The sequence below is a fragment of the Xiphophorus couchianus genome, chromosome 9 (assembly GCF_001444195.1).
Source record: "Xiphophorus couchianus chromosome 9, X_couchianus-1.0, whole genome shotgun sequence".
NCBI lineage: Eukaryota > Metazoa > Chordata > Actinopteri > Cyprinodontiformes > Poeciliidae > Xiphophorus > Xiphophorus couchianus.
The window spans coordinates 14,173,447-14,295,342 of record NC_040236.1 but is presented as its reverse complement, the minus strand read 5'-3'; the positions used below and the strand labels follow the sequence as shown (position 1 = coordinate 14,295,342).

The following is a 121,896-nucleotide window of genomic DNA, read 5'->3' as shown; positions in this document are numbered from 1 at the left end:
AAATATCTCCTCACTATGCGACACTTTGTACTGAACAATGATGTTAAGTTGCCACTCGCTTGCATTACGTGGCAGGCAGTAAACATACCATAGCTTTTTGTTTTAAAGCTCATGAACATCCTTTCACCTTGAGGTTTAATCTGAGAGAACAGATTATTTACGACTCTGTTTTCATAATTAGATCATTTAGAGAGCAACATGTACAATAAGTACATGAACTGGATGCTCAGAGCTAATAAATAAACTATTCCCTATCAGACTTGGCCTGTATGCTGCCGTTGTCTTGTCCTTGGTTCATAGGAGGATTGTTCAAAGGCGTGCGCTGCCCTCTGCTGTCAAACACACACCACACTCCCTCCCCTTAGTGTCTGCTCCAATATAAGTGCACATTAAATATGAAAAAAAGCTGACAGAGGAGCAGAGAATTGAGGTGGTTTCAGTTGTTTCGGTTGCAGTTTAAGTTACCACAGCTCTGGTTGATGATGCCTCTTGGTTAAGGTACTGGGTGGGTAATCTAATGTATAGAGTCTTACCAAGGTATCAATACTCCTTAAAATGTTTTTCATAGCCAAATCTTTATGTGCAAGGAAAAGGATGCACAGTTTGTTTTTTTTGTTTTTTTACATATCCTAAATTGTGAGTTGTGCATTTGCCTTCAATCACCTTGAATTAATACTTCATAGAAATAGATTTTACTACCATTACGTCTGCAAGTCTTTTGGGATTCATCTCTACCAGCTTTGCACATGTGGAGAGAATTACCATGCCCATTTTTCTTTGCAAAACAGCTCAACATTAATCATGTCACCGAAGAAACACAAAATCTCACAACGTATTTTTGTCTAGTTCCTAGTAGAAATATTTTTGTATGCTTGAAATAAAACAAACTTCTACATCTTGCTAAACAGTTAGTTTTGTCTTAAGTAAATACTAGTTGTTTTTTTCCCCTTATAACGAGACATTTTCCCATAAGTAAAAAAAAAACAACTGTTTTTATAATCTAACCTTGCTTTATTCCCATGTAAACTATTAAGTTTAATTTGCCTTAATTCAGTTCTGGTGTTAATGTTGCCAAGGTGGTCTATGTTTCTAATTACTCCCAGCTGATATTTATTACATAAATATAGTAAGGACCACATTAGAGACAATTTGACACCATTTCGCAGGTTGAGGCAATGCATAAAGAATAATCATATGAATAATCATATAATAATAATATGTAATATATTCATGACACATTTTAGTCAATTTCGCATACGCCTGGGAGAAAAAAAAAATCTTATTTTACATAAGTGAGATAAATTCAGACTGAAAGTTAAACTTCCCTACATCTTTCTCCCTGACCCGTCTGCTGTGTTCATTGGTCTTCATGGCGCTGTACGTTCACTAATGTTCTGTTTTAAAAGAGATTAAATGACCTACAGGTGCCACAGGTGTCACTGATCAGGTGGGTTCTGAAGGTACAAATAGTTACATTACATTATGTGTAGAGGCAATACAGACGAGGGGTCTGAAAACAAATGCACACCATACTTTTCAGATAAAAAAAAGAAAAAAAAGCCATGTGTCATTTTATTTCCACTTCACAACTATGAACTAATTTTGAGGCATTGATGTCTGGGGCTGTAACATGAGAAAATGTAAAACAAAGTTTAAGAGATTTCAATATTTTTACAAAGCACTACCCCTCATAATGTCAGGAAACAACTAAGATAATTGAAATAAGGGGCTTGTTTCCCCCCCAACATCAGATGAATGTTACATTTTGCAAAAGACTTGGACCTTATTTTAAGTGACTGGATTTTGGAAGAAACCTGTATTAATGTTTGTAATGGATCTCTTTGTTAAACAGCTTGCTTGTTTCAACACCAGCTGAGGGATTTATGCAGTCTGATGGATCAGTCCTGCCAAACTAGAGGAGCAGAGTGGGAGGAAAATAACCTGGACTAAAGAAGAATGCAGAAACTAAAGTATAAAGATGATGAATCAGAAAAAAAGAAAGAAAAAAAGCTATCCCTAAAGTGAACAGAAAAAAGTCCATCTTAAACCAAAACAGAAGACATAAAAAAATCTACTATTTTAATTTAGTTACTGTAATATGAGTGCCAAAGCTTTTCCCAGAAGGGGATAGGTTAGGGGTCTAAAGCTGAAGCTGCGTTGAAGAAAGAAACCCCATGTTGAGTAAGGTCAAAAAGGGGACAACCACGGGCGAGGCTGCAGGGACAGATCTGGGAATTCATGTCTCTATAATAAAAGAGCCGCATGGAGACGAGACCTAGTCAGACTTGTCTCCGTCCTCCTCACGGTGGCTGTCCACGCCGTCACGAGAAGCCTTCTCCTCCTTGGCCAGCTGGGCCTGGGAGGCCAGCAGAGAAGACAGCGAGAAGAGACCGGAGGAAGTGGTGACGGCTGGCAGGGTTGGCTGGCTCAGACCCAGAGGCAGCGGGGTCATGGGCAAGGCCAGGCCCTGAAGCTGGGACAGCTGGTGAGCCTGGAGCTGCTGCTACAAGGAACACAAGCAGGTGGGTGAGAGCCAACACAAATAAACAGAAACAAGCAGGTTATGAAAAACAACATGATGCAGAAGCTCAATAAGGCCCTGCTACGTGTCTCAAGGTAAAAGTGCTGATATTGTAGGATTCATAAGATCAGCCGCACAACCTGTGGATAACTGAGGCAGCTTTTAATAAAATCAAACGGAATCAAAGCTAAAAACACAGAACAAGTGCAGCAGAACACAAAGGAACGGCACAATTAACATAGTTTTATTTATAGAAATACTTCCAAGCCTGTGTATTTCCATTAGTCTGCAGAGACAGGCACAGTGAGACACATTCAGTGAGCTCATTGTCATGAGTCGCCTTTAAACATCACAGACCGCTCTGCACTCTCAGCTATTAATGGTGAGAACTACATTCAAAAAGGACAAAATGAAATATTTCAATCACAAACAGGCCTGAGCACACCACACAAGGACTCACAGTATCTTCACCAGGGGAATTACAGACTATAATAAAATAAGGTAGCTTCCATTTAGTGGCACACGACTGCTGTGTACGGTGATACATCAGTAAATCCATCCTGTGATACAAGAAAGCAGCATGGATGCATGATATTAGGAACAAATGCAATATTCTGAGAAATAAAATGTAAAAAATATAGGTGCAGTGATAAATTGGCACTGATTTTAATGATTTTGTGTGATTTGCCAATACCTACATGTGAAACAAATGTTATCCACCGATCTCATCTACCTCCACAAAGGTCTGAAAATCAGCCACTGTCCCCCTTTGTTCCCCTTTTGCAATCAGTGATGGCCGGTAAACTGCAGTTTGTGCAAAATCTTTCTGCTTTGCGTTCATAGCAAACATAGCTCTCAGATAATTAATATTCTGTCAATCTACTGGGAAAAAAAGTCCATGATTTCCATCACAACAACAATGTTTGATTGAGAAAGTTGCTTGTGGGTGATATCTGTGGTTTTGGGATTGAAACAACTTAATTGTAGTTTCTTAATGACCTGACCATTACTACTCCTTCTGTACCTTATAAAACTATTTATGCTGCATTAAACAACAACTGCCAAAAGATTCATTACAGGCATAAAGAGTCTGAATCATAATTAGCTAACATTTAATGCAGAACAGTGAGCTTTTCGCCTCACGCATATTGTGTTGCTGTGATCATCTAGAAATTGCTACACAGAGTGCAACCCTATTAAGCACAAGTCTTATCCTCACATGCAGAAAATAGTCCACAAATTTCAACATTCTTGCCAGACAGATCCCATGTCAGAGCTTTGTTCTTATCCAACACCTACATCTGAAGCATGAAGCACTAAATAAAAATTGATCTCCACCAAGAATGTTCCATCTTCGCCTGCCGGCAGTGGTAATTTTGACAGCACATTTTTTATTTATTGCTAGATATCGTCTTCTTCAAGTGAAAATTTCATTTCCCTCAAACAATTTCATTATATCTAAGCCAACAATCTTATTTTTTCTGGAGAATTTAGATGTAAAATTGTTTTCAATCAACCAAGTAGTCTGTTTCTGATAGGAAAGCAGATATTTTTCAAAATGTTTCAATTTTGAAAAATTAATATTTTAAGAAAAAAAAATTTTTAAATAAACTTTTCAATAAGATTCTTACATGTTTTCACTGGTATTTTGATCATTTATCTTTAGCGATAAGTTTTAGTAATAAGGTTGGAAGGTCTCCTTGCCATTACCTTCATATTTAGCTCCCTAGACTCTCAGTCAAGTCTCTGTCTCTGTCTGGGTCACTACAAAAGGTTAACATCAATTTCTTTTTTAAATCAAAATATTACTTTAAATTGAAAACTGCCAGGGCTATGGATAACTTTGAATTAAATGTATTCTTATTCTTAGCGAGTTTTTACTTGGTTGTTCTCCCCAGGAGGAAAAAAAATAAAAACATGAAGAAACTTTTACAAAACCAACCTTATGGCAGCCCACCAACTATTGAGTCTCAGTTCCCTCCTGAGAATGCAGCCATTATCCATAAAGTATAAAAGGCTGAGCTGCACTAGCATTTATCATCAGGCTGCTGTGATGAGAGGAGCATAAGCGTTTTTAAGTGTGTAAAGTAAAAATAAAAAACAGAAGTATAACAAGGAAATAAGCCATCAAACGATAGAACTGATCACTCAGCTTATTGTTTGCATTTTTCTAGTCAATATCACACTCCTGGGTGGGTCTGAGCGACTGGAGTATCTTACCCTGATGATGGAGTTCATCTCTGGAGGGGTGACCTGCTTGGCCCTCTCTATGGCTGCCAGGACCTGCTGCTGGTGCTGCAGACGGAGTTTGTGTTGATGCGGTGTGGAGGAGGAGTGGAGGGAGGAGCAGAGAAAGTGAGACGGACAATAACAGATAGAGAGAAACAAGGGGAGGTCAGTTTAGGGGGAGAGAAAGGTTAAGAGGTTAGATCAATATCAACAGTCCCAACAGACTCCCTGACAATCCTCCCTGGTGATGCACCTCCCCCTCTGGACATTTAGCTATTCATTCAATCATATATACACACACAAACACACGCATCCACAAAAAGCCTAGTGTGACACTGGTGAATGAATGGCTGACTGGTGTGCTTTAATAGGTGGAGGTCAACCCCCTGGTGGGCAGATAAGAGCATGGCTTATCTGAATCACACAGCCATTTATTACACTGACACACACACACACACAAGCCCACCCCCACAAAAGGAAGAGTGGGAAGAAGGGGTAGACAACGGAAGAATTGAGGGAAGCCAAGAACTGAAAGAGGAGGTCAAAAATAAAGTGGGGGGAGGAGAGAAGTGGGAGGAAGGTTACAGATTAAAAATGGCAAAGGAGAGCCGAGGTGAGGAGGCTGGGGCGGGGTGACAGGGAGAGTGAGTTGGAAGTGAACACGGGAAGCCAAAGATGATGAATGACGGGAGGAGAGGAGTGGGATGCCGAGTGAAGGGTCATGGAGGTGGGGAGATAATGAGGCGGGAATGAGGGTGATCTCATTCCAGGATGTAAGGAATATTACTGCGGGTCAGGGGGTTGGTGATGACTTTGTATCTGTGCGTCGGTGTGTATGTATGTGTGAGATGCGCCGCTTACCTCCTGAGACAGGTAGGGGAGGACTTGTGCGCAGATCCCGTTCAGTCTCTTCACTATTTCAGCCTGTTGGTTAAAAGGACAATGGTCCAATTATTCTGTCAATCAGTTATTCTGTCTGCTAATTATATGACTGTATTTAAATCATTTGTAATTTATTTACAAGAGCATGAAAATCTATAAAAATAATGACATGGGTGTTCACCAATGTATCATATAATGTTCCAATACTGGAGACTGTTGACACACAGAGCAATCAGACTGAAATCTCATTAAGGAGACAGATACTAAAAAGGTTCAAATAATCTCACTAAACAATAGGATTGAGGAGGTCTTCAAAAATCTAAATTAATTTAAAACTTTAAACAAATTAATAAATATTTGGTGGGTTCTAGAAGCTTATAAATAGTTAAATCCAGTAAATTTGTCTCATGGTTTCCCCCTCATTGCCGCAGGGTAAATGTGTGCGAGTCCTCTGTGCATCCATTCATGCAGGTGCTTCCAATTAGAGTGTTTAATTATGACTATTATTAAAGACTGTGTGGGTGCATGCAAGCTGAGGCTAAAGGACAGCTTACCAACTATCCTATTAGAAATGCTGCTTTTTTCTCTTACCACAGTTTACATAAACGGGATTTTGACATAATGATAGAGGCGCGCACGTAAATAACCCTGAAACATGATTTGCCCTTTAGACAGTTTCTGGTTCAGTTTCTGTCAGATGTTCCTGTTGGTTTTCAGTCATTGTCATTGCTCTACTTTGGTTAGAAATAAAATTTGCTTCAATGGCAAAGTAGCAATCAAAACTAAAGGCTGATCAGCTAAAGAAAAGCGGGATAAACTAGAAAAAGAACCAAAATAATGCAGAACATTAGGTTAAAAGTAAAAACAACTAAGCAGACTGGTTGCAAGTACCACTGGCATTGTTACAAACCTCCAAGTAACAATGCCATTAGATTTTGAGTTTCAATTTTTAATCAATAAAGACCTCTTGCTTTCTAAACACATTTAGTATTTGTCACAACTGCTTCTGCTGGATTAAGATTTGTCTTGAATTACCATTACATTCTCTCCTATCTCTGATATTACTTATGATCAGCTGGAAATCTCAGACTGAAATTTCAATGTTCTCCACAGTTTATGAGTATCTCCAAGTAGTCAGACAATTAGCTGAATTAATTCAGCTTCCATGCCATGCAGGTCACTCTAAGTCTTCATCAGTAAAGACAAGGCATTTACATAGCATTACGTTAAATAAGATAATCATAGGCTCATTGAGAATTTTACACTTCCAATGCAAGTCCAAAGAATCTGCAGCAGTTCAGGTTATCTAAGTAAGCTGCAGTATCAGATGTATAGGCGACAACTGAATGACATTTACATAATTATACATGCTTTACACCTCAGAAGTGCAATGCAAATACTCAAGTGTGATGCAATAATAAAAAGATAAATGTAACACAAAGGATTGGTTTACTACTGAAAGAACAATGTGGAGAGTGGCAATAATTCTACTTTAGCTCAGCCAAATCCTTTAACATCTAGCCACGCCAAAAACATTCTAGCACTATTAGAAGTTGTATCAGTCATTAAGTCGATATTAGATAACTGATTCCTTCAAACGGAGGATTGACAAAATACACATTTACTAAACTAAAGAGTACAAATGTTAAACTATAAAGTACTGAGATCTGGTGTAGACTTTTAATAATTTTAATAAAAATGGAAGTTTCTAATAAACCTACAAAACTGCTAGTGTGAATAATGTCCTTAAACAAACATGCTGCACAAGAAAGTGTAGGATTGCAAAAGAAGATTAAGCGAAATGTTCTTTACTTCCTGATTAAACTACCTTATGTCAAAACAATAAGCCAACCCTAAAAAAAACTGAACATAAATCTAAAAGTAACAATAAAACATTAACGTATGACAACTCCTACTTTTGGATGGACTTCACATTTTAGGTGCAGCTCTTGAATTACAACTGAAGACGATCCAAACTTGACACTTTTCTGAAATATTGACCAAATAACTGATTACTTGGTTGTAGATCAACTTTGGATTTGGTTCGATCCTTCAGTGTGTTTTGTTGAAAAGTAAAACACAAAATACAAGCAGTGCAATGACTTGATCTCCTGATTAAATGTAAACTGCCTTTTAAGAAAACACACTCACATACTTATTAGTATGGGAAACATCTGATACCACCTTCCCAAACATGGAAAAATATCTCCAACATCTCATATCTATTAATACAACAGACATTTCACCTCCTCCCCCCATTCACCTCATTAATTATACTGCAGGTACTCAACATTCCTCGCCCAGAAATTGTGGATATGTGGGCAATTAAGACACATGAACGCAAAACAACAGTCACAGATGCGGGCGCACAGATTCTTTTACCTTGTGCACACCCTTCTTTCTTACATGCAGGTCTGTTATCACATTTAGTTGGTAATCACCCAATCCGTCTGAGATATGCAAAGCAGCAGTAATTGTGTTAGAGCTTAATTCATAGAGCGATGAGGAGAGAGAGGGCCTCCTAACAATCATTAGGCATGCAGAGCGTAGCTCCCCATCAAGAACTCGATTCCTATCCTGCTCGTCATTACACGTACAATCTCCCTGACATCTCTAAAATGTCTCTGCGGGACTCGCTCTGTGCCATCTATGGAGCTTCCTCTTTTCAGTGCCCTTTGTGCTATCTTGGGTTTTTTTCCTGCCAAGCTTCAGTATTTTTGATCCAACTTGCCATCATCTCTATTCCCAGTGGGTCTCTCCTTCAGATATTTCTTTACAACTGCTACTTTTTATTGAATTACATATTTCTTGCTTTCCCTAAGCACTATTAGAGCACTTAATTACTAAAAAAAAACTATGGGTCTTACACAAAAAACTGGACAATATACAATCAAAGCATGAAAAATTTGCTGCTCATAGTGCGACAGTGGTTGAATCTGCTTCTGTTGATCGCTGTGCTTATAGTCATCCAGAGTGATTTCATCTTTTGTAATACTGAACTTGAAGAAGAGTGAAAAATATGCTCAAATTGATTTAAAATGTGCTTAAAGGAAGTGTGGAAGGCAGCCCGGACAACTGTAACACTACACAGACTTCCTCTGCGTTCTGGTTTTGTCTTCGGACGACCTTCAGTATTTGAACCATGTGGGACTATTTCCTGCCAGATGGAAGTGTATACATGACACATTATCTTTTTTTTTTAGAAAAAGAAATTTCCAAATGATTCATCCCTTCTCAGCTATTATAAATACTACAGCTAAATTCAAAACAGATGCATGTCGAATAGTTTACATAAAGATTTTCAAATTTACTGCATTCGATGAGGCATTACTATACTTTTCTGATCTGAATATTGTAAAGACACTTTCCTTTGTCTACATGCTTTGACATATACAATCATACAATGCACTTCCAGAAGGATCCAACTAAATATTTTAATTTCCATTTTCTAACCGACCTTTCAAAGACTAATTTTGTTTTTAAACGTAAAACCATGTATAATACATTCAACTTAATAAAGTAATTGATCATTTTAGTTCAGTTTGTAAAGTATTTTAAGAGGAGGAGCAGAAAAACTGATTTCTCCTTTCCCCAGTTAAGTCCACACTTTGGAGCAATCAAATACCACAAAAGAAATATGTGTCTCAGACATTTGATCCACGGAATAAAGTAGTAAATCAAATGAGTATCAAAAATATATTATATATATATATATATATATATATATATATATATATATGTATAAATATATATATAGTTTATTTATTTCTACCAAAGTCTCATTTTCATTTCTAGCTCAGTCTAGCCTTTTCTCTCGAAGAGAAAATGAAAATGAGAGACGAGAGCGAAAAAAGCAAAAAGAGTGAAGAGGCATATTCTGAATTGAGAAGTGATCGAGAGGGCGCAACTGTGGGCAACTCACAATGTGTGAGAAAGAAAGAAAAAGAGGGAAATAGAGATGGCGGTGGAGAGAGGAAAACGAGGAGGAGGAGGAGAAGGAGAGGGGAGACTGGCTCTGCACAATAGGCCCAGACATGAATGCTCCTCGACACTCGTTTCCACACATCCCCTTCAATTTCAACGCTCTAATGGAACTAGCCATTCGCTGCACCCACTCACACTGGGCACAAAGGAACTACGCACACACACAGGGGCACAGAACCACAATAGCACACAGTTATTCCTGAACACGTGCCAGAAATACACACATAAATTGAGGCACCAATGAAAGAGGGCACACTTTCTGACACACGCACACTATAACTTGTACTTGCAGTCTCAACCTACATACTGACTTTTACTACTTTTTAATATATATTTTGGATAGCTAATACAAAAGTGCAAGAACAAATATACAATGCCACATGCACAAAAAACACCTGATGGGAACATGCACAAACACAAAATGCTCCACCCAACTTGTGTTTGTGAATTTTAACCAAGCACAAACACAGCTTTGAGTGTGTACGTGTTTGTGCATGTGACCTGCATGCATCACAGTGGCCGTCTTGGGCTTCCAGCGTCTGAGAGTGTGTGGGTGCATAAATGTGAAGCTCTTTAAATCATGGAAGCTGCTACTTTCTCTGTGTGTGCGAGTCCATTTGTCAAAGCGTGCTGGCTTCTGCCAATAAGCTTGTCAGTGTGCACCATCAGTCATAGGGATTGCGAGTGTTTGTGTGTGTGCAGCTGGAGACGAGGTCACCGATAAGGCCTGGCCCTTCAGAGGCCAATCGCTCTCTCCCACCTACAGGCTGAGCATAAATTACTCCTCCAGTTTGAACCAAATAAACCGATACGTAAACATAATCCTCTCCTTCCTTCCAGCCTAAATCAAGCACCAACTATAGTTCTAAAGGCGTCCACCAAACTAATATTTCTGCAGAAAATGATTGTGATAGTGGAGAAATGCCATGACTCCCAGCTTACTGATTTCTATTGATGCTTGTTGCTCCAATTAGTTTGCTTCAGGTGTTTTAACAGACTTAAAAAAACATTTAAATAGTGACACCAGCATTTATTTTGCAGCAAATTAAATGGATTTGGAAAAATGGAGGCATCCTGGTACACAAAATATACATATACATATACTCATGCAGGTAACATATTTCATAAAATAATGGCAACATATTTAATGCAAAAGCCAATTAAGATTTAAAATAACCATACCTGTTTGTGCATCTCGATGTTCAGCCCGTAGGACATCTCGTAGTACTACAGAGAAAGCAAAAAAATAAAAACAACTTTAAAAATAAACAGGCACTTAAAGAAAATCAGGTGATCTTTGCACATGAAATCAAACTTCAGTGATTGCTTGTTGCAGATCAAGTTTGTAGTTATTGTAAATTTGAATTCCAAATGTACAACTCATTTGTTAGAGTCTACTGTCTAAGTTCTCTGAAAGCTATGCACTTACATTCCTGCAGTTCAATAATTATGATCCTATTATTTACAATAACTGCTCAGAAAAGTTGGAATGGTTGGAGGAATGCCTGAAGAATAATAAAAAGGATTATAGTCCAGTACAGTTTGTCAAATTACACATGCAAGTAACTTGTAACTGTTAAGAAACTGGCAGGAAAGTTATTCAAAACAATTGCTTAATCATTTGAAATTGTATCAGCTAGTAGTAACTTCAGTGAGATTAATATAATAGCAATTTAGCAGCCTGTGACATTATTGTGAAGTAAGTTTGTCCCACTCCTCACTGTCCTCCATGTACAGTCATTTCAAACCACTTCACAGCATCTCAAGAGGATAAAGAGCTGCACTTTAATTCAGTCAAGAGCTGAATCATTTCTTAATTCTTAGCCAATCGTCTGTGGATTTCCTGTGGATTACTTTTCTTTCAGGATGCAGGTTCTGGCTCTATTTGTATTTTTCATCCTCAAATGCACTCTCAACACACGATTGTGATGGATTTTAGGATGTTGAGCTGGGCTGCTACTACTCCAGCAAAGCAGCTTCATCCAGAACTCTTCTAGCACTTTGATTCACAGTTGGTAGAAGGTATTTTTCCTGGAATGATGTATTAAAATGTTGTCTGTTCTGATGTTCAAATAATTCAATTTTAGTGTAACTTATCCCACATGTCCTACTCTTTGTGCTGATTCTAACAAGATTCAATCGGGCCTTCATGTTTTCCTTAAAGAGCAAAGATCTTCTCCTTCCACACCTCAAAAACAGTGGAGAGTCTTTCCACATCATCTGTGGCAAGAGTCTGACTGGAGGCTTTTCTTAGCATCTTGCAGTCTGCTTTCAGGGTTAACTTGATTAAATGGCCAGACGGACTTATTGGTAGTTACATAGACTGTCCTCCGCTAGGAGACAGTTTTACGCACAGAGGAAAGACTAACTTTAAATTGTATTGTAACCTTTTGAAATCTCTTGCCAGACTCAAACCATCACAACATTCTTTCTGGAGGCAGACAGCTCGTTTGATCTCACTATGACGTTCACACTTACACATTATTATGAATGAGATTTGAAGTAACAATGTTCTTATCTTTGACAACTGGCGTGATGCACCTGTGGGCAATTAGATATTTACATGGTAATAAATGTGGAGGTGTCATAATTTATCTCATGGCAGAACTGTCTTGACAGAAGGGTCTTTTCTTCATTTTATAGTGTTTATTCTGTCCAAATATTTTAAAACACACAAATTTTCATAAAGTTTCCCAATTTTTTCATGTGTGGCATTGCTTTTGAGGATGTACTAGACAAGACCTTGGTATCAGTCAATGCTTGTTCCTAAATGGCTGGTTGGTAGATGGGACAAAAAGTAGACAGAGGCATCATTAGTTTAAAGTGAATATATAATTTTAGAGTTAATATCCGACCAAGGGCTGTTTCACCACAAAGTATGCTGAACTCAAGATGACATATTTGAAATCTTAATGTTCTATATCAAAGAATTGGATGCTACAAACATATTTAAACAAGAGAAATAAAGGAACAGAGAAAGAAAAGGAGACAGCAGAAAAAGAGCCTCCTTTGTGTGAACGTGTGTATGTGCGTTCCCTGTTAATGAGAGGGCCACCTTCCAGGCGTCAACCCTGTTAATCACCCACTCTGTCTGCAGGGGTCTGCTTCTGTCACTGGAAAACAAACAACACGCTTCCCTCACTCACGCAGACACACACATTGATGTACCTCAATTGCTCTTTCACACATGCATCGATGTTTTCAGTGCAATCTCATGCTGACAGGGTCTTGTGCACGAATGCAAGAGCGCACACACACACTAATCCTTATAAACAGAAACACACACACACACACGCACACGCCATTCTGCGTAGCTGCCCACGCGGAAACTCCCTAAAGTAATTACAGCACTGGGGAAATGGAGGTGCTGCCACTGGCCGGGGGAGTGGGGCAACCTGATATGCTATTAGAGCAGAAGAGGGGAGGTGGTTGTGGGGATACAAGAACGGGCCTGCCACTGATGGATTGAAGGTGTGTTTGGGTGTGTGGGCGTGTGCATGTATGGGGTTCTGAAATATTCCATTTGCAGTTTAATTTTACAGAAACATTTTGAGCAACAAATAAGAATGATGGCTACAACTCGGGATACATACAACCATACACATTCCTGCAAAGGTTGTTCATTTGTGCCATAAATACATTTTTCGTTCAGACTCCAAAGCTGCTGATGGGCATTAGAACCTGTGGAAGCTCTGCACACCACTGGATGGCTTTTTGTGCCATAGAATATAATCATTGTGAGATAATTAAAGCTCAGCTTTTTATTGTTCATAATCACCCCATTGTTTTTTCTGCCATTAATCATTCATTCTAAAAGTTTATAGATTACCATACTGCAGCTAGAAGTCCCCCATCAAGCTAAACTTGTGTTCAAATATGTCGCTGTGTGTTTCCCACCAAAATATATTTATTATGAGCTTGTTTTTATTCCAAGGGACCTGGATCCACTTTTGCCAAGCTGTTATATGGTACTATTCAAACCAATAAAAAACCCCATCAAACTGCAAAAATTCAGAGTCATCTTCTTTGATCTGCTTACACACAAATAAATTGTTAACATGTTTGTGCAGAATCCGCTCTGATTCATCACAAGAGGCAGCTGCAAGTTGTATTTCATCCCACAGAGCACCACAAACATATAAGTGCAAATACCGAACATTGATGAAAAAACTATTTTCCTCCCATTACTTTGTATAGATATCATCAGCCTGTGGGCCAGGAAGCATTCAGCAGAACATTTTCCTGACCATTAAAATAGAAACTTGGGTAATTGGGGTAAATGCCTTTCTACAAGCCCTCTAAATGCTTGAAATATTTAACTATAATAAATTACCTAAAGTTATGAATCATACAAAGTGCAATACAAAATGCAATTTAAAAACACTACAAAAAGACCTTTTTTTTTAAATTTGAGAATTATTGTTAGTTTTCAAACCTATATGTTCTGTACGAGAGGCTGATGATGAGTGTGTGTAATAAACTATGTGCCTGAAAGAGACGCACAGCAATTGCGTCTGCATTTTGTGTCTCTCTGTTGGCCTGCTGATGACGGAGAGAGCAGTGCGGCAGCACAGATTAGATGAGATTAAAGGTAGTCAGAGGATCAATTAGAGGCAAAACATCAGACGGCAACACAGCTATGGCTAGCAACAATGAGATTAGCCCCAAGGTGGAGCAGAGAGCAAGCAAGCACATCTTTGTTTGTGTGTAAACGTGTGAGCAGAAAGACGAAGGCAGGAGGAGATGGACTCGGTGGAAATGAAAGGAGTTGGAAACAACTTACCCACAAATACAAACACATTTTCATCTGAACCTAAAAATGTTGATTATCTCAACAATGCCATCTGCCAGAGACTGCTTTTTTTTTTTAACCATAAGGGCTGACATTGGTAAATCTAAAAAATAAAAAGATGGGTGTAAAAGGATTTTTTTTTTAAATTGACAAAATATAAGCCGTGACTGCAAAAATGTTGGTCAAAGTTTCGTTCTTAAATGGTCAAAAGCCATCAAAAGTTGCCAAAGCAGGAAAACTAAGTGAACCAGACTAAGGGTCACCAATTGACAAAACTCAATAATCAAAATCTACTTGGACTCCTACCGGAATATGTTTGTACCGCAATTTCACTGAGAAATGTTGACGCTTATGACTCAGACTGAATTGGGGAAGAAGGCTTTCATTCACTCTGCTCTTTCTTTATGGTACTTGTTTGACTGAACTCATCTAATTTAGTGTTTTTAAATCTAACCTAAAAGTTTTTGAGCCCGATTCCATGTCCTGAACCTGTTTTCTATAGCTTGACATTTTCTTTTAACCGTTTATAATTTTTTTTTGCATTATTTGTTGCTGCTTCATAGCTAGGATTGTCTTGAAAGATAGTTGTTTTTTTATCCTGGAGGGCTAAATGTTTTATTTTTACCCTGATAAAATAAAGGTTAAATAAAAAAAAATACTGGAATACTTATGCTTAGGTTAACTTACCATAATATAATGGCGCTGCATCTCTGACTTCTCACTCGCTAACTTGTCACATTCAAGCTTCAAACTGGGAAAAGAGAGGGAGAGAGAGGGGAACAAAGTCAGCTTGTTATTCAGCTCGACAGACGTTCTTCTGAAGTGCTGACACCAGGTGACTTTTCAAACCCCCTTCATCATCATTACCTATTTCACTTTCTTTCACCACTCTCATTACTTCCATCATCACTAAAACCTCCTCCTTCATTTTCATCATTACCAATGCATTTTCATCATCTCCTTCACCCAAATAATCTGGATCATCTTTGCCACTCTCATCATCATCGTCGTCCCCTTCAGAAGTCAGTGGCAGCATTTCACTATGGATGACAGGTGCTGATTGGCAGGAGAGGGTTGAACTAGTTCTGATTTTCTGAGATAAACCTGTCTTGAACACCAGGATCTAGCTCAGAATAAAATACGTTTCCTTCTGGAGGGAAGAGGCAATGAAGTACAACGCCTGAGAGTGGTGTTATAGCATTCCCTGTAACCCAGACCCAGTGACAGCCATTAACTGCAATCATGTCAACGCTGTTGTCATATGAGGCGGCGTGACAAAGGGAAACACGTCAACAAGTCAGCCTCATTGTCAAATAAAAATGACAAAAACAGTCCCTACATGGTGTCTGACTGAAGCATCCAGTTAAAACCTGCCAGTCTCAGAGGGCATCATTTATTCCAAGTTATTGGTAAGGCTTAACCAAATATGCGGAGACATGGTGGAAAGGTTTAGATTCGAGATAAGTTTGCAGCGAGCTTGATGGCGTGTATATTTATGCTGGGATGTTCTTCTCAGCTGTCTACACGAATGACAGCTCGATTACAGAGAGCACTGGCTGAGTCTGCATCATAAATAGTCTTAACTGGCAGACTGAACATCGTGTTGCACTCAGCCAATGATGTGCGCTCATTCATACACACCGCACTGTGCTGCTCCTATAATAATCACACCAGCCTCTGTTATTCCAAATTTAGTCAACTGCTTTATTCTTTTCTCAAAATCTGAATTTGTCATTAGGGATAGAAAATATTTAGAAGCAAACATGTTTGCCTTGCAATGCTGAAGTTCCAGTTCAACATTTTGCCTGAGCTTGCATTCAGTTCTAAGAATTATTTTCTTTCTGAAAAAAACAACAACAACACACACCTATAATTATATAGTTATGTACATTAGGACACCACATTAAACAAGTTATGAGGTGCATGTCAGAAGTAAGAAGTCAGGAAAGGATGATCATTTAAAGTCAGAACAGCATTGAATTACTGCAGTGTCATGAATTGTTTTATTTTATTACACATGTAGTTTGCCAGTTTAGTTAATTCTATTATTTAATCCTAATGATACATAACAGCACTGTCTAATTCTTAAAGTGTATTTTGTTAGATTTTGTTTCTCTTCTTTTAAATTACAATGTTTGGGAAGTTGCCCGCTTTCTTTTTGGGCTAAAAGACAAGTATCTAAAAAGTATGATAGTTATTTCCCACATTAAGGTTTGCAATTGTATGTGCTTTTAAGAACGGCTGAACCCAAAGCAGCAGAACCTAGAGGCTGTTGAGAACTGGTACCCATTGACAGCAGAGGAATTCAAATCTGGTTTGGTAAGTGCGTTTACGAGTTCACTGCTTTAAGAGTTTATTCATTTAAAACGAAGCAAGATAATAAAGTCATCACTAAGAATCTTAGAATGATGTCAATTTTTACGATCCAAAAATCTGAAGGCCACACATCTGATAAACTAAAATGCAGGGGTGAACAAAACTCCAGACTACTAAAACAATTCAAGGATAGTTGAGGTGTTTACTGGTGAATGTGAATAAAATGTTGGTTCACATCATAAATTAATGCTCATGTCATGGCAGACAATGATAAGCCTAAAAACACTGAAACGGGGCTTGGATCCACTCCTGTATTTAGTGTTACTGATAATGATGTACTTTTGCCTTTTGAAGTGTGCGAACAAGCAGTGTCCACTTTCTCAAAATGCTCCCTTTGACACCTACATAAAAATCTTTCTGCTATCCCCACTTATGCGCGCAGGCCGTATAACAAGTTGTCATGACAACCGGCGTCCTCTCTGCCAGCCTGCCATGGATTGGCTCTGTGCCTCCTCTGATTGCTGCTCAGCAGCCCCAGGGTCTGCACCGGCGTTGTCAAACGACACTTTGATGGAGTTTTATTGCCGCTTCTTCCGTCTCTAAATCGCTCCTGCTGTCATCTTTATTTTGATTTATGTATTCCCTGATCTATTTATGCACGTGAAATTGGGGAGGGGAGAGGCGGCAGGGGGGCAGGAAGAGTCGAGGGGGTGGGGGAGAAGAGAAAAGAGAAAGACAACGACAGCTACAATGCTTCGTACTATACCCAGGGGAACGCCTGCGGTACATTTGCCTTTTAGTCTTCAGCAACAGACAAGCAAAGCGCAGCAGCAGAGCGCTACAAAGCTTCGTTTGTGGCTCCCAAGACCCCCCACCCCATCCCTGCTCCTGAGTCAATAGGCACTGTATGCATGTTCTGTATGCTGAGACAAAAGAGGCATTCTTTTAACTGCACCCTCACTCTCTGAAGAGGGTTAAACGGTGCTGCTCGCTGTTATGGGAATAACAAAAGCAAAGGCAAGGAAGAAGATACGAAGGGCGTTATTGCAGCTTCAGAATCCTCTGCATAACAGGAGCGATCAGACCACAGCAGGGATTTTACACACAATACACTGGGCTTTCATGTGCCTTTGAGTGCCTGTACCTGGGAGAGCCAAGTCTGTGGAAGGTTCTGGGAGGAGATGTACACAGGAACAAACCAACCTGCTCCGGAAGGAAGATGGGCTTCAAAGTCTCCTTTCCTTACAGAAAGTTGATTTTTTTTTTTTTTTTTACTGAGATGCAGACCCTGTGGCACAATCCTCTAAAGAACAGCTATCAAACAGATGGATGAAGGTCAGGACTTTGGAGGCATCTCATACCTCTGGAAATGTAGAAGCATTTAAGCAGTACAGAAAGATCAGTAGCAAAGGGAAAACTGGCCCGATTGAGGTGCGACTCAGAGAATAATGTTTAAGCAATTGGTGCTGCAGTTGGGTTGCCTACACTGTTATTAAATTTCTTGGCATAAAACTACATCTTAAACTACCACACAGGGAAGTTGAATTATATATACTAAGGTGACCAAATGTCCTCTTTTCCCCAAACATGTTTACTTTGTGCGTTCTGTCTGAAGCATCGGGAGGGCTTTCTTTGATTAATAAAAATGTCCCGGTTTTTATCATTTTTCGTGGAATATGGAATTTAAATGCGATATTCCCTCCCAGGCCCTGTCTTGAGCTGCTGCCAAGTGAGTGTTTTTTAGTCATTCATTGACAGAACGGACAGTGCAGGTTTTAATTTAGAATCAGTTTGAAAGCATAGACACAATTTGTATTTTTATGTAATTTTGAATAAATTCAAGCATTAAAGGGTTAAGCATTTGCTAGAAGAAATTAAATCTCTACGCATGGTGCTGCTATCACCATGTATTTTGAAGAATAGCTTTTTTATTACTCCGAGTCTGATCTGAAGACATTTGAAGATGGAGAAAATCATGAGAAAATGAATGTGTTTATTACAGTCACTTCTGCATCTTTCCACCTACAACACTCATGTATATTAGCTAGATTTGGAGTCAGGTAAAGCTCAAACACAATCACTTCACAAAATAATAAAAAAAAATCTCTAGTAACTCTAACCTCTGGCCAAGATGAAGTCATTACAGCAACAGATCAATTGTAAAATCTGTTTCAGTTTCATGTAGAAAAAATACATTTGTAAGGCCAATATATCTGTTTGTGACTGTGTGAGTGCATGTCAATGTGTTCACCTGTGATATTGTGCTTGAAGAAACTGGAACTCATCCTTGATCCTGTCACAGGAGTCAGAGGTCGTAAATTTCAGCTGCTGCGATGAGGCCTATCAAGAAGACAGACAAGAAGAAAAATGTGAGACCTAAATGCAGGAAGCTGCTGCACTTCCACTGTCCTATGATGCACATGAGTCTAATCCACATACAACCACAAACAGTGAAAGACTGATTTTAATGCACACCTGGGTTGACATTTTTCATGATAAAGTTGCTATTTGTTCATGGTTTGATGACAATGGCACTTTTCTGGTGCTAAGACATAAAGTCACCTCGAACAACATGTAAGGATTTGCAGCAGCTTATTGATTGACACTTTAAGAGTTAATCAACCCTACAACTTAAGTCCTTTTGAAACTCTCTGATAAAAGTCCAACATTCAGTTTAGGAGACAACAAGTAAACCTAAAGCAGAGTCATCAGAGAACCTGGAAAGTGATACGGTAATTACTAAACTCATTCAGTTCACACTTAGAGATTTTAAAACTGTATACAATCTGACTTGTAATCCGACAGCCTAAACATACTGCAGTTTATTCTTGGTTAGTAAATAGAATTAAACACATTCTAAATCTCACATAGTGAAATACATCACCAGTCAATCACTTAGCCTGGATGCAGTTTTTAACCCTTGTAATTCTGTTTGCACTACAATTCCCAGGAAGCAGTGCACATAGAGCATAGTATAGTAAAACACAATCTCATTATTTGTCCATGAACTGCATTAAGGGACAAAATTTAAAAAAGCAAAATCATAATTTCAGGGAGCTCGCTGTTAGGATTGACCTGTTGCTTCACGTCTGATGAAATGTTGCTCAACTTTTTTTTCTTTTTTTTTCTAAACAGGCAGCTTAATCTAAAGGAACATCTACATTACAATTACTTTAAGTTCTGTGATAACATTTACCTGGCTGGTGTTTTATTTGGGGGGGTTAAAAGTTTTGAATAAGTTCAGAATAATTTCCCACAGGTTTACTAGACAACCAGATCAGACAAAACTTTCTTGTTGTTAAAATTAAAATATACTTGAGACTTTAATCAAATAATGAAGTCACTAAAACACAGCGACAACCATGATCTGACCTTAACAAGCTATCCCCACACATCAAAAACTTCCATTCCACGCAAAGCAAACCGTTGCCTGGAGACAAAGGTTTCTGTGGTACAGCAGGAAAACCTGTTCCATTATCTCTGAAGCCAATAACGCAGGGACTAAATTCAACAAACAGCTCGGCTATACGGGTCTCTGTCACGCAGGTCTTGCGTCAACAAAAGGCACTTGGCAACAGAAAGCTGCACCACACACAGTGCTGAATTAGTGCTCGTTTCAGGTGTATGTGTCCAGCATGGCCATTTTCCCAGAGCGATGTACTGATGCGCAAGATATGACTTACCCCCTAACATTTAAAATACCACAGTCTGAATCTTTGAGTCTTGGCCCTAAGGTAACTGGGCCACGTAGGTGGATGAAAACTGATAAGAAGAGAAAAATAAAACAGCAGACAAATATTAAAGGATCATTTGCCATTACATTTGCAATCTGACAAACACAGATACACTGCCAAACGTAAGATTTGTTTAACAACCTAATATATGATGCTTCGGTGTAGTTTGGATGTATGAATATTAATAGAGACAAATATGTAGAACTTTGTGTATGCCCACTTACTACATTCTTGGTAAGGAATTTGATGCCTGTCTAATCTTTTTAAGGAACTGTTTCAGACACAACCTGACTTTCCAGGTGTGGTAACATTTTTCCTAAAAATATCACCAGCACCTTTTGCAGTTTGAGTTGTCAAAATAACAAGAAAAAATATATATTTCAACAAAGATGTACCAAACGGTTGACAGTAGGGGTTGAAAATCTCCCACCAAGTCTGTCTTACCAATGCTGAATTAAAGAAGTCTGCAGACTACAGCTTCTCCATCCAACTCTGAAACCAAATCTGATATCATCTGTAAAAGGTTACTTTGGGTTAAGCTTATAAAGGACGGTCCTTTCCACTTCAGAGGCAACCTGATGCGTATCACTTTTCATCTACCCTGTCAACACCTTTCCTTTACACTTTCAGTTTGGTACTTCTGATCGACTACATCCCTTTCCCTTAAGGGCAAGAAGAGCAAAGGATATTTCCCCCCATCTGGGAATAGTAGCTTCCAGTAAGTGTAACCAGATCAAAGAAAGTTGTTGGCAATGGACAACATATGGCAGCCCTGGGTGACTAGATAAATGTTCAACTTGACCTTCCAACTTAAAAAAATACTCACATCAAAAGTCTGCATCAAAAGAGTAACATTTTTATATATAAATTAAAAATTAGAATAAACAAACAACCACCAAGATATCCACATTTGGAAGGGAGCTAATTTATGTGCAAGACTAAGGAAGTACTGTTGATAGACCATCTTCCAACGGGTTTGTGCGCTCCATTTTTGTCCCTACACGTGGCAGAAGACAGCAGACTGAGTCAGCCTCTGTGTTCTATGAATGTGTGCTCATCAAACAGGACATCCAGTTAGTCTTACCAGGCACAAGCAGTGTTAAATAAAACCCAGCATGAAGGTTAATTGCCTCACTGTTTACCTCCTAGATGAAGCCACTAAACAAGCTATTGCTGCTATTAACTCTGTATTTTTTATTTAATATAGAATGTAATCCTGGATCAGTGGTTCAGTGTTTTTCTCCTCATCTCTGCTCTGTCTTCTCAAAACCCCGTTGGTCATGGTACATAACTGCACACCATCAGCAGGATATTGCTGGATGTACATAAATCTGTGCTTGAGATTAGATTTTCTGTGAATTAACTAGACAACAAAAGTCTTCAGTCTGGTGCCTGAGTCTCAACTAGTCCATTCTTTGAAGAGTAAATTTTGTTTCCAGACTTCAATATCCATTATTTGTTGTATTGTTAGTGTATTTTGGATTTTTAAAATCCAAAATACATAAGCAGTTCCAATATTAAATGTTTGTTAGAAACGTATGTCTAGTTATCTTTCAGAGGGTGTACTTCCATTTTTTCCATTAATTTTACTATATTAAAAAATAGTAACAAAACAATATCATTTATTGCAATAACTTTTGGCACAATTTATTGTCCAGAAAATGTGTCATTATGACAGGCTTAATGACAAGTAGGTTGGTGATTGGAAAGAAATGTAGTCTCAAACAACATATTGTTTATCATTCCGTTTTGTGAGCCGGATGCGCTGCAACAAAACATATTTACTTAAGGTTGCTAAAATCTGTGGTTCCTAAATAGCACATTATGAAACAACTTAGTGAACAATGACTAAGAGCACTGGGTTTCACCTACATATGTCTAGCTAATATTTTTTTGTATACCAAGCTTACTTTGCTTTTTGCTACACAATGCTAACAATGTTTATTTTCTTCTATTCTTCAGTGACAAAAACAAGAAAACAAGGTGCTCCACAGGGGCCTGAGAGGGCACAACAGATGGATGTCCATAATGTTAATGAAATACTGCCGTAATATTGAGACACATGCCATCTGCTATGACAGAAAAAAAAGGCTGCATGCTGCGTTAGTGAATATGCATCTGTGTGTAAAAAAAATAAATAAATAATTATGTGTGCAAAAGCTTTCTTTAGTGTTCCAAGGGGGGAAAAAAACAACAACAAAAAAACATTGAAGTCATTGATGAGGTGTTTTTCAGGGACACATTTATGTAAGTTAACATCTGCTTGCATGTGTTTTAAGTTGTATGAATGGATGCAAGAGCTACAAATATTCAGTGCTATGAATCATACAGAAGGATATGAGATTTCAACCCCCCTCCCCCCCCACACACACACACTCCCTCATATGTAAAATCTGCAGGGCTCACACGCACACAAGAAAAGGCACACGCCTGGCACCTAAATGTAGGACGATCTCTAATTTGATTCCACCCTGCTCCTTTGAGACGTAATTAAAGCATTAAAAAGCTTTGTGGGCTGCTGAGGCAATTGAGACAGTCTTCGGCGAATAAATGGGATTCATCGTTTCAGGAAATTGCTGCCCCACCCCCATCCCCCACCCACCAACCCCTAAGCCCCACTCACCCCCACACACAGACATGCACACAGAGCCTTCCTGGCCTCATCATCTGGTTCAATCCATGTGAAATCTTCTGTGAACCATTATGTCTATTTTAAATAAGAATCAGACCAAGGCTGTTTCTGCTCTTACATCAATCGGGGGGGAAAAAAACGACAGGAAGGGATGGAGATTACAGGAGGGCTTGGGGGGGCTTAGCTTTACACACGCACACATACAGATCACACTACAATGATGAGACACATGAACAATAAATGAATACAGCAGGGCATTTAGACACACAAGTTGAGCACATACACAAATAAAAAGCGTAGACAGCCACACGGAATAACAGCAGGATCCATTGGAAAACATCTTCCTCAGTATAAATCCTGCCTGAGGGGTAGCTGCAGTGTGGGGATTGTATTTCCTGGAGCACTGCCTGACTGTTTACATCTCAGTCGGTGTGTGTTTGTGTGTGGCACATGCGTGAATGTTTGTGCGCTTGGAGGGAGGGATGGAGCCTTGGCATTGTAATCGCTCACTAATGACTGGATGTTATCTCACTCCCACTCTTAAACGAATGCAGAATATCCGTAATGGCAAACAGTTCCTCTATGTTTCACTGCCAGGTTGTCTTTCTGTTCCATGGCAACAGTCTGGAGGATGCCATGTAAGCTTTCCGCCTCTTCTGTCTGTCACAGTTTCAATAGAAAGGAGAGTAAGAAAGAAAGAAAGTAACTAATGATTCTTTCTGGTAGAACATTCCTTAGCGGTTTAGATTAAGACAGAGGACATAATTTATTTCCTCACTTAAAAACTGAATTTTTAAATCTTGCAGACACAAAGAAGACCTTTGCTATATTCTTAAACTATACTTTAAGTAGATTTATTTACATTCCACAAAAAGAAAAAAAAACACAAATCTACAAATACTGATAGTTGAATAGGTGTGGGTCTATTGTAGTTAGCAGAAGGGGAATTAGCAAATCCCACTGGATTTAAGAGTTGTGACAAGAATGGAACATAAACAATAAAAGCTAGTTATTAACAAGACTTTGATGAAAATATATATAATACTTAATATGTTTCTTCCACTGACTGTATACAGATGAGGCAAACATATTTTTCTGAAAGGTCGCAAAAGGACGGTCTTAAATTGATTTTTAGAGATAAAATTACATCTTAAAAAGATTGCCAAGAAAATACTTTACCAGAGTTAAATACAGGCTTATAAATGGAGATATGTAATGGTAATGGGTCACGAGTCTCTTTCACAGTGAGTCAAAAGCAAAACAAACTGTAGAAGTGCATTGTTAAATACCCAGAAAGCACTCCTTAGCCAATGAGTGGTTAACGTTGTGTTGTTTTGCAGCTAAAACTGATTAGCTGTTTCAGAGACCTCTCCAATGCTTTACGATACAGTATACAAACAAAGCAATATAATGCAATAAGTAACTCATTTCTCCTCAATACAGATTTTAAATGGAAATGTGACTGTATGACATTCGTACATGTATGAATGAAACTCACAGAATGTGCTTAAACATTTCAGAAAAAGTCCACTGTTACCAGATTCACCAAGCCAGACGTTGAAATGATTAAGTCTTTTGCTATTACAGCAGCCCCAAACAAGATTGGATCCTCCATCCAAGAATAGTTCCTACCAAACAATTCCATCTAAATATCCTGGATTAGTGTTTGGACTAAAGCATATGAGCCCAGCGATCTGAGAGAGGGACAGAACTAACTGGCCCGTATCCAAGCTCATCCGGGCCAACTCCGTCTGAACCAACGGAGAGAGCCCAGCCACGCTAGCTGCTCAGGGTTTGCAAGAGAGGCTGAGGAATAGGATTGTGTCTTCAGCAGCTCTGGACGGGGGCTTTAGAACACGGCGAGAGAGCCTAATCCTGTTTCGGCCAGGAATTTGATTTTGATTATTATCTCTCACAAACCAAGCGGAGGCTTACCCCCATTTCTGCAGCGTTATCCCAACAACACACATGCATACACACCCCAACACACGGAAACCTCCCTCCCCCTTGCAGTCTAGCAGATTTGACCTCGTTAAGACGCTTTAAAGGGGATTATTATACTTTTATCACTTCAAGTGAAGTGCCCTTGCAAACACAGGATTGGCATGGCTTGCCTTCCCTCCCCTCCCGGCACAACTATCTTGACCCATACACAAGGCCAGCCAAGCGCTCAGCACAAACACACACAAACATGGTATTTAAAACACTATGTTCTGCAAACACAGATGCACCTATGCACAAAAAACACAAGAAAGACACACACAAGGTGAGGGAGGCATGCTCCTAAACACACATACACACCACAGGAACGAAGTGCAGAGATTTCGAAGCCAAGGGAAATAGGCAATTTGTCAAGAGTGGGGAAAGTGGTGAGGCTGACAGTACTGTGGTTTTGGGGACCATAGCTGAGATTAAAGGCAGGCTCACAGAGGGAGGGCTTTAAGATTACACCCACAAAGCTTGTGCAGATGATTGATGCCCATTTGTAAAAACCAAGGTTATTACTGAGAACAGCCAGAAAAAGAGCAAAGACAGGCAGGAAAAGATTAGTCCCAAAGTTAGCAACAAGCAAATAAACAACCAAAGCTGTGCTTGCATATGTTTGACAGCAGGGAGCTGTTGTTTCATCTTGCGATGCATCAGCACTACTGTTCTTGCTCTTACAATTAGTAAAGCTTAAAATTTTAGGCTACAGTTTTAAGCACGACTGACTTAATAGTTTTCAAATAGTGGTACCAATTGATCACCCTACAAAATGGGTATGACAACCTGCTTAAACATAATTGAGTATACCAATCTGTTGCTTAAACGGTGTACTATGTAAGAGTGGACAATTTTTTGAGCATAATGAAATAACATTGAATCCTGATGGTAGGTGGTGTTTTAGTTGGGTTAATATAATATTCTTTTATACGTGACCTCATTCCTTACAGGCACCAAACGAAGCAACTACCTCTCAGCTTGAAAGGTCTCGTGGTCTAGCAGGTCTTTTCTACTTTGGAATGACGCAGCCAATCAAGCCACCTCCCGTTGAGCTGCTTTGTTACAGCCCATCACACTGTTCTCCACAGGAGAGGGGTTGACCCGTCCTCCCAGCAGCCTCTTTTCTTTCTACCTCCCACATTCCCCTTCAAGGAATCTTTTCCTGAATACTGATTCAGTTCCTCTGAGTTCCCTCCCACACAAAACACACAATCTGGTGGACTCCTAATTGCACAACATGCATGCAAACATACCAATTCAACCAGTCAGCTTCCCCCGCAAACAGTTTTAAACTAAGCATGGAAAGACACACTAGCTAAATGTGAATAGAAAATGAAGACACCCAAAGATGCCAGGATCAGAAACCATTCCTATTTTAAATAAATGAAAAAAAAGAAAAATTATTAAAGTCCACTCTGACACAGATCTAGATAGTCTTTATGAGAGAGACAATAAGGGCTCAGTCTCCTTAATATACCTGTATACTTAAAAGATAATAAAAAACATGATACCAATCAGTGGAAATATGGGGGGTTTTTTTTACATGTTTTCTGTAGGAAAAATAAAATTAGGTTCTGTAGAAAATTGGCCTAAGATGTCAAATGTGTAAATTGAAATCTAGAATGAATAAAATGAAATGAAAAACAAAAGTCCTACTTAATTCTGGACCGAACATTGTGAATACCAATACGTACATTTTGTACAGTAAAAACCAGCCTTTTCCATCTCTCAAATCTCAATAATATTTTAGTTAGGATTTTATACGTGGGATTTTATACGTCTGATTTATATAGGATTTTAATATTGAATTAAAGGACTTTGGAAAAGCTGCGAGTATTAAAGGCCTTTAGACTTGAGCACTGAGGTGACAATACAAATCAAGTGAATTCACCCATTTTCAATGGTGCACTTGAGGATGCAAGATAGGGCGCAGTCCCCCCAACAGAGGCACATATTTAATACCTACAAAGTCTGACAAACTAAAATTAACAGCAAAAATGAAATTTAATACAATTAGTGTTTGTAAAATGTGTAAATGTCCACTATAAATTGTCCTCCAATTAGCTGAGAAAAATGTGTTTATCAAATGTGTTTATCAAGCATGTACAGACCAGACCTAATCTGCTACAGCTTAAAATCTTTGTTGTTTGTGCCCCTTGGGGCATTGAAGATAGATGCTAAGTAGTGATGGGAAATCGTTTTATGGACCCGTGTGAGCAGCCGTAAATGCACGACTTGCAGCTGTGCCTCACAACTACTGATGTAAGGTGATTATAGTACAACACTGAATTCCAGAAAATTGGGATGTTCTTTAAACGTCAACAAAAAAAAAATGGAGCACTTTCAAATCAAATCAAATGAGACATTTTTTTTTATTCACAACAGAACATAAAAATAGTTAAATAGACCTGAGAAATTGTACATCTTCATCCACCAAATGAGCTCATTTTAGCTCTGCTAGCCATTTCATGTGCTAGTAAGCATCAAATTCTCATTTTAAACCAGGGAACTCAATCCTTGCCGTTCTTTTTGTATATTAAATATAGCTATTAGAACAATTAATTTTTTAATAAATGCATCATACCATGACCCCAGTTTTTACCAGTTATAGGCATGTTATGTTGAATATGTGCACATCATATACATCGGTACAGAAAAGATGTCAAAAGAAAGCTAAATGAAATTGTACAAATATTAGTTCTTTTACTTTGACACAATATGTATATTCAACTTGAAAGCAATTGTTGATGGTGATTCTGAAAGCAGAAAAAACCTCACATGTGCTTGACAAGAGAAGGATTGTACCAGCCTCCACCCTACGCTAAACCCAACCCAAACTAAAGTCTTCTGACAATCACGTGCTGTGGCCCTTCACAAAAATCAACATCACCTGTGACCTGTGCCCTCGACTGGGCCACTCTTGAAGCATGGCCCCCTGCAGGTTAGTTGTGTAGTGGGGTTGAGTGTCAGGGGGCAGGGGGGGCTGCAAGGCTTTGTTTGTCATGCTAATCAGCTGGCCTAACCTCAACAACCCAGACATCTGCTGGCCCGCGTGTGTCAAGACCCACATTCAATTTGTTCCCCGAGATACAAAAAGCAGATAAGACCCTTGAGGCTGGTGAAAATGTGTGTGCCGACAAAAAAAAAACCTTTTTTTTCTAAGCATGTATGAAAGCAATAATTACATGCAGAAAGGAGAGCTACAGTTAATATTTGGGCGCTCTTGCGTTCTCTCATTATTCTGTGTATGCGTGTGCACGCAAATGTCCAGCTCTCCTAATAAACCAGACACATACAGCATGGCTTATTATTCACGCAGACACACACAAAAGTGTGTGTGTCTGTGTGTGTGTGCTGCAGAGTGATGGGAAAGGGGCGGGGGAGTTTGTTTAATGGACGAGACAGGGGACCATGGAGATTAAGCTCCCCCCAGCTGGAGGCTTTAGAGGAAAGGCTGGGGGCTGTTCTGTTAATTCAAGTGGGCTTAATAATGCCTGTGCACCCTCTGCCCCTGTCCCTCCCACCACTACAGAAGATCTGGGAGGAAACGGGTGATAAAGGAGACAAGGAGGAGGAGGAAAAGGAGGGGGTGGTCTGTGTGTGTGCGTACAACCTGTGGCCATCTCTGCAGTTGAGCATGAGCTCAGGGGACCTGAGAGATTTCCCCTCCGTATTACTTGTGCTGCTCTCGCGCTCTGGCACTGAGCTTTTATGTTGTTCCACTTTCACGCCACAGCCCAGCTTTGTTGAAGCTGCATTAGGATTAATCAACACCAAAACAATATGCCAAACATTGTCAACTGGGTCAGGCAATGTGCCACAATGAAGTGATGTCCCCCCCCACTCTCCCCATCTCTTAAATCAATGAACTGTGGCCATGGCGAGGGATTCAAATGTGCACATAAAGGGAGAATGGAAACCTGAGTCCCTGCAAAAAGCTGCAGAGCAAGTATGCTTTCTCTTTCTGAATTCACTTGTATGTATTTTTTTAGATTTTGCATAAGAAAATAAATGCTGGTAAATAACCTATATCCAACTAGCTCCCAAGTATAAAAAAAAGTAAGTAGAATGACATGTGTGACAATGTGTGTGAATACTCCAGAATGCATTGTGAGTAAATATGTTTCTGCTTTATTGTCTTTTCTTCATGCATCAACTAATCAATATTTCACAACCATCCAAACAACAGGTCAGCATCCCTACCAACACGGCAAATAAACCAAGGTGAGTTATATACTCAAGTCACTTACGTGGCTTACTGTTTAGTAAAACAGTAACATTTTTGTTTAAATCCAGGCGTGCCTTTCCACGTCTCCAGTGATCAAAGTCTCTGAGACCTGGTTTCAAAAAGCGTTTGTGTCGAAGTGAAACTTTTCCGAAGCAAACCCCACGGAGGTGTGAAGTAGTTTGCAGGTGTGAAAACGCACATGCCCAGGATACATGGCTGTGGGGTTTGTTAAGTAAAACTATTTTTTGTGGAAAATTTCCAAATGGTTCCACCTCACCACACATGAGAGAAAGTAGCAGCACAGGAGGAAAGTCGAGCACAGACTTGGTTTAGTTTGTAGTACCGGGTTGCTTTTACAAGTACCTGATGATAGACACGACTAATGTCTATGGTTTAAAAGTACTGTAACCTAAAGATTATAAAATAGAGCAGATTTGATGGGAGAATGAGGGTTCAGATTAGTACACAGTCTATCATCACTTCTTTCTCTTGCTTTTCATTTGTTTTACACACATATCTAAGTATGCGTCATCATTTTTCCCCCATCTTTAAACCACAGCAGTCGGGTAAAGGCAATATGTAATGTCAAAAACTCAAGTACCGTGTGTACTGCATATTTAAGTGCGAAGCCACTGCGGAAGTTGACAAGCCATATTTCTGAGTAAAACTGAGGCAGCTGTAACTCTGGAGAAAAGGCCCGCTGAATTCCCAAACCTCACATTTAATCCTGAGTCCTGGGGTCCTAATGCTCAAATCAAGCAGCACAACAGCACTCAGTTGGATTATAAGAAAACGAAATTCAAGCAGGAGTGGAGTAAGCCAGCTGTTTCACCTCAGAAAAGTTGACTGAGGTTTTAGCAAAATTGGGGAGGGACTCAACCAGTTTCAACCAAAAAAAATAAAAAAATCTATAAAAAGTTGGAATGGTGGGAAAACAGAACAGAAAATATATCCCACTAAAGCAAAAATATCTTATACATTGCTGGTCACACTCTTATGCCAGATATTAAATTTTTTACACAATTCAAACTGTCATGAAAGTGGACATAATTCACTTGCATGACATGTAAATAAATTGGTCTTCACCATTACCACAATTTGATGTTGACAATAGAGAAATGGAAATATCAAAAAATACTGAACAGTCCCAGACCGCAGACCAAATGTAATTGCTACCGTTTACAGAAATCCATCTTGATCACTTTATGCATTGAGATTGCCTCCAATTATGACAAGACCTGATTCCAGAGGCAGATAAAGGCCCCACACCATCACAATACTTCCAACCAAAAGCTGCAAATGTGACCCCATCTAGGGGAAATTAAAAGCCTTTTGCAACAGGATGGAAAACTGATAACTGTAACATTATTGCTGTCAATTGCAACATTGATTTCAGTTGTGATTAACCCTAATTTTCCTCACGCATCACTTTCTTTAAACCCATCAGGATGTCCTTATTACTCTCGGTGGCCTTCTGCATTTTCAGTTGCTAAAATCTGAATCAAGTGTGTGCATCAAGCAATGACAGTCCCTATCAATCGTTTTGAAATTTGACAGCAAAAAGCCTCTTGTCCATGAAAAATACAAGGAGTCAGCTTGTAGATTTGTCAGTATACAGCAGGTCTCGGCACAACGAAGTCTCAGAGTCAGCTATAAATTGTATACCAGAGTATTCTGGAGTAAAATGCTATGGATTTTGCTAACAGAACAACAGTAGCAAATCCACAACACAATGACAGAAAAAGAGAAAACAAAATGCTGTAATGGCGAAAGTAAGAGTTGCGGTATCAATCCAACTGAAATGCTGTGGCACAAAGTGGTTTTCAGTTTTTCATGGGTTGAGAGATTGCTCCAGACTAAGTCTACACTTGCTCTTCACAATGTACCACACAGCAGGGTATTCGTCAGTCGGCGATGAGCTTTCGCAGCTGGAAATCCGAAGGATAGGGGAGTGTGGGGGTGTGAGTGAGTAGCTGACTGGAGTTCACAGGAGGCAGTACATCATGCACAGAGTACAACATAAGATAGCTGTACTTTCTCTACTACACTTTGAGATCAGTCTGTGAGGTTTCCTCCTTTTGTTTTAACATTTGACAGTGTGTCTTTATTAACACAAAATTGCAGGGAGTGTAAAACAACACATGGGTCAGCAGAAAACACTACAGCACAAATTTCTGTGAGTATGCATGCATAACTGTGGCAAAGGCCACAAGAATTGTGCTTGCAAATTTTCTCACTCACTGATTTGTGGGGTAGTTTGCCTGTGGGGCAGATGGAAAGGTCTGCAAGAAGTCTGGAACAAATGCTGTGGACATTTGCTTCGGTGCATGTTGTCCCCCTCAGGCAATTTCTACAACATTTTCAGACTGCAAAGAAACCGCTCCAAAGGTAAAAAGAAGAAGAGCGAAAAAGATACAATGTAAAGAGGCTTGAGCTATTGCAATGCAAAAGGCAGAAGCAATTCCTGCATCTTGATACGCTCTATGTCAACAATGGCAGTGTGGTTTTCTAGTTTGTTCATCCATGTTGTGTTTTTATTATTATTCCTTGATGTGCATTGTCTTCACATGAAAGACGGTGCACTTACTTTCTGGCCACAGCTGTACAAGTATTTAATTAAATCTGATGAACCAAACTATAATCCTAAAATCCTGCTACCAACTCTGACATTTCCCAGCAAGACCATCCCCACTGTGCAGCGAATAATGATTCATGCCACAAGACTTCTAGGTTTGAATGTCTTAAACAACATTTACCTCATCAGTTGTAAAGAACTAATGAAAGAAAGCAAAAAGCTAGAATAGCTCTCTGTTGCGTTTGTACCAGAAAAAGGCAGACTGTCACAGAAAGATGACCTGAATGACATTGATTACTATTAAAACTAAAGCCATTTCCAATACTGCTAAAATCACAACATGTGAAGTAAGTACAGTTAAGGTTGAATGATGATTTGTTGAACTGCAATCATCATCACACCGTTTGTGATAACGCAACCGACTGCTTGGTTTCATACATCATTTCATTGAATTTACCGTTTGCCATTGAAATACTTTGGCGGTTTGTAACTAGCCTTGATGGACACTATATATCATTTTAGTGGCTAAGATGCAAAAGCTCTCAGAATATGATGGAATAACTGTGATGATGACTTTCAATTGTAATAATTAATACTGTTGTATTCAGGAATACCATAACAATTGTATTATTTTCTTGATGAGGTCAAATTATGATAATGTTACTTTCTTATAAGGGCAGAGAGGCTTTTCCTATACTATACTATATTTCTCTACAGTCAAATAGTATGAGGGAGACTACCTTTATTGGTCCTTTGGTTTTGATTCACAGATTGAAGCAAAAAGATACAAATTTCAAAGGATTGTTGTACGATGTCAAGAAATTATTCCACAGAATGTTCTTTTTATCATTCTGCTCTTCTCAGAATAACATAACTAGATATTAGCTACCTATTTGAGTTATTTGGTTGCTGCAACTGCATTATAACAGGCATGTCCACATAGCTTGCAAACTGCAGTTTAAATCAATAGCGACTTTAAAAAAAATAAAAACGTGTTTTTGGATTGCATTCTTCATGAGTGGGAATGCCAAATTTCTCTTCGTTTTAGGTGACCTGTCTGAGTTGTCTTTCAGCTAGCTGACCATCAGCAAAGGGCAGCACTGCTTTAGTGATTTGCTGTAACTGTAACTCTTTAAAACCTTGGTATACGTCGATACTGGTTACCATTGCAAGCCCATCGTGGACTTTTCTTTTTCCACCAATATCTTGACATTTGACAAAGACACAGCTCTGCCAGGCTCCAAACCTGAGTGTTTGACCACTGGGCTGATAGCCCACACCACTGATGAACGCCTGCCCTAAACTGAATTACTGTTACCAAGGAAACCTGAGATTTAGGGGAACAGTAACGTACGCTTTTTTCCACTCATCCACAGACGAACCTAAATATGACAGTCCATCATTTGTGTTTGGCACTTGTTTGCCATTTTCAATACTTGCAAAATGTTTTAACGGGTTTATATTTCATGCTGAAATTATAACAAACGTCACCGACAAAAACTGGGGACTGGGAAAAAACATAATTGTAAAATCTAACAATGCAGCGATTGACACGTTAACTATTACGTCAAAACCAACGAAAATGTTCTGCAGAACTTAAAAAGAACTTGCTAGCGAACAGATCTATAGCAATTAATTAATTACAGGAAGTTTCACGCGTCATTTGCCTTAACCAGAGAACAACTGAGCACGTTTTTAAAATCTGAACAGCTTACTGAGTGTCTTGATTGTGGAAACATCATGTCAGGTCCTCGTTTGTCGCTCCAGAACACGACTTGTGTGCCCGGTGTTTATAAAAATTTCCCCGCTGCGTTGCTCCTTTGTCCGAAGCTAGCTCAGCCTTTCTCTGGAGCTGTCCAGCGTTAGCAGAGCGACTAGCTAACGGTAGCTAGCGGTCCCCCTTTTGACAAAAACAAGCTTTCGAGCCGAACGGCAAGTGTTGCACTTTGCAGCCTTTAGGGAGGAAAAAAAAAACCCAAAAACAAAACAGAGTCGTCGGTAGTGTTATCAGCTGCAGCCGCGCCTGCTCCCCGAACCTGGTATTTTACTGCGTATGTGAGCAGAAAACCACCATCGGTTTCCAGTTCGTGTCTCTGGCTACGCTGGCTAATTCTTCAAAAGCTGTCAGTTAAAATGATTCATCGCCGCTGCGAGCTTTCCGCGGCGGCAGCGTCGATTCAGCGTCTGTAAATTAATAACGTTATATACACAGAAAGAGAGGGAGGCGTCTGGATAAAAACCCCTCTCTCTCGCCTTGTGTTGCCCCTTCAAAGCTCGACTCGACCACTGTTGATAAATAGGTGATTTATAAAAGATTCTTTTTTTAAATGCCACAGTTTAATTAAGCACCGACGCAGCCGAAAAAGCCGTCGGTTAAAGAAACAAACAAATCTCTTATTTCGCTGAAGCGGCGGATCCACTCAGATCCACCGGAGTTGAAACTCGGTCTTTATCCCCCTTGAACCGAGCAGCGCTCGATATTAATCGGAGTGGATTTGGCCAGCGGAGGGTGAAGCCAAAAAAATAGTGAGTCCGGTTGCTGAAGCAGCTGGATATGTAGACAGAGCAGAAACACTGCTGAGAACAGAACAACCCCGCACAGAAATAAGAGCTGCTAGATGAGCGCCGAGCGGATCTACACAGCGGGGATCTATCCGCCTCATGGTCGGCCGATGTATGAGCAAGCAGCGCCCCTAGTGGACAAGACGGAATGATGCGCCGTCAGGAGTGAAATGGCAGGAAATGTACAGCGTCACTAAATAAATGACAGAAATAGAACAATCAGAAGTAATATAATTGCTCCATTATTCATTTAAGTAAACATTTTTCTTCACATTTGAAATCATCAATTTACCGATGTATTTTTAAAACCTTTTAATTACTTTCCCTTTTATATTTTCATTCAGTACTTTTTTAAAATACCCTTCTTGCCCTTGAATGGCCTTTATTGACAGCTACCAGATAGGAACAAGTGGGAAAGACACGCACCAAAGGTCACAAGGTCGGGAATTGAATCCAGGACGGCTGCGTTGAGGACCACAGCCTCTGTATATTGGGCACCCACTCCATCACTACACCACACAACTATAACTCTGTGGGGGAATATACTGTATATATATATATATATATATATATATATATATATATATATGGTGGCTAAAATTTAGCTCCAATATGTATTTGAGTCTTCATATGCCTTGCCGTCATATCGCAGTAACAAAATCCAATGCATTTTGTGTAATAGAGAAACACTAAAGAGCAGACATCTTTCATATTTGAACCCCTTTACTCTGATACCACAAAAAATAAAGCAGTCAGTTGCCTTCAGAGATCAGCTGTAGGTGAACATTTGAAACCTTGCAGCAGGGGTATTCAACCCCAGTCATCAAAGTCCTGCTGCTTTTCAATGTGTCCCAGAGCTTCTCAGCTGAATTAAATGACTGAATTACTTCCTCAATATGCCGTCGTTACCCAGAGTCCTGATAATTACCTAATTATTTGACTTAGGTGTGTTGATGCAGAGACGCATCTAAAAGTTGCTGGAACAAGGACGCTTAGAAGTGTTGATAGGAAGATGGATGAATCCCGTTTGAGGCTGTAAAAGATTCAAGACTTGGGAAAACATTCAAACCCCAGCAGGACAAGGTACCCTGAATGTACAGTCAGATACAATAAAATGCTGTATATAATGTATTAGAATGATCCTGTCAAAACCAAGCCATAAATCCAACAGAGAATGTGACTTAAACACCGTCTCTTCATTCAATCTGATGGAGCTACCACTATTTTGCACAGAAGAATGTGCAAAATGTCTCTAGATGTGCAAAGCTGTTGAGGCATAGACACAAAAACTTGCAGCTGTGCCTACAGCAAAATGAAACTACAAAAATATTTACTCAAGAGGGCTTGGGAAAAAAGTGCCATACTTTCCTACATCACAAACATGCAGCATATTTAAATTTTATGCCATTCTCAGTTGTATTTTCTTTGAAAATGAGTGATACTTTTAACTGCAGTATTTTTAATAAACCTGCCGTTACTGTACAGTCTCATTGTTATATTTTACCTTGTGTCACTTTGCTAAGAGTAAAATATATTTCTATTACAGTATACTCCAGTTTGTGTTGGTTTATCATACAATTTCATTTACAAACATTGAATTCTGTGTTTGTAAGGTGACAGAAGACACTCGGGAGCTTTCAGTACTTTTCTAAGGTGCTGTAATTTTGTTTTACACTTCAGCATGCTTTACTATCCTTTGACTAAAACCTGTTTACTCAAAGTTCAACAATGACTGAGGTGGGATGTAAAAGAAAATGCATCATAACAGCCACACTTCTTTGAGGAAGGAAGCGATATACAAATAAATCTGATTTTCTTAAAGTCCCAAAATGCAGAAGACTCAAATCTCCAAAATATTATAAAGCAAAACACACAGAAAATATAAAGAAACCTCTTCATCTTGTACATTAGGAATAAACAAAGACATCAAATGGGCTGTGTGGTGCTGCTGTTCTTTGCTCTGTTGCCTAAATGCGAGATCATCAAAATTCTTTTAAACAAGGTGGGGTGTGGAAGTAGATGTTGGAAGGTTCAGAAATTTCCAATAAGCTCAAACGAGTCGATTGTTCTGGTTGAATCAACAGGTTTTGTAGAAATGGATCGCATCTCATTTCAACAGGACAAAATATTACAGCACAGTGCTGGATGTTAGATCAGTCAGTCTGCAGACATGTCACTCATTATAGAATTGAAACATAAAATGCATCCCTATTTTCTCTCCAATTAATTCTTATTCCTTCACATTTTAGTTAGCGCATGTAGTATTTAGAGACTGGTCAGAATCAGACTACAATGGAGAAAGCAATGCAAATTCTGAAAATATGAAAAATAGAAAAAACTGCAGGGTTATTTTTGCACCATATCTTAAAAGTAAAATGACATTTGCATACTTTAAGGAATACCCCAGCTTATAGATGACTGATGAACATAATTTCTGTTGTAGTTAGGAAACTCGTGATTTTTTTCCCGCTTTCAAAGGCCAGGCTTGTGCTTCAAGATAATGAACCCAAACTAAAAGATTTGTATAAAAAATGGAGGGGGAAACAACAACAAAAAAAACAGGCAATCGCTTTAAAAACCTGACATGCCTACAGAAAGTAAAATATGTGACATCAGTAAATGCACAAAGATGCAAGAGGAGAGAGTATAGGAACATAGTTTATTCCAATTGAAAACATTTAAAAGGAGAAGGCTATGTAAAAATCATTATTTTTCATGTTTGAATGAGGTTCAGGCAACAATGGTTGAAATGAAACATACAAAAAGAGAAATATGGCTAAAATACTGTAAATTAATAACCATTTCCACCCTTCTCTAGGGTGACGCAAGAACAGTTTGTCACCCACCCAAATCCTCCCCCAACCTGACAACACATGCAAATCAATTGACACTTATCTTAAAAACAGCAGTTCATAATTAATCTTAAATATATAATAGTGTATTTTTTCTTGTTACTTAATCATATACTTAGTGTTTGCTTTAAAAAGTGGGCCGTGGAACTATACAGGCCCTCTGATTTTTCACAACATCGGCACTTGTTAAGAGTCTGGCTTTACAAAGAAAGGGGATTGGCACACATTGTACAGAATTTACATTTGGTATACTTAAAAAAAAAAAAGCATTACTTTCAATTTGTACACCACTACACAAACTTAACTGTTGATTTAACAACAAAGAAAAAGTTATTTAAAGTGGTCCACGTGTTAAGGTGTATAAACCTTATAAAAGAAAACTGAACAAGAAGCAAAGATAGCTTTTAATAATAATCACTGTACGTCCAACCCTCCAACCAGGACGGAGCTCAAGCTTAAACAATTGTGTATACACACACACACACCGCAAAGTACCAACAATGCTTGAATGGACATCTATGTTAACAAATGCAAGCCCACTGCAGTGTTGTAGCTTCAATGTGGCAGGACAGTCCACAGTCCAATCAAAAAAAAAAAAAAGGATGGTGGGAAAATGGTGTATGCAAACACTAAGCAGAATCATCCTCCTCTTTATTCACTGCTCTGACCAATATTGGGCCTGTTTAGTACCTTTACTTGGTAAGCACTTCAATAAATAGACTAATACTGAGGCTTCTTCTGGGGAAAAAAGGTAATCTTTTAAAAAACGCATCAATAAAATGTACCAAAGTGTTGGGTCAGATTCAAAAACATTTTTGATGTATGTTTTTGGCACCGTCTTTGTACTGGATTGTCAACTAAACCACTTCTGAAAATGTTTCACACATGTAGAACAAAGCAAAGTAGCAGTCTGTGCGAAAGGATTCAAAAGGAGTGACCCAGCTGCTCTGATAACTGTCATAACCACGTTACTTTCACTGCTGGCCCCTTTTGAAGTTGGAAATCTGACAGCCTACAATTTAATCTTTACAGAGTCCCACCAAGTTTGCGTGACAACTGATCAAACGGAGGACAGGCCACACACATTGTTTAGAGGTGGTACGCTGAAATTTGGGAGAACAGCATGTTTCCTGAAAGTCATGGACTTTACAAACTCCAAAATCATCATCATCCAGAGTGACACATACTGGTTGTTCCAAACAATGCAAAAGCCTGCTATGTGCTTATGTTAGTCATTCACCAAATTAACTTGCGACTTTGAAAGAAACTATGAACATGATTATTATTTTTTTTTTAGCATCATGCATGGAAATATCTAGAGCCAAAGAAATACTTTTAGCTCTGAACCAATCTTTTAAAAAAAAGCAAGGGGGAGGGATGTGGCACTCGGGGTTTTTCATGAAAAATTTCCAAACTACTCTGAAATTCCTATATTTTTCCAGCAGCTTTGATGACATTCCAGACATCTAAAGTGTGCAGCATTTACTGTAAGTTATTTAAGGTTGTTTTAACTTGACTCTAGAGCCATAGTTACTAATCTTAAAGTTATTTTAAAAATGTGCTATGTAGACCTTAAATCTGAAATTGAACAGCCCTTAATTTGTCAGATATTCAGAGCAGTTTTCCTTTTGATGTCACAGAATAAGCGCTGAAATGTACATTATCTTTATTCTATAGTCTTTTTGGGTTTTTGATTTAACCGTTTTCCAAACTTGTAAAATGATTAAATCAAATCATTCTCTAATCGACCTCTATTCGAGACTGTGTAAAAATCTAGAAAATTAGCCAAAATGTTCATCCCTCGAGTATTTCACAACATAAATTGGTTGAAAAAAAAAAAACAAACACAAAAAACAAAGCATAGTACAGTTAACTTCACTTCATGAAGGTTCCAACTTCTCAATAATAAAAGACAAGAAAATCTTAACTGTTCTTTCATAAGACCCTCCCAGCTCTTTGTGTTTCTAAACAATGTGAGGAGCAAATTATCTTAGCCCTTCCAACAAGGGATCAAAGTTAAAGTCAAAGATGGAAATACTGCAGATGTAAAGGCAAATGCACGTTATGGAAAACAATGAAGGTCAAAAAGACCTTTGCAGAATCTCATCAGAATTACTGGACGGTACAGTCCAACAGATAGGACACCAAATGGACCTTGAGGAAACTCCTCCTTCCTTTTCATTTAAAATCAAAAACTAAACAAGTGGACTGTGGCCAGACTTCCTACAGGAGCGACACCATTCCTCCTCCCTGAACTCAGTTCAGCCGGCCAAAACCCCAACCCACCCCGGTCATCAATTGCACCTTTAGCTCTTTTTGTATAGTCATTTGAGCTCAATCAGATCTGCTAGGAGTAGCCCTTGTGATGAAAAAGTTATGAAAACTCACCTGAATTACATTGTGAAGACAAAAACAGCAATCACAAATCTTAGAGAAGTATTTCAACAGCTACCCGGAAAAACACACGATATGGGATTTGTACCAATAGCCAACGCACATCCTTATAAATTTTCCCAAAAATCTGCAAGAATCTTTAAAACAGCAAATATTTAACCATAAAGTTTTCTTTTTTTGTCTGTTTTGATTTGCATAAAGCACAAACCTGACATGGAAACACTATTTTCCCCAATCAGCAATTACGTCAAAACCGACCCGCAAAAACTAAACATGACGCATCATCAGAAAGATAGAACACTTGTCCATAAAATAGTTTGGATATTTTACAGCAGTATAAAAAATTTTTTCCATTAACAAAGCTGGAAAAAAATGATCTGAAATAAAATTTGGAATACTGAGTCAACAGAGCTGTGATAAATAATAAAAAAAATACCCTATTTGATCACTGTGTGTTTATTTTGGCAAAAAAAAAAAGCCCCATGAATGTTCAGGACCAACGGAAGCTTAAATCAGCAACCTAAAAGCTGTAGTTCCCTGACATCTTACCATGGTAGTGATCTGGAATAACCAATTGCATTTAAAATGGAATCAGAAGAAAACATGATTTCAATTACATGACCAAACATGATTTCATCTACATGACCAATTCAAACTTTGACATTTAAAAAATGCCACTGAGAAACATGGGGATCTGACCCAATTGATTTTAACATCAGATCCTTAATCTCTTTTCTCAATATGGAACATTTAAAGAATGTACATTATACTGGTGACAAAATAATCTTTTTTTTTTTTTTTAAATGATCGATCCCAGCTAGTTTGAAGTTGGCAATGTGAAAACTCAAATAGTAATAAATACCACTAGAGTTATCACTATTTGCAGAATTGAGAGTTAAACAAATTGAGACTTTTTCTTATATACTCCTTTGAGTAGTCATCTTCATCATAATTAACAGACACATATTAGAAATAATAGGCTCAAGAAGTTAACATTTCTGAATATATCTAAAGTGAAGAGTGAACATTTAGTCATCTTTGTAACAGCCCTCACTCTGCGTGGGCAGCATCAAAACTTTATTTACATTCAATAGAGCTTATCTGCTCTGGTGGAAATCAGGGTGATTAAAAAGAAAAGAAAAAAAAACAATTGGAGTTCCAGGGAACTAAGTACCTGACTGCACCTCAGCATTGCCTAGTTGCACCATTTCAAAATTAGTCATCCTTCGCAGATAAGCAGAGTCCAGTAATCTGCAGCCTGGTGTCACAAACCCATGCTGTAGTGTGTAGCATGCATGAGGAGCCCTTTGTCCACAAAGGCTTGTTCTACCCAGAGATGCCCCTTCCCACTCCTGCCTACCTCAAACACTAAAAAACAAATGATAATGTAGTGTGAAAAAAAAAAAAAAGAGCCAAACAGAGAGCCAAGAGGTGTGCCGGAGGCATCCAAAAAGAGGACAAAAGTGTTCTTTTTAAATGTGTTTCATTTGTGACTGTGCAAGACCAGCAGTTAGTAAAAATCACAAAACAGAAAAATTATACCTTTAAATTGCCAACAAACCAAACAGCCGCATGAAGAGAAGGAGCAAAAAGGGATAAGCGTCGGTCTGGTAAAGAATGAAGCATTGCTCGTCTCTTTGTGCAGCAGTGTGTTTCATGCAGGTGTACGTCTCTGGAGGGTAATTCCTGCACCAAGTGTGTCTTGAGAGGCTGGCGCCTCGCTCGCGGATCCTCCCTTCACACCAAGTTGTACTCTTTGAGATTGAGCTGCAAGATGGTGTCTTTGACAGCTGCGAAGACGAAGCGGATGTTCTCTGTGTCGGTGGCACACGTGAAGTGAGAGTAGATTATCTTGTCACTGTCAGGGTTCAAGTCCACAAACATCTTCAGGATGAACTCCCGACCTGCCTGAGCATCCCGCTGAGGACCTGGGAAAACAACAACCATCTCATGATTACGCTCAATCTGAATGTTTTTTTATTTTCATAGACACAAGATAATTTTGTCTTTTTGTCCATTTTTGGCAAAATAATCAACATGGGAATCAATTTGAAAGCCTTAAAAGCAATAGAGAACAAAAGTAAAAAGTTTAGATAAATGTGTACATAGAGATAATTTACAGCAGTGAGTCTGTGAAAGAATGTGCGTATACAGTGAACCCTCGTTTTTTGCGGGGGTTGCGTTCCAAAAAGAACCCGTGATAGGCGAAATCCGTGAAGTAGTTACCTTTATTTTTTACAATTATTATACAGCATAATTAAATACTGTTTTCAGGACCAAGCTTCTTTTTTTTAACAAATAGAACACTTTCTTACATATAACTACAGTAAAATAATCATTTTAATCATCAATACGAAGTACACTAGGAAAAAATTGTGACTCGCATATTTCACTGTTCCTCTGACTGTGACGCTGCTGCTTCACTCTGCTCTGAAGTGTCTTTTTCTTCTGAAGTCTGTGGTGCAGGTGTGTTTTTTCGAGAAAAGAACGTAGTTATCGGTAGTTGCTGTTGCTTTTTTTTTCTTCTGGGCAAAGATATTTGCCAAAATTTGCCAAGCTGCATAACGTATATTTAAAGACCGTGACGTTATTGGCACGTTATGGTATATAGAGAAGAAGCGCGGAGTCTGTTCAGCCAATCAGGACGCAGAACACAATGCACCGTGGAAAAAAAACTGCACAGAAAAATCCCCGAAGCAGTGAGGCTGTGAAAGGCGAACCGCGTTACAACGAGGGTTCACTGCACTTTAAAAATAAAGTTTGTATTGTAGCACACACAACAACCACTAGGTGTCACTCAAAACTAAAAAAAAATAAGATACACGAGCAGTTCAAAGGTGAGAAAGAGATCACTTGAACATTTTATTTATAATAAATATAATTCATAATAGAGAACAAAAGTAAAAAGTTTAGATAAATGTGTATATAGATAATTACAGCAGTGAGTCTGTGAAAGAATGTGCGTATACGTTTAAAAATTCATTTTGTATTGTAACGCGCATAACAACCACAAGGTGTCACTCAAAACTAAAAGAAAAAAAAGATACATCAGCAGTTCAAAGGTGAGAAAGAGCACATCACTTGAACATTTTATTTAGCGACACTAAATCTGTGCTAATGTGAAAAAAGTGAAATGTGAAGTAATCAGATTACCATCAAACTCTGGAAAATAGTCGACCAGGTGAGAGAACATGATTTTCTCCTCCAGCAGGTCTTTCTTGTTGAGGAACAGAATTACAGAGGAGTTCTGGAACCAGGGATATGTGATGATGGTCCTGAATAGGGCTTTGCTCTCCTCCATACGGTTCTATCAGGAAACAGAGTTACAAATTCATCTACTGGGTGACCGTCATTTGTGCCACCTTCTATGAATTAAACATCTGTGCATCTTCTTGGATAAGGTAAATATAAGCAATTATATTTAACCTTACCAAGGCTACTAAAAAAGTTGAGAAAATCTAATGGAAATTATTCATTCATTTTCAACAGCTCCTCTTCCAAGACTGCCCTAGATGTAGCTTAATCTGCGGAATATAGATTTAGAATCTTACCACAATATCTTGTGATATTTATTCTGATAAAAATAAAAAAAATATGATTAAAAAAGGAAGTATTTGCAATTTATTTGCGGTCTTTTTAAGCAACTGTATCGCCCTAGAATCCCTAATGGATCTTACAAGAATGTTGTATCGTTTTTGAAACATACCCTGGAATAAACATCCTTTCAACTCTCGGTCTGACTTTCCTAATGCGTTTCTTGGTCTTCATAATGCCATTTTTTCATAAATGTTCACTAACAAACCATTCAGCTTTTCAAAAAAACATCTAAATTTATATATTAGATTAAATTAGACAGGGTTGAAGTTTTTAGTTTTTTTAATGGCACCATTTTGTGATTGTCTTATGAAATATATGAATAGGATTTAATTTAAAAATTTTACTGCAAGAAAAAAAAATCAAAAAATCCAGAGCAGCTGTGAAAAAAGGGAGAGTTGATGTTTTACCTCATTGTCGGACTCCACCAGAACCTGGTCGTACTCGCTGAGCGCCACCAGAAACATGATAGAGGTGACGTTCTCAAAGCAATGGATCCACTTCCTCCTCTCTGACCTCTGACCCCCAACATCCACCATCCTGATAGAAGAGGATGGGGTAGATCAAATGGAAACACATGACACAGAATTACAATCAATTCTATGTCTAGATGTCATTAATAAGGCTCCGATAGTAAAATAGTAGATAATAAATTGTTTTAGTAAATTGAAACATTTGAAATGTAGAATGCCGTGTCTCTTATTGAACAATTTAATATAATAATGCTCAGAGGTGACAGGAATGATTGAAAAGTGTTATAAGAGAGAACCCAATGAAACAATTTAGTAAATAATTAGGGTTACATCAGAATATAGGGGTTGGATTTTTGGAAGAAAACTGAGTTAAGTTGAATTTTTTTTACTCATTAGTAGACAGGTGACCACATTATGAGAACATCACTACAAATCCCTGATTTCAAAACCCAGTGTCATATGAATCCTGCAAACCAAACATCCTGTTTTAATAATGAAGATAAACAAAAATAATGACCAGAATCTCTGAAATAAATAGTGTGGACAGAGCAAATCCTCCCTTGGATTAAGAAAAACTAGCAACATAGACATAAAAGGTGTATATACATGCAACAGAAAGCAACACTTATAGATTTTAAAACATGTTTAAATTTTGATTATAATGCAGCACTCCTTGACTCGGGTTACTTTGTAGTACGTATTTGTTTTAGATATTGCTTTAATGCATCTTTTAAAGTGAAACCAAGTGAAAGGACTTCTAACATGAACTACTGGTTTTAAATAAAATCAAACAAAGTAGCAAAAAGCTATCTTTTTCCTTTAAAGGGGATTATTATGTGTTTTCCATGTACATAGTGTCATTTAATAGCACAATTAAGTAACTATATTACCTTCATAATAAATATTCCATCTATATAAAACATGGCTTCAAAATTTTTTTTATATCAGGCTAAAAGAAATATGTAAATTTTATATAATAACTCCCCTTTTATTATGGGGTACTAAGCTAAAACTCACCGTTTGCACCATCAAACTATAAAAGGTAAACTGACCAGAAAAAGCAACAGTACAGATAAAATCAAGTTCCTCCAAAAGTCAGCCCAAAAATAAAACCCCTTCATAGAAGACCTCCGTTCCCGCCTCGAGAAATGACAAGTGACCTACTTAGCTCCATAAGCTCCCCTATGTTAGCCAAACCACATGTTCTGTTACGTTTAACGCTAATTAAGAATGAAGGAAGCCATCCTAATGGAGATTCTTGTCAAAACAATTGCAACCATTTCAGTCAATTGCAAGCAGAGCCAGTTTAGACCCACAGGGAGTGTTATTCTTCTAGCTATGCATCAGCTAAAGAACACCTCATCATGCATCAAACCAGCCATGTAATTAACAGCAAGAATGTGACAACACATCACTAATAAATCTCTAATATTAAATCTGAATCAACTCCTTTCTCCCATTAAAACCCACCTCAATCTAAATCCTCCAAGCCTAGGATTGGAGGATCTCAAAAATACTCTCAATGACATCAGCACAAAACTGATGTCATTGAGAGTATTCAGAGATTCACCGCCAACGGCAGCACAGTGGAGCAGAGAAGAGCCTGTCGGCTAAGCTGCAGCGAGGTTGCTGGAAAGCTCTTGAACGCAGCCTTATTGCGACCAGAGTAATTTCTAGCTGTGCCGAACGTGGGAGGGGTCTGACACGATTGCTTCCTATCAATTTGCAATCGCTCTTCTTCCCTTCCTCCTTCAAAAATAAAAAAAAAGGAAGTTACTCCCAAGAAAAACATAAAAAATGTGAGCCATATTAGCTCCTATGATGCGCCCTAAACTTTAAAACATTTCTTATTGAGAAATTCACTTATTTCTCTATGTAGACTTGATTATTTGATCAATTTAGCGATTAAAGTTTGGTTATCCAGTTTTTCTTTTTTTTTAATATTTGGCACAAACAAGACAGCCAAGTGATTAGGATGCATAAAACAAACGCAGTCCAGATTTTGGCTCTATTCTGGTCAGGCCTCCTGCTTCCCAACTATTATTCTGCTTTCTCTGACATTCCTCATCTTCAATGCATTAATTAGACACAAACCTTCAAAGATCGGCATCAGAATTCACCATTCCACCAACAAGAAACTCTTAACACAATGAAATTACAATATCCAAAAATAAGTAATCAGATGAACCAAACTGTAAATTCAATTTAAACATTTTTTATTAATCTCAAACGGAGAATAAATTATGCTGTAACTCATTAATTCATGGTTCTTCAAAAAGTTGATATAGACCCTGATGGCAGTGGGCAGGAAGGATTTCCTGTAGCAGTCAGTATTGCAGCGGCTCTGAAAAAGCCCGGGAACATGGCAACCGAGTCAGTAGAAATGCTGTATTTGTAACTACCTTATTTAACAAAAGTGTTGCTAAATGAACCAGAAAGGATTTATTTTGATCAGATCTCTTTTTCAAAGTGAGGTAGATGTTAGTCGCAGGTATCTTATCTACAATAGTTAAAGGTTTATTGGTTTAGAAGAAGTGCATCATTGTGCCTTAAAAAACTTAAAAATGTTATACCAATTTTACCAAAAGTTATATTGGTTAAAATTCTTATTAAATCTTCACTGTCTAGTCTACACAATATCATTCACAGTCGTGGAGACACTGTAGTTTTCTGTTATTAAATGTGATGAAATTCGAAGTGAATGTTGTCTTCTACCTGAAAATGATGCTTTGCAAGTCGAAAGGGTATTCTATAATCCCAGTGGTTGGGACTCGAACCCTAAGTACGTCCTGTTGGGTTGGTAGATAGGACGCGTCGGAGATACGACCCAGATCACTTAAATAGCTATAGGAAGAAAGAAAGTGGAAATAAAAACAAGAGAGAGAAAGGAAAAAGAGTAAAGCATCACAGCAGATTAAACACCTTAAAATGTGAGTTCAGATATACTGACAGAGGACCATTTTCAAGAGGATAAGGAGTTAGAGTTCCACTTCCTAAGAAATACGGCTTTATCTTTGATGGCAGCTCCCAAAGACCAGCCAATTAATTGATCTTGCCTGCTAATTTTTACAGACAGTCTTTTGGAGCCACCATTGGGAATTTGTTAGTGTCGAGCTTGTCCCTGCAGTGGAGGGTGGATGGAGAAGGTGGTAAAGTTTCCAATTGGCTCACCAGCCGTTTTACAGTTCGTCGGCCTTTACTGGCAGCACTTGGAACCAGTACCTGAATAGAATATTCTCCAGGTCAAATGGGTATTCATGGATGCCAGTGGTGGGCACTCGAACCCGCAGCACATCCTGCTGGCTGGGCACATACTCTGGTGCCGCTATTCGTCCTAATCCCTCAAGGTAACTGCGAGAATGCAGGGAACATATGACACAAGCGCAGATGTGGACAAACTAATCCGTGTCAACATTACAGGCCGATTCCAGTCGACTTCAACAAGAACTGCTGTCATTCAGAACGGACACATAAGAATTACTTAGCTGATTATTTCACTTGTATGGATATTGCAATCCAACTATGAATAAGATGAGTCTTTTTTCCAAACTTAGATCTTTCTAACAGAGCCAAATGAGGCTAATTTACATTTGATTCAAATAAAAGCCATTTTTAGTTTCTCTCATCTGCCATAAATGTTTTCCCTCCTTCCAGAACTGTCCGAAAAAGTGTAATTAATTACAGTACATAGCACACAGACATACTATTTGGTTGAATCAGAGAGCTGGTACTCTCTCCTACGATCGTAAGCCTCCTTGATCCCGGGATCGGTCCAAAGCATCTTTATCGCACTGATGTACGGTTCTTCAAACGTCGACACCTTTTCCACGTCCACTTCCCGCACCAGAAAGGCATTACTCTAAAAATAAATAAATAAAATCAACAACTAATCATGGTATATAGGACTTTAAATTTTGCTGTCTTCATAGCATTTTCCTACATTCATAGATGTCAAGAATTTTAAGTTAAGTAGCTATCACAACATTTTGACATAGAATAAGGTAAATTTTTAAGTTAAATCAATTTGGGTGCAATGGCCTTTCTTTGCAGTAGATTTTGTTATGTTAAAATTTTTAAATATTGTTTGTTGAGATAAGAATCAGTTGTGCAAACCGCTTGATCTGTGTGGGACCGTTCCAGGACAAAAATAAAAACATAAAAATTACAAACAAAGTGGCAGATGTTTTGTAAATAATTTATAAGCAACTGTAGGAAAATATTGTCAAACACTAACATTAAATATGGAGCAGCAGATTTAAAGGTAAAGGGTTATTTTGCTGTTTTTAAGAGACTGGGAAACTATCACATGATCTGACCGTGCAGATTGATTTATAAAGACAATATATCCCTTACAGCTGTATGAAACTGTCTTGAAAGGAAATTAATTTGAATCTGAATGAAGCAGATTTACACAAAAAGTCTTATTATGATAGTCAACCAGGGACCACAAGTCACATCTGTGCAGTTTTGCACAGATCTACTGATTGTGGTTCCAAAAAAAAAAAAAATCCCATTTGTATGGCTGACCTTGTTCTCGTCAATCTCCAAGGTGATTTTGAGGGTCTCAGTGGCACGGATCATGGCCTGCATGGAGGTGAAGATGTTCTGGTAGACCAGTTTAGTATAGCTCTTTTTGTCTTCATCTGAGTAGCCTGTCCCATGGATTATCCTCATCTGTTTGATGAAAGTGCTCTTGCCACTTTCACCTGTCCCTATAAGACAAGACAATACAAAAAAAATCACTAATCAACTACTGGAAAACACCACAAATTTGACTTCACATATTTTTAGAGAAGTAATAGTGGCTAAAACCAAAATAACGTAATAGTGGCTAAAAGTGCCGGCTACGTCTGGGAATGTTTAAAAAGAATGTGGTTCTAGTTTTTCTGCAAACATGAGACAGAGGAATTAGTGTGTAGGGTGAAATCCATTAAAAGATGCAAATAAAAAGAACATTTATAATTACTCCACCTATTTAATAGTTACTTAAAATACAACTTATTGACAAGTCCTTTGTTTGAAATGTATAAAACATCAAAAGCTAATACTTCTTCTACATTAATATCTGTTACTTGTTAATGATCATTTCCAAAGTATTTTTTTTAAAACCCAACTCCGATTATAAATAGGTGTGTTTGCAACAAACTGGTCTAGTCTGTCCACCCACACCTCAGTGCTGACGATGGGTCAAACTGAAGAAAGCTACACTAGTGTGTGCCGGGCATTGATCCAAACTGCAGTGAATCTCTTTCTGGCGATCAAAAAAACAAAAACAAAACAGGGACTCACCCACTTCACTTAATATACAAAAACAAACAAAACAAAAAAAAAGGCCTGTCATGTTAAAAAATTGCTCAAAGATCAATAAACTTTACTTTCTAATAAACACTTAACTGGAAGATATTTTAAGTATCCAAAACAAACAGCAGAAACAACAAAATAAATGAAGTCTCTGTAGACATAATTGTTCTTTAAAAAAAAAAAAAAAAAAAAAAAGAGCTAGTTGAGGCCAAAGCACCAGACTGAAGATCTTTTTAATCCAATTTTTGGTAAAAGGGGAAAACAGAAAGAAAAAAAAAAATCCTGGACATGGAAATTTTTTGAGTCGTTTTAATTTCTAATGCGATTAATTAATTTATTGCGACAGGCCTCCTTAATTCATGTGGATTTGACATAAGACTCCAAGTAGTATTTAATGGATCGATACTCAAAAATCAATGATTTCTGAAGAATATCAATAAATATTGTAGAATCGATAAAATTACACTGCCCTAGTAAATAAGTGGTATATCAGTCCATGTGTTGTTGTGTATTTGAGAATACACAACAACACAAATAACTAAGATTACAATAAATGCCCAACCCAAACAGGGTCTGTTTCATCAAAGCAGAATTATTTGCTGTAGCTAAGACATTAACTGGTATTACTGATATTAAAAAGGTTTTAGTAAGAATGCGGTCAAGTTTTCTATCAGTTTCCTATTTAGAAAGTCAGTATTTCATAAATTGTCTGAATTGTATTGAGTCCATCTTTTCATAACAATTTACACTTGTTGGAGCAAGTTTTCTGCAGAAAAACAGCAGCGGCTGATAAGATAACAGAATGTGTGCTGTGCTGCACTAGGCGTCCTAAGACGAAAAGATTAAAATGTTTTCCAAGGACATGAAGACAGGAGTCTACTGTGAGGGAGTGCTGTGTGCCCTGCAATGGTTCTAACCAGACAGAATCTTTAACTGAGAAAAGCAGGTCAGGCAACACTGGAGTTTCCTTTCCAGATTGAAGTTGTTAACGCTGGGTCTACAGGGCCAAGACACTATTAGATATCCCACTTACTATTTTATTAAAGAGCTCAATCGAAGAAATAGAAGAGAGAATTGCCACTGGTTTTTAAGGACACAAGAGTCAGGAAAACACTGTATATATATATATATATATATTGTCCTTGCTCAATATTAAACAAGAAAACATAGGGCAATGGGAAATATGCATTATCCCAGATGAATTTCTAAATTCACTAGAGCTCAAGAGCAAAACGTGTAGCTTGCAGAGTGAAAAAAGGCCCTTTTTTGACTAAGATTTAGAAATTCCTTGAACACTGTCACTTTAATAGAAAACTAAACATCCCTATACATCTGCAGTCTGCTAATATACCTTGAGCATTTCTCTACCATCTAGTATTTAGAGAAGGATGGTTCATTTTACACTCTGCACAGACAAACTAAAGAGTGTTTACCTTGCAGTGGATTTGAGTTTTGCATGTATGATCAGTTTAACTCAACGTAACTGCTGCCAGCCTGAAATAGCAAGCAGAAGCTTTTGTAATGGACAAGCAACTATAAACTCATTGGAGCGACTCCTGAGGGGTAAAGCTAGTTCCCATAGCAACTCCATCACCATACTTCTAAAAATGTGGCAGAAAACACCAGCTGATCAGCCTCAGCTTGTATTCAGAGAGCTCAGGTTTAACTTTTTTCATTTTTTAACAAAAAACATCCTCAACCAGTGCTTCCGTCAGTCAAAAGAAATTTATGGCAGTTGGGAAAACTAAGCTCCCACCCACACAGGGAAAGTTTTTGCCATTTAACCGATCCACGTCCGCATGGATCCAGCGTTTTGGGAAACCACAAACTAGAATTTTTTACAAACCCAGAGTGAAAAAATTTCAAAATGGCAGTGTCATGTTTCAGTGTATACATGCAAGCCACATCTTTTTTGTGGCTCGCATGTACAGTACCTCACTCTCACAAATAAACACGCCACCAAATTTGTTAAAATCAAAAAATGTGATGCTTTATTAGAGTGGTTTTATTATGATTCAAAGTTTACTTTACAGGAATTTTGTTTGCAAGTGCAAAACCAAGTTGCACCTTACAGCAGCAACTGCTTGGTGAATTCCCACCAGCAATAACTTGAATTAAAGAAAACCATTTGTGGTCATTTGTTTCATGTTTTTCCCTTTGACTTATTTGTTGTCTATGAGACATAAATCAGCTAGTTGTTAACCACCAGCTGGATCTAGACTGATAAAATGGTCGCACCCACAAATAGACAAGATATACTTACAGTCCTGCTCATCATTATTGGCACCCCTTCATGTTTTGCATAGCTGAGTGAATATCTTCAGAAATAAATGGAAATGTTCAAAACTTAAATCAGCAGTATCTTTCAATTTGAGGTCCAAAGTAATTTAACAAAGACAATTACCATTTCAACATAAATATTTTAATTGCAAAGGACAAAACAGAAAACCAGCATGTGCACTAATATTGACACCCCTCCTTAATATTTGGTTGCACAGCCTTTGGCAGCAATGACGGCCTCCAAACGTTTCTTATATTCATCTATAAGCTTCTTGCACTTCTCGGGTGGCATTTTCTCCCAGACTTCTTTTGCAATATGCTCAAGCTCTTGTACATTTGCAGGGTTCCTTTCTCCAATGGCAGATTTCAGCACCCTCCAAAGATTTTCAATTGGATTGAGATCAGGACTCATTGCTGGCCATTTTAAAACAGTCCATTTTTTCCCTTTCAACCATGCCTGCGTGCTTTTGGAGGTGTGCTTTGGGTCATTATCTTGCTGGAGGACCCAGGATCTTCGCCTCAAACCAAGTTTTCTTGGGCTGGGCAAGACATTTCGCTCTAGAATTGCTTGATAATCTTCTGATTTCATGATGCCTGTGATACGGTCAAGGCCTCCAGTACCAGATGCCGCAAAGCAGCCCCACAGCATTATGGATCCTCCACCATGCTTGACTGTTGGTATGGTGTTCTTTTCTTTAAAGGCTTCATTGCGCCGTCTGTAAACATATTGTTTGTGTGAATTACCGAAAAGCTCCACTTTTGTTTCATCTGTCCATAAAACGTTGTCCCAGAAGGCTTGAGGTTTGTCCAGGTTCTCTTTTGCGAAGATCAAGCGTTCTTTTTTATGTCTTTTCTTCAGCAATGGGGTCTTCCTTGGCCTCCGCCCATAAAGCCCCACTTTGTTTAGTGTGCGCCGTATGGTACTTGCTGAAACAATCACACCAGACTGCTCCAGGTTGGTCTTTAGGTCTTTAGATGTTTTTTCCACCATTCGCACCAACCATCGAAGACTTCTGTCATCAATTTTTCTCTTCCCCTCACGCCCAGGGAGGTTCTTGACCGTTCCATGCCTGGAAAACTTTTTAATAACATTACGCACCGTTGAAACAGGGATACCGAGGTCTTTGGAAATGGCCTTATACCCTTTGGAGGTCTTGTGCTTACAAATAATAGCATTTCTGGTGTCCTCAGACAGCTCCTTTGTCTTTACCATTGTCACATGTGAAGATGGAATAACAGGTGGCTTTTAAAGTACCAACATGATCATTCATTGGTTAATTCATGTCACATGTGTGGAGGCAGTTCATCACAAGTGATCTTTATTTGTGATTTGCAACAGGTGAGCCAAATTGGGTTTTCATACTGATTTGCTGGAGAGGGTGCCAATACCATTGACATGGTAAATATTATGTTTTTCTTTGTTTTCCTCATAATGTTTATCTTTTAAAATGTTTTTTATTATTTGCTGTTTTGCATCGAGCACAAGCTATCAGCAGTAAAATGTTGTTTCACTTGATGAATTTCCTTCAGGAAATATTCCATTATATGTACTTAAACTTCATGGGTGCCAATAATGGTGAGCAGGACTGTAGGAGGAACAACAGAAAAGTATCCATCCCATCATGCTGACATGCCTTTCAGATGTATGCAAATAGCTTTAACTTCAGTACTAATCCACAAAAAAGTAAAATAAATTGCAAAATTACCCCAATGTGACTATGGTATGGCAGCCATTGTTTTAATAGGCCAATACATCTTCACAAAAAACAATTGTTGTTGTCAAAATTAAAAAAATATCCTCCAGAGAAAACAGTTGCATATTAGCCAGCTACATTTACTAAGAACTGATCAACTTGGATCAAACAGAAGCAAGATATAAATCAACCAAGTTGAGTCAAAGCAAAAGCAAAAGATTTTGAGGTTCTTATCGGCAAATGGGTTAATTTTGACTTTAAACACAATCTTTTTATTTTCACATGAGCTAACTATAGAAAAACTACTAGGTCATGCAGCTAATTCATAATAACTCATCTTTAAAGCAAAAACCTGAGCAGCATTACTCTTTCAGCAAAATAAACTTTAAAGTTCAGCATCAACACATGGAAAAAATTGCAAAATAGACAAGAAGGACAAAAAGGAGGCACAAAGGGTGAAAAAGAGGAAGCAAACAGCACTCTGAGTAAATGATTCCTGAGAAGCCTATCCAAGCACATCAAACAGGAAGTGATGTCCAAAGAGTTTTAATTACTGCCATAATTAAACAGCAGAGAGTTGGGTCAGATGGCACAGCTGGAGGCCTGACTCGATGTAGAAAAACTTAATTATTGCTGAGTGTCCATTTGTGGGAACTTTTCCCAAGATTATTTTAGGAATTTAAACTTTATTCACCACAAAGGAGCTTTGATGAGAAGCTATAAAGGATCATGTAGTAGTCTATAGTTTCTGCTGTGCAGGAGCCCCGCTTAACAGTAGCTACACATAAAATTAAATATGGAAAGGTCATTGGAAAAAAACTGCTAAAAATGCTAAGGTGCATTCAGACCAGCCCAATTGAATGAATGTCAAGCACGTTTCCTCAGACAGTGCAGTTTCTTTGGGGAGGTGTCAATGTGCAGTCGATCTTTAGAGTGAACACCGTTCCTCTAAAAACACAAGTCTTGGCCCGCTTCAAGTGAACACCACAGGACAAAACCAAAGCAAATCTGCATGTAGCAAGACAGTCAGAAACATTCTTCCATGTTGAGAAAGGATAAATTTAAAATCCAGACGGCATATAAGGCACATATGTTGTGCATTCAATGTGTTTCACAATTTTTTTGTGGTACTGTTATAATAACGCTAAACGGGGCAAAAACAATCATTTATTACTCCTTTCTTAGGCACTGATAAAGTCATTACCACAGGATGCAGCAGTCATAGTCTCTCTAACACAAATAGAGCTCTTTAAAGTCACTTGTTTTTATTACTATTCTTTCAGGACACCTAAATGAATAGTTTTAGGTGTCTATTGTGGGCTGTCTATTAAAGCATCTATGAGATAATGTGAGATCAAACTATTTCTTCGTTTCAATAGAATCTTAATTTTCATAACACATGAACATTTTTGGCAACTATTCTTTATTCACCTGTTTTGTCTTTTTTCCTCTGGTATTTCCACTCTAGTTTCCTCTCACTCAGTGATAAAAGAAAATTATTTGCTGTAATAAGAGGGCTTATTTTAACATACTGAACCAAACTGTAAGCATGTGTATTATTATAGAACTTGAAGATAAGTTGTTGGCTCACTCAGTGGACTAACTACAAATATCAAATAGCTTACTATATATAACAATATTTTTATACTGTAATAAAACTCAAAATTATTTACACCACTAACAGGTTTGAATTGAAAATTATTTTTCATTCAACCAACAACTTTGTTTCTGATAGATGAGTACCATCAGTTTTGGAAAAAATAAATTTCAATGTAAAATCAATGTCAAAATGTTTATTGGCATTACACCAGACAAATACTTTATTTGTATCACAATAATCTTTAGCTCTGGGCCAATCCAACACAGCAAAAGTCCTTCATGACATAAGAAACATCTCGGTAAAATTAAAAGATTACATTAACCTAATTCTGCCAGAGGTTTTGGATTTCATTAGTCAAAAACTACAGAAGACAGGTTGATGACTACTGGAACAATAGACCACAGATTAGGAGAGAGAAGGATTGTGTGTCAGCAGCACAGGAGAACCACAGGGGACTGTACTCTCACCATTTATTTTCGCTCTGTACACATTTGACTTCCTGTACAAAATACACTCCTGGTCTGCATAAATACTCAAATGACTGCAGTCGTATCCGAGAGGACAAGAAGCCGAGAGACCTGGTTGACTGCTTTGTGTCCAGGTGTGAGAACAATCCCATCTTCAAAGTGAACAAAAAGTAGGTCATTGCAGATTTTAAGAAAAATAGGGTTAAATGTCAAATCCTTTTTCCTTCCTTGAAAAGTAAGTGGAAGTGGCTGAGGAGTATAAGTTTGGGGTGCCACAATAAGATCAGTTTCTCATGCAAGTATCGGTTGATTGAGGATCTCACAAAATTAAGAAAATCTGTGTCGATTTAATGATGTCCCCAATATAAATATTTCTGTGGTCACCTGGACGTCCGGTAAGTCAGCAGTCTTCCCCATGAATGTGTTGGCTATAATATAGCCAGTTGGTGTTTCGTAATATTCTAATTTTCAAAGGCACAGAGTTTCATATTTTTTAAATCATAAATTGAAATCTATGTACAAGTTTTCCTTTTTGAAATGAGTAATAAAAATGTTTTATTTTTTTTAGATAAACTTGTTCTATTGAGTAGGCAGTCCTTTTCAGACTACGGCCCAGTTTATCCTGTGGTTTAAGTGCCAGCTGCTGTTCAACACAGATGACTACTCATGCAAGGCCACAACTTGTTTTCTGACCTTCAAAGTTTTCATAATTTAGTAGCTCCAACAGTCAGTTTGCAATCTGCTAAGCATGCACATTAATAGCCGCTCTGCTGCAAGACTGTACGATGACAGATACACATGATGGCTGCACATGTCAAATCGTCAACATCCTGAATTTGTATAAAAGTTTCAGAATTACTTCAGGTAAAAGGCATTGTGATGAGCTAATATGTATCCATATCTGATCAAATTGACTGGTCATACTGAAAAGTTCCTGTCGCTAAAATGACCAAACAAAATAAGTACAAATATAAATAAAATTGTGTAGGGGTATTTTTTTTTTAAGTAGTAAAAATAACTTAATTTTCACATGGATTTTTAATTTTCTAAACTTGTAGGTAAAGCATTGTAAAAGAATGAATCATAGTATTAAACAATATGCTGTAGGGGAATAAAAACGCAAATTCAAAATAAAAGAATTGGTCTTGATGGCTTTTAACTCTATAGAGTTAGTAAGCCATTAAATTATTAACACAGGCACTTATACTTGATATCAAGGATTGGATTTCAGATCTCAAGTTTCAAAATTATTGCTTGGAGCCATATCTTAACTATGGATCTCAAGTGTTAAATAAACTTTCGTGCTCACATGACTCTCCATATTTACCATCACGGGTATCTCATCTGTCTTGGAGCCAGAATGTATTGCTGATTAAACCACTAATGTCATGATGTACACCCAAAATCTCAGGTCTTTACCTCTGGGTTCTTCTTTAATAACTCATGCTCTTAATGAGGCCATGTGTGTCAGTAATGAACCAGGCAGGCACTGACAAGAAAGGGACCGTGCAGTCCTTAACAGACCTGGCTGCTATGGTTCTGCCGAAACTCTGGGTGTGTCGACCTCGGTTTGCTCACTGTGTTACAGTGACGTGACAAACAGACGACAGAGAATGAAACACCTGCTTGTCTTGCTTTTATAGCTCACTATGAAACTTGAGTTTTCATCTTCCAGACAAATGCATGCATGCAACTCTAAATAAAACAATTGATTGGTAGCTATATTTAACAAGGCATAGCTTAACAATAACAAAGACTTAAAAAAAACATTGATGTTGGATTTCAAAAGGATTGTGGACTCTTTAGAAAGGGTGTCAAAGTAATCAATATCACAATATAAATCATTACTTAAAGATACTTTTTCTTGCCAAAATCAAACTAAACTGACCCATGAACAGCTGCTCATATTGCTGAGTTTCCTTACAGCAGCATACGCTCTGCACCTCCTTGGCTCCCTGCAGCTGCTGGAAGATTTAAACTCGAACATGGAAAGTTTTTTTTTTTTACCCGATGGCAATCATGGCACTAAATTCAAAGGCATAAGAACGTCTGCTCTTGACACCACTTTGTTAAAAATGTACAGTCTGTTGCGACACCTCCAGGCGCTGCAACCATCTTCTGATGTCTATTTATTTCTCATTTTGTACTATTTATTTCTTTATCTTTGTATACTACGTATATACACATAACCTGCATCTTAACTCGAGTCAAGCAAATCTCAATCTCGTTGTAATCTCTTGATGACAATGACAAATAAATCTTATCATATCTATCTTATCTTATCTAACATGGAAAGTACAGACAGAAAACAAGCAGCATGAGCAGCACTCTTTATCCAACAAGGCAAACACAAAGTGTTGTTCAGAGCTACTTTCCCTTCAAGGCAGAAAGGAAATGCTAGCTTTGCTAATGCTTACAATTCACCGATGTCAAAGCAACTTAAAAAGGGCAGTAAAGCTCCTATTTGCAGCAGTGAAGTCGTAAACCTTCTGGATGACATAGGCTAACGCTATCTGCTTGAAAATCATCTTCACAAACACTAACTGTCCGATGACGGCGCTCTAATCAGGACGTACTTCCCAGTTGCGGCGCTCCACACCACACAACAGTCTGCTCTAATAGTTTATGGTCCAGTGAACTACTAAATAGTTAAGTAATGAAAAAACCAGTGCAAGACGCTCTGCTATGATTGATCATGAAGAAAAATATTGTGCAAAATTACCAGAAAGACATGAATTGCACAGGGCTTCTGTTTGAATTAACCAAATCCATCTTTGTTTTAAAGTACAATTTATTTTAGCATAGAATGACTCTTTATTTGTTCCCTGGTAGTAAAATTTTATTTGTATCAAAAGCAAATTGACAGGCAAATGAAATCACATAGTGGCTAAAGACAAGCAGTAATAAAAAAGAATAATTGCAGAACTGATTTAAAGATATATGCTTGCATAAAGGATATTAACACAGTATCTGTTTTGCTAAATGAAATTGACAAAAAATACGGTGGTACTGAAAACAGCACACTATTTTTGTTAGTATCTGTATTTAGTTTTAAATTTTGGCATAATCCTACTCTTTAGATAATCTATGCTATGTTTTCTCTGTAAGCTTGTGCATTTTTTGTAATAAATTGGATAAAACGATTAAGTAGTTAGTGCCATCTATTGAAAGTGTTGCGCAAGTATCAAGCCCATTTTTTAACCAGCATCATTGTAATCTGCATTGCAGTGAGACAACACTGAAAAAGGCCAAGCTTTAAATTTAAATTCTATCCCACATTACAAATGAACAAACAAGAGAGGGTAATGACAGGCTTCAAATCTAGAGACAAGATATTAAGGTATAGAAAGTGTCACATTTGTAAACAAATCTGCTAAAAAAAAAAAAAAATTTGGCTACAAAAAAAAAAAAAAAAAAGTCTAACAGATCATCTTCCCATTTCAACCTGAAGTGTTGATTTTGGGGGTAATTGAAACGTAGGTATCCGGTAGCCTCAAATTTGACCCCGGAAAATATCAGCATTCAGGAGAGTTCCTGAATAATTCAATAAGTGTGGTTCACAGGTTCTGTGGCTTTAGTCAGTTCAGATCCCGCTTAGACATTTAAGCCTCTAAAGACATTACAAAGAAAATCATAACAATGAGGATTACGCTCTTACAAAACCTATTATAAACCTGCAAAGGTGAGCCGATTCCAAGCCGCCTCTGGCCATTCACAAATCACAGATAAATAAAGCAATGTCCACCATCAACATCAGTACTGAACATAAAATCTGTCTGAAGTCTTCCCATCCTATTATTTTAAAACAATAATGGTGGGTGAGTTCAGTGTAATGGCAGAACAAATCCTTGAAATGTTTATGTTATGTTTGATCTTCTCATCAGAAATGATTCAAGTCTTGCAATTCTGGACCTCACTGGTCGCATAAACCACACATCATCTACATCACTCACTCAAGCCGCAAAGCTGGCTTGTGCCTACACAAGTCAGACAACAGACTAACAGAGAAGGTAACCATCGGGCTCAACCCCTCTGTCACGTCGGGCCTTTCACAGAACGCATGAAGGTGGTAAAACAAAGGTCTAATCCCAGCTTGAAGTGTTTTGTAAAAGGGAATAAGGACATGCCTCTATTAAAACGGACCATAAAAAACTCCAACTTGTTTATTATGGTCCACTGGTATTTTAAGCAGCTCCAGCAAATCAAATATTCCGTCTTCAATTTCACAAAATATGGCGCAAAAACATTTACCTTCCCGTTAGACTACTGACTAAATTGAGTGACATGCTGACTGACAGCTTCACCAGTACCATAAATGCTATGTACACACCAAATAATTGGAACGGTTATAATAAAGATGTGCATTTTACAAAGGATCATCGAGAATTGGATACTGGAATAACTGGTTTTGACTGTCGGATGTAGTCACAACCAGTTGACTACATCAGACAACTGGTTCGGATGCATCATTCATCTTACTGGGCTTGAAAATATAGATAGAATAGATGCAAAATGAAAATTACTTAGGAAAGGACAGATTAAATTTAGCCACAGCAACAATCAGTCGTATCAATGCATAATTATACACGTGAGGCCTTAATAAAGTATCCTCTACCTCTGCCTTCAGCAAGCCTAAATCCCTTTGAGGAGAGCTGAGATATGAGGAGGAATCCCTGTGATGTCCAAAAATGCTGCTGTACAAACAAACCCTCCAGTTTCTTTCGGGTCATTTTTAGCTTTTCAGTGTGGACTGTTCAGCTCCACTGTCTGCAGTTTTGTTATTTCAACAAAAGCCAACCGTGTTTGCCGTTGCCTTGGAAGTAGCCAACATGGAGGCAAACAAATATGGCCAACTTGAGGCTTATCTGCTTATTTCACTGTAAGATTTGCTAAGAGAAGCCATAATGGGCGTAGGCAGCTCCATGCATGAGACAACTTTGGGTGTTGCCAAAAACAAATACTTATTAACCCAGATAGTTCTAACCCGTTTAGGCAACGCGAGATCAACTGCATGCTTGTTTTGCATGTCTTAATTCAAAATCTTAATATTTTAATTATCAGTCCTGCCTCTGCCTGTCATTTGCATGGACTGATTGCAGCCCCGATGTTGTGAATTGAAGAGGTGTGTGGATGAGATTTAACGTCTTAGCTTGATTAAATCCAACCATTATCTTTAAAATCCCAACTGCTGTCGAACAATCTTCTAAAAATAAAAGTCTTGACTTAAAGCCGTTTTAAAATTGGATGTTGATCTTTTCAGTCTCTTAATCCTTAAGCAAATCTAAACATACAATTAAATAAAGTATGGGTAAATATTGTATCTTTCAAAGTTTTTAAACTTGGAAAGTTAATTTCAAGTTATATTTTTAAAGAAAAATGTGATGACCAAATAAAATACTAACTCCAGCATGACTGCGGATATTCTCACATCTGATCCTGCACCAACGTTTGTGCTTGTGATACCAAGTACATATTTGAAATAGATTCTTAGGTCACATTGAATTTTGTGCAAATACAAGTTACATGATATACCTGCATGTGTTCTCATTACCCACATGTTCTGTGTCTACCTAACCATGCTGGCAATAGATGGGAAGAGAAACTGGAAGAGGCAGGAGGTTGTGCTGCCAAGAAGAGCCAGCAGATGATCTGTTCCTCTATTAAAACAAAGCAATAAACGAAAAGAAAACAGATGTGAATCACTAGCAGAGACGCAACGGTCAGCCTTTTGTGGCCCATTGCCAACTTGTTTTTTGGGTAACACTTTATTTGACGGGATGTGCATAAAACCTACATGATGCTGTCATAAACATGACATAACACCTGTCATGAACATGGAGTCTTTATGAAAGTCTACGACAGCTGTCATGAAGTGTCATTCAGTAAATAATGTCACTTTAGTGCAAAGTTGCTCTAAAAGTTGCTTTGAAATCCATTAAAAGGGTCAACTTTGCACTAAAGTGACATTGTCTGCAAAAATCATGCAAAGTTGGGATTTTTAATGCAACTTTTAAAACAACTTTGTGTTAAGTGTCATTATTTACCAACTGACACTTCATGACGACACTCAAACATTCATAAAAACTCCTTCATGTTCATGACAGTTGTTATGTCACGTTTATGACAGTGTCATGTCAGTTTTATGCACACCCCGTCAAATAGTTTTACTGTTTTTTTGTTATGCTTAGACCTTATGATTTCTAATTTACAAAGAGATTATAAACAGTATTTAAAATATCATCCTTGACTTTCTTCTTTAAAGCAGCAATACATAAAAAAGAGCTGCTCCTTCTCTTCACCAGTACCAACTAGAAACAACCAATCAGAGCCAGGAGGAGGGTCTTAGTGCTATCCTCTTATGCCTTCCTCCTGGTTCTGATTGGTTGGTTTCTGAACAGGCAGAGTGAATTTCTTCAGACAGCAATAGTAGCTCAGAGAGGTAATGAAGTAGCTTGGTTCTTTCTGAGTATATAAATATTAAAAGAGACGGGAACAATAGGTCTAATAAAAAAGGATTTGTGTTCACTTGATTAAAAATATAAGGAGTTTGTTCAAGTTAGTTTGAGCACACATTTATGAGCAGGGCAGGCACACACTGGGAGTAGGGACACACATTTACCAGATAAGGGATGTTAATTTTTAAACTTGTCCGACAGAAGATCAACATTTTATTTGGATGTAAAGAAGCAAAAATCCAAACTGAAGTCACAACTTAATGAAATCTGTGCACATTTTAGTCGCTGGTTTCTTTCATAGAGTACAGAGCAGAAGACTGCTCTTCCGACTGCTCCACTCCTCACCACACCAAAGGGGAACGACGGCATGTTGCTGGAATAACAGCTGGAATAATTGCCTTCCCCTAAAACTTCAAACAAAACCACCAGGGTTTCTTACAGGTAGCAGATGAGCGTCTCACTCTGCTGCATCAAACCAGAACTACAGAGCTCTAACCACAACACCACATGAAGAGCTTCCAGTTTAACTCAGAACAAAGCAACAAACGCAATAGACCAATGTCAGAGTTGCATACGTTTGCTGAAAAAGCTCGTACTAGTACATTGCAAAAATATAGAGTATTGTGTCAACGTGCAATAATTGATTTCTTGCCAGTCATTTTAAAAAGTGAAAGTCGTCATGTACGGCAGTGTTTCCCAAACCTGGTCCTCTAGTAATACTGCCCTGCATGTTTTAGATGTTTCCCTGCTTAAATACGCCTGATTCATCTGACTGCATCTCAGCAAACACCTGTTAAATGAAATCACCTGAGCTGAAGCAAGGAAACACCTAACATGTCAAACTCAAGGCCCCTGGACCAAATCCGGTCCACCATAGTTTTTTATTGTTGTTTACTGCCAGTTTCTTGAGAACTATTGTTGAAATTTATGCGAAAACAAATCCCCACACTTTATTGCACGAATAATCGGAGGTTTATTGCAGATTTTTCTCAAAAATTGTCAAAAATATTCTTACTTGCAAGTAATAACAAGTTGCATTTACTGTCATAAATAAGCAGGAATATTTCCCAATTACTACCAGAAACACTTTGATTTTTATTGCAAAAATTGCAAAAAGTATCACAAAATCCTGGAGGGACTGAAAAGATTTCAATAATATTTCATTTTAAGAATTAATTGATATTTTAACAGTTTAATGAACAGGTTTTATCAATGCATTCTGGCACAACCATAGCCTTTATTCGGTCTCAGTTTTACTTATTGATATGACTGTCAAGAAATATTAAGTATTAATTTTTTTCCAGATGTACAAGCATTTGATTAAAGCTTCAATGCTAATTTTAATGTTGCCACCAGAAGCAGTGAAACAACCAAAACAAATGTATACAAATGCAAGGCAGTAGTTATTGGCGGTCCAATAAACAAAGCCAGTAATAATAAAGCTACATAGAACATGTAGGTCTATTCAAAGGATAAAAGATGGCCATAATAGCTGGAGAAAGAGAAGTGAGACAACCACAACTCACTAACACTATGAGAAGCAGGGTAAAAAAAGCCTCCTACAATTTAGACTTTTATGGTGACCGAAAGCACAAAGTACTGCGACTTCCAAATAATTCTCAAGAAGTCACCTTTCCAGTTCATTATTAGAAACAGGAAAAACTAGTCAACTGAAATGGCGAGCTCCAGTAAGAAGCACTTTCAATTGAATGTTTGAAGATGTAGTTTAAACAAGATAGGAAATGTTTTATGTTGCTACTCAAACGAATACTGGCTAAAACAAAGCTGGAATTAAATTAATATTTATTTCTTCTGATGAAATTATTGTAACAACGTGATTTATTCGTGAAAGGTGTATGTCATCTCAAAATGTTAAACTCTTCCAAACGTATTAAAGTGAAAATTAAACAAATTCATAAATATGGGAATTTAAAATGCATTATTGCTATAACAACTGTATGTAATTTTGTAATTTATGGTGTATTACATTCTGTATCGTTGGTAATCTACATTAACACAAAAATACAGCTTTGTAATATCCAATCGAGGTCAGATAATTACCGCAGCTTGATGGCATATTGACACTTTACCAAAATCTAGTGATCTCATTGGCACTCCCCAAGTTCCCTAAGGCAAATTAAAATGCATTAAGTTTGTTGTCAGTAGAGCAGTGCTTTGAGGAAAATGTTTTGTTCATTTCTATATTTTCAAGTCCCACAATCTCTAGAAAGTCAAAAATTAGGTTTTTAAAAGTCAGAAACACATGTATTTAAGTTGACAAAAATTAGGCAAGTAACAAGTGCAGCTTTTCCAACATAACCAACATCTGACTTCTAGCAAACCCTGGTGCTACTTGTAGTTAGACAAAGTGACATGCACATGTAAGTAGTTACCGTACTTTATTTTTACAAGCAGCATTGCTATACTATTTAAGTCTGCAAAATATATCCCTTATTCTTCTTAGTTTGTAATAAACTATGTTTCATTTCAGTTTAAACCGCTCCTCAAGTTTTGTTTTGAACCAGCGCTGTATTCGTTGGTTAGCTTGTGGCTAATCAACTTTGTATGTTGCCCATTTAATCAACTGACAATTTCCCACAGGGGCTGATTATTTTTGAGCCTGAGACAAAACCCTGCAAGAATGTGTAGTCCACTTATCTAAAAGCAGACATAAAAGCGCTTCGAACTTCTTGATGTGGTGTTAGAAATTTCTTAGGAAACAGGACTACAAGTAGATCACCAAACAGTAAATGGAAGTCTATGGAGCATCTAGAACAACAACAAAAAAGTATCTAAAGGCAATTCAGGTGAAAACATGGATTGTCTGCCAACTTTATAAGGTGACTCATTCACATTTTTGGAATAGCCGTCTTGCAATTGTAAGGCTGTCAGTTTAATTCAGGTGTTCCCCACATGTTGATCCACCCCTGGGCAGCAAGTTTACCATGAGTTTAGTATCGAGCCACAAATTTATCAGCACTGAGTGTGTGTGAAAGTGGCTCTGAGGTAAAAGTGCCTCGAGTATCCAGCATGACAAGAAAAGAACTACACAAGTGTAGTCAGTGTATTCCGACTGGTTAATTACAACCTCTTAAAAGAGACACCTACAGCAAATGTGCATCAGAAGAAAGGCTGGATGGGTGCACATTTTTGGGCCTGTCACAATAAATGTTGCTGGATGATAAATTGTCCCAGAAGTTATTGCAAGGTTTCCCGTAGAAAACTTGCTAAGCCCAGTGGTTTGGTGCTAGGGCAGTCATTCATCCAGCGGCCCGTCATGTTTTAGAGTTAAAAAGTTGACAGGAAATTTGAAAATATCACTTGATAATCATGTATTATTGAAAGATTAATAGCTGAACACCAACTATAAAATCTTAAAAAATGCAAACATTTTAAAAAGACTTAAATAAATAAGTAATGCTTAGCCTGGTGGGGTACAAGTAAAGCCTGGTGGCCAGCCAGGCTTATAAGACACTGGGGGAAACCGTGTATTGTGATAAACAATAATATTGTTTTGAGACCACTTTCAAGTAATGAAAATGGTCTCAAAACATGAGACCACTTGAATGTGTTCTTGCATTATTAATGCATAATAATGCAAGAACAAATTCTCAAAGATAAATAAGCTTTAAATACTGATGAACACTTAACCCTAGAACTGGAAGACACTTTAAATATTGCAATAGGCCTTCACATTTGCAATTTGAAAAGCTACGTTTAAATATACAGGTATTTTCTAATCACTTAGCACAAATTGCTTAGAGAAAAAAAATCTATCAACTTTAATTTTCCTATGGTGGCAGGGAGAAGGGAAAAAAAAGTAGCGTTGAATTAACCATAATGATGAATTACTGCCCACACCGTTTCACGTAACTTGACTAAGAAGACGTTAAAACAGGCTTGTCCACATATTTGTCAGGAAATATCAAGATTCAGCATTATTATTTTGGAAACACCGATGGTTCTTAATGCATTTAATAACTGGGTAAACGGTTCAACTTAGTGACACTACGGCACAAGTATATACTACTACCAAGGACATCGAAGAAGGAAACATTTATCAATACAAGTTGCTATGCTTGCTTGTGTTGACTCATATGAAAGCGAACATCCTTACAAGCAGGAAGTGTGTATTCAGTCAGCTGTGACAACAAACCAGAGTTAGGTATCCTTTAACATGATCCTGAGTCTTTGCCAGTTTTTCAGAGAAGCAGACCTGAATCCTGGGCCAAACCTTTGCTTCAGTGTAACCAGCAACGTCTATCAACACAATTACATCAGTGCACAAAGGTTTTATTACTCCACTCTCATTTAGAAATCAGCCAACTCCTAGGGCAGAGGTCATTTCCCAAAGTAGACCACCTGAATGAATGCCGTACCAAGGCCAGACATCCAGAGAGAGCTGCCTCCTTTGTAGCAGACTTAATTAAAAGCCAACTCTTTCTCTCTTGTTTTACACACACATAAATCTATGGTAATGCTAAAGTAGGCTAATAAAACATGGAATAGAATATGTTGTTAATTTTGCTTTTCATTCACCAAGATTATAGGGTCGAAATGTTTTCTGTATATTTTACAAAAGAGGTAAATTAAAGTTACCGTACTCTATCATTCTGCTGCTGTTTATAGGTTCATCACAATGGTAAGAATTTGTTTAGTAGAAATGTAAAAAGAAAAGGAAACCAAAACCTGAAGCGTTTTATTACAGCTCATAAAGACAGTCTCAGGTAAGACTAAGTAGTCAGTGGAAAAAAAACTATAGATAAAAGATTTGTTTCTTTTGTCACATACACAGAGCTCTCAACAATTATTGGTAATTGGTAATAATTTTAAAAGACATTTGAAATTGCCTTTGTGATTTCATGAAGCAACTCTTTGCTGCAGATCTCCAAAAGGGATTTGTAGATATGTTTACCTCCCTTACCAACCTCACAATGGGATGACCAGAGGAAAACAGGTCAGTTCTATTTATTTATTTTTTCCCACAGTTCCAGATTATTAAATATTATTCTGACTTTAGATACAAAAAATGTAGGCAAGTTATCCTTGCCTTGTAGCCACATCTGCCTTGCACAGCATGTTCACCCATCTTTCCGCTCTTAAAGAGAGGCTAAAATGTTGTCAGAGTTATATCTCTAGGAAACAGAAAGTCGTGAACAACAAATGCAGATTTGGAAAAATCTGGAAAGACTTGGAATTGGTCTATTTTACCAATTCTGATTTAAAGAATACCATGAGAAGCGTCAGTCTACTTAAAAATATCCTAGAAACTCCAGTCAACTTAAAGTAAGCAAAACACTTTAAAAAAATAGCTCATTTTATGTATGTTTTATAGAAATCGGTACGGTTAGCAACATATGTTGCTCTGGTGATTCCATCTTACTGTTAATGTTCTTATTTTTTTTCCGCTACAAAGCTGCAGTGAAACCAAAAAGGTTGGATTTTTCTTTCCTTTTCAGTGTGAGGTTTTGCCGCCACAATAAAGGTTTTGTCTATTTTCAGACTTTTTACGGGTCTTTGCGAGGAGAGTCATCACCGAGTCTGATCCTGTGCATCTGGGCCTACTGCTCTGAGCTTAGTTCTTGTTTCCACTCATTGTCCTGCAGGAACCATTCTCCTCTCTGAACCGCGTGTGATTTTAGATTTTTGCATATCACATCCCACACAAATCCTGTGGTGGCCTGAGTAATGTGGCTTGAGCAATTGTGGTTTCAGTGTTTTTGCATGTGCGACCTGCACCATACAATTACGTCCAATAGTTTTGGCTTTGGGTGCACCGGGGTCAAATTGAGCAATCTTTACAACAATGTAAAAAAAAAAAAAAAAACACATAAAACCAATCACTTGTGTGATCATGCAGACCTACCTAAGAGCAGCAGCTTCAGCTCCCTTCGTGCGTCTCTCTTATCTCGCCGGAGTTGCTTCTCGATCTCAGCGTTGATCCGCTTGGACTCCTTCGCCTCCTCGCTCAGGCAACAAGCCATCATGGGCTCCAAAGTCATCACCGCATGAGCTGGGGGGGGAAAAGTCCGTCTGACAAGGAGCGCCGGGCTACACCACCGCCGAGAGTATCAGAGTGCAGGAGTCCACTTTCAAGTTGGTTACAGTCTTGCTGCTTTGTGCAGAATTTGGCCTCCTTTGCTGATGTAAAAAATAATAATAAATTGCCGTCAAAGGTTCAATATTTGACAGCTTTGTCTCGGTAAAAAAAATTTTTTTTTAAAACTACGAGGACAATGAGAGATTTACAGAAAACCTGCACTGCAACATGTCCACTTTAGATGGCTCAAGACGTGCAATTAACACATTTTAATTTGATGCACTCCCCAAATTGAGCTGGTTTTAGTTTGGATGCGTTCACTTAGAAGCTAGGCTGGAAAACTAGCTAGACGCTGGAGTGCTAAACGACTAAATAATTTCGCAACTGTTCATTATTTTATAGACACTTTTAGCAATTTTCCTTGATGAAAAACAGATGTATATATGAAGAAAAGAAAAACAAAACTACCAACTTCAGGCCCAGAGACGGTGGGACACAACAGGCTGCCACGGCCACATCTGTACAATCCCTGCTCCTGGTCGCCTGGCCGAGTGCGAGCCTAGCCGCCCAGAAAAACCTACTCTGGAAGAAACGCCCAAGCTGTGACAATTAATCGCCGTCAAACTGTCCATCCAGACAGCTTGGCTCACTGTCTCATGGTCCTCGGAGAACAACAAGCCCGGGAATAATCCAAGCGAGAGTGTGAGCGCAGAGCTGTCGCTGCTATCTCTTCCACACTGGAGCCCAGTGAGGCTAACTGTTAGCTGGGTAGGCTAGCCAAGGAAACCATCCCTAAAAGCCACACAGCCTGGAATGACAGACAGCCGCCATGGCCTTAACCTTAAACTCTATTCGGGGATCTCGGTGACGGAATAGCCTCAAGATGTGAAAATAGATTGCTGACAATTATTGTCCGTGCATTTTATCGCTCCTTTTAATTTTTCCTGGTGATTCTGGTCGCTCCTCGTCACCCACTCCACAGCCCCGGTGTGGCGCTGCTGCTGCTGCTGCTGCTGACGTCACTTGAGATGTAGCTGGCTGACAAACGATTCAACCAATAAAAACAGAGTATGTGACAACCCATGGTTGAGACCCTCCCTAATGGAGAATTTCCCAAGTTTGCTTGAGAGGAAGTAGTGCTTTTATTCTGGAGGCGTGACAGGGAAAGAGATCGGTGTTTGATTTGACAGGCAACGCCCATCTTCTGTCAAACAGCAGCAGGTCGATCCACAGGGATGTTTGCTTCTCACATGTTTCCTTCGGTGGAGTAAGACAAGAGGTCAACAATTTGAACAGCAGTCTTTATTTAACCACATGACCACTTAGGTGACTTTACTCAGTACCTTTATTAGTAAAAACACCGTCACATGTGGAGTACCCCTAGGTTCAATCCTAGGGCCTCTCTTATTCAAAGTATACATGCTCTCACTTGCTCAGGTGATTACAGGAAGTTATATTAGCTAACATAACTACGCAGATGATACGCAGCTCTGTCGCTTGGTGACAGTACGATGTCACCAAGTGACTCCAAACCAAGCACTAAACAGATGTTTAGAACAGATACATTTGTGGATGTGCCGTAACTTTCTCCAGTTGAACAAAAACGCAACTGAAGTTATTATCTTTGGACTTAAGCGTTCTAGAGTCCGCACACAGCTTTGGTTATTACTGCAAGAAACTAGAAATCAGGCTCAAAATCCGGGTGTAGTAATGGACTCTGACCTGAACCGTCAGAGCCACATAAAGATGTTTACAAAGTCAGCCTTTTATCACCTGAAGAACATTAACTGAACTAAAGAACTAATGTCCCAACAAGATCTATAGAAACTCATCCACTTGTTTATCTATATCTTTACAGTTCTGCCTAAAAAAATCAATCAAACAGCTGCAGCTGATCCAGAAAGCTGCTACCTGTGTTCTGACTAAAATCAGGAAGATATAGCACATCACCCCAGTTCTAAAGTCCTTGCACCCTCTTACTGTAGCTCAGAGAATTGATTTTAAAATACTGTTGTTGGTTTATAAATCACTGAACGAAAAAAAAATCTTCCAGCTGCGCAGCATAACCGAATGAATACAAAGTTTTGAATAGCATCTCATTCCTGGCAGTCCCGATGTAGAATCGGTTGTGTTTTCTGCATCAAGTCTCCAGAGGGCGTTGTTAAGCCGCTGAATTGAAACACAGCTGGTCACATTTTAAGAGCTATTAACAGAAAATGTGACCAAATTAGAAGATGAAGTATTTGTGCTTGACAATTTACCTACCACTGGCTTAAGAAGTGTGTGTAAATGCAGAATGTTGCATTTTCAAATCACTGTTTTCTATAAAAAGAAAAACTGGGTCACATTTATTTTTAACTGTTACTAGCTATCATTTGGCTTGTCAGTATTTGGATTCATCTTCTGATGTTCCAGGTCAATAATATTTTTTTACACTCCCAAATGTTCCAAATTACTGCCTGAACATTTAACTATCAAAATATGCTACCATTTTTATTTCACTCCCTCTGGAGTCACAGAATCTGAGATTCAAAGAATCTGGTGTAGCAGTACAAGTTGCAGTTAAGCGGTGTCTTTTGGTAACTCATTTAAACCCTGTGTTTTAATTTCACGGTCTCTAAGCCAACTACTTTGTGTTGGCTTAGCTTGGATACTTTTAAGGAAAACACTGATGTTAGCACTTCTGTAACATGTAAAAACCTTAAAGAAAGACTGTAAAGCCAATAATCCAATAGGATCACTAAGAACTTTCAGTTGTGGATATTACAATAAATTTATCAAAGAAAATATCAAATACTCCATTTCATCATCATGACTCCCTCAGATTTCTTACTTCACTTCAGCCTCTAATCTGCAAGATTTTACTAATCATATATTGCAGTATCCCTATTAGTTTCGAAAGGTAAAACAAATCGGAACCACAGAAGGATATGTTCTCTATCCCTGCATTTATTACAGTCTGGTATGTGTTTGACATAGGAATGAACAAGTTTAATTTAACTGTTCACAATGTACTGCAATCTTAAAGGTGAAGTTTTTTTATGGTGCTACTGGTAATGCTTTTGCTCCACTTTTTGAAAAGGTCTGCGTTATCTTTGTTACACACATAGTGTAATTTGACATACATCTGGAAGCAAAACTTGAAAAACAAAAAAGTGAACATTGCTGTTACGACTGGCTCAAAGTCATAACAAAACGGGAGACCACGCAGTGATTAAAGTGCATAAAAAGGAATATTTATTAACAAAAACAACAATGGATTGTGGATGTCAGTATCAGTGGTGTGACGCAAATGCTTGGATGTGGTGTATGAGTGCATATGGAAGTATTGAAGTGCAAAAACAAAGACAAACTCAAATGTGCAAAAGGAGGGGAGCTAAGGCCTGGCAGCAGAGCACCACAAGCGTCAAGAGCAGAGTGAACGCTGACGGTGACCCAGAAGGTGGAGACGGCCAGGTTTAAAAGCTCTGTGCTCCAAATTAACAAATTAGCAGCACCTGTAAAGGGAAGGAGCACAAAGACAGACAACAAGACGCCTGCAAGCCAGCCTATAAGGCCCAGGGCCGTAACTGATTAAAATGCAGCTAAAAACATTTGTTTAACTTGTGTAGTTCCAATTTTATGTGATTTGTCATATATATAATTATTTATTAACCACATTTTTCATTTAAATATCTGAGACACTGTTGACCCTTCATACAGATGAGGTCATAAACAGAATATTAGCAAAGCTTTTCTTCTTCTGTCCAAATGCTAAAATCCTGCAGAGCAAAGCGACATCTTCTGGACATTTGATGTAACCAGGTTTTAAGAGCATCTGTTGTACTTGGCGTGTTTCACATTTTCTTGTTACTTTGTTTTACAAGAAACAAATACATTTTTAGGATTTTAAGTTTTATCTTAAAATCACAATGACACCCCAAGCCCTGCCCCCTTCTCCCCATAGGTCTTTAAATGGTGTGTATTAATCCAAATTTAAATTGAAGTTAAAGGTCTGGTTTACTTTATTTTGCAAAAATAAAAATGTCCCCCCTTTTCTTCCATAAAAATAAATGATGATTAGTCTCTCATTGTTTTCAGATTGTATTTCTCACGGCTCAAATGGCACCGAGCCAGACAAATTGAGACATGACAGATGTTCACAAGGATATGGTATGTTTGGTATGATTGGGAAGATCTTCGGGTATGAATCTTAACAATGTATTCCTGAATGCCTATGTCTTGGTTGAGCTACAACTTGTGCCAAAAGCTCCACCTAATGAAATAGTAGACAAACTCATTCATTCATTGAGGAGCTACAATGAACAGGGACTTCACTTACGTTTTAAACAGAAACATATGTTAAATCATGCATCTGCTTCCATGATTATGCACGTTTGCTATTGTTTTGTTTTATGTCCCAATTAAATGTTAGTGTTTTTTTATACAGGAGGGCCTGAGTAAACGATATACTTATATATATATTTTCCACATACAGTACTCCCATAAGGAAGTGTGAAATCATAAGTGTTCTTCACTTCTGCAAAAATGAGAATTTCCTCAAATTTGGACTCTTAAACCTTATAAGAAACCATCAACAGTGTTGAATTATTGATGTTTTTTAATGTTGAGGTGAAAACATATGAAACAGCCAAACTTATACTTTAAGATCTGAAAGATGCTGTGTCTGACTGAATGTACTGTTAGAAATTTTGTTGACACAAAAAATGCCTGCAGCGCTCTATCTTGGGTTTGCCGGGTTTGTCACGCTGTCTGAGAGGTGACGCTGGTGGAGTAATCGCTGATCATCTTCCGATTTGCACCTCATATGGTGACAGAGACAATTAGTCTCCTGCTGCATATTCATGACATGAATGAGGAGAGGAATTTGTGTCATATCACTAGCAGGTTGGGAAACTTCACAGAAGGCTGATAGCGATGCCAAACGTTTGTTTTACTGCTGCAAGAAGAAAGAGACGGGTACTTTTCAGGTACACACACATCGAACAGGATTTCCCTGTACTTGTGTCACCATTACTCTGACCTTTGTTTCCTTATCAATTGTTTCCTTGTATTTAATTCTATTGCTAACACATATTTAGGAAGATTTGAATGTATTCTGAACAGAAACTGATTAAAAATATATATATGTGTTTTATGACAAATTGCATTCAAATAAATGTCATTATTTATTTTTCTTTTTAAAAAAGCACCCCTGAAACAATTTACAATCATTCACAAAAAAACTGAATCTAAATGCCAACATTGCTGCCTGCAAACACAAACTATGTAATTTGCTTCTGTTGCTTCTGAGACTAATATTTAACACATTTATACATATACTGTATTCCCCCCCAAAATTTGATGACACCCCATTTGTCACAAATTGAATACAACATGAAGTCAGCCTACCCTTAGCAGCTTCAGCTCTTCATGGATTATTATCCTTGTCTGTTTGCACGTTTGTTTATAGGTTCACTCTTGCAGGAAAGCATTAGGGAGGTCAAGCACTGATGCAGGATGAAATGGCATGGTTTACAGACTCTGCTTTAATCGATCCCAAAGAAACTCCATTACTTTCGCCAAGAGTCAGAGTCCTGACCACTGGCACCTAACTTGATCCTTATGAATCTTTTTTTGTCTACTGGTGCGCAGTCATGTTGGAATTGGACAGGGAGATAGTCCAACATGTGTTTTACGCTGCAGCAGTAAGAATTCTTTCACTGGAACTAGAGCTGCACAGTACAATTAATTGCACTCATCCTTGCCATCCTTTCACAGTGTCTTAAATGACTTCTTGGATGCAATGTTTGGGGTATTATGTTACAGTTGCCAAACTCTCCTTACCAGTGATTTATTTGGCCTCTAGGATAGACATTCCTTGTCTTTTATGCCAAAATCTTAGAGTTCAATATGCTAAAGCTCAAGAATGGGAACATTAAAGAGGCTGGAAAGGAAAGAAAGGAGCAAGGTAATTACTATTTGCAATTTTTAACATTTTTTGTTTCATATTGTTGTTTTTAGTAGTTAAATGTATTTGCTACAGATGCCGTAAAAAGTGCATAAACATAATTAAAAACATAATAAAGGTTGTTAATATTGTGTACCTGTTCACCTGACTTTGAAGAAATGCTCAATAAATAATCAAGGTGAAAATTTCCTTCCCACATTCTTCCCAGAATCCAAACATATATGCTACACTTTGCATCACAGTTAGTGTAAGAACTGGATCCAGACAGTTGCTCTTGGCTGTGGATGCCTGTTTCACAAAGCTTCCCGCTCGCTGATCTTAAACTACTCTGAAGACTACTTAAAGTTTTGAGTTACTGCTGACTCTACATGCTGTTGTTAGACTTGACGCCTCAACATTAGCTCTCCAAACAGCTCCCTCTCCCACCAACGTATTATATCCAGTTTTTTTTGGAAATTTCAGAAACCACTTTATTGAGTCACTCCATTTCCCTGAGCTTCTCAGAGGGACCCATTCTTACACAGACTCTTGGGAACAGCAGTCTGCTTACAGGTGCTTAACTTTATGCACCTGTTGTCACTGGAACACCTACGTTTGAAGATTTTGAGCAATGAACCAATATTTTTATCTAAATAACATGCATTAGTTATTATTTTTCTACTCTGTTTCAACACAAATGTGAGCAACCCAAGACACAAAACACATCACCCCTATGAACATTTGTTAAAATTAAGCCTCGTTTTAAATCTTTATATTGGTGAATGCTAGCAGCACCCGTTCATACTCTTTTCTCAGGGTTTCTTGCCTCACCCTTTTCTCATAGGAGTGGAGGGCTCAGATGATCTCAATATGTGAAACCATGAAAGCCTGAATAACCGGTTCTGCACACTCAAACAAAGGATTGACATCTAAATAGCATCCAAAGAGAGACAATGTGTCTAAATATCTGTTGTACACTTAAAAAAATAGAATTAAAAAACCAAGAAATCTAACTACATAAATACAAAATAGAAAATCTTAGCTTTGAACTTCTGCTGCATAGTGTCTCTTAAGCCTTTGCTAAAGTGATATTTTTTGCTCAGTGTGATGTATTGCAACATTTGGCATGTGGTAGGTGCTTAATATGGTTTGTAATATAGATACGTAATGTTTATTTCTAAGAATAAACATCAAACGAACGTATTAACTCCTAAAATTCACAGAAAAACAATCAAATATCGACATACAGCAGTGCAAATCTGCTTTCCAGTTATGTTAGAAATTAAAAGTAAAACAAAATGTTTGCGGTCCGTGGTTTCTCTCGGACTGGGCTGAAACGTGAAGCAGTGAGCTCCTGCAGCGGCCGAAACTTTATCCGCAGTCTCTGCACCCTCAGTCATAACACCGTAAAGCCAAAAGAATTCAAAAAGAGTCTGCTTCTGGGTTGGTACTTTCAAAATAAAGTTGTATTAATTAGTTTGTTTTGTTTTTAGGTCTTAGGGGAATTGCAACGAAGGATCCTGAACGTGAGAAAGATCCAACCACCTGGAAGCTTTCTTGAAACAAAAAATACAAACTAAAACATGAAGGAAACAGTCAGGAGCCATTTATATTTCACCAGCTGTCACAGTTCAGAGGCGCTATTTACTTTGGAACAATAAACCCAGGGTGTGACCATTATCAAGACAAGAACCACGTACAAAACTATTCTGCCTCATCTTTAATCACCACATACTCTTCAATTTGTTGAACTTTCAGTCACAGTATAACTGGAAATATTCCTTTTTTTAGTCAATTGAAACAGCAGCATTTGTTGTAACTGAATAATAAACTAATAAGTAAACAAACTAATACATAAATAATAAGTAATCACAATCATCATGACTTTATTCTAAAAGCAATTAAAAAACAAAACACTTTAAATTAAACAACACACCAGCAAAAGAAAATAAATGTTACGTATCAGGCACCTCATAATTTCAACCACTCGGTTCCTGGTAGATTATGTGGATTGACTATTTATGAACTCCTCAGCTCAGCATTTGAAAAGCTTGGATGCTGTATATCATTGTTTTCAGTCATTATTGCTGCACTATCTATGCTACAGCAAATTGTCCCTTTTTTCCTGACTGCAGACTTTCCCACTTGCTGGTTTTTATTTTATGAATGAAACCCTGGACATCTACTTATGATCACTTTTGCCTAGAAGTGTCAGCCATTACTGAGAGGACATTGTAGGTCTGAAGTGATTTTGATAAATAAAAAAAAGGCTTTTAAACTTTTACACCCCTGCCACCTGGAAGAATTTGAAGAAGGATTTAAAGTTATCATGTCTTGTTCTTTGGGGTAATTTGAATCAATTCCAAGGACCGGCGAGAGATCAGATCACTTGGCTTCTGAAACTGCCCTATTGTGTAATTGTGAGGTTTTTCTTGGTTATGTTTTTTGTGTTTTTGGTCTTGTATTTTAGATTTGTTATATGTTTTATGCTGCTGTCACTCTTAGAAAATATACATACATATATATTTTTATCTCAATTAGTTATTTTTCCTGGTTAAACAAAGAACACACACCATGGCTTCCTGAAGACGTAGAATGGAAGCAACACGCTCTTATTGTGGAAGCGGGTTTTGCGTGTTTTCCGCTTAAATTTGCTGCGCTTCACGCTGCGCGCATTCCAGTTTCATAGAGCGCTAAACGGATCAGGGTGACGGCGCATTCCTGTGTAGGCGCGGCAGACCTTCCAGAGCGGATTGACCGGGAGAAAGACGCTGAAACCCGGCATCAGCTGGAGGGAATGACGGCAGATGTTCGCGGGTAGCCGGCAGGAGGAGAGAGGAGAAGTCAGGGGAAGACTGGGTGGGAAATGGATTGCGTAAAGCAGTCGGAGCCTGTACCTGTACCATCTCCAGGAAGTTTGAAGCTCTGATTGGAGGTAAGGAGATACGCTTAAGTAGCTGAAGTCCAACTTAGCCTTAAAAAGAAACAGGTAAAAAGGTTAGCTGTGGTTATTTGTCTAAAATGAAGGCTGTAAAAAGCTTCAAAATTAAACACACAACACCACTGTAAAGGTTTTTAAAGGTTTAAAGTTAACTAAGCACTATCTCTGTATAGAGAGTTTTAATTAAATGTTCTCAATGTGTGATGGATTAAATCATGGCAAGTTGAGTCAAAATCCAAGCGACGCCCTGGTTTATTATAACATGTCTATTATCACTTCTGGTTTATACCATGTGATTATTCTGTCAACAGGTGGATTTTCTAAGTTTTGTCCATGGCGGGGTGCTGTGGCTGGATCTACCGCACCTGCGTGTGCTGTCTGTCTGAGGATGAGAAGACCGCCATCGCTGTGGACAAAGAGATCAAGAGGATCCTCAGGCAGCAGAAGAAGAAGGAGAGAAGAGAGATTAAAATCCTGCTGCTGGGTGAGTACAGCAACGCTGCACCTGAGTTCAAACACATGATGGCACAAAATCAAAGCGCGAAGGCATGAAGAAGAAAGTTACGGGCAATTACGAAATGCAATTAAAGGATGTGGGACGACGCCTTGAATCACCCTGTGTTCAGCCTCAAACTGCGCGGCCTGCTTGGCAGCTGCGCGAAAGGAGGCAGAAACTATGCAAGGCATGTGTCACTTTGAGAGTATGTGAAGAATGATCTAGATTAGTGCCTGGCTATACACCTGAAACAGTGTTTGGACACACACGCATCCCTGAAATCTGTGAGGCTGTGTTCAGGGTCGGTTAAACAACTTGGGGTCCTGCTGACAGGGGCAGTGTTTCACCCTGATGATTTAATTTACATAGATTACAAATTAAAAATATGAAATGCTACAAACTGTTAAAAAATAATTAGAGCTGAAATTCGATGTGTGTGGGTCTGCGCTGTAAATTGATACCTGAGACAAAGTTATGGCAATTTTGAAGCTTTTGTCTTCGGCCAGCCGAAATTTCCTGATGCGTTCATCCTACTAGTAAACTAGAAAAGTTCAGGTTGGTTCTGAATATTTTGGCAAATTTTGTGAAGTAAGAAGGTTTTCTGCTAGCTGCTCTGTTAGACTAGAATTTAGTTAGAATTTAAATACAGCTAAAAACATGTTTACACAGACAGACTTTTAATCAATTTGATGTTATTTTGATGTGTTTTTCCTATGTGTTTTTGAAGCTCTTTGTGATTTTATCTGTGAAAGGTGCAATGCAAGTAAAATTTTAGTTACTTACTTTAAGTGCTTTCCAGGTCTGGATAACTTAAAACATAAAACTAAAAATATGAAAAAGCAAACATTTCCACACTTGATGCTCTGTCTCTTTTTGTCTAAATGTTCTGCCCAATGGGACAAATGTCCTACCATTTGTCCCATTTAGTCTTTTCTGTCCATCACTCCATTCATCAATCTTTATATTTATACATTTGGCTCTCTGTGCATTTTTCCATCTACCAACATATAATTTTCTATCCATCTGTCTGTCGATTTCCCCATCTTTATTCTCTCCATCCATCCACTCATTAGTCTTTCCTCCTTTCTTTACAACCGTCTGTCTCTCCATCTATCCCTAGAAAGAAATAAGAAATGTGTAGGACCCCTGGTTGTGGTGCTCAGCAAAGATTCCCCAAATAATGCAATTATGATTGAAATGTGCCAATCATAGCTTCACTATTTGCAGTTTTTACAACATTTTGTTTTAGATTGTTTTGTAATTGTTTGCTGATGTAAAGCTCAGTAGAAGAAGACATTTAGAATTTTGTTGAGCCCTTAAGCTGAAGGCTACTTCTGTCATAAAATCAATATTAATGATTGATGTCAACTCCTGCTTTATCTACGTTTAGCATTTTTGTTTGTCTTTATTATGAACGTCAGACAAATGACTGAGAAACCTGAATACATTAATTTGACCCATTGAAAGTAGGTTAACTCACATGTTAATTGACTCACCAGGGTTGTATTGTAGTCCAATATTAGCAAGCTAAACAGATAACAGGAATGGACCAGGATTAGGGGAAATCCTGACACAGTGTAGAGATCCTGTAAACAATAACATAAAATTATTTCCCAGTCTTATTATCTGAGTGACTGTGTGAAGAGACAGAAAACAAATGTTTGTATATGGGAACAGGGTTGTCTGTAAAATCTTCACACAACTTGCTGCTGCTCGGTGAATTGTGTTGTTTGGGAACTACAGCAAAAATCAACAAGTTCGGAGATCGTCTCCGGCTTAAAGAGGTCGGTTTGATGAGACGCTGTAGATCCTGTCGATAAACAGTGTTGGTGTTATATTACAGATTGCCAGTCCCTTCATTACTCTGACCTAAAACCATCATCCAAAGCATTTTATTGATATTTCATGTGTTGTTTCTCGAGGAATTTGTTGAATAATTGGTTTTCTAATTGGTTTTAATGAGGCTTTTAAATGGACTGGTTATCAGCTGATATAAACAGCACTTAGTGTGTAGTGACATGCAGCAAGCAAAAATAATGAGGCTTGAAATGTGAAATGCAACATTGCCTTTAAGATCTGTTGTTTTTTTCATGACATTTTTAAAACACCTCAATAATTGTGACGTGCAGTTCTAAAAACCAAAGCTGAAGACTGAATGGTGGAAGTGAATCAGAAGGTGGTTTGACAAAGAGTGTGGTCACTTGTGCATTTATGATATTTCCCTTCTATTTTTTTAGATTTTACATGTTAAAGCATACACTTTACATAAAACGAAACAAACCCTTTTATCACGGTTTTATTTTTTTACATTGCAAAAATGTAATTTTAACGGGAATGTGGGGACTTTTATGTACACTGCATTAGTCTCAAGTTTCCACCATATTTGTACCTCCATTTTTTACCCTTGAATATAAACTACAGCATACCAGCTTATTGTATTCATCAGAGTGTGAATAGTTGTAAATGGGTGAATGTGGTGTAAAGCACTGTGGAGGTCTCTGGACTTGATAAAGCACAATACAAGTACAAACGATTTACTATTTATACCCAAAATCTGTCAGAGGAGTGAATCATTTTGGGCTCAATTGTACTAAATTTATTGGTTTATGATTTATTGGTAATTATCTGAAAACAGTACTGCATTCCAATTATTGTGGTTCTGATCCTCATTTAGGTCAAGTTACTATTAAAACTCAAGCCAAATTAACTTGTGATTCTCTGCTGGTAGACATTTCTTAGAGCGATAAAACCACATTTCCTGAAAAAGTCCAACTTGAAACAATCAAAACCACAAATATACTAACTGGCAATGGAGTAAGAAAATGTCTGAAGGATAAAGAACATAGCAGTTTGTCTTCAGTCTGGACACTTTGACCTCCTCTTACACTTCAAAGTCTCCACAGAAATATTCAAAGTAATTTACTGCTAGAATACGAACCAGTGGTTAACAGGAGGCTGAATACAGAGAAACTGCAGAAAAATAGACAGAAAAGATGACTGGGATTATAAAATGAGGAGGAACAGGACGAAACCTGTTTTCCTGGGGAAAGGCATGTGGTGGAGGACAATACTGATTTCCTCTTAGACCACATTTTATACTGGAAATGCAACATTTAGAATCTGCTTTGTATGCCCACTGAACATCTCAATCATCCATCCATCCATTTTCTGTTCACCCTTGTCCCTAATGGGGTCCGGAGGGGTGCTGGTGCCTGTCTCCAGCTACGTTCCGGGCGAGAGGCAGGGTACACCCTGGACAGGTCGCCAGTCTGTTGCAGGGCGACACAAAGGACAAACAACCATTCGCACACACACACTCACCCCTAGGGAGAATTTAGATAGACCAATTAACCTAACAGTCATGTTTTTGGACTGTGGGAGGAAGCCGGAGAACCCGGAGAGAACCCACACATGTACAGGGAGAACATGCAAACTCCATGCAGAAAGACCCCAGGCTTCACACAACTTCACACAACACAAAAGACCCGGGAATCGAACCCAGGACCTTCTTGCTGCAAGGCAACAGTGCTACTGTGCAGCCCGGCACATCTCAATCAATGTATCTGTTTTATATTTGTTTTCAATGTTAGCAGGCTTAAGGAAAGAAAATGGCTCTGTGTTCTGGGTCACATAAAGTTCATGATAGCAATAACAAATCAGTTCACTGTATTTCTATAGTTAAGATCCACAATAAAAATGATCTCAAGATAATTTACTCCAAACATAAACTGGCTCAATTCAAGTAAACTTTCAGGAAACCTTCAGATTAGTCAGCAAAAAAATAGGGGAACCTTGATAAATAGGGGAACCTTTACTTCAGTAGCGCATAGTGAGCAAATACAAGGTGATGGTTGGAGGAATCACTCCATTTTAACAGAAACTCACAGAATATCAAGCCTTAGTATGAGTGTCCATCTACAGTGACTGACTGGGGGACGAGAGGACAGGAAAGAGACTCGGGTGACCTAGTGTCCCACTTTGTTTAGGTCTCCACGGCATTGTAAGCTCATTTTCTCTGTTCCTGTTTTGAGTAAAGTTGTGTGAACTTTTACATCAGAGACAGTCTAGTCAGAAGCTTCAGCCTTGCACAAAAAAAGTCCAGATGTGCAAAAGGTGAGATAAGATTTGTTTGACAAGTATTATGAGAAACTGCAGAGTATTTGTGCCTGCTAAAGCCAGGTTATTGCTGCTAGGATGTTTGTGATGGAAAGGCCTTCCAACCTGACGTGTTAAGAGCTCATCGCCAAAAATATATCGTTCAAGTTCCAAGTTCCACTGAAAACATTCAAAAAGCTGATCTGCAAATACCTGATTGCTGTAGAACCAGTTAAGACTTTTCTTTGGACAAAATATTTTTTGTCCAAATTTGTTTTGCATTGTTTTATTATCTTTAAAGGATGCTTGTCTCAGAAACAAAATTCCCTGTTAAATGAAAGTATCTTAAAAGTATTTTCAATCTAAATCTGTGTATGTGAATAGTTTTCAGGCAAGCTCAAAGTGAAATAATGGAAAAACACTTCAAATTCAGTTTCTAAACCTCCTCTACTTTTGAGTGGTTCAGTCAGACTCACACCAGGCGCCACAGTCAGCTTTGGAAATCAAAGTCTTTTCCTCACAGTGTAAACATCTCTGGCCAGACAGTCATGGAAGATATGATAAGAGAAGATAGGACTTGACTTTATTGACCCCACAGCAGGGAAATTCAATTGTTAAAGCAGCTTGCAAAGACAGAAAAAAATGCAGGGCTCTTCTTTAGTCTCCTCTCCTGGTCGGAGCTGCCTGCTCCCCAGCAAACAACAACAAAACGAATTGGTAATGCAACAGCAGGCTTATAAAAAGTCATTATTAGAGGTGTGCTCACTCCAAAGACCCTTCTCGCGTATGGGATCTTGAAACATTTGTCACTTAGGTGGAGGCTGCTCAGACCTCATTAACCTGCAGCAGTGGTAATCATAGCAGTAGTGGGGGTAATGATATTTTTATATCGTCCCTATCTTTCTGACTTTGCTCCCTCTTAAAGTCCCTCTTTAAATCCATAATAAAAGAAAGAAAACTGTGAAGAAAACTGTGCTCAGCTCTCCAGTGGAGACATGGTTCATTAGATCCAGCGTTTTCAAAGCGGAAGCTTTTAGGTCTAATCTTATAAGTAAGAGTTCCTACCTTCCTTACTGAAACTGAAACCTCTGTCTACGATTATTCAGCTCAATGTATACACACCCCAGGTCTCTGGGACTTAAACATTTGTATTTGAAAAATAAATTCAAAATACTTTTTCACATGCCATCATACCCTGCGCAATTCAAGTGTAAAACAAACAAAAAATGTATTAGAGGAAAGCATATAAAAATAAAAAGCTGCAGTGACCTGGTTGCTCATGTTTGCAGCCCCTTGGACCAGATTTTTTTTTATTTTGATTAATTTTAAATACAATTCAGCTGATATAATAAGATATTCAATTCATAGAATAGCTTACAAAGAATCAAAAGGGTTTCATTTTATAAAGATATCAGTCAGGAGAAGGGTGCAAAAAGCCATAGCATTTATGGCTACCTTCACCATTTCAGGGTGAAGGTAGTTATCAGTAGTTACATAAAATATGTGACAAGAGAAATGTAACAAATTTCACGTTTCTCAAAACTTGATGAGAAGATCAGACTGAAACTAGTGAGGGAGGATTTTCTTTGTTCTCCATATATCTGAATCAACTTTTACAAATCAAAGAGCCATATGTACCCTGGTTCCTGCTAAGAAAAACATTTCTACAACCACAAAGCTTACGTGATCTTCAGAAATGAAGAATCTGTCAAGAATTAAACATACATGCTTGTTTAAATAACAAACCACAAATTACCTTCTATTTTTAGGTTTTTAGAGTAAAGAAAACTGTAAAATATGTAGAAAAAGGGGGAAAAATTAGTAGAACCAGGCTAATTGTGTCCAGTGTATATAAAAGCACATCATTTTATACTCATAAATCAAAAGCAACAGAAAGTAATTCTGTGTAGGCTTATGGAGGGCACAAAGGGCTCTGCATGGTCGGACTGAATTGTCAGAATCAGTTCTCATTGTCTCAGAAGAGGAGCGGAAAGCCGTCTTGGCCTCAGCCGGTCATGCATCCCTTCTCGACACAGCCCCTCCTGGTGAACGTTTCATATGTGAAACTATTGTGCGACTGATTAGAGTTTCATGGCTGTGTTTTTTTTTATGTGGAAATTAGCAACAACTGCTCAATTTGAGGAGACTGGCTTTTCAGACAGAGAGCAGGATGGATACCTTTCAGCAGCAATTGTGAGGAAGTACGCACTAAAACACTGATTCTCCCCTTGGTCGGTTCTGGTCTGACTCACCAAGCGAACGTCCCACTGACGCCTTCCTTTGAGCTCTGGTCTCCCCATTCTGGACACATGAAACAAAAAAAAAAACTGCTGAAAAATGAAGGAAATAAAAGATCACACAGAATAATCCATTTAAACATTTAAGCATATGTAATGCTGTTTTTGACTTTTTTTTTTTCTCCTTTCGTAAAATGAAAAAAAGGGCATCATGGCAAATGCTGTTGACTGATGCAATTACTGAGCAGAAATTAGAAATTTTTTTTAGTTTATATGTCTCAAATGGCAACAAAAACGTTCTTTTAAGTTTGGTTATTGGTAGAATAAATTCTGACGAACCAGAACTGATTGAGAGAAAAATTTTAAATTTCAAAATCTGACCTATTTTTTGGTTCATCACATAATCTGTTGGTCTAGAGTGTGGCAGAAAACCAGAGCAATGAGTTGTGTAAAAGAGAAGCCATTACTACAGACATGGCTGACATTAACAATGATGAAGGAATTACATATAGCTTACTTAATAATCCTAATTATTACCACTATTGTTATTGCTTCTTCAGGAACTGGAGAAAGTGGAAAAACCACCTTCCTCCGACAGATGAAGATCATCCATGGTCGAGGCTTCTCAGAAGAGGAGAGGAAATCCTTCGTTAAGTGTATCTACCAGAACATCTTCACTGCCATCAAAGCCATGACCAGAGCCATGACCACACTCAGAATCCCTTACACCAGCCCTGAGAATGAGGTAGAGCCCCACACATAAATCTCCGCCAGCATAAATACGCACGGTTGCACTTGGTTACACTTGAATGCTCACATATAAACACAGGTGTGAAGGCATCAGGTAAAAAGCGCTTTATAGACTGATTGGATTGTGCATAAAGTGAGAAAAAGGCATTTATGACTCAAACAAAAACACGTGCATCTTGTGCTCGGAAAACAGCCTGCAGCATCTACATGAAGACAGAGAAGCTACACATTCGAAAAGCTGCGTTAATTCGTGCCGCAGACTGATTAACCTACCGCTCGTGTCCATGGGTTGTTTGTGTCCCTGAAGTTAATATTTAAGAAGATATTGTTAGCTTTTGTTGTACAGGAGGTTTATTGCGTCACTGCTGCAGATGCAGGAGTTTCACTGAACTTTTCAAGTTGCTCTCAAACATCAGTGTTGCAACGTCAGCATGTGGGATCCTCTGGCTCATGGAGAAATAATCTCCAAACAATCGGATAAAGAGCGTCGCTCAGGTTTTCCTGGACGTACTTGCAATGTTAGCAGAGTTTAAAACTTACAGCAGTTCTTTGGGAAATGAGTATCTTTGAATAATTTATTTTTCTAGTATCGATTTATATTGACAGATCGATTATTGTTGTTGTAGTCCATGTCTTTGCAAACGTCTGAGACACTTTTCTCACCATCCGATGTTTGCTCTCTAGAGTAGCGCCAGATTGCTGCAGGATGTGAACACAATGCAGATCATCCACCTGGAGAGGAGAAACGTGGATGCCATCCGCCGCCTCTGGTCAGATCAAGGAATACGGATCTGTTACAGCCGCCGCTGCGAGTATCAGCTCCTGGACTCCACCGAGTAGTGAGTAAAACTAACACATACTTATTCTGGAGGAGAAAAATGAGCCGCACCCTCCGACTGGACTGGGAATCAGAGGGAGTCGCGTGAGTGAAGAGTCTCTGCAATGTCAGAAATGTGAAGAGTCTTACCAGAAGACTGCGTCTCAAAGTGTGAATGCCACATTAAGAAATAGTTGTTTTAGTAAATTCACTGGTGTCACAACTATTTCCCCCGGGAGTAATAAAAAGTGAAAGGGTCTTTTTATTATTACTGTCTGTCTCTGATAAGTATAGGAACAGTGATGCTGTGGGCATTTTTTGGGCACCAATAACAACTTTTTGATAAAAAAATGTATACAAATCTGAGTACTAGAAAATTTGTTATCATTCAATGTGCATGACCAAATCAAAACAAAAATGTTTCACCGAACACAAAATTAACCTTTTTCCATATCCACCATGTTTCCAGACTTAAACCTATAGAAACGTAGAAATAAAGCATGAATTCTCTCCGCTTGCTACGACCTCTCTAATGTTGTAGGAGAAGTCAAAGTCTTATTGGTAAAAGAGGGTTACAGAAAATATTAACAACAAGAAGATACATATCAATGAAAGGTTGAGTGGAAGGAGAAGTTCAAATTTGACGGTTTTTCATTCAACAGGAAAGGAAGGAATTACGAGTTCCTCCTTGTGTATCAGAGCTCATGTTCCTAATCTGGATTTGATTTTTATTAATCTCTAAAACAGTGATTCAAAATGCATCATACTGAATGTTCATGGATTGAAAATGATGGGAATTTGTAGTTTTGATCGATTGATCTATTAAACATATTAGCTGTTAGGAAAAACAAAAAAAATTCATAATCATGCTCACTTGGGAACTGATTACCAAATTAAATATGAACAAGTAGAAACATAATTAATTTCTATGTTTGAATAAATTTGATTCAAATTTTACTTTTTTGGTTTTTGATTTCTGAAATGAAATTTGAGTTTTTTTCTTTTCCTTCACCGTTTCACCTCTAAAAGCAAAACTGTCACAGATTTGCTGTGTATTTCAACACTAGAGGGCGTCTTTCTTACCAACTCTGTGTTTTTGTGGAATCACGCAGCTTTAAATGTCGGAGTGCAGAGTTTACGGCTGTTTCTCGTCATGTTGTAATGCATAGCAGTAGGTGTGATCCTGACGCTCAGAGTGACTCAGGGTCAGAACAAAGCCCGGGTTGGGCCTGTTCTCTTCAATCCCTCTTTTCTATTGCTGCGCCGTCCTATTTGCCCAGCAGCTCTGTCATCATGATGTGTGCTCGATAAGGGACAGTCTGTCAACACTGGCTAATGACAGCTTGTTTCAACACCGGCCATAAAGATGCTGTTTGCACACAGGTCAATGTGGGCTCTCCCCACACCTCACCCGCCTCTTGTGTTTTTTAATCACACTTTTTCTTCCCTCACTAATTCATCACTTGTCTCCTGTCACTTTCAGTTTGTCTTACAAAACTTCATGTAAAGCAAACAGCGGCAGAGTTTTCACTAAGTCTTCTCTGTCTTTCAGCTACCTGAACAACTTGGAGCGGATCTCGGCCCCCGATTACATCCCTACGGAGCAGGACGTGCTGCGTGTTCGGTTTCCCACTACGGGCATCCACGACTACTCCTTCACCATCAAGAACATCACGCTAAGGTGGCTGGGCCTCACATTACCGCCCTCTCACAGGGACAAATCCAATACCAGCACTATTCACGGTGCTGTGAATAAAATACTGTTGAGGCTTTGTCTGCTCGCGTCTGCTTGGACACAATAGGATCACGTTTCTAATTGCCTCTCTGCAGAGTTTGTGCTGAGAGGTGAAGTGTCCATTTTGTGTTTGATTTTGATCCAAATCCCACATATGTGGGTTTCTACCATTAAAGATTTAAACCTTCCTGGGCGACACAAACACCGAGTAGCCCGTCCTGGACATATTTTTAACATAATTCTTACTTTTTTTGCTTTTAGCTAGCTTTTTTCCTGTTTTTATATTTGATTTTTTTGAAAACTGGAGGAGGTGTTTGCTTCCTTTCTGACACAGCGACCGGTTGGAGGCGTCACATATCGTCAGTGTGAAGAACGTCCTAAATCCGCCGCCTGGTTTTTTGCAGCTTCGTCACAGTTTGTAGGCGTGAGAATGATCTGTGAGAACTGGGACAGTTCCACCCAATTCATTGTTTTTCTGCCCCAATAATTAATGACACGATTCTTAAATACAACTTGACTGGTTTAAACAGCGACAAAAAAACAGTGTCAAGTAACAACATTTGTTCTTGCTAGTGTACATCAAGTTTCTGGTTTTCAGTCGGCAGCAGGGTTTTTTTTTTTCCCTCCATATTGGCTGAAGATTAAAACACCATAATCCATAATCAATCCTTCAAATGAAATCAACAAATGCAAAATGTGAGATGGATTGGTGAAAAGAATCGGTTCCCTATGAACGAACACTTTGCTGACAATGTTTGTAAATCCTTTACAGACACTTTTCTCTAATCGATGCTATTTATGCCATTTCTATCGATGAAGACCTTTTGTTTAACTCTCCCTCTTTCTTTTTTCTCTGCCATGATTATGTAAACCCTTCCTTCTATCCTTCCTTTTTGTTCAAGCTTTCCACTATCTTTCATTCTTTTCTTTGTTTTATTCTTTCTCTTTCATTCTTCTTTCTTTCTTTTCTAGTTTTCTTTTTATGCAACATTTGCCCTTTCTTCATTCCATCCTTTTGTTTTCCTTCTCTTCCCTTTTTCCTTAATTTTGCCATCTTATTTTATCATTTCTTCGTTATGTCCTTACTTCCCTCCTTTCTTCTCTGCATCCCTAGCAACCTTTCTTCCTTTGTTTGTTATTTTGTATTTTAGTAACTGTACCTTTCATACTGTGTTTTTGTTTCTTCATTGATTAATTTATTTTTTTTATTTCACTCCTACCTTTTTTGTTTCTAAAATTTGGTCCTTTCTCTCTTCTGCGTCCTTTCCCACGACCTCCTTACTTGAATTTGCCATTGCTGCTGTGAAAAAAGCAGTTTTGATTTCTGACCAGATGTACATCTGTAGGTTTTTTAAGCTCTGTTAGTTTGACGAGTTTAACCACTGATCAACTCTCCATGAGAATATTTTCATGTTCTTTGAAACCCTCAGAGTTTGAGTTTATTTATCAGTCCTCGATAAGTCCTTCACAATGATGCAGACAAGCTTTCGTTATCTTCCCTCCCTCAGGATTGTGGATGTTGGCGGCCAGAAATCGGAGCGTCGGAAGTGGATCCATTGCTTTGAAAACGTGACCTCGCTCATCTTCCTGGCCTCCCTCAGCGAGTACGACCAGGTCCTGGAGGAGAGAGAGACCATCGTAAGAGGAGTTTGCTCCCTTTTCCCTTCACTCTATTAGATCAAGCAGGAAGTGGATAAAATAATAAGAGCTATTTTATGAATCCATTTCTTCTCTTGAATTATATTTATATAATATTTCCAATGAATATCTGCTGCATTTCCTTAATTATGGAGACTCGGATGGTTTCGGCTTTAAAATCAGATGCTTCAGATAATTAGACCAGTGTTAAAATTCTTGATTATTTGAGCGGTTTGTGATCTTAAGCTTTGGGAAGCATTTGAAAAGTCGGAAAAAAATATCAGATTTTCAGGATTTTGCAAAAGGCCTCTATTAAAATTCTGCTTTATTTGCACATTTTCTACTTTATACTTCACAAACGTTTCTGTGTTTGTCTGTCATAGACCTGGAAGGACAAGGGTGCAGAACTCCAAAAATATTTTACAGATGAAAAACTGAAAGTTGTTGCTCATTTGCATTCAATCCTCTTTATTCCAAAACCCTGAAATAAAATACAGTTGAAGTAATTGTCTTCAGAAGTCACCTCGTTAGTGTGTTCACTAACGAACAGAGAAACTGGTCAGAGTTAAAGGGGCGATGAATGAAGTTAAATATATAGCAGTCTTTAAAGAAAAGGCGTAAGAGGTCATAAGAGATTTCAGATCAAGGTTCGTCTTCTAGCAAGTCAACAAAACCAAACACACAGCCAGCTGTGACACATTTTCCAGGTTTTAAGTATTAAATTAAAACTTTACAATTCATAATTTTCTCCTGCATTTATCTATTGGGTCAATTCTCAGAAAGTATGTTGAAGTTTGTGGTTTTTACATGTGAAAAAGATCAATACATGTTTTGTTTCTTTGTGCTGTGTACTGTAGCTTAATGCCTTTTTTCTGGTTTCAGTTCCAATTTTATAATATTTCATCAGTTAAAGCCTAAAAAACAGTTTTGTAGAAAACCTGAACACAGGTGTCAGAAACCAAACTTATTATCTATAGTTTATTGTTTTGAGATCATCCAGATGAAAACAGCCAGTAATCATGCTCCGACATTATTTCCTGTTGTTGACAAGCAGACAAATGCCTCAGCACTTGACCCTCCAGAAATCTTACCCAACCAGTCCTACAATGACCTCACAGTCTGAAGACAGACAGGATGAGGCTTCACCTCTTGTAGCTTTGTTGTCTCCTCTGCCTCCAGAATCATTAGTGCATCTATCTTATGTAAAACGTTTAGACTGACAGAAACTGTTCATAATCTATAATCCAAGACCAACAGTATAAAAAAAATCCCTAAAACACTACAGATAATTAACTCAGGTCCTCAATAAGCCTAACTTGGATGCTTCAATAATAAGCAATTTACTAACACTTTACATTTTACTGTGTTATTTATTTATTTTATATATTTAGTTGTAGTCTAGTTGTAGTCCTTTGTTTTTGTAATTTCATCCTTCCTCCTGCAGGTGGCACTATCGTACAACACACGTCGTCTCTCCTGCTTTCCTCTCAGCCCCCTGGTGCTCTCTTCTTCCCTCCCGTGCTATGACTAAACCTGTTATCTCTCCCAGACTCTTTTTGGTCTCCCACAGCATTCATTAATCTCCATGTTGGTCTGTTGCTCATTTTCTTCCCCTTGCTCTTTGTTTAAATTATTCCTTCCTCCAGTTCTGCCCCCAGCTACCCAAAAGCCCCTGCAAACTGCTGCAGCTCATGTTTTCTCTCCTTGTGAAAATGTTGTTATTAAAGGATAAAAGAGAGAAATAAAACATGTATATCTTCTGCAGAACCAAAACCTGTTAAACTGACTGTGTGTTCCTCAGAACCGCATGCAGGAGAGTCTGGCCCTCTTCTACACCACCATCCATTCTGCCTGGTTCCACAACACCTCCATCATCCTCTTCCTCAACAAGACCGACATCCTGGTAGACAAGATCCGGACGTCAGATCTGGGGAAATACTTTGACAGTTTCACAGGTTCGTTGTTCTAAGACGTGCTTTTGGTTTTCATTTACCGCTATAAATACAACGTTGAGTTTACAGGAGGAGGCGGAGACTATAATGGGTGAAATTAAGTGTGTGTTCACCAGAAGAGATTAAGAAGTTTAGCAGTGTTTTTTCTTTTTTTTTTAACAGCAGCTAATTTAACTCGTCTTATTTTATTTGTGTGTGTGGGCGTGTGTGCGTTTGAGTTTGAGCGCAATCTGATATTACTTAACGACTGCATTTTTTTAAGCTTGCTGCAAAATGTTCAAACATCCAGAGCAGAAATTGCACCAGTGTTGAGGCAGAGTCAGGTTATCAGTCAATTTCAGTGCCATCATCGCGCTCAGTGGCAGCTGTTTATTCTCATCACAGAGCAGACAGGACCACTGCAGGGACATGAGGGCTGTGATGCCGTTTGTCCTCCGGTCAATTTGCCTTTGACTTATAACCATCTCATAATGTTCTGCAGAAATAATGAATTATTCACCAAAAATATTGACAAAGTGATTTCAGCCCCACTGCGACTCTTCTTCCTCCTCCTTTCTTTCTTTGCTATTATCATAATCATCTTTCCTCCATTTCTGTTTTTCCTTTTTGCCCCTTCACTTTTTCTTTTTATCCTTTCGTCACACTTTTCAGTTTTTATCTTTTACTTCTGTTCATCTTTTTCTGTTCCTCTCAACATTTCCATTTCTCATTTCTTTTTCTGTCTGCCTTCTCTTTTCCCTCCCTACTTTTTCATTAAATAGTCCCTCCTCTTTTCTGTCATCCATTTCCCTTCCTTCATTATGCCCTTCTTTGTATGCTTGTTTGCTCTCTCTTCCATTTCTTCTTACATTCTTCATTTTTCTTTCTGACTTTCTACTCTGCTTCTATTTTGTTTTCTTTTCTTAACTTTCCTTGTTTTCTTCCTTCCTGTGCTCCTTGCTCCTGTCCTCCCCTTTATGTTTTCTTTCCTCCCCTCTTTTTTTCTGTTTTATCATCCTTTTCTCCCTGATTCCTTCTTGACTTGTTTTTCTTAAATTCTTCCTTTTTTATTTCCTTCTTCCATCATTCATATTTTGCTTTTCTCCTCCCCATTCTACTTTTCTATACTTTGTTTTGTTCTTTCCTTTCTTGTTTCTGCAATTTCACCTTCAGTTCTTTCTGTATATTCCTCCTTACTTTTGTGCTTCTCTTCTCTTCATTTTTACTGCTTTGTTTTTTGTTCCTTTTGTTATCCTTTCATTCTTGCTGCTTTCCATTCCTGCATTTTTCTCTCCGTCCTTCTTCCACCCTTGCCTTCCCTCTTTCCTTATCTTCTGCCTTTCTTTTCCCTTTTCTTCATTCTTTCCGTTCTTTCCTTCCTTCTCTTGTCTCCTTCTGCCTTTCGTCCTCAGTAATAACTGATGCCTTCAGGTGCTCTTGATCAGCTTACCTTCGGTTCTGCTGGTGTAAAGAGGCTCTATGGCGTCTCATCGCTTCCCCCTCAACTCCATCACCTCCACCCTCTCTCCCTCTGTTTCCCTTGGCAACTACAGACAGGTACTTTGTTCCCTGCCAGCCCTGCACCACCACCCGAACGCCCCACACCCCCCTTCAGGTGTACTATATGTACTAGCCGTGTGTTTGTGTGTCAGGTGGCTTAGGGTTAGACTTAGTGACTGTGAGTGAACACTTGTGTGCATCTGCAGTGCACCCACTGTGTTTTACCGGCAGCATTAGCACGGTAAAATAATGACTCACACAGGGTCAAGCTTCTTGATGTCAATTTAACCTTAATGACAACTCCGAGCAGCTCCTACCGCTGGCTGCTGTTTGCGGCTAATGATGTTGTGTTCCTGTGTGGAGACTGTGTGGCCCTTATTACTGCGGCTGTAACTGCATTTGAAAGCACTGCTGTTAAGTAGCTCCGCTTCCTGACGCAGTTCTCTGACACTGAGAAACTGGATTTCACTTGCTCTTAAGCAATTACAAACAACAATATAATAACAGTGTTTAATTCAACCTCTTGTTACGGCGTTTTAGCCATTTCGCATCTTGCTTGTTTAGACTCATTAACTTGTCGGCTGCAGCGCCGCGTCTGTTTGAACAGAACCCGCTAATCTCACCCAAAACATTTTACGACAAAATCTACACACAAATAGATTTAAAGTAAACAAAAAGGTATTTTATTCATTATCTTTCCAGTCCTTGACCTTGAGCATGACAGAAATTTGTGCAGCAGCTGCTGAGGAAATCTTAAAAGTTGACAAGTTGAGGACAAAATAAGAACTGAAGAAAAAAACCCGCTGAAAAACAATCAACATCCAATGAAGATGCAGAATGGCTTCTGCTCTTCCAGGAAAAGCTTACCACAAACTTCAGTCATGGAAATTTTTCCTAAAGTAGATCTGTGAGGTCAGACACTGATGTGGGACGAGAATCCAGACTCTATCCTGAAGTGGTTTAATTTGGCTGAGGTCAGTCAAAGGAAACAACTCAGTTCAATCCAGTCAAGTTTACATAGAACTCAACTAAAATTGTATTTGAGGGAAGTTTGAACTGATTTTGAAACCAAATGACAGCACTGTTTGTGCCAACGTGACACTATACACATTTTCCCCTTATCCTACATAAAGTATAAACAATAAGGAATGAAAATGTTTATCTTCTGTTATATTTTTAAATAATCAGTTTAACGATCAGTTGAAATATGTAATTAGAGTAAAACAATAATGAAGATAATTCTAGGATAAGGTTTTATCTTTGATTTTTAACTAAATAGCTACAGAATATGAAAATTATAAGGATGTTTTAAGGAACAATAGTTTTAACGGTGCTACCTGTGGGGTGACTGGCTCAATTCAGAATGTTGAAACATCCTTAAAGATGTTTTATTCAATCTAATGCCCCTACAAAAAACAGAAATGCTTTTCTGTCATGTATTTTGGCTTTTTAAACTCCTACTGGTACTCAGCTCAGATTTTTGTCTTTCCCTCCAACGTCTACCATCATCTTGCAGGTGAAAAGCAGAACGCTGAGCTAGCAAAGCAGTACATCCTCAAAATGTACGAGCAGCGTTCCATGAACCAAGAAACTCGGGAGTGGAAGACCATGTACCCGCACTTCACTTGTGCCACAGACACCAACAACATCCGCAAGGTTTTCACCGACATCAGAGACACGGTCCTGCTCAAGTCGCTAAGGGACTACGGAGTCCTCTGAGCTTTTACTCAGTGGCGTGAGGCAGAAGGAAACGTGACGCTTCCCCACATTCATCCTGCTGTCAGGACTAAAAACAGCGACTGAACACTTTTTCACATGGAGAACTTTTTCTGTATGAAATCTTCTCCGACTGACATGTTTTATTGGTTTTTAACGGAGCAGCAGGGGGGATTATTTCTTCACTCACATCTGAATTTAAAAACATGAAGATCTGGAATAAAAGCTGGAATCATGTAGTTTAAATCACACCTGTGTTTATTGGTAGGATTGCTTTACAAAAGAAGCGGTTGGGTCATATGTTATGCATGTTGCTCTGTAAATGACGCTGTAGTAGAGATGCTATGAAGTACAGCATGACCATTAGTGGTGGAGATGGGGTCACGCACTCCACTGCTGTAGTGCACACATGAACTGCTGCAGGAGCATCCACCAGTTACAGACAGATGAAGTAGAAGCCTATAATAGTTCACATTTTTCACCAAAATGTGAACTATTAGGACAGATATTTATCAGGATAAGCTGTTTTATGCAATCATCTATTATAAATCTTGGAAATATAATGTATCTCTACAACAAAGACTCAAAAGCATGTCAAATTCTTGAAATTGAAGCTGGTGCACTACACTGAATTTGGCTGATGAGTTTATTGCTTAATGTGTTAAAAGACACACTGTCAAGTTGCTCAGATGAATGTTTTTCCAAGCCTGTTTTGAGTTTTAAAAAGGCACTTATTGAGTTTTTATGCTTCTGATTTCCAGTTTTATTTGAGGTCTGACTTGCCAATTCACATCTTAACCTATTCTTCAATATCTTCTTTGCACTTAAAAGAAAAATGAAAAAATGGCAAAAATGCGTGCCAAAGTACATGTTTTGGTTGATGCATTTGGAGACTGAACATGATGGGATTTTATGTTTTTGAAGCATTTAATGAATAGCAGGAAGAAAAGACTGATTTTTCAGTATTTGTTGTATCCGGGGGAAATCAGCTAAATTCAACTTTGGGGGATTGATTGGTGCATCTGTAGTTTTTAGTGCTTTTCTGATGGAGGAGAAACGCTATGTGGACACAATTTTTCAGGAGGGATATATAGTTGACTTATGCAGAAGTCTGCAGACTTATCTGTAAACCTTGTACAAACCCTTAAATTATATGCATATTTAAGACATTATCTAAGAAAATGTATCATCCTGCAACTGAAAACTGCTGTTTTTTACTGGTTTTGGTGACAAACACTCCAAGTGAGTCCTGGAGTCGATTTATGGAGAAGCACCTCAACCCCACTGTTGAGCATGGTGGATAATCTGTGATGCTGTGGGCTCAGAAGAAGCTTGACGTCTGAAAATCTGGTGGATTTTGCCTGAAATCTGTGTACTTTTCATCATTTGCTGGGAACACTCAATGTTATCTACTATGCTTATGCTTTTTCATTTTATGGGCAGGTACAGTATGTTTTATCTCAGTGTTGCCTATTCATTATTGCTGCTTGGAGGTGCAAAACAGCCTCCAATCTGTTAATCCAAGCTTTCAAATATCTTTTTGGGTATTTTTTATGTAAATAACAGAGAGAAAGAGAAATGTAAAAGTCTTTCAGTGGCTGAAATATGAAGTGGTGTCCTTAGAAAGGTCAGATAATTGTACTCTCATACTTTAATAACATTAAAGGCTAAATTAAACAAAGGCTGATTAAAGTGTAATAATAACTCAGCCTCATATTAATTTAAATTGTGAGTTCTTCCTCTGTCTTGTATCAAATTCATGAGTACAAAAGGCGTAAAATAATTTATTTAAAATCATAAAACTAACTGACCTGAATGTAAAGCTCATTGGAGCAGAGCATTAATTTCCATGTTTCTGATTCTTTACCATGCATTTGATACAAATATGGACGCCTTCTGTACATGACTACTGTTCTTGATTCTTTGTAAGTCTTGAATTTGTAATAATTGTTTACCTGCTGGACATAGACTGTGACCAGAGAGTGTCAGTGAATGATCTGCCCCCTCTGGAGGCAGTAAAACCTTTGTGTAGAGTCTGGTGGAGGAAGAATAAAAACATGTTTTTATAGTTAATATTAAAGAGAAAATCTTAACACACACACTCTCACCTGCTTGCTTTTGTTTGTCTCCTTGCCTCTCTGCTCGGTGTCAGAGACTCGCTGATGCCTGGGGTTTGCAAACAGGAACGCTGCTGGATTTGCATCGGACTGACACATGCACACAGCAGTCATTTCCATATGTTGTGTATGTTTGTCTGTGGTGCAGACTGGGAAAACAACATAGATGAGAAACCTTCCACTGTAGTGTCAGCGTGTGAAACCCAAGCGGCGCGTCTTCCGCTGGCAGGAGAAAAGCGGTTCCTCATTAGTGAGGGACAGATCGCTTCTGCAAACAAAAGTCTGTCACTTTTCCGAAAAACACAACTACAAAACATACATACAAATAATCCCCAAAAGGCAACCTTAGACAGACTGCCTGTCTCTGTCTGGCTGCCACAGAAAAAATAAGAAAGTCGCCACGGTGACTGTCATCTACATGACTTGATATTCTCATATGTTGGACCGAATCTGTCTGTCTCTGGGTAGATGTCTGTTTTAGACATGAGTTCATGCAAAATAATTTATCATGTTTGCAGCCGTGAGCCTGTGTGTGTGTGTGTGTGTGTGTGTGTGTGTGTGTCTGGATGTGTGCAGAAGTGCCCTGTGGGTCACCTAACTCAAAAGCTGATATTGTTATTAAACCTGCACCAAACTGTTTACATTCTGCCTTATATGTCAATGATGTTAGAAGATATAGAGTAAAACAAAGAAACCCTCTAAGATCGCCTTCCTATGCATCTTTACTGTTGAACGTTGAATTTGATCTGGACTGACATGTTAACAGAATGAAGATCACAACAAATATCTGATCATTTTGAACCTTTTTGGTTTAAGGTAACCTTTTGTTTTTACCAATATTTTCTTTCTGACTGGAAGTAATATTAACGTTATGGAGGCGATCACAAACTAGCAATAATAAGGAGGGATAGATTTCTGTAAAACCAATAAAGATTCCTTTGTCGATATCTCAGGAGGGTGAAGAACCGTTTGACTTGTTCTGGAAATTAAATGAAAGTTTTCTCTGGAAACAGGAAAGAGATTATCAAGTATTTTAAGGCGTCCTATCCCAATGAAATGCAAGGCACAAGCTCAATGTCACAGTTTTGTAAGGATGGAACAAATTCCTATTTTCTAAAAGTGACTAAATACAATCTCATCGTTTCAAACAAAGTTAACCGTTTGATCAGACTGAGTTTTGTGTTGAGTTTTCCCATCAGGGCTCATAATTTCAAAGTTGTGGTATTCACTGGAAAATGACAGAGACGCAGACTCATGTGTCTTCAAATAACCAAGCATTCATTACTGATGGCAGCAAAACAAAGCTCATGTAAGTCACTTGAAAATCACCATTTATTGTGAGAATAAAGCTGAGTTCTTCCAGCACTGAAAGCAGACATGAGAGTCTGCTGTTATCCAGACTGTTTGGACACAAACCTTAATCACATTAATTACCTACAGCTGCCTTGTGTTCACACAGGCGCTGATGGGAACCGCTGTCAAAGAGTCTTATTATCTAGATAAATAGATGCTGAAAAAATTCTGATGGGAATTTTCAGGAATTGCATATGAGATGCTGACATGAATTATTCATCTGCTTTCCCTATTTATTATTTGCAAAAATAAAACATTTTCATGTTAACTCTGGTGAAGATCAGCGTGCACGGTCTTTATTTGTTTCTCTCTTTTTTGTTGAACAATCTTAAGCTCGGTTTTTGTAGAAAAGCAAAGATCAAAGCTCCAGTTTTTAAACAATATTCTACCACTGGCATCCAGTTTTATTTATTTTTATTTGTCTTCTGTGTGACCCAAAGATGAACTTCTCTGATTCAGAACGTCTTGATGATCAGGAGGAAAAGAAAACGTTGCTTTGGACTAAATCTCAACTAATATATTCATGTTAGTCTCTCACCTTTCCATCAGTGCAGAGGTTTAAACTGGAACGGACACCCACGCACAAAGTGGGTGGTTTATAATTTTTATTTTTGCAGCCGGTCTTCTTGTTGTGGACTGCTGCATACTGATAAGAAGCTCCTCCATTTCCTCTGCAGCTCCTCAAAGCAAAGTGAACGTCTGCTTTGCTTTCATCATACAAACACGCAGGTGAGGATTCTCCAACCAAAGCTTCGTCCCGTCTGGATTCACCAGTAACTCTGAAACACCTACAGACCCAATTATGTTGATAATGTTCACCAATGTGCAGACTTACAGTACGCTGACTGATTAAGGTTCTGTGACGCTGACCTGTGTTTCAGTGCTGCATTTATAAGATATTGCTGTCGCCGTGTTTCCCAACCTGCTTCTTTTCTCTGTGACAACAGACGTGTTGTTCAGGGGCCCCTTTCAAAGCCACTGCAGCATGAGAGGACAAAGAGAGAAGCTGCTTATCAGCACAAGAAATGAATCAATTTTCCAGCATGAATCACCTCTCGGCTTCCCAAAACAGCTCCAGCGTTTACAGCAGCAGCTGGCCCTTTGTAGCCAACATCTCCCTCACCGTGCTCTGGCCTCACACACACATACACACACCTCTGAACAGGTTGTAAGGAGGATACCTGACTGCTGTGCATCCATCCCAATATTAAAAGACCTTGAACAGAGCAGAGGTGTTTCGTCTACTGCCAAGAAAGTTCACATTTGTGTCAATTTAGTCAAAAGTAAAACATTTACAACAATTACTTTGTATGTTGTTTCTATTCTTTAATGTAAAAATCCACCGTACTTTTGAATATCACTTGAATCTCTGCACATTTTGTCATAACTACAAACATCAAGATATTTTTATTGGGATTTTATATGTCAGACTAAGAGACATCACTGATTTTGTGGCACATTTTGCTCACAAAGTAGGAATATGTTGTCATATTTTTGAAACAACTTTCTTTTATTTTGAATGTTTAAATAGCCAAAGCAAGAGGGTTATTTTTTCATATAGAATCCTCATGTTTTAAAGGTTTTAATGAGGACCAAAACGGCTGCAGAACAACGGCAGACAGATTGTGGAGTGAAGAACGAGGGATTTAATGGCTGAAAACAACTTGCAGAGAACTTTGGAAAACACACAATAGAGTCAGGGAACAAAACAGTGGCAGAATAATGGAAGAATCCAGCAGTGAGTGCAAGAAACCAAGGAGTAAAAATGCTGCAGAGAGAGATGTGATTGGGGCATGGACACCAGGTGAGTTCAATCAACAGAAATCAGAGCAGCTGGGAGAAAACCGAAGCAGGGAAGGAAGAATAATTAACAGAGGAAACAGAAGAAATCAGAAATATCACACAAATGAACAACAGAGCAAAAATTTACCTACAATAAACACAGAGAAATACACAAAGCAAATCTATAAGAATGCAGAGAAACTAATAGAGCTAATACTCGAAATTAACTGTTAGAGGAAAAAGATTAACACAGAAATATATATAAATTTACACAAGATTAAACTACAGTACTCTGCACAATTGAGACACTAGTAACTCTAAAATAACCTAAACAAAAATATAAGAAAGAATCAAAACATAAAAACCCAAAAAGTCACAATCAGAATAGGATAGAATTGAATATCACAGATTTATTCTTCATTGTTCCTGCGTGGGGAAATTTAGGTGAAGGAGCAGCAAAGAAAAGTCATGCAGAGAAATCAGCTGAGTTGAAGTGAAGCTTGAACATGAAACATGAACAAAAACTGTCGAAGTTTCCTATAATATACAAGAAACCTAAGCAGCCACTATTTAACCAAGTGAGAGAAAGCCCAACAAAGTACTTGGTGGATTTTTATTTCTTTTTACTCTAATTTATAGATCCCTACAAATAAGAAGCTGCAACAAAGAAGCTGATTCCCTTGTTTTTAATAAACTATAAATAACTGTCAATAACAGAGGTCAGTCTGACATCTGGAACCAAAAACACAAAAATAATTTTTTGCCTGATTTCTATGAAGCCAAACTGTGTCTGGCAACTTTACAGTGCTGACGAGTTGTTTCGAAATAAAACAGCATTAAAAGCAAATATGTGACATTTCTTGCAAAGTCAAAAGAAAACCTTTCTCGTATTTTCCTCCTAAAATTGAGCTTTAATGTTCCCAACATGAGAAACTATAATAAGCTTGAGACGGTGCTGTTCTGGTCCAGATAAGGTCATGGTTGTTTTAAGACTTTAATATTTTAACCCATTAGTATTATTGTATAGGAAATAATTTAATTGCTTTGGGGGGAAAAATCAATTAACTTGAATTCAAACAAAGTCTGGAAGCAAAACCTGATTTTTTTTTTTTTTAATGCTTATTTTTATAGAAAAAATTAAGGTGAAAGACTGAAAAAGGATGTCTACAGCAAAAACCTAATTAAATGTCAAAATCTTCAAAGGGAACCAAATGTTGGATGAAAATCTTTCAACTTGAGCTTATAATTAAAGAGAAGCTGCATATCAGTTGCATAAATAAAGGCATCAGTGAGATGTGATGTTGAAAATATAAAGAAATGTTTAAATAAAAGTCGAGTCTATGTATTTATTAAAGAACACAAAGTTCATCACAATAAAAAGACAAATAATACTCAATAAAACACTGGGTTTGAACAAGGATGTCTGAAGTGCATTATTGAACACTTAGTTTGACGAAAAGTAAAATATTCAGCGTTGGGGGGGGGGAAAAATGTGCATAAAAGACAAAAAGCACCAGAAACCAAGAAGAAAAGCCAACTTTAGCAACAACTGCCTGGATCCCGGCACATCTGAGGCAGAAAACAGCAGAAATAATGTTACCTGTGACTGAATCGTCATATGTGGAGAAAATGTTGCATTTAAAATCATCAGAAAGAAAAATGAAGATGGAGATTTTAAAACTTAGCTTAGCACCACTAAGAGGTTTGACAATTATTACAAAGTAATTTAAAAGAAAACTGAAACGGTAAAATAATAATAATAATAATAATAATAAAGAATTACAAACAAAACAACAAAGAAACTTTAGTTCTTACAAAGACTTCTAGCATATTACTGAACAAACAAATGTAAATTTCAAAAATTAAAATACATAAAACACAGAACAGCTGAAGCCTCAGGTGTGAACCAAACAGGAAGTAGCAGATTTTATAAAAAAAATAAATAAATAAAAAACAGCTTTACCTTCTTATGGAAAATTTATATCAGTGCTCCATGGAGGCACAATTGAAATGGTCATCAATAAAATATGAAGCAAGAGATATTTGGATGATTCTACTCTAGACTCACAGCTGTATAAGATTTCATGCATTTCCACTGTATTTGCACAACATAACTAAAATAAAAACTAACTGCTCACTGCTGTGATGGTCATAAAGGCCTTCAGCGTCTTTAGTGTTTTCTTCTGTCTCTCTGATCGAGTCGCTCTCTGATCACTTCAACTAATGGAAACCAAGTCAGAAGCAGAGAGGCAGCGAGCCATCTCCCCGGTGTTTAACATGGTCCATTACCACCAGCCATGCTTCCACAGAAAGTATCCAAAATCCTCCTCCTCACCCGTATTCTAAACTAAAACATCTCCACCGCAATGTTCCTAATAAAGTTTCTATTTGTCAGAATCAGCGGGGCCCTCGGTGAGCTACAGTGTTTAGCCATTATCGTGCCTGACCGCTGACACCAACTCAAATGGAAAAGTACAAGCACATTTCCACTGTGGCCGAGGGGGAGATGCTGGAAACATTCGAGATCCACATCAGGTCAGCAGCTTGGTGCTTATAAATGGAGCGGTTTCGTCTCTCTGGTCCACTCCTGTCCCTGAGGGAGAGACATTGTCTGGTCCGGCTTGGAGCACAAATTTAGGTGCATATAAGAGCTTTAAAAGCAGCAACAGAGGGGCGTTCGTGCCATATTGCTTACTCTGCTAAAAATTGTTTTTTTTTTTAAGTAGATCACTGCAAAAACAGATGCAGATAGAAACAGGCACGCTTTTACTTTGATGAAGAAGGAAAACCAAGTCACTTGTTATCTGGAACTGGCTGAAAACTGGATTTTAACCACGGCGCCACAAGTAGCAGCATTTGAACAGAGGAAAATAAAATCCCTCTGCAGAAAAGTCACAACATTCGAGCCAACAGTGTAAAAAATATATTTATAATATATCAGACAAATATTGCATATCATAAAAAGACGACCTGAAACATTACTTGTCGTGATTTTCAGGCAGAATTAACAGTTTCATTAACAAGTCTCCCAGATCCTGAAACAACGTAACAATACCTCATTGGATTCACTTTAAAAACATTCAATTGTTGTCTCTTCAGTCCAGACTATTCAAAGGTGTTCAAGACATCAAGATACTTTTTGTGATTTTTCACCTTGTAACTCTTCCCTGGATCCTGAACCACGAAGGCCACTCTGACATGAGGCAAGTGACGCTTGTAGTTCTTGAGACATTGAGGCGTTTTATATCTATATTCTTACAGCTGGAATCCCAACACCCCAGAAGTGGCTTTGTAATCCTTTCTAAGCTGACAGCTGCCAATAACTTGCTTTTCATATCTTCTTCTATTTGCGTTGGATTGTGCTATGATGTTTTTTCTTCTTGGGATCTTTTCACCTGCTTCATGCTGTGCGTCAAGTTCTAATTAAGCAAAATATGTTTATTTTTGCGGTTCGGGCCGCAATCAGGCCAGCATGTCGCAAGGGAAATTAAATCCAGCTGAACTCAGCCTGACTTTCCAAAACATAAAGTTAATCACCCTTAATTAGGGATTTCAGAATGAGGAAGAATACTGTCTTAATGAAGGTATTTGGAAATTAAACTGGCTGTTTAGTTAGTGTTTTCCACTTCTTTTTGTACTTATGTCATCTAAATCCATGTGATGGTCTAAAACATGAGTGTGAGAAAACAGAAGAAACATGTAAGCTGTCAAATATGACACTGTATTCATCATTTCCAAACTTATTTCATTACAGATCTTTTCAATAGGCAACAGACGATTAAATAACCAGTTTTACTAAGATATCCGCAGTTTTAAACAGCGCTTTGGTTTCCACAATAACCCATTAAAAGATAAAACTCCATAAATAAAATCTCTTTTTCCCCCCCATTATTACTACACATGCCTATTCTGAGCTTTTATTAATCCTCATTTGCATTTTGGAGACTCTAGCTTTGGCCTGGTTTTTGACTATTTTCACTACTTTGTGTCCCTAAAATGAAAATATCTTGTGCATCCTCTGGGTTATGACTCATGCATTCCTTTTGTAAAATGTGTTTCATCTTCCAGGAACTATTAAATTATTTCAGCTTATTATTCCAGTAAAAAAAATAGATAATAAAAAATAGGGCTTAATCCATTTATTGCACGACACTTGAAATCCAAAGCTTGAGTTTTCAGCTTCTCATTGGCCCTCTCAATCAATCTCCACTGATTAATTATCATACCGTGTGATCGTGAGAGCGAAGCTGTGAATACCAGCCTGCTTAGAGACACGAGCCGCGGTGCTGAGTTCATTGGCAATGCAGAGGTGACAGAAAGATTCATAAAACACATGCTTAGATTTTTTTGTTTCTTTCTTTTAAGCACATGTGAAATAAAAATCATGCAATTCGCCTGCTCGATGCACATGTGTGAGATTGAGAGGGGAAGCCGTTGAGGGGGAAGTGATAGCTCTCCTCCGTGTGAGTGCTGAGCAGGCTCCTGAAATGCAATAGAAGTAATTACGGCATTCAGCGGTGCATGGAGAAAATGCAGATAACACCTGCTCTCAGAGAGAACTCCTTCAGCTGTGATTTCGCCCGTCTGTCCTGGACGATTACAGCCAGAGGCGAGCGTAACACCTTTTGAGAGAACACTTTTAATGCAGGAGAGGCTAAGGCTTCGACTCTTCACACACGAACGACGCACCTCTGTGTGCAATCTTTATTTGCATAAAAAGGAACAAAAACAAAAAAAAAAATGTTGACAGATACACATTTTACATTCACCTCAACGCTTTTCAGTATACGTATAACCTAATTGCCTCTGAAGCCTGCGTGAGTCTGCAATTACTCACAACTTTGCACTCACACAGACGGTTCGCATCCTCTTTCTAGATACGTTGCTTTACTCTCATTTGCAGTGATTAGCGCAATTAGGCGTCTGCCGTGGGGCTTTTAGCTGATGTTCTTTTCTAGTAGCTGATTGAGCTTAAATTCTTTTATTACCAGCCTCTACAGCACTCAGTTCAGTCGTTTTGTATCGTTGGCGCAGAGGGAGTTTGACTCGGTGGTCACGCAGCTCCTCGCAAGCAGAGACAGTTTTCCTCTGCCGTTGGCAATGCGTGTTTGTTTTTTCTTCAACATGCTGCATGTTGGAGTTTGAACTTTAATGTTCATAGCAGATTAGCGAACATATACCATCAGTTCAAATAACCCTTTTTATCTGTAATGTTGCTCCTTTGTTTTGTAACTGCTGCTGTTCTTAAGGGCCCTTGTTCCTTTTTTTTAAGGTTTTACAACTTCACTTCGCCTCCGTTTTTCCCCACATGACTGTCAAGGAAAGTACTAAAAATGAAACACAAGGTAGCAAAACAAAAATCCCTGCACAATGAAACAGTTGCAAACAGTTGAAGTTAAATATGCAACATAAAAAGACAAACTTTTTTCCTCACTTTCTGACTTATAGTCAGAAAAACAAAATTCTGTTTAATGTCGTTTGAATAATAGGACAGAATGAAAGAGTGATGTATATATATATATATATATATATATATATATACAGTACAGACCAAAAGTTTGGACACACCTTCTAATTCAATGGGTTTTCTTTATTTTCATGACTATTTATAAGGCAAGAAATCCCACTTATTAACCTGACAGGGCACACCTATGAAGTGAAAACCATTTCAGGTGACGACCTCTTGAAGCTCATCAAGAAAATGCAGAGTGTGTGCAAAGCAGTAATCACAGCAAAAGGTTGCTACTTTGAAGAAACTAGAATATAAGGGGTATTTTCAGTTGTTTTACACTTTTTTGTTTAGTGCATATTTCCACATGTGTTATTCATAGTTTTGATGCCTTCAGTGTGAATCTACAATGTCAATAGTCATGAAAATAAAGGAAACTCATTGAATTAAAAGGTGTGTCCAAACTTTTGGTCTGTACTGTATATATATATATTTAAATTCAGAAGTTTGTATTTACTACAATCGCTTAATTACCAATTGGGGACGCCTAGGTTTAGAAGCACACCCACCAGAATGCACAAGAGCTGGATGCAGTTCAAATGTAAAATGTATTTAAATATAGTTCCCCTGCTCCCCTTTCATGATTCCCTCTGCTCACAGAGATCTGTACCAGATTAAAATTATTGGTGAAAATGTCAAACTCGGCAGCGGGAAGCATCAGAAAAAAAGCCTGTCTTGCGTCGCAGGGATAACAGAGATGGCCACACATTTCCCTGAGGTTGCTTTCCAGACAGAATTGATTTACTGTAGATGTTTAACGCCTGATATTTAATTCATGATCACCATTAAATGTTTTGCTTTAGTCGAGTTTGGGAAGAAACTAGAGGATCATTTGTAATTTCCATACTGGGCCATTAAATGCAGAAACAAAATGTGTCTGTCAGTTGGAGCTCAGGTTATTTAATAAATTGTTTGACTTGAAACTTTCTCTCACTGAGTGTGAGACTCATGGAGGTCACCGTTTTCCCTTGCCTGTATGTTATTTTTATTTGCTCATACAGTTCAGGAATACAGTTATTTACTCTTAATGACAACTGCATCACAAAAGAGAAAACTGATGTTGCACAAACAAATTTAACATTTATAATCTTTATATTACTCACATTAGTCAGGAAACTCCTTTTAAGCCACACCAATAAAGTACAATTGTTTTGGCATATTTTACCTACCATATGTTAAGAGTCCTAGCTTGATCACGACAAGACTTCCAGAAATAACAAATGATTTGACTCAGAGGTTGGCCACTGTGAGCAGCGTCCAGGCTACCAAAATTAGAAAGAATTGAAGTGGCAAAAGCTCCATGAATCAGCCTGTGAGTCAGTTTCTTGTCCTCTTTGTGTTACTTGTGCAACCCTTCCAAGTTTTGCGACCGCTTATTTATCAGCTAAACCGCGGGGAGTTTTCAGGAGGCCTGCGCTTCCTTTCTGAGGGGAGTAATGAGTGCAGAGACAGATGGCGTCTCTGTGCGGCGGCTGATGTTTCTGCCAGCACATTGTGCCGGCTGGGAGGCGAAGAAAGCCCCAGCAGCACAAACTTTACATCCCAGGGTGGCAATCTTCCTGAGCATCACATTATTGTGCTGAGGCAAGGCTCTAAGTCCACACACAGCAGAAATTAAAGGAGATGATTCAAGCCTCCTAAATGCACGCCGTGATCATTGTGTGTAGGCAGAGCTGGGGGCTTTAATTTTTAATGAGAACCAGCTGTTCCGATGGTGGGCTGAATTACAGATTTTAAATCCTCTTTGCTTCCCTTTTTCCTCGAAATGCTAAATTGTTTTCACAACTATTAGCCCTTGAGAACAAAGCTGGTCTACTACTTTTTTTTTTTTTTTTTGAAAGATGCAGAAATTGTTATGTTTATTTTTTATATTATTTAATACTTAAATAAACTCTGGGATAAACAGAAACGATGAACAACAGAGATGTAAACAACAACTAAGAAAATCCTGATTAAAGACATAAACTGAGGCTGATCACATGCAAATCAAAAGTGATCAAAGCAAAACATTGCAACACTGAAAGAAACAAAAACTACAGGCAAGCAAATGTTTTAGCAGCTGTTGAATTCTCTTTTGTTGAAGTTACTTTTAGAGTAAAAATGTGATTAAGTGGCATCTTCCAAATAGATAAGCAAAAAAAAAAAAAAAAATTAGTTATCCCCAAACTTTAAAACAACAACAACAACAAAAAAACCTTCCACTTGTTGAATATGGAAGCGTAGATGGAAGCGTAGTGTAATTATCTCTGAAATACAATAAAATAAAGATTTGGTCTTATGGTTTTGTTTCTTAAACGTCAAAACTACTTTGCCCTATAGCTTTGTAACATATTCTATAAGGACTAACAGGGGTGCAGATAAGCAAAGGGGAAAGAACTGAACTTTCTCTCCATACAGGAGGTAAGGCAGCCAGTCGTCACTTCAGGTCAGCCTGTAGAATAATAAGTATCACCCACACACAGTCTTTGTTCTCCCACTCTTTGTCTAGGTCCATTGCCGAAGGAGGAAGTAAAAATAATGGCGCTCTGCGATGGTGAGACTTCACTAGATGGAGCAGAAATACAGCGTGCTAAATGATGCGTTATTATAGTGATTCCATAATGGCGTCCTAATTGGGCCCAGGCGGCGCGGCAGCTGATTTTTATGCCAATCATTTCTTTTTCTGGCACTCTCTGTCCTTCCAGCCCTCCCTTTAGTTTTTTTTCTTCCGCTTTCAGTACCTGTTTATGTCTCCTGTTTCCTCCCGTTGTGTTTCCCCCCCATCTGTCTTCATAAGCATTCTCTATGTCGCGATTTGATTGAGAAAAAAGAACAATGAACCTGTTTCTATGCGCAGAAGACTCGAATTATACCAGAATCTGTGTGGGCTGTCCACTAAGACAGGTAGCTTAGAAAATGGATAATTAACAAGATAATTAACAATGTATTCATGTTGTTAAGTTATCTATCATGATGTGTCATGACTCAGAAAAAAAAAACGCCAAAGGCTAAAAATAAAGTTATAGAACAATAGATTTTGATTTTTGAAAAGAAATTATGCAAGAACCTACTGACATGAAAAAGCAGCATGCCTAAACAATATATCCTGCATCAATATATTGACTTAATATATCAAAAATATTGATATGTTAAGTGTTAGAAACACTTAATATATCAATAAAAAAAGTGTTTTTAAACTTTTAAATTTATGTGAGATTTTTCAACTAATGTCACATTTTTTTCAGATCATAAGATGTAGAAAAAATGGAATTACTCTGCAAACTGTATATCTGAATCAAACACCTGCATAATTATGTAGCTCTTAAGGAGATGTTGTATCTGGCTAAGTGCAATTTTATAACATTTATTGTGAAATATGCAGTAAAAATACACTAGATGGGATTTTATTTAATCTTTCATTGTTTGTCCTTTCTGTTGTCAAATGTTTTATATTTAGTGCATTTTCCATTTCCTTTGCTGAAAGCCTTGCAAACAAATATTTACTTCCATAAAAACTATTATTTAGCACAAGAATAAGATAAAAACTAAAGTATAAGGCAATTTACGGTAATAATATTACATTTATTTGTTGGCTATAGACACGTTTAACAACCTTTAAACTTTGTGCTGCACATAATAAATTAAACAAATGGAAACAAATAATGAAGTAAATATTTATGGCCGTTTTTAATCAAATTCTGCGTTATAAGTGAATTGAATTAATTGGTAATTTATCACCATGGTTTTTAATTTAAATCCAATTTCATGGCTCCGTGATTCAACACATGCAATTCTGAAAGCTGCATTTCTGTTATCTGCTTTTGTTTTTAATTTATTTTTTGCTTCCTTGAATGTAAACATATTGTCCAGCAGTTTTGAAGCATAGTATGAAATGTGTTCAGACTGATTTCAATATATATATATATATATCTCTTTTTTTGTTGGTTTGGACTCTTTTCACCATGTTTTGCATTCTGTCGATATGAATCGTTGTTTAGTTTACTTACATAATTATATGTTGCTTATTTTTCTTTTTATGTCACAAAAGCTGGAGGGAAAGTAACTTTGAGACAGCATAAGTTTTATAATTGCAGTAAGAAAAATAAAAACGCTGTTTAAACTTTGCAGAAGCATATTGTAAACAGCACACAGATGTAATTTTAGTCAACATGGTGACTTTGCTCCATTCTGTTCCTCCCAGAGCGATTAAACTGTTTCCAGGCTTTCAGTGACAATGACTGTTGTTTATCTTGATAAATAAAAATTATATATCATAAAATAACTTTCATTTTTATTTATATCTTTGACAGTGGGCTATTCAAGGAGATGTTAGATTCATAATTGTCCTGTCAGCAGCAGACTCTACTATGGCTCTCTGCAGCTCCTCTAGATTTATCATGGCTTCTTGGCTGCTTCTCTGCTTGATGCTCCTCTTCTTGCTTGGCCTGTCAGTCTGGATCACTGTGTCTTGGTACGTTTAGAGTTATGTCATACTTGCCTTAAGGCAAGTTAACTTCCCAATTATGTGGTACCTAGTGTTGATCTATGATACATAGTTCCAGCAAAATGCACTTAGACTTGTTCTACTGTGATCATAAAAAAAAATATCAAAGGACGTGAATATCAGGCACTGTAGCTGTTGAACGTACAGCAAAGATGTAAAGTCCACAGAAGTGATAAATGTAATATATGAATTCCCACTTTGTAGACATAATAAAGACGATTTTCTCATTGATGAATAGAAAATTATGTTGTTGTTTTTTTTAATGTTTGGCATGATAAACAAAGTGTAATGAAAATTTAGGACCTCCAGAAGTTCATATGATCCTTGGAAACAAAGACTGCTGCATGTGCTATCAGTGAAATCTGTTGTAAGCTTACAGCTGCCTATAAACTCGCATTGTTTTCATCTGTGGTTCCTAAAAAAATGAAATAAAATTAATGATCCCTGCTTCACCGGGGAACTGAAAACATTTGATTCACTAATTTATTGCTTCTCTGCTCACTGGTACAGAGCAGGATGGCTGCTAAGGGTATAATTACAGAGATAGATGAATATAAAGGTGTAATTACTTCTGGAGAAAGTTCACTGCAACTGAGCCCCACAGAGACGAACGGTAACTGCACATGTGGCTGAATTTTAAAGCACTCTAACAGAGGGCCTGTAGCCTATATGTATCAGTGTTCACACAGAGCTGGATCCCCAATTTACATAAGGCTCGCTAATGGCTGTTTGATTAAATGAGGAAGACGATCCTGACCTTTCCTCTTTGCTTGAATGAGAAATGTGATAAGGCCGAGATTTTATAGAGGAGAGACCTTGACCTGCAAATACTCCAATAAATAGGTGCACAGATACATCATTTACAATACTTTTTGACATTTAGCATAAGGTAATGATATTTTTTGCTGCAAGATGGATGAGTAATAACAGTCACTCTTATTGTCAGGGCTGGTGATGCTCAGACTTCAGCAAATCACAATTTTATGCTCCTAGTGCTGTGAAAATCCTGCTGCGTCTTAGCAGGTTTGATTGAACAAAATCTACTGTAACACAAGTTATAAAAAATAAGATTGAATATAAACTCATCACTAAGAAGAAAGGAAGTAATAAGGAAGTTGGTGTTCGGTTGTTTTATCATTTCTTTTTGTGAAGTTGGCCACTCCACCGTCTTCAAATCATACAAAAATGGTGTCAAATGTTTTGCAGCAAAAAGTTTCATTTGTGCCGCTATCATTCTAGAGATATTAAGAAATGTTTACAGAGGTCATGAAAGGTCAACCAGCCCCCCCCACCACCTTCTTCAAATCAAACATAGTTGAGTTGTCAATCAACTCAACTATGTTTGTGCAGCAAAATTTTTTGTTTGTGCTGCTTTGGCTTAGAAGATATTAAAGAAAGTATAAAGGTCATTTTGATTTTGTAAAAGTGTGTGTGTGTGTGTGTGGGGGGGGGGGGGGGGGGGGGCTTTTTGACCTTTAAACTTTCATTAATATCTTCAAAGCCAAAGCAGCACAAACAAAAAATGTTGCTGGACAAACGTAGCTGAGTTGATTGACACCATTTCTGTCTGATTTTGCTGCACAAACATTTGACACCATTTTTGTCTGATTTGAAAAAGGTGGAGGGGCCAACTTCACTCAGGTTCTTTTTGTTTTATATTGTTGGAAATTCTGTTTACAATGATGCCACATTTGTAAGGAAAATTGATGTCTGGGTTGAGCAGCAAAATTGAGATTCTTTTCCAATTGCCAAGTGGGAGAACTTTACACAGCCAAACAGCGTGGCATCATCCTCCTCCTCACGCTGCTAACTCCTGAGTTTCTTACCCCTTTCCTGTTCTTACCTCTCCGTTGTTCACCTCAAGAGTTCACTGCGTTGCCTCAAGTCTCTCTGCATGAATCTCCTCACTGCTCCTCTGGTTCATGTTGTGAGAATCTCACCACAACCATCTGTAGCTGCTCACCTGCCTGTTCAAACATCCACAATTTTCAACCTATCCCAAAAACATTCAACTTCCAATATAACCAGTTCACTTGTCCTCCTCTGAACCTGGAAGAACCATTCAATAATCTGAATCGATCAACTTTTCAAACTTCTCTGTGGTGTCGGTAATCGTTGCCTGCTTGAGGGTCTCGTACCAAACCAACATGGCAGTAGGTAGTTTCCATAGTTACAGAGAGCAACAGGGCAACAAATGAGTCTGTCCTTTCTGCTTTCTGCCACAACAACGCAGGTAGATACGATGAGAAGAGAAAGTCGTCCATTTCCTACAGAGGAAAAAACGTTGGTTCTGCAGTATGAAGTACTGCATTATTGAGCGTGTGCATGAAATGGAGAAAAAACTGAAAACATTAGTAAAACTATAAAGTTTTTATGAGAAACCATGCAGAAAAATGGTTCCTAAACAGATCTCTAATTAAAAACCTGCAAAGTTTAGAAACTTGCTTGTTTCATTTTATTTTAAACTCATTAGTATGTTTCTCCTGATCACTGATTTATACTTTTCCAACTTGCCTCTGCCTTTATTTGGCATGATTAGGCATACCAGAAGAAATCATCACAAAACCAGAGAAAAATTAGTGACTCCTTTAAATAGTTGAATCTTGCTGGCGTTTTGTTTACCATCCTAAAAGAAATAGCAAGTTAAGATTCATTTGTTTGCGTTTCCCAAACACATAAAATACTCTGCTCATCATTGAGCTTAAGCAAATGTTCAGACAGCAAATGATTGCTTATAGAAATGTGTCTGCAAAACAAAAATGGAAATCATAAATAAAGCTAAAATTTATGCCACGTAGTGAAAAGAGCTTCGGTGATATATTTATGAAAAAGGTTTTAAAGTTAAGTAATAAAGCAAATATCTGGCAACTTCATTGATTAGTTTATTTAACAACTAGAGGTTATAGAAGATCTGAAAACAACTGGTAAGATCTGAATTTAGCTTGATGCCTTGTTGAAAATAAAACAAAAAAACATAATATGTCGGGACTTTGATCAACAAATCATGAAAATACTTTTAATTGCAGCTACAGCTACAAGTTTTTTGGACTTTGTCTCTGCCTCTTCTCAGTTTCTTTAAGCTGATAATTTTACTGCTTTTGCAGCAAATCTCAAACTGAATGTATTGAAGAAGAGAGAAATGTTTTCCGATTCTTTCTTACAAAATAGCTCAAACTCAGTCAGATTGGAGGGAAAGCATCCGTGGTCAATTTTCAACACTCTCCATTAGGTTTAGATCTGTACTTTGTCAGGAAATTTTGCTTTTATAAAAACATTGCAGCTGTGGCTGTAAACGTTGGGTCATTGTCCTTCTGGGACGTGAACTTTCGGTAGCAACAAATTGTTTGGAGGGACCGTCATGAGAAATTGATTCTGTTGAAAACAACACTTAAACTTAGTTCAAAAGTCCAATCTGCAGCCTGATCAGAGGGAAGATTTACTCTGGGGCAATAATCAGACACTCAGGCTTCTCAGATTTCAATTGAAGGAGTTGTTTCTTAACCGATTTGTAATTTCTTTTAGGCACCGAAGCAATTCAGAGACTTTGAAGAACTCCGAATCTTTGAAGAAGCAGCAAAGCTGAGTGTCATCTGCATAATTGGGGATATTGTGAAGATCATTGGTGATCAGTCCTAGTTAGCAAATACATACAGTATTATCATTAAGATCAGTAGAGTCAGACGTTTACTGTAATAATTGAAATATAAGATGTTTAAAAGTTGAAGATGTATAAGATCGCTCACTTCAGGACTGCCTTAAATCTTTGAGGTTCATTGTTATTTACCACCTTTCAAAACCACAACTTCTCATTTGTCTGTGTTCGCATAAGAGCAAAACAAATGAGATGTATTGTGTTGATCCCAGAGCTTAAGTGAATTTTCAGACAGAGTATGACGCATGAGAGTGCATGCAAAGAAAATGGAGTACCACAAATGGATGTAAATTTGCGGCAGAGAAAAAATGCGGCAGACATGTATTCATGAAAAGGCGTTCAGCTGGAGTGACAAATTAGTGGTTATCCAGGGACTTCATTAATCATTTTATTTATTGAGCAGAGGTGAGAAAAGAGCTGTGGAAAAGAGATGAAAAGAAAGCTCTGAGCTTAGACGGAGGCTTTGGTACAAATAAAAGAGCACAGAAAAAAAATCCAGTAATGTGGCATTTACTGAATAAACAGTTCAATCAAGGAAGTTAATGATTAGAAAAAGTAAAGCTAGTTCTTTTTTTAAATACTTTGTTACGCTTTACGCTAATTGTATTTCTGAATCCAGACAGAGCTAAAAGCATTAGAGGAGCTACGGCTGTGGAAGAAGAGGACTGTGTAAGCAAATGCAAGATCCTTAATCATTATTTTTGTCTTGACACCTCTGCATGCTCACTTAGTTTTGCAAACAATGACATTGTGTGGTAAATCCGAAGTTGTTTATTCATAGAGGAAATCTCGAGCAAAATAATATTGCCTGATTATTGTTCTTGGGTAATTTGTGAAATATCCTGATGAGCAGCGTTAACCGTGCATTTGAACGGTTCTCCCTCACCAGCAACTCTTTTCTCCAGCATCTGTGTGCGAGAAAGATGACTCACATCTACGCGAGTTGAGCATTGTTCTGCTAAACAGTGAAAGGATCCCTGTAGCGAAGAGTTTATCCCCGCTGAGTCCCTTCATCCACGACTTTTCCGACTCCCAACCTCTTCAGTGATTGCAGAGTACTGACATCACTAAAGCTTGTCCTGTATGCAGCAGAAGTATCGTCAAAGCTGGAAAAAAGTCCCTTCTAGACGCCTGGTAGAAGTAATTGTTTTTACAGTTTTAATCAAACAGAAACTTGATGCGAGCCTTCAATCAACTTTACATTTCTGTTCAGGTAAATATGCGCCAATGCAACTTTAATTTAATTTTGAGAAATTTATTTCACACAGGAATGGGTTCTGATATGTTGTCACGTTAAAAGCCAGTGATCCAGTCACAGTCATGATATCTATTTAATTGGTCCACGGAGGTTCCTTATAAATATGAAGCAAGACATGAAACAGAGGAACCCACCGGATGCTGCTGCCAGCCAAACTCAGTAACCCTCAGTCACATGCAGAGGTAGACTCAGATCTTCCACCGCTCTGGTTTTCCCCTGGATTTCAGGGATTAGATTTTACCGCAGTGTCTCTTTGATGGAGCCTGCAGTCTTTTTTTTTTTTGTCTCACCATGTTTGAGTTCAGTGGTGCAGGGCTTCAGCCTGGGATGCTGCACAGAGAATCAGCATCTCAGGGAGGCTGACAACTGTAGCCCCTAAAACACTAAACAGTTTATTTAGGCATAAGGCAGCACACAAACTGAGCCTCATTACCCAACATTTCATTAAATAAAAAGGATCCATAGTGTCACAATTTACCAACCAGAGGCCAGGGTCATGTTCAATTAATTAAAATGTGCCTCTGATAGTTTAAATAAGAGGGAACATGGAAGTATGATTTAGAAGAAACCGCTCTTTAATGACCACATTGCAGTTAAAACCAGGTGTTTATGTAAACTGTATAAAAATACACATTAAATCTGATTTAAAAATCTGTCAGGATTTTCAGAATTATTTCTAATTGATAAATGTCACCAACTTAAGATTTTATACACAAATATTACTAATCATGGTTAGCCCTTGGGTGTGATTTTCTGGGTGCCTTGAAGGGGCAGTATTATGTAAAATTGACTTTGATAATTATGTTATTTCTTCATTAAAAAAATACATGGAGTATTGCTTTGATTCTTTCATACATGTTTGAGAAATACTTTAATCTCCCATGGCAACCATTCAGCTGTCCAAAACTCTAGGTGGGACCGAGCGGCGCCTTCATCGATCAAACTAATACTAAGAGCTGCAGTTTCTTCAGAGGAACTTATTAAGGAGGAAATTTATTAGGTTAGCTTAAAGTTTGGAAAAAGCATGGCTCTCTTTTCCTCCTGTTAGCCCGGGTCCCGAGCGGATGTCGTCACGGCTGGACAACAGACGGCGAGGCTCGATGACGTCACAGAGATACAGAGTTTAATTCAATAGAAAACACCGTATGAATTTAACAAGAAACTTCAGAGTACAAAGAAGTACATTCTTTACCTGAGACAAAAGAATTAAAAGAAAAGAACAAAGGCGCCTTTGGAGACAGCTGGTTGCTTAAAAGCAAAACAGGGCAGTTGTCTGAATTCTTACTGTTGCGCATTCCCTTTTCTAGTGAAGGCGTTTCTCTTTGTTAATATATGCAAATAGGGCGTACCCCTGTTTTGACCAACCAAGAGCTACCTTGGAAAAACTTAGACCTTCCCCTGAATTTTAATGACAAATATCAAGAGTCATTTAAGTTATTAAAGTTATAAGTTATTTTCACAAAACCTATCTTGCTCCTCTGCAGTCAGCTTCTCCAAAGATTTGAATTTTTGCCTTATCACAAACAATAATGAGATGGAAGTCTTTTTCAACCTGTAAAACATAACATTCAAATCATTCCCTTTTGATTCCGATATTGTCATAGTTAGTACATTTTCAAATACATTCCATTTACTAGATTAGTACTTGTAGCTTGGGTAATATACTTTAATCTAACACACTATTGCTACCAATATTAAAAAGGTGTATCAGAAATTAAACCCTAAGTGTTTCCAAGATTCCTAAGCTGTAATCAACTCCAGATGCAACTCTGAGCTCCTGGGAAACCCCCGACCTCTGACCTGTAAGCCGGGGAAGATATTCTTTATGGCCTACTAATTTAAAGCCTTTCAAGAGCATAGTGTTTTATGGCTGCTCTAAGTTACAGCCTTGCCAGGAGAATGTTTATCTCTGAACTCCTACCTTGCATCAGCTTGTCCAAATAGGAATGTTGATCTACTTAAACGCACATGGCATTAGCCTAACTATATTAAACAATCAAAAATAGCCATATTTCCTTAACAAACTGCAACAACTGAATTAATTATCTGAACTACTTCATTTAACAACGTAAAAACATGTTAAAGGGTTGATAAAGGAGCCATATTCTGATGACTTCCTGAAGGCGGCGTTTCAGAAAGACCAGGAGTTTTTAAAGAGACAGAGGCTCAATTTCAAGGCGTTAAATTATGAAGCCAAATTTCTTTTAAGTCATATTTTTTATACATACCGCATTTTTATAATAAATGAAGATAACATGGTTTCTTTGTCGTGCTATAAAATGATAGTTTGTGTGTGAAAAATGTATGATACTGCCATTTAAGGCAGAATATTTAACTGTTTAAACATCAAAAACTCAAGCATAAACATCAGTGAAATCTCCAGCCATCAGTGAAACGACAAGTTCCTTGGATGTGTTTTGGTGAGGAGTCAGTGTTTTGACCCCAGAACAGAAGCAACGGACCTTTTTAAGATGTTGTCTGAAGCTGGATAGAGAGAGTCCTTGTACCGACATGAACTGACTGGCTATGCATAGAGGAGGAAGCCATTACTCAAAATACATTTTTTCAAATGCTCTCAGGGACCTTATGTTGTGGAGACATGTCCTGTAGTTTGATGAAACTAAATTGGAGCTTTTGGTTAGAAAGATTACTGCTACATTTGAAGGGAAAAGGGCAGAAGCCTACAAGATTGAGAACACCATCCTGAAGTAAGAGGGGAAGGACAGAGTTATGATATGTTTTATTTTTGTTTGTTTGGTTGGTTGTTTTTTTTTTTCTGCAGGATAGATGTACTTCAAAAATTAGATGACATCGTGAGGAAAATAACCGGTGTGGACATATTGAAGCAACACCTTCAAAAAGTCAATACAACTGATACCAAACAATAAATAGAAAGGTTGTTTGGATGCAAATGTTGACTATTAGGATGTTGAATGTTTTTCATGGTAATGCATTCTGCTTTTTAAATTTTTATTTTTTCCCCCTCATTGTTTTTTAAACTGCTATTAAATGGTCAAATCTAGATTTATGGCACTTAGCTTGTTCCTAATGTACATTTTATGGCTAATGGTCTTGGTGCTAACAAGAAAAGCTTATTCCAATTACACTTTTTATTTCTAGAGATCAACTCGGGGACTTTAACACTTATAGTTACCAAAGTTTCTCAACTATAGGTGACAGTCCTAAAAATCTTTGTCAGCAGCAGATATAAACTGAAACATAGAGCTAAGTACCCACTTCTGATTTAGTTTTTTATAAATGCTTCTAGTTACATGCAGCATTTTTATACCAAAATCGCTAAATACATTCACATTACAGTTAATTCTTACTTTTATATCACAGTTTCACAAACAATCACCCCTTTTTTGCTCTCATCTTCACATTCGGCGGCTGCTGCTCCAAACCAGCATGGCATTAGGCTTTTATAGATAACAAGGTTTCCTCCTGCTCTCCTCCATCATCTGGTATCATCATGAGCTATAATTAGAAAGGTAATGGAGAGTAGAGAAACTCCATCCCCATCCTTCTTAATGAAAAGAGCCATAACAATGTAAATACTGGCTCCTTGATTACTCCGATGCCGACAAGTGTCATACTTTTTTAACTTTTTAAGTATCAGAGTGAAGCCCCAACACTTGGTGGAGATAGTGAATATAGATGATGAGACGCGCTTCCTAATTTGAAGAGGGCGGAGGGGAGTTATGAGTCAGCTCAGATGAATAAAATGGGTAATAAAATTGGGAATGAGGGCATGATGAGACTTTGCCCTCTCTCCTCCACCCTCAGCCCATCACCTTCTAAACCCATCCACCCACTCCTTTTCTTTCCTGCAAAATGGCAGGGACTGTCTGCTTTCCTATCCATTGTAATTTCTTTTTCATTTTTCCCCTAATTTTCTCCCCTCATGATCTTTCTTTCTTTCTCCCTCAACCTCTCTCCCTCTCTCTCTGTTCAGCCTCTGCTTTTCTGCTCTATCCCCTGTCAGCTGATTTGTTTTTCATCAGCTTACATCAGCAGTGAGGAATGGGGACGATATCGGCAGTACAACAGCAGGAGGGAGTAAAAATGCAGGTACCTGAGTCTTTAGAGACTATTGAGCTCCAGCTGAGTCTTAAGGGCTTCAGACTGTAATAAAGAAGAATATTTTTGACTTAGTGTGTAAGCTTGGACAGCGCTGGGAATGCTACGGGGGGTAAAGCAGCTCAGCTCAGTTGTTCTAAAGCTAAAAACCTCATTTCTAAGGCTGGAAAACCAAAGAACGAGTAAATGGTTTGGGTGATGGATCAGGGATTAACACATGCATATGATAAGCATGGCGACAGTGAGACTTAAACGTGTTAAAGTTCAAGAAGACATTAAAAAGAAATGTAATTTTGATTGCAAATGAGCCGTAGAGTTAATAACCTAGAGAGCCACAAGAACACACAAACTACAATATTATGAAAAACCCTAATGCTCAAATAATAAGCAACTTTTATTTTTAATACAGACCCTCTGTATTATTTATGTTGTTTGTTTGGCTCCAGTATACAGAGATCAAGCAATATTAGGCAACAATGAAATGTATCAGTATTAAAAAAATGCATTTGCAAGCTTTTCTTTTATTTGTAAGCTTAAAAATTATAAAAGTGCTTAAAATCATTTTCACAAGACAACTCAAAGAGGAATTAAGGCCCATTTTTTTCTGTCTGTTTTGTGAAAGAGTGAAAGCAGCAAAGGTAGATGAAGTCGGTCTGTTTCTGTCCCCGACTCATCGAGTGAGATTGTAAGAGCAGCCAGATGCACGACTTAAAAGCATAAAGCAGACTGAGAAGTTATTTACAAAAACAAAAGCAAGTTGCTTAGATCTACTGTATATATTCCTTTATTTAACCAGGTAAACCCCGTTGAGATCTTGATCTCATTTTCAAGAGGGACCTGGGCAGATGGTTTAAATTTAAAGCAATTTTCTGGCCAATAACAGAATAACTGCTCTGAGTTCTGTCTTTATTTGTGATTTATGATTGACCAAAGGAAGCTAGAAACAACTCATCTATGCAGGTTGATGAAAATGTTTTTTTGGGGGTTTTTTTAAAAGAAAATTAAAAGCTCAAAAAATTAGCTTTTCGCCAAGACTGAAAGTTGCAATCTCAATTACTTCACACATTAGAAGTCTCTTTCAGGTGTTTCTAGTGATGGGTTAAAATTAATAAAACTAAAGGAAAAAAGAATCATTTTATTTATTTTATTTCAGGGTTCAACATTTCAGGTGGGACCATGCAGGGCTTTGAAGCATGCAAACCAATTTGTTTTCCACTCAGAGAGGTTGAGGCTTTTCATTGATAAAAAAAAGTACTATGTTTTGTAAAACCTGAGAAAATTATCACTACCTCTCATAAGTGACACCTTGCTGGCAGATATTTAAAACCCAATGATATTTAAAACAGTAGTGCTTCTTAACTCAAAAACAATGAGTTATATCTCAGGAGATGAATTTTGCACGTTTCCATCTGAAGAATTAACAGAAGTGTCCTAATGAAGACCAAATGTCAAGTTGGGTGTCTCTCACCAATTTCAACCTCGACATCCAATATGGCTTCCTTGCAATAAAACCTGACTATTTGAATTTTTGATCTCAGCAAATCTTTCAGTGAGCTTCTTCCTACAGACTTTGAATGTAGCAAATTTGGAGAGATGTGGCGTATTAGCGTGCATTGGTGTTAGCATCACAGTTAGTACACTAACTCAGCATATCAAATAGTAAATCTCTGGTTTTCAAACTTGACACTGCAACGTGGTTTTATGTCAATCCTACAACCAAGATCCAGTTTTAAACATACCTGGATTGTGGTCCAAGTGGCTGCTTCACTGTCACCCGTTTTCTTTGTCCAGTTTGTTTGAAGAAAACACATTTATGGTTGTAAGGATCTACAACACAGTTCCATTTACCTGAAAAATAATCAAAATGTCATCGAAGTACCCCTGAATGCAACACAAGTACAATCCCTCAGAAATTGAGTTTTAAACCATTGTCCAAATGTACAGTGTATCATAAAATGTTATGAACCTTAGTTATATGAAGATATCATTTGTATTTTTGACTAAAATGTATACATACAATGTTTTCAAAATACATCCTAAGGTAAAAATGGTGGCTAAAAATTGGATTAGTGTGTGAGAATGTCTTCTGTGGTTCCATCAGCCTGTTGTGAATAAGATGCAAGCTCCAGTACAAGAAAAGGTGTTAAACATTTGGGTTTGTCTAATCACACAACCACGAAAAATGCTTTATCCACCGTTCCTTCCTTACTCTCACCTTCTACAAATAATTTCAGTTGGAAATTCATGTTTCATTAAACACGTTCACTTTTAGAAAATGGTTATTACACATTTAGCTTATGCTGCTACCATGGCAACAGTCGGTGAGCGAATGAGAGTATGATACCATTACCCAACGCAGATGCCCTCCAGCCATGAACCCGACAAAAGATAAGGGATCTCTGTGTGTCTGTTTATGTCTATCTGTTTATTTTTTGCTGCGGTTGGGACCCCGGCCGTCCATGTCTGACTGGTGAGACAGTCTGTCCTGCAGGGACCAGATCTTAGTCTCAGTTTAAATCAGCAGGTTGACACCATGTTTGGAGCAGTGGCACTGCGCCCTACAGCAGTCTGAAACATTAGCAGAGGAGGGCTGCAGGTTTTACCAGTGCTGTATTTCACAGATATTAATTTGAAAACTTTGCAAAAACAATTTTTAACATGAGATTCTTTTTTTACCCCCTACAATCAAACATTAATTTAGTTTTTAATGACTTTTACATATCTTTAGCACGGATACCAACAAAATGGACGGTGCTGTGCCTTTGCCATGAACACTGCTTCTTTAAAGTTTTGTGATTCTTTGTTTCAAAATAAAAAAACTGAAAGAAATTGATGGTTCTTTAAAAATGAGAAATCCCAACATTGACTACTTCTAAAAACTCTTGTAAAAAAAAAAAAAAAGTCAGTAAAAGTCTGCGTCCATATAATGTTTTGATTAGGGGGCCGAGGGCAAAAATGTGTCTAAATTGTAAAAGATGCAACATTCATCTCTGCTTTTAACATTGGCATTTTATTTTTTTAAATAAATTGAACATCATGAAACCCTTCCTAAATACTGACTTAAGCAGATATTTATAGTAGTGTTGCATGTGGAGTATATTTACTGCATGTCTATAAATAAGAAAAATATGTTTTATTTAAAGTTTATCTAATTTACAAAGGGTTTTTGCTGGTCTTGAGATATCAGAAGACACAAAAAGCAATCAATATCCCCCATGTAAGGAGTTAATCACATTTTGATTTCTAATTACAAGAAAAGGTTTAATTAAATCAGCACTTAAAAACCTAGTTTTATTTCAATATTTTCTTTAGTACTGTTTTTTAATAGGTTATTTGTCTGTTGCATTACTGCTGAATCACAGGGAAATTTCTCCCTGAAAACAGAATAAATGGAAGAAACAAATGATCATTCGATTCTACTCTCTTTTCTATGAAAGAAAGCCTCAGAATGATCAAAATAATTTATGCCGGTTTTCCAATGTGATGCAGTCAAGCAAGATGCCAAATCTTCCTTCCTCTGTTCAGCACTGGAACCAAAGCCAGTTGTGAAAAGGTGTGAAAACCCAGTTCAGTGGTTGCTATCTCCAGAGTTCAGAGAAGGATGGTGCATTCTGGACAGGTGGACAATCTGTCAGGACAACACAGATACAGCCAGTCACACACACACACCCAAACTCATAACCTGATGACAAATTAGACAATTTAGAGTCTTCCTAATGTGCATGTTTTTCACCTCTAGGAAGAATCCGCAGTAACCGGAGAAAAACCAGAGAGAAAATGAATACTTAAAATAGACAAGGCAGCAGCCAACCTGAGTTTTTAACCTTTCTGTGTCCTGAATTATGCAGAATAAAGCAGAACCAATCTTAGGAGATTTAAACATGAGGTTCATGACATCTTAATTGGATGTTTGTTTTCATTAACCCACCTACAGCCCCTGATTAAAAGGGGGACATTGCTCTGGTATAGCAGAGATAAAATTTTCTTTTTCAGTGAAAACAGAAAACATTGGTGCTAAGCAACCGCTGGTCCCAGTTTAGCACTGAACCCAATTTAGTAAAAAAAAAAAACCTCTAAAAAATCATGAAGCACCGCATCCAAAGAGTCTTATTTAAAGTTGTCAAAATGTGGAAAGAAGCATTTTAAAATTTAGCTTTTGCAGAATTTATTAGAAACAATTAATATATGTACAACACCAATGCCAAAAATGTTGGGATTGTGCAAAATATAAAGAGAGTACAAATCACATAATGCAACATTTTATTCACAACGTAATAAATACTTTAAAT

At 38.0% G+C, this 121,896-nt stretch overlaps 3 protein-coding genes across 6 annotated transcripts; 1 reads left to right on the top strand and 2 right to left on the bottom strand.

Moving 5' to 3' along the window:
• Nucleotides 1-1,135: 1,135 nt before the first annotated feature.
• Nucleotides 1,136-34,518, bottom strand: tle5 (TLE family member 5, transcriptional modulator). 2 transcript variants are annotated; one of them, XM_028028559.1, is made up of 7 exons: nucleotides 33,592-34,518; nucleotides 18,976-19,064; nucleotides 15,096-15,159; nucleotides 10,799-10,843; nucleotides 5,612-5,674; nucleotides 4,742-4,816; nucleotides 1,136-2,500 (listed from the first exon to the last, which is right to left on the bottom strand). In XM_028028559.1, the coding sequence occupies exons 1-7, from the start codon at nucleotides 33,616-33,618 to the stop codon at nucleotides 2,276-2,278; spliced, it is 588 nt and encodes a 195-aa protein (XP_027884360.1). In that variant the 5' UTR covers nucleotides 33,619-34,518; the 3' UTR covers nucleotides 1,136-2,275. The 2 variants fall into 2 exon arrangements, with proteins under 2 accessions (XP_027884360.1, XP_027884359.1); XM_028028558.1 differs by having other exon boundaries at nucleotides 1,136-2,503; nucleotides 33,592-34,516.
• A 2,560-nt stretch (nucleotides 34,519-37,078) lies between these two features.
• On the bottom strand, nucleotides 37,079-68,605 carry LOC114151385 (guanine nucleotide-binding protein subunit alpha-11-like). Of its 3 annotated transcripts, none has more exons than XM_028028555.1 (8): nucleotides 68,057-68,605; nucleotides 67,415-67,689; nucleotides 48,279-48,463; nucleotides 47,456-47,610; nucleotides 46,467-46,595; nucleotides 43,689-43,818; nucleotides 42,838-42,991; nucleotides 37,079-41,612 (listed from the first exon to the last, which is right to left on the bottom strand). In XM_028028555.1, exons 2-8 carry the CDS (start codon nucleotides 67,548-67,550, stop codon nucleotides 41,422-41,424), a joined length of 1,080 nt encoding a protein of 359 aa, XP_027884356.1. In that variant the 5' UTR covers nucleotides 67,551-67,689; nucleotides 68,057-68,605; the 3' UTR covers nucleotides 37,079-41,421. The 3 variants fall into 3 exon arrangements, with proteins under 3 accessions (XP_027884356.1, XP_027884355.1, XP_027884357.1); XM_028028554.1 differs by having other exon boundaries at nucleotides 68,061-68,605; XM_028028556.1 differs by having other exon boundaries at nucleotides 68,170-68,605.
• A 7,592-nt stretch (nucleotides 68,606-76,197) lies between these two features.
• On the top strand, nucleotides 76,198-95,474 carry LOC114151466 (guanine nucleotide-binding protein subunit alpha-11-like). Its single transcript, XM_028028693.1, has 8 exons — nucleotides 76,198-76,452; nucleotides 76,770-76,942; nucleotides 83,847-84,031; nucleotides 84,721-84,875; nucleotides 86,406-86,534; nucleotides 88,097-88,226; nucleotides 90,028-90,181; nucleotides 93,174-95,474. The coding sequence occupies exons 2-8, from the start codon at nucleotides 76,792-76,794 to the stop codon at nucleotides 93,374-93,376; spliced, it is 1,107 nt and encodes a 368-aa protein (XP_027884494.1). The 5' UTR covers nucleotides 76,198-76,452; nucleotides 76,770-76,791; the 3' UTR covers nucleotides 93,377-95,474.
• The last annotated feature ends 26,422 nt before the right edge of the window (nucleotides 95,475-121,896 follow it).

What these genes read in the sequence shown, in the direction of transcription:
- LOC114151466 (XM_028028693.1), top strand. Translation starts at nt 76,792, where the DNA reads ATGGCGGGGTGCTGTGGCTGGATCTACCGCACCTGCGTGTGCTGTCTG. An exon ending in TGGAGGAGAGAGAGACCATC is followed by an intron (nt 88,227 to 90,027) that starts GTAAGAGGAGTT and finishes TGTGTTCCTCAG; the next exon opens with AACCGCATGCAGGAGAGTCT. An exon ending in ATACTTTGACAGTTTCACAG is followed by an intron (nt 90,182 to 93,173) that starts GTTCGTTGTTCT and finishes ATCATCTTGCAG; the next exon opens with GTGAAAAGCAGAACGCTGAG.
- LOC114151385 (XM_028028555.1), bottom strand. Translation starts at nt 67,550, where the DNA reads ATGACTTTGGAGCCCATGATGGCTTGTTGCCTGAGCGAGGAGGCGAAG. An exon ending in GCTGAAGCTGCTGCTCTTAG is followed by an intron (nt 48,464 to 67,414) that starts GTAGGTCTGCAT and finishes CTTGTCTTATAG; the next exon opens with GGACAGGTGAAAGTGGCAAG. An exon ending in TGGTGGAGTCCGACAATGAG is followed by an intron (nt 42,992 to 43,688) that starts GTAAAACATCAA and finishes GTTTCCTGATAG; the next exon opens with AACCGTATGGAGGAGAGCAA.
- tle5 (XM_028028558.1), bottom strand. Translation starts at nt 33,618, where the DNA reads ATGATGTTTCCACAATCAAGACACTCA. An exon ending in CTTCAAGCACAATATCACAG is followed by an intron (nt 15,160 to 18,975) that starts GTGAACACATTG and finishes CTCTTTTCCCAG; the next exon opens with TTTGAAGCTTGAATGTGACA. An exon ending in TCCCCTACCTGTCTCAGGAG is followed by an intron (nt 4,817 to 5,611) that starts GTAAGCGGCGCA and finishes CTCCGTCTGCAG; the next exon opens with CACCAGCAGCAGGTCCTGGC.